The sequence below is a fragment of the Strix uralensis genome, chromosome 4, assembly GCF_047716275.1.
Source record: "Strix uralensis isolate ZFMK-TIS-50842 chromosome 4, bStrUra1, whole genome shotgun sequence".
In the NCBI taxonomy this organism is placed as follows: Eukaryota; Metazoa; Chordata; class Aves; order Strigiformes; family Strigidae; genus Strix; species Strix uralensis.
In genome coordinates this window covers 6715726-6857489 of record NC_133975.1, presented here as the reverse complement: position 1 = coordinate 6857489, position 141764 = coordinate 6715726, and the positions used below count along the sequence as shown (strand labels likewise).

At 46.9% G+C, this 141764-nt stretch overlaps 6 protein-coding genes across 9 annotated transcripts; 3 read left to right on the top strand and 3 right to left on the bottom strand.

Annotated features, from left to right (window-relative positions):
- Positions 1–10416: 10416 nt before the first annotated feature.
- On the bottom strand, positions 10417–17552 carry CD8B (CD8 subunit beta). Its single transcript, XM_074865483.1, is given in 7 exon segments — positions 10417–11147; positions 11265–11354; positions 11796–11885; positions 13709–14059; positions 16912–17014; positions 17017–17127; positions 17130–17552. Coding segments are annotated over 7 exon segments (912 nt in total). The 5' UTR covers positions 17256–17552; the 3' UTR covers positions 10417–11106.
- Positions 17553–26693: 9141 nt separating this feature from the next.
- Positions 26694–30086, top strand: LOC141942063 (uncharacterized). The gene has a single exon (XM_074865018.1). It carries the CDS (start codon positions 26694–26696, stop codon positions 29316–29318), a length of 2625 nt encoding a protein of 874 aa, XP_074721119.1. The 3' UTR covers positions 29319–30086.
- Positions 30087–44103: 14017 nt separating this feature from the next.
- KRCC1 (lysine rich coiled-coil 1) lies at positions 44104–63996 on the bottom strand. The gene is made up of 13 exons (XM_074864924.1): positions 63961–63996; positions 63402–63508; positions 63110–63112; positions 62783–62929; positions 61612–61669; positions 59756–59835; positions 52423–52442; positions 51850–51956; positions 50096–50203; positions 49841–50006; positions 48555–48804; positions 46892–47005; positions 44104–45418 (listed from the first exon to the last, which is right to left on the bottom strand). The coding sequence occupies exons 1-13, from the start codon at positions 63994–63996 to the stop codon at positions 44620–44622; spliced, it is 1995 nt and encodes a 664-aa protein (XP_074721025.1). The 3' UTR covers positions 44104–44619.
- A 4743-nt stretch (positions 63997–68739) lies between these two features.
- On the top strand, positions 68740–95294 carry SMYD1 (SET and MYND domain containing 1). 2 transcript variants are annotated; one of them, XM_074865016.1, is made up of 10 exons: positions 68741–68962; positions 78817–78993; positions 79693–79906; positions 81681–81811; positions 83741–83779; positions 86680–86872; positions 90274–90366; positions 91541–91704; positions 93127–93295; positions 94776–95294. In XM_074865016.1, exons 1-10 carry the CDS (start codon positions 68826–68828, stop codon positions 94932–94934), a joined length of 1476 nt encoding a protein of 491 aa, XP_074721117.1. In that variant the 5' UTR covers positions 68741–68825; the 3' UTR covers positions 94935–95294. The 2 variants fall into 2 exon arrangements, with proteins under 2 accessions (XP_074721118.1, XP_074721117.1); XM_074865017.1 differs by lacking the exon at positions 83741–83779 and having other exon boundaries at positions 68740–68962.
- Positions 95295–97311: 2017 nt separating this feature from the next.
- FABP1 (fatty acid binding protein 1) lies at positions 97312–101306 on the bottom strand. The gene is made up of 4 exons (XM_074865015.1): positions 101191–101306; positions 99960–100132; positions 97948–98040; positions 97312–97420 (listed from the first exon to the last, which is right to left on the bottom strand). The coding sequence occupies exons 1-4, from the start codon at positions 101255–101257 to the stop codon at positions 97370–97372; spliced, it is 384 nt and encodes a 127-aa protein (XP_074721116.1). The 5' UTR covers positions 101258–101306; the 3' UTR covers positions 97312–97369.
- An 11138-nt stretch (positions 101307–112444) lies between these two features.
- Positions 112445–121140, top strand: THNSL2 (threonine synthase like 2). Of its 3 annotated transcripts, XM_074865013.1 has the most exons (9): positions 112445–112593; positions 113197–113424; positions 114121–114315; positions 114582–114734; positions 115444–115674; positions 116537–116685; positions 119386–119511; positions 120449–120588; positions 120712–121140. In XM_074865013.1, exons 2-9 carry the CDS (start codon positions 113202–113204, stop codon positions 120938–120940), a joined length of 1446 nt encoding a protein of 481 aa, XP_074721114.1. In that variant the 5' UTR covers positions 112445–112593; positions 113197–113201; the 3' UTR covers positions 120941–121140. The 3 variants fall into 3 exon arrangements, with proteins under 3 accessions (XP_074721114.1, XP_074721115.1, XP_074721113.1); XM_074865014.1 differs by lacking the exon at positions 113197–113424 and having other exon boundaries at positions 112451–112593; XM_074865012.1 differs by lacking the exon at positions 112445–112593 and having other exon boundaries at positions 112949–113424.
- The last annotated feature ends 20624 nt before the right edge of the window (positions 121141–141764 follow it).

Sequence of the window (141764 nt, the reverse complement as noted above, 5' to 3'; positions counted from 1 at the left end):
TTTTTCATAGTGGTAAGAAACTCTTCAGCTTCTTAGTATCCGTAATATCAGACATCACATGGATGCCTCGACGTATTGCGTGACTGGCAGCAGGAGCACATCTCAGGACATGGGATTTACACTGCAATGGTTGGTAGACACAAAAGGAGCATCAAAATGACGGTGCTCTATTAGGTCCGTTGTTCTGTTGCCCATGGTACCTCCTTGTAGTGCTTCAGAAGGACCTCCCATTGCTAAGGAACGATGAGCAAGTACTGCTTGATCCCTGCAAGTGATCAGTGATGTGTAACCTCATGGTGTGACACAGGATTGTGTTTGCTTCAGCATTGCTGATTCTTCCTGTTGTTAACTTTTGAAGGATCTCTTTCATAAGGAGGAATGGAAAGTTTTAATGAAGATTTCAAAATTAGTCACAAATTACAAAACTTTGTTTCAAACAGAGGGGAAAAAAAAAAAAATTGAGACTATAGCAAACAACTTTTCCGGAGTGAAATGAAGCTGTGGTTTATAAGCAACTTGTCGCCCCCCTTTTCTTTGCAAAGCTGCAGCACTAAAGGGGTTTGTAGAATGTCAAGTGCAACTGTCACACACCAGATACTCACACACTCTTTCCACTGTAGCTGTGTGTTTCCAGTTCAGTGGCCAATACTGCCCTCTCTTCTGGGTGCTCTCAGTGCAAACATCACATACCTTAAAATACAGTATGCAAACCACAAACACTCCTGCGCTCACATCTCTCCGTGGGTCACTGCGTTGAAAATCTCTGTAATCTCCGCGCTTGTTGGTACCTCAGCTGAGAGTGTGATAAAAGAAGACCTGAATGTGTTACAAGTTTTCCTTGCACAGGCTTCCCGCACCTTCTCTCTTGATGCTGCAGAGCTTGTTTGTGCAGACCTGTGGTAAATCAGCAGTCCATGATGACATCTTTTGGGGACTGGTGACAATTTACTCTGCCAGTGCTACAGCTGGAGTTAACAGTGGACAGGTTGGTTTTCTGCAGCTCCAGTCTCCTAAATACCACAGAGATTTAGTCCAGAAGTACAGACTTCTTATTTTCTAATACTGAATATAGACTTTCTTTAAGAAAAGGAGAACTATCTGTACAGCTCCAGTGTTCTTTTTTTTTTCCTGAAGCAGCAGCTTCAGTAGTCTTTAATTGGTGAACTGGGCTCATTATCTCACTTCCAATTCCCACAATCAGATTTCTGTTGGGTTTGAGGCACTGTTTGGTAGTTGTCCTCCTAGTTCAGCCCCCTTCCAGGATCTCATAGCCTTGGTGTTATCCCCAGAGCCCTGGGAGCTGATGACTCCTTCATCAATCCAGAGTCTTGTCATGTCTGGTTTCCTTCCTTGCTGCACACTGACCTTCTTCCCTGAAGACCTTGGGCAGGAATGGAGATACCTCAGGGAGTTTCTGGGCCCATCTGTGTGGTGCTGGAGGACTTTCCCAGAGCAGGGTATTGCTGGGCATCTTTACTGTTAACATCTTTGAGAGGGAACATTAATTTACGTAGTTTGTTACAGCTAGTGGAATGGAGGAATTGATCCCATTTCTGATTATCCACCCCTCCTGCTGACCGTGCCAGCAGTATGAAAACCCGTGGCTTGCTTGTGATTACTTGCTTCATCCATTTGTGGTTCTGTTAATAGCCTTAGCTGGGTTGTAGAACTTGTTATTTCTTCCTGAATTTTCATTTACTTGAAAAAAACCCAACCCTCGCTGTAGAATTAGACCTGTAAGATGCAACCCTAAGCCATGATACCTTGTTCAAAACAGGCAGAGTGGAGGAGAGATGGCTGCGTCAAAAAGCAGCAGCTGGTTTAATGCTCTCCCGTCATCAATAAAACAAACTAAATTTGGTGTTAAGAGTTTCACTGTGTGATTACTATTTCCATACCTGTTCTCCTGGAGGTGCCACTCCAACCCTTTGTGAGCATTGGACTCAGTAGCCATATAACAGTTCATGTTTAAAACATATACTGCTAACTTTATTTTTATGCACATTAATTTACTTGCATTTATGTATTGTAAATACAGAACTGCAGAAGGATTTTTCAGAGGTTGGGCAATACAAGGGCAGGTGAAATTTGGAGTAGGTGGATGTGAAGTGAGACATGCAAGGAAAACCAGTCCTGGCTTTGCTGTAAAATAAGGAGCCAAATATTGCCATTCAGGGGTGAAAATTTGGGTTAAGACAGTTACTACCATGGAAACATCAATTCAGTGCCCAGCAGAAAAAGCCAATCAAATGTTAGCAGGTAGGAAAGAAATTGGGTATAAAACAGAGAACACAGCTATGTCATTGTATGGTCCAGTGGTCCAGTCCATGTTCAATGCAAGGTCCTGTATAAATCCTTGATTGCTGTGTGTTTGTCTCACCCCTCATCTCAAAGAGGGGACTCAAAAAAAGAAGTAGCAGGACCAGAAAAGATTCAAAGAAGGGCAAGATGGAAGATCAGAGGTCTGAGATGAGTTTTGTGTAGGCCTGAAAACATGATTTAAGTGGGTATACACTAAAGGTCTCCAGAATCATGAGTAGCTGGGGGGGGGGGAGTGGAGTTGCTTATTCACTGCCTTTTCCAATATAGAAAGTGAGGGCCAGCAGATGAAGCTGATGTGGGTGAGGCTGAAAGCAAATGAAGTCATCCTTGATCCACAAATGTCCCTGCCAAAGGACACTGAGGATACAAAGCCTGGACAAATGCTTGGAAGTTGCTTCATTGTGCGTTACTCAATAGATAGCAACAGGCTCAGGAAATCTTTTTAGTTAAAAATAGCCTGAATATTAAGGGGCAGTGTCTATCATGATTGTCTTGTCCTTATTATTCCTTAGCCATCTGCTGGTAGCCAGTGTTGGAGACAGAATAGTTGTCTGGATGGACCTTTGCTCTGAACAAAACCAGTCATTTTTATATTCTTAAGTATGAGATCTCATTACAATGTGTCATTTTAAGGAAGCCATTTGCTACAAAAGTCCACATCCATTTCCTCTGAAACACTATTAATTTTCCAATTATCTCATTCTTTAATGCAGAACACTTAAATCTTCCTTAGGTGTTGGCCCTGCACAAGGACATTTATCCCGAGAATGGATCCTGCGGTTCTCCATAGCTCTCCCAACATCTCTGTCCTCTGCACCACAGACACCCACTCTTTCATGTGGGCACCATTGCATAAGGAAACTGTTTTCTGGGTGTGTATACATTCAAAATATAGGAGATACATACACATGAACTGCCTATGGCTTTCCAACCTGTGTCTCCAGTTGTGTGAGCTGGAAGACGATGGGTTGGAGATGGTTTGAGCTTCATGTGGCTCCAGCCCTTCAGGGCAGCAGCATCCAACCCTGCATGCCCTGTGTCCGTGTCCCTGTCTGCTTGTGGTGGGACAGGACTCTTTCCACAGCACTTTGGGACTCTCCCTTGCTCGCTTCTCAGCCATGAGTGCACAGGGAAGGGACAAGGGGCTATATCACCAGCTCCTCTGTGACGTGCCCACCCATAAATGACACCACTGAGGATGCTGTGGCCATTTTTGATGCATCACACCCCTTCATCCCTCCAGCAGGGAGCGTTGGAACAATTCTGTGATTACGTGGGACCTCGAGCAAGACACCTTTGGTGATGGGAATGGGCAGAGAAGGCAGGTGAGATCTTCCTTTATTTTACAGTCCAGGGTATCCTAGATGCCTCTTGGAAGAGGGATAATGACCAGGAAAGACGTTTGATCCTGGCCAGCTAGCTCAGTTTGTGTCCCAGATTTGGAGTGGTGAGGAGGGACCTGTGTTTGGGGACCAGGGGAACTCGCACGGCAGCAGCTGCCTTCCCCTGGCATCTCCTTGGTGATGGCAGCTTGGGCACTGTGCAGTGGGATGTGACCCACATTTCTAAATTATATCAAAATTATCCTGGCTATGGATGGTTGAGTCAGATTAAAACAAAATGACTGGAGGAAAGGCATATATTTTAGTAAGGGCTGTTCCACTGCTGTTCTGACTTGTTTCCTCCTGCATCGAGATGACTTGAGACATACTTTTTAATAACAGCAGTGTCATTTGCAGCTTGTTGCTCAGGGCAGGAATATACAATCCCATCCCTCAGGAATATTTTGTCTCAATTTTTTTTAAGATACTGATAGGAAATATCCCAATTTGAATTTTGTATTTGGTGCTGCTGTTAAGGCACAATGTTTTGAAGCCCTGTAGCTGGGTGCCAGCACAGCCCAACAGCTCTCCCTGAGACATCAACCAGTGAGTTTACCTCATGTTTATGCCAGACAATTGCACCTTGAGCTTTGCTGAGGGATGGCAGTGGTTCTGCCTGTGGCCCTGCCTGCGAGTTGACCGCAGGGCCCCCCGCAGCCCAGCATCTCCTCCCCTGGTGGTACCTGAAGAGATGGCAGATATGGTGGGACTCAACTGTGGTTTCTGCCATGGGCCATGCTGCAACATAGAAGAGCAGCACACACCCAGCTCCTCTGAGGGTGCCTCTCCCCGGAGGCAGCTGCCCAACACCTCAGTTTTATGTTGCATTTCACGCTGCTTGCATGGCCTGCCGCCCCGCTCTCCGCGCTGGGAGGGAGCAACAGGAAACGTGGTGGGCGAGATCACACACGTAGCTCTGGGGACAGAGATGTCTCCTAAGCTACAGCCCTCCTCCCTGCCTGGCCTCACGGAGAGGGAGGATGGTTGCACCCCATATTTTAGAGCCCAGCCTCCCGGCTGGACATTTTAACCACAAGCAGAGAAGAGGAACAGAAAAAACAACGTGGCTTGTACCTTGGGCAGGGTAAGGCTTGCCCCATCGTGCTCGCAGGGAGAAGGGAGGTGTGGGGTGGTGTAGGACACAGGGCTGACTGCAGAAGGCAGGGTGCTGGTGGTTGGCACCAGCTCATGGGCTCATCACTTCACTTTGAAGGCATCCATCGCTCCCCATGCTCTACACTGGCAAATTAGGCATTTTTTGGTGTTCCCCAGCAAAGCTCAAGCCCTTGAAAAACTCAGCATTGAAAAACTTCGCCTGCAGACAGCCACTATTTCTGCAGTATCAAATTTTCTGCTGCATGATGCAGAGACTCAGTCTGCTTTGGGCAAGATGAAATTTAGCCGTTACTCATTGCCCAACCCAAAAAAAGCCAAGGAGAAAAGCTCATAGGCATCTGTGTCAACCCGGCTACATGAGGGCTCCCAGCCCCTCCAAGGAGCTTTTTGGAGAGAATGGAGAGGGCTTTGCCATTTGAGCAGGTTTCCTTTTCATATTGACTGCCAGCTGCTTTCCGTGGGTGACTTGTCTTAGGGGTTTTTATGTTAAATGAACTAAATAAGTTGGTTGTGTGGGATCTCTGTTGTAACAGCACGTAGGTATGTTGTACCTGGCAGAGAGAAAATTCTGCACGGATGCCATCATTGGGATTTTTTGGACTGTTTCACATCTGGTTGTAATTTATTAAATAGATCAGAAAGTGGAAAGAGTAATAGTGGTACTCCACTGCTTAAAAGCATGATGCACCCCCCGTTCATACACTTGCATGACTTAAAGGCTGAATGAGAAGTCAAACTTCAGAAAAAAAAATGAACAGCTGGGGGAGGAATATTAAACCTCCTGTCCTGTTACAAATATTTAAAACACAGTGAGAGTTTTGTTTCATGTGAAAGAACCACTGCTGTATAAACTCAAAGTAATCTTTCCCATAGCAAGGTGGTGGAGAAGCAAAACACATCGCTTGTACGGATTTATTTTTAACTTGGTGTGATACGTGTTTCAGTTAAATGAATGCTGGAATAACAAGTATTTGTACATAATTCCACAGAAGCTGCAGGTCTCAGCCTGACAGCACACAATATAGATGTCTTGATATACACAAATATTTGTTATTTCAGCAAATAATATTCAATTTAATAACAAGAAATAATATTTTTTAAATATTATAATATTAAAGAAAACATTTCTGGTTTATATAAACCAAAAATTTACTATATTACTATTTCTGGTTTATTGAATGAAATGTGATAAAGTCCAGGGAAATATGGGCAAGGAGTACTTATGTTGCCTGAAAGTAGTTTTTTGTTCCCCAGTGTTTTTTTTCTATAGGTATCTGTCAATCTATAGAACTGTCTATATATATATATAAAATAATACATATGTATATAAAATTAATATCTATAATAGTTATATATATTTAAATGTAATATATGTTATGACTGTACTGGATATATATAATATATTTAACTAATATATATTAGAATTTAACTATATATAATAATATGTGGTTAGAAAATTGACAGTATAAATAACTGTCAATATATATGATACAATATTTCTATATTTAAGGTTCTTGTAAATTGTTTGATATATGACATAGCAGAGTAGCCAGGTGAGCTGGTGTGTGCTGGGTGGAGGAGAGTTTTGTGCCTTCTGAAATACTGATACTTCTGAAAGATGGGAAAGAGAATTGCCCATGCTCCCGCTGGGGCGTGCGTGTGCAGGGCTGTGTCTGTGCACTAATGGGATTCAGGGGAAGGAAGTAAAAATTGAGATTTGGTTTTTTTTTTTTTTTTTTGCAGCTTCTGGGGTGTATCTGGTTTTATATGGCAGCAGAAAAAGACGTTTAGAAATTCCCATTTAACAAGTCTGGTCTGGATGCTTAGAAGTCCTGCTGTGAATCCATTTTTCCTGCCAGGAGGATATATTTAATAAGCAGTTACCATGCACAGAGCCATTCTGGCCAAGGATAAATCAGAAGGAATTTAAACAGGACCCATGGATATATGTATATCCTTTCCCTTTACATGGATTTCAAGTGTAATCATTTAACAGAGATGTTACTCATCCTTTCTCTGCTAATGTGCCCAACTCAGCTGTGTTTATGACACTGCAAATTTTTTTTATATATTTAGGAGCTTTAAAATCAGATATAACTTCTGCTCTCGTGTCGCTAGCTTGTTTTCAATTAAATATTTTCAACTGTACCTGATTTGATTTACTTGTTTGTGTTATAAAAATACAGGCCATCCACAATAAAAATGACAGGGCAGCTTAAAAGAATAAAGAAAAATTGAGCACTACCAATATTAGATCAACAACTGAGATATTCTGGAAAGACTGACAATTTTTTTTTTTAATCCATTTACACAAGTTTTACATTGCAATGCCTGAAATACCTGTTTTTCTGCTCTGCTCTCTGTCTTTGAATATTTTAATGCTTTCAAACATATGCATGCACTGTTTATTGAAAGAATAACTGGTATTTTTTTGTAATACAGAATATATATTCTATATAGAACATCATAGAACATACATAGAATATAGAACATATATAATAAAAATATATACTATAAAATAATAATATATTATTGCAAGATGTAATTTTTGACCTCTTTTACAATACCTTGCCCAATGATTTGTGGGGGTGGGCACAACATAGGTAACTTAAACCCACAGACCTGCAAAAACCTCCGTGTACTATACAAAAACCTTTTGTCTTTGTCCCATTTTTTGTGGTATCTCCTTTTGTCATTTAAGATGACATCACTTATTTACTGCTGATGTGAGGATTTGGGGTTATATGTAAAATCCCATTTTCCCTTCTAGGTATGAATGTTCCTTGCTGCGGGAAGGAGAGTGACAGTGGGAGACAGGAGAAGGCTGGTCCATCCTCGGAAGGAAACGAGGAGTAAATTAGGGGTTCTCATTTGCCAGGACATTGCGATGGGCAATGCCGTTACCCGTACCTCTCCCTCCATGGATCTGGGCACCGTGCCATTAGCAGAGATGCACAGAAATATTTTCCCATTAGTTTCCATAGTGGAAGCATCCCTTTTTCCCCCACATGCCATAAGATGGTGTCCCTGATCCTTGGCTACTATTGTCATCGTGCTCTCAGCACAGTGATGAGATAAGAAAGAAAACCAAAGAAGTTGCAGATATCAGGGGACCAGGCTAATTTTCTCAGATATAAAAGCAACTTTTTATTAGTGTTTCTGTTTCTTTTTTATATATGCTTCAGGAAAAACGTATGAAATGGGAAGTGATTTTTTTTTTCTACTGACCCTTGCAGTTGTGAAACCTGCTGCTAAAATCTCTCTGAGGTTTACTGTCTTAAAACACCCTATTGATGATGATAGGAATTACTACAATTTTTTCATCATTTCCATTGGTAAACTGCCCAAACCTGTGTTTCAGCAGGACGTGTAGCATCCTGGACTGTTGCTGTACTCTTCTGTTTTCATTGTGTGCAGATGATGTTGAGGTTGGGCGGGTTTTTCTGGGGCTTGTTTGGGTTTTTTTTGTTGTTGTTGTTTGTTTTTGTTTGTTTTTTTTCAATTTACAAAGGAACAATGAAGGCAAATTGGGGAATGGAGGGAGGAGGAGTGGACCAGGCAGAGTTATTCCTGAGGCAGCTCACCTTCCCGTGGGAGAGGAGGATTGGGCTGTCACAGCCTGCCTGTTGCTGCCCAGGCCCGGCGCTGGCTACCTGGCCATGGGAGGCCATCTCCTGTGCTGGGCAAGAGGTGGGAGAGGTGAAGAAGGGATGGACATTAACGTCAGGATGCCTCAAGCATGGGAAAGGGAGCTGGGATTTCAAAAGCAGCTGCAGGCTGAGGGAAAACCCCTGTTTTTTAAAGAATAAACCTTTGCCCATGGGAAGTTTCAAAGGGGTTTCCTTATAGCTGTGCTGTAAAAAATAAAAATCATCTGCTCCTGGGGCAAAGCTCTGCACACCGAGTGCTTGCAGGGTAGAAAAATAGTGGGTTTAGTTCATCTGAGTTTTCACAGAGGCTAAAATATGCTGCTGGTATGATGTGTTGGAAGCAGAGGTGCTCAGGGACCCCTCCCTGCAGCATTGCTGGTGGGATGGGGTCTGAGGTCAGTGTCCCCTGCAGCCCATCAGTGGGGTGAGCATCACAGCCTGGGAAAGCTGGTTCAGCGTCGTTCACTGCTGGCTTTGCTACTGCATTATTTAGGGGAAATATCCATCACAAGGAGCACCATAGCCAAGTTTGAGACCAAGTCCTTCAGAAAAATCGATATTAAAGTGGAGAGCAGCAGTTCCCTGTGGCGGGGAGGGCAGGGAGGGTAAGGCCAGAGGAATGCTGCTGTGCCACTGCCATGCTTTACACCCACACAAGCCCATGCCCGTGTTTGCCCTGGACCTGGGGACTCTAGAGCCTCATGAGCCCTTGGCTTGTGGGCAGCTGTAAGGTTACACACAATGTGTAGGACAGGAGATCCCTGCTGTGTCCCCAGCGGTAAAAATAGGTGCTGGCCTTCCCACCCATGTTGGGGACAGGAGCTGTGTGGATCACCTTCCCCTTGCACTCGCTGCAGGTGATACAGCCTCATGCTGGTGCCCGTGTTTGAGCAGAGATGTGGGACTGGGGATGCATCCGAGAGCGAGCACTGTGTTCAGCAAGATGCCGAATTTCCAGCCCCATGTCAGCCTTGCAGCTCCAGGCACTGGCTGAGCCTTCTTAACATCCCTTGGGGGACCCACCCGCCTTCTGGCATCGCTCACGGCTCAGCACACACGGGCATTGCTTGAGCCTCAGCATACACAGGCATCACTCGGGGTTCAGCACATGTGGGTGTTGCTTGAGGGTCAGCACTTCAATGGGCATTTCTCAGGGCTTAGCATGCTGGGGGTTCAGCACACACAGACACTGCTGGGGGTTCAGCACACACAGACATTTCTGGGGGTTCAGCACACACAGACACTGCTGGGGGTTCAGCACACACAGGCATTGCTGGGGGTTCAGCACACACAGACACTGCTGGGGGTTCAGCACACACAGACATTGCTGGGGTTCAGCACACACAGACACTGCTGGGGGTTCAGCACACACAGACATTGCTGGGGGTTCAGCACAAACAGACACTGCTGGGGGTTCAGCACACACAGACACTGCTGGGGGTTCAGCACACACAGACATTGCTGGGGTTCAGCACACACAGACACTGCTGGGGGTTCAGCACACACAGGCATTGCTGGGGGTTCAGCACACACAGACACTGCTGGGGGTTCAGCACAAACAGACACTGCTGGGGGTTCAGCACACACAGACACTGCTGGGGGTTCAGCACACACAGACATTTCTGGGGGTTCAGCACACACAGACACTGCTGGGGGTTCAGCACACACAGGCATTGCTGGGGGTTCAGCACACACAGACACTGCTGGGGGTTCAGCACACACAGGCATTGCTGGGGTTCAGCACACACAGACACTGCTGGGGGGGCTCAGCACACTCCTGCTGGCTGTGCTGTGCCGTCGGGCTCAGGGCCAGCCGTGGGCCTCCTCTGTTTGCTCTCAGAAGCTATCTTGGCCTTCAGGCTGTGCCAGGTATTTGGCCTTGGCTGTATCGCTCTGTCTGGTTTTTCTCTCCCACTCTTGGCTCTTTGCAGTCTCCTGTGGGAGAAGATGCCCTCCCAGACCTTCTTCAACCAGAGCTGATCTTTAACTCTTGCTCAGACAGAGGCCATGGTTCCCTGCTCACCACACAGCCATGTCCTGCATGAGTGCAGCAGCCACAAGAGATCAGCCTGCAGAGCAAAACGGCTGAGTGATATATTCACTATTTCTAAGATATATTCACTATTTCTAATGAACGTGCCTGTACAGGACCTTTACAAGCTGTGCAGTGACCTGCCTCTGCTGTCTGCCCGTTGCTCTCAAAGTGTTTGTTAGCAAAGTCCTATCAACCAGCGTTAGCAAGAGCAAACCAAAAGCACCTTTGTGCTGTCCTACAGATGAACACAGAGGAAATCCAAGGAGCTCACAGCATCTTTCCAGCCCATCTGAATCCCTTCAGCACACCAGCCTCATTGCCCCCAGTGCAGAGCCATCCATGGCATTCACCCTGCTCAGCACCCTTTGAGAAATGCTCAGCACACTGCAGGATCCAGCCTGCTCCTTCTGCCAGCTGTTATGTCAAAGAAAAATGTTCAAGTTGTAGTCCATCACAGAAAAGAAATGTCTGTTGCAGTACAAGTCCATGTTTGTCCCCTGTAACGTCCTTCTTGGGTCACATCCAGGCAGGGTTCAGCACCGCGCAGGGGACGGTCTGTAGCTTCTCCCTGCCTGCCCGAGGAGGGGGGTGACGGTGGGATTTACTGTCTGTGGACACGAAGCCACAGCCTCCGCCGCAGACCTGGCGAGAGATGGTGTCTGTCAGCTCCAGGACCCTCTCCCAGCTCCCCATCCCACTCCTGGGCTGTCCCAGGGCCTGACACCCCTCCTCATCCCCCCAGACCGGCAGGATACTTACGGTGGAGGCGGTGGGCAGTGGGGACCAGGCTCAGCAGGAGGACCAGGACACCAATAGCCAGAGGGACCCAGACCAGGGGGCTGCAGGCACCTGGAGAGCAGGAGGGGACATGGTGTGGAGCTGCCCCCCCCAACTCAGCACCCAGCATCATCCTGCTCTGGCAGCTGGGGGATGGAGCGTGGGGTGGGAAAGGGAGAACAGCAAGGCAGGTCCTCAGAGGAGGGGTGGAGGACATGACCATCACCCTGGGGTATCCCTTGGAGGTGGATTACACCCGAAGGCATTGCAGGGAACTTAGCTATGAGTCATGATACCCTAAACTGAAATGCATCCTGGCCCCTAAACCCTTGTATAGCCCAGGGAACCACTCCTAAAGGCAGAGGTCAGCTCCATCCAGCCTGGATGCCCACCGCTGCAGGGTCACATTGTGGTTGCCTCCACCCCAGGACAAACTCCAGCTGAACCCTGGGGACCCCCAGGAGCTCAGCAAACCCCTTTTTCAAGGCAGCCTGAGCTGACCCGGTGCTGTACCTTTCTTGTCAGGAGCTTTGCTTTTGGTTATACACCGCACGGGCTTTTTGGAGAGTGGTGCCTGAGTGGTCTTCAGAGGCAAAATGTCAACTGGTGGATAAGGAGGAGAAGAGGATGGTCAGTCTGGCACCAAGTGCAGTGGAGATTTCAAACAACAGGCAAGAAGGGCTGGAAATTCTGTTTTTTAAAAATAGCCCCATCCAGCAATCCCCACAAAAGGCTGGGTTATCTATAGGGGCCAGGAGCTTGACCTGAATCTCTCAGTGGCCACAAAAGTTACCAAGAGCCTGTAAAAGAGTTAATAAAACAACACACCAGGCAAACAAGGGCAGAAGGCTAAGGCAGAGAAAAAGGAAACTTCCTTGAGCTACATTTACTGCCAGGCACTGTCTCATCAGCATTGCACAAAATCACAGATAGCAGGAGATTTCAGTAGCACTGGGAGGTTTTAAGGGACCCCTGGATCTTTTCCATATTCAGATTGCTCTAATCTTTGCTCAAAATTGGATTATTTTTTTTTCTGATAAGATGAGGGCAGGATTTCTTATGGTGTATCTGAATTACAATGGAGTACATTCACCTCTGGAAAATTGGTCAGGAAAATATCCCAGTAGTGTCATTAAATGGCTGTACATCTGACTGCTCAAACTCCACTAATTCAAAATTTTGGGTGATTCACAACTATTTTTTTCTGCTTCTATCTGAGACTGAAATACCTACGGAAACCACCGTTCTTTTACATTCAAAGATGAGACATGAGGTGCCTGGGATTTATGTGGACAACTTCTCCTTTACATTATAATAGACTTAAAGAAAAGGAACTTAAGACAATTTGTTTTATCATGCATGTGTACTAAAGGAAAAAAAGAAAATATCCATCAAGGCCTGAGTCTTCCCAGAGAACCTGCTGGTGTTTAGTTTTAAATTGGAATGTCCTTGATCATGCTGAATTTCAACCCCGTTTTTCATGCTTTGCTTTGCACATAGATATGTGCCCAGTTGATAAAAACCAGTTCTCTTTTATCTTAAACCAGCTTTTCTTTGAGCCGGCAAGAATCCAAAAGGGATTTCTCAGCCAGCTCAAGGTGCAGGGCATATTTGAAAAAAAAAAAAAAGAAAGGTTGGAACACTGGGGATGCTTTCGAGCCAGCAGCCGTAGCTGCGTCTTGGTTAAATAAGTTATTTGTTTCCCTAAAATTCTGCAAAGAAAGGGCTGAATTCTACTTCAAACACATTAGTTTTAGTACACCACCTCCTGCTTGGTGGTCAAGGGGAAAATGGGCTGAAAAGAGCTGCCGTATTGAGCCAGGGTCTGTAAAGCAACACTCCCCCAGTGCTGTCCACAGATAGCTCTCATTTCTGGCTGTGAGCTTTGAGGAATAAATCCCATTTCAATCCTTTTTGTGAAGGACAGGCTTAAAACCTGCAGTCAGATCCACCCCAACAATGTGAGGGATGATGTCCTCTGGCCTTGATGCTGCTCCTGTCACTTGGAGAAAGAGTAAGGAAGAACTGGGGTGCAGGAGGACCTGGGAGCTGAGCAGAGCACCCATCCAGCCTCTCATCCAAAGTACTGCAGGGGATGAGAAATGCACAGGGCATGGCAGCATCAGGGGCTGAGCACCTTCCCGTGGAAATCCTGACATGCTGGGAACAACACAGTGCTTAAGGCATGACCACAGCAGAGCAATTGCTGGTGGCAAAAGGACTGTCACATACAGCTGACCTAAAATTTAGTTATTTTCTGTATTTTATGCCTTAGCTGGTCTCATAGGTCTCTTCAGAAAAACCCCAGAGCCCCAACGTTGCATCTCAAAATTGGGAAGGGTCTGTCAACATGCATAACCCTTACCCAGGGGACCTCATCACAGTCTGCTGGTGACACATTTTGGAGCCCCAGGAGTGATGCTTACCCACACCGAGCCGTGTCCCGCTGCCCAGGAGGAGCTGGGAGGACTGGGAGATGGAGCAGTAATAGGTGCCGTTGTCCGAGGCATGGAGGTGGTTGATGTGCAGGCTGTAGGAAGTGCGGAAACTCGCCCCATGGACACTAAACTTGTCCTGGCTGATGTTTGTGCCGTACGTGACTTTGCCCAATAGGTTGGAAAATATCAAGAACTCGAAATTTTGCCTCACATGGCTCCAGCGGTACCAGTACACCCCTGCATACTCCTCCTTCAGCTCACAGAGGATTTCTGTTTTGTTGTTAGTTTGGGCTAAAATGTGCTCTGGAATCTGAGATAAAGGTAGATCTGTACAGAAAACTAGGAAAAAAGACACAGGAATACATAGCTATTATTTTCTTTCCATTATTTTTCTTCCGTGCTAAGTACAGATTTTCTTTGTGGTCTTAATAAGATCAAGTAGTCAAAGACCAGGGGATCACAAGAGCAAGAAACAGGAGCATCTTTATCAGGATGCTCCCACATTCCCTCAGAGGCCTTTTTGGGTTCCCCAGCTATTTTTTCATCATGCCTAGTTATACAGGTAGAGTTTGCCCTGTAAACACCCATCTAGGGAGGAGGTTCAGTGTCAGGGACAGGGATGGAGGGATGATTTTGGGGGTGTCCTCAGGGCTGTATGTGCAGGGAAGGGCATCCCCACCTGCTCCCACAGATGCTCCTCTCTCACTCTCCTTTTCTCTCTCACTTTTCAGAGAGGCTTCACCTCTCTTTCAACAGATTTTTTTTGAGCCTCTTAGCTTATTTGCCAGATTTTTGTTCTAACAGAAGCAACACTGATAAACTTCAGATGGCATCTCAGATGCAGAGAAAGACCAAAAAAAGTGCAAAACATCTCAAAATGAGCTAATTTGATATTAATTTTCATATGACATTATTTTTATATGAATTTTGAGACCTGGGGAAGGGGAGGGAGTGAGGGGTAGCGGTGGAGTTGAAAGCTTTGGTTTGGCATCACACCAGTGTGTTTGGGTTTTGCAGCTTTTTTAGAAATTATCTGAGTTGTGTTTGGCCCGGGCAGATGTGAGCAGTGTCTGTGTGTAAGTGAGGGTCTGTCCTTGTGAAACGGATAATAGGTGTCTTGTGATCCTTTCTGTTCAGCAAACAGTCCTACAAAGCTGCAGATACTCCAAGACCAAGTGAAAAACAGCCCTCTGAAGATAAGGATGCTCTTGCTTCCCCCATCTTCTTCCCAGGCATGTTTTAAAGCTGTGTAAAAAGCTCAACAAAGCACATTTTTTGGCTTTTTTTACCTTAAAATGTCCCTATTCCTTCAAAATCCCAAAGCTGCTTAGAGCTGTTGTTACAAAGAGCCTCGTGCAGCTCTGCAAACCCAGTGGTGTGGGAATGGGTTTGCATGGCCACAACACCTGAAGTCATCCCAGTGGCCATGGCCCCCATGTCCCTCTTGTCCCCCATGGGGACAGACAGAGGAGAGGGCTCTGGTGACTGACACAGGTCCAGAGCTTTCCTCTGTCCCCACACCGATGACCCCATCGCTGCCAGCATGCTGCAGAGATGAGCAGGCTTCAGCCTTAAATTAATATTGCAATGCCAAAAATCGGGCGTTGCACATCAGCCGCACCATTATAAATGTCTCCTTAATATGTAAATACCTAATTTTCAGGTTTTGGAGTGCAATCCTCACAAACTTTACTCTGGCTAACACCTGTGTGTTTTTTTAGGGGATGAAATGTGGGTGGCTGTGGGACACCATGGCTTCAGGGTCTCCTTGGCTACCCTGAGGTCTGGCTCTGCTGGGCTGGGAAACAACTCCCCACAAAAACCTTTTCCTCGAGCTGTTGGAGAGGTTAGATGAACCAGAAGGAATGAGGAAGGATCCTGGAAAATGCTCAGCTCAGCTCTGAGCCAGTGGTCAAGCTTCAGTGGGGTGAGCTGGGATGGAGCCAGAGCAGAAAAACCCACCCTTTGCCAGATCTTCATCCCCCCAAAACCGCCCTGTTCCCTTTCCCAGTGTATATTCTCACAGAGGACCACGGGGAATCGGAGTGGGATGGGTTTGTTTCCACATGCTTGGCCAGACCGGTCTGCAGCAGCTCAAAACCAGTCCCTTTTCTCTCTGCATGTGCAGAGCAAACTCTGATTTATTGGGGTTTTCTCAGCAGGGACCCCACCATATAGATCTATAGGATATTATTACCTGCATATAGGTGTTGATAAAGTGCCTCGGGCTGTTTGCTGCCAGATCGACTGTCTTACACCGATGGCTGGATGACCATCACATGATGCGAACAAAACACTCTCCAGTCCCAACAGCCTCTAACTGAGGATGCTGGGCAGCTGTGGGCCCGGGCTGGGCAAGGTCTTGGGGCACCAACTTGAGCTGCCACCCTAATATTTACATTTAACAGGTGTTTCAAGCTCTCAACACTTTTCACCTAAGAACTGATGCCACGATTTGTCCTGTAAAGCGCAATTTTACCACTTTGTTGTGACATCGACTGTATATATTCGGTTCAGACCTCCAGCAACCTGTCTGCAATGACCAGAAGGCAGCATGGTTTTATAACACACCGATTCCAGCTGTGGCCCTTGGGAAACATTCAGTCCTTGGATAGATGTAGAAGAAAATTTGACAGGATGTTTATCGTTTCGCATTACACAGGCAGCGTAGATAGGTGCTACTTTAACTTCTCCATCAGCAGCTTCCCACAGTTTGTCTGCACTAAGAAGGTGCAGGAAAAACAAACTCTGTGGTGTCTATACCATTATATATTGCACTATAGATAGAATAGAGTAGAGTAGAGTAGAGTAGAGTAGAGTAGAGTAGAATAGAATAGAATAGAATAGAATAGAATAGAATAGAATAGAATAGAATAGAATAGAATAGAATAGAATAGAATAGAATAGAATAGAATAGAATATTTCCGTTGGAAGGGACCTACAGTGATCATCTAGTCCAACTGCTTGACCACTTCAGGGCTAACTGAAAGCTAAAGCATGTTATTAAGAGCATTGCCCAAAATTAGATGGTGATAGGTAATAATATGCTGTAGATCTATACTATGCCTGTATATTTAAACTTCCATCATCAAGATGCCGTGCAACACATCCCGCGTTCTGGAGTGGGTTAGAGGAGAGGCTCCAGCATGATTTTAGGTGCCCTTAACCCTTAAGAGACATGTTCCTCTTACCTGGGATCTGGAGGCAAGTGAAGAGATGGAGCCACAGCCAGGCCATAGTGGTGGAGTCAATGATGGAGGGGTTTTGTGCCAGCTCCCCCTTTCCACCCGCGGTCACTTCTTGGTGGTAGGGCTGGCTTCACCCCACGAGGTCCTTCCCCGTCTTGGCGCAGATGTCTCGCCAACAGCTGCCAAAGAGCATCTGCTGCAGCAGCGCCCGGAGCCTCAGCCTGGCAGTTTCGCCTGCGCCGAGTCCCCAAACCAGGTGTGCATCAGGGCGGCAGCCCCACGCACTTCTCCAGCACTGCATGGGATCCCCCAAAATCCCCTTTAGGAAGAAAAAACCCTAAACTCATTGATTTTTAATTATGATTTCTTCATATTTGATCACCTAGCTTTTCCTCCTTCTTTTAATCCAGCTCTGTGCAATTAAAAAATGACAAATATAGGAGCTTGGCATTAAAAATAAAATCAAGAAAGGTTGAATTTCGGCTGTTTTCTCCTCTGTCAAAATCAAAATGCGTGCAAAATAAGGAGAAGATGCAATTTGAGCTGTGGGGTTGTTCTCTTCAGCAGAGTCTTTAGCAGGAGGTGTTTTTCTCTGGGCCTGGAAAATGCTGAACACCAAACTAGATGGCCATAAGGCAGAGGCACGAGGCTTCACAGAAAACTTTGAAGCCAAGAGCAAGAAACCTCAAACAAATTTAGCGGCTGAAAGAACCACAAAAATAAGGAAATCCTGCTGGGGCTCCCCACCTCACAGTGGGCACTGCTTTGGTAGCTGTGACAGTGTGTGGCTCACATGCAGAAATATTTAAATGATAAATAAAATATCAGAGTGGCTTTGAAATGTCTTCAGGGGCAAGAGTTTTGAAGCACTCAGGGTTGAGGACTCAAAGAGTGAAATACATGATGTGAAATTACAGGGGTGAACTGGTCTCAGCAGCCTTCAATATTTCCATGTTTGGGAAAGAAATGATTTATTATTTTTGTTTATTCACTGCTCCCTTGGCTGCCAAGTGGGGTTTGGTTTTCTTTTATGCCCTCCTTGTGCAGATACTCGTGGTCCTTACAAAGCCTCAACATCTCCCGGGGGCTGGTTCCCTGGTGAGGGGAGATTTCCCAGGGCGGGTCTCACGATAGGGGGGCACTGAGATACCCCCCCCGGGGTTTGAGTTGGCAGACGAATAGGAAAAACAATTTTGTGTCTCGTGCAGTGCAAATTTTTGGTCCATTTTGCAACCAGATTTTTCCATGCTGCTGTAACACATCCCCTCCCCATTTCTGTTTGAAATAATTTCCTGCTCAAAGCGGGTTGCTAACCACCAAAAGCCTTGCCACAAAGGGCTCGGCTGCTAAAATTTAGGGTTGGCTGAACCACTCCTTAACTCTTTTCTGGCAGGCTAAATGTGTGTTTTCGTGCTGTCAAATGCATTTCAGTGCTTTTAAGGGCTCATTTTTGGAGCTGAGTCCCTGGCACAGGGTGCAGCAACCCTTGTTTCTCCTCTTCTCACCTCCTGCTTGCCTTTCCCCTCACTCCCAAGTTGGCACCTCTCCAGAACTGGGTGTAGGCAACTTTTTTTTTTTTTTTTTTTTTGGGGGGTGGGGGTGGGGGGGGATGTGCTTAATATTAGAAATGACACTGCAGTTGAATTTTCCCTTTATCCTCGTGGTGAAGTCAGTGAGCTGAGCCCGATATCCCTGGCTGCTGCAATGGCTGCATCCTCCTTTTCTCACTGTTGCTGTCACCTGGAGCATCTTCTGGCCTCCTGGTCAGGACCAAAGTGCTCTCAGAGGTGGCTTTTGTCACTGTTACAACCTTGAACATGGGGAATATTACACTGGGCACCAAATGTTGCTGCAAGGCTGGTGACACTGGGTTGTCTAAGCAGATACATTGGATTGTCTAAGCAGATATTTTGGCTTGGAAGGATTCCTCAGGATATTATAGCAGCTTTAGAGATGTTTCCCTGCAGCGCTTTTACTTATTGGATGTCTCCTATGGAAAGAAAAAGGAATATTTGCAATGTAAAAGCATAGTGTGTGTGCTGGGACAGGGATTAATTTTTAAGTTTTTTTGAAGCTGCTGTTTGCAGTTGAGCTATTTACTGGCAACTAAGCTGTTCTCAGGACTGGACGGTGCTCCTACAAGAAAACATTTTGGAGGTTGGATAGCTTTGTCTCATCACCAACAAAAATAAAAGCACTCTGGGAACATGAAGGCGAGCAGCTGCTGTTTATAACATCCCCACATTGTTTGGGGCTGCTGTCCTGGGAAGAAAATAGGGGAGGAAAAAAGGGTGCAAGTTGAACTGATCTGTTAACACAAGCAAGATTTGTTGGTGACCTTGCTGGGGTACAGCAGCTCCTCATCACGAGTGTTTGGCTTATTGCCGGGGCAAGATGAGGGAGATCGCTGACTTTTAGTGTATTAGTGTTATTTGGCTGCACAATTCCTAGGGGGAATTTATTCTTTTTCTGAAATGAAAGACAACCAGCCTGGTCCCCAGCCCAGCCACCTCACTGCCCCATCTCGGTGCTTTCCCTGTGGGTCTCCTCCTCACCCATCCTGGGGGGAAACATCCTCTCTTCTTTTTCTCAGCCCGCATCCAATATACCTCACCACACCAACACTAATTCCCTGCATTTTCAACAGCTTTATTACATTTTCAACTTTTTATTTTCTCCTTATGATAGGTTTCTTACAGCAAAGTGTTTTCTCTCGGGGAGTTGGAGCAAAGCATGGGGGTAGAAGAAAGGAGAAAGAGGTTCACAGACAAGAAGCAGGACCTGTCTGGGGTTTCATCTCTTTCATCTCTGCTAAACTCCCACGTTGCAGCAGAGAGAATTGCAGCTGGGTTGTAAATGCCAGATTAGAGGAAGAGTTGCCATAAAAATAAGGAAAAAATCCAATCCCTCTGTGCTTTCTGGGACACAAGGGCTAACTTTTGGGATTGGGAAGGGCTGCTCAGCCTCAAGCCTGGTCCAACTTGACCTTACTGGAAATAAGGGCCCGTTGGGGATAATGGGTTGCTGGATGGAAACTCCCCAGAACTCAAGCAGCCATGGGTGAACATTTTTTTGCTTTTAAAATTTTATTTAATGATTTTATTCCAGGGAAGGGTGTAGTTTCTGGAGTATTTCATTAGGGGGAAAAGCAACAATGAAAATGATAGCATTTTCACTGAGTAAGATGAGTGCTACCTTTTTCTTAGTGTAATGGCAGAAAAAAAGTTAAGTGGGTCAAGTTTTCTTTTCTAAACTGCTCCGAGCTAAGATGTGGTTTGCAGGGCGAGGTTGGGGGGGTTTGTCTGCCTTTGCAGGTGCAGATTTACAGCTGTAATTCAGCTGATACAATATCACAGTCAAGGCTCCTGACACATCGTGGCTTACCCCCAAGGTACCAGTGTGCAGCGGGCTGGTTTGTGGCATGGAAAAATGCTGCTTTTGAAGTCCAGAATCCAAAATGGATCTACATGATGAATTGTGTGAATTTTTCTGCCATCTCATTTCCCCCCAGCAAGCAGATCTGTGCTTGGGGTGGGGTTTGGGGGGACCGTGTGTATTACAGGTGTCAGGTGTGAGTCCCATGTGTGATCTCCCCCTAAAACCCAGGTGCTAATGGGGTGTGCAGCAAGTGAGGGGGCATTGGGGGAATTTGGGAGGATGGCTGCTGAGGGGACAGGCTCCAGGTCTCCCTCTTCAGGGCACTTGGTGCAAGCAGAGGTTAGCATGAGCAAGCAGTTACTAATCCTGGGCCCCCCCCCAAAATAGATAAGGGGCAGAGCAGCTGCTCCCATGTGATTTCTGCCTCCCTAATCAGTGCCAAAGAGGATAAAGAAAATCAAGGAAAGTGTCCTTGGGAAGACAGGGGGAGGGATGAAGCACCTGCAGGAAGAAAAGCCACCGAGCAAGTAAGCAGAGGTGTTATCAGCCCCAAACAACGACCTGCCATGGCTATAAAAAGCCATCGGAGTGAGGGCTCGCAAACACCTTGTCCTGAAAGGTGTCGAATCCACCGGAGCTCTGCAGCGACCACCTCCAGGCCCCCGGGACTGCCAGAACATTCAGCCAAGGATTGGTGAGATCTTATTATTGGGGTCCTACTAAACCTCTGCTTTGCTTTGCCCGTTCCCGCGTCCCTTCCCCATCCCCTTCCCCGGGAGCCGGTGGGTCGCGGCGGCTGCCCGCTCGGCCGCGGCCACTCGTCCCCACCTTCCCCTTCCCTTGCTACCAGGTTCGGGCATTCCCCCGGGGGGCTTTTTGGAGGGGCAGATCGCAGGGTTGCAGCCTTTCGCTGTGGGTGGATCGGCGGTGCTGTGTTATGGTAGTTTTGCTCTGAGACGAAGCTGTCTTGGATCTTGTTTGCTTCACTATGATGACTGACTTTGTTAGCAATTGGAAACTGGAGCAGTTTGTGCTCCAAAAGTGTCTCCCCCCGGTTTGGTCCCCAGGGGCCTTCCAGGGCCCGGAGGCATATCAGCAGCTCTGCCAGCAGTGGGAGAGCTGGTCGGAGGAGACCAAAAAGCCCAAACCCACAAATAAGTGCAAGAAGCGAGCAGCTTTGCAGGGTTTGTTGATGGTGGGCAGGGAGTTGTCCAAATTGCTGAAGGAGGCTCTTGAGAATGTGCAGAAGTTGGAGCAGGCCAAGGGTGAGCTCAAAATGCAGGTGGACAACCTGCGGGCAGAGGTGCAGGGTTTGTGCGGGGACTCTCTGCGGAGTGCGGTGGAGATCACCCGGCTGGAGAGCAAGCTGGGCTATGAGAAGCTGAAAACAGAGGAGCTGGAGAAGGAGGTTGGCAAGTGGATCGGGGAGACTCACGATGCGCAGAGCGCGGTGCGGGCGGTCCTGCAGGATGTCCAGCGGGACCGGGGTGCTGGCCCTGATCACAAAGTATGCCATGCCAAGATTCAGGAGCTGCAGGCGGAGCTGGGGGTGTCGAGGGGCATCGTGGCTGCCATCCAAGGCAAGAGGAGCCGGTTTGGGAACGGCGAGGGGGAGGACTCCCCAGACCCGCACCCTCCCCACTATGACTATGAGGATGATGTGTGGGGTGCTAACGGCCCCACCAGGCCATCTCCCTATGCTCCTCTGCGGGAGGAGATGTGCCAGATGCAAGGAGGGGAGGTGGAGGCTTCCAAAATTAAAAAGAGCCCACCCGATGAGCCGGCCACCCACAGCCCACTCCAGGCCATAGACACCAACAGGGCTGTGCTCTGGTTTACCCCTGAGCAGCTCAAGACAGTGGGGAAGATGCTGGGGCCATTAACAAAGGAGACAGCAGTCAACTGGCTGTCCAGGGCTCAGCGGCTACCTAGGTGCCAGAGTGGCAACTTGGTGAGTGACCTGATAGATGTGGTGAGAAAGTGCATGAAACCAGATGATTTCGCAGCGCTGCCGGGGGATGTGCAGATGGGCAATGTCCAGGACATCGGGGATGTCCAGCTGGCTGTGCTGAAGGTGTTCTTCCCAGAGGTCAACCCCTTAGTGCTCTTCCACCAGGAGAAGCAAAACCCTGAGGAGCGGCCGGATGCTTACGTTAACCGTAAAAAAATGCTCTACCAGATAGCTGGGCTGCCCGGCTCAAAGGACTCCCCCCTCGATTTTGACAGACCTGAATTCAAGGAGCCACTGGTGGTGGGGCTGACACCCCCGTTGCGGGTAATTGCAGGCGGGGATGCGGCCAGGAAACCGCTGTCGGAGCTGGAGCAGATCTTGACCCAGAATTTTGAGCTGCAAAAGCAGGCATTCCCAGGGTACATGCTGGGGGGGAAGAAAGGGAAAACCTCAGCTATGTCCTTCCAAAATGCAGGGATGAGAAAAATGCAAGGAGACAACCGAAAAGATCCTGATGGCAAGGGTGGTTCAGGAAAGGAGAACCAGCAAGGGCTGAGGTTTCAGAAGTCCAACACTTGGCGGGCTGAGCTGAGGAAGCGCTTGATAAAATACGAGAAGCAGGAGGATATTGATGGCTTGCCGGATGCGGAGCTCTTCCGAAAACTGGCCCTGCACGAGGCCAAAAAGCACAGCAGCTCCCACCCGATTGACCCGGGGTCTAAGGTTCAGCAATAGGGCTGCCAGGCACCCGCATCGCCCCTTTTTGTGGCACCGATTAAGACCGATTTGTGGGGGCGTCTGATAGTTGATATGACTATTGGAGGAGGGGTGCTTGGACAAGTGATGTTAATTGATACTGGTGCCTCTTATTCAATTCTGAATATGATCCCTGGCGAAGCCGGGCTCTTCCAAACCTGTGAAATTATTGAATTGACAGGGCCGAATGGCCAAAAATCATCCGTGTCATTCACAGGGCCCATACCCTTTGAAATTGGGACTGCCAAAGGGTCTGAAAAATTTGGGAAAATGGAAATGAAGGGAAAGCCAGGAATTTTAGCTATCTCTGCACTGACAAAGATGGGGGTAGTGGTGGACCTGGCAAACCAAGCGCTGTTACACTGCCCCCAAAGTGATGTGCCCATCATCCCAGCGAGCCACAGGGTGATGTCAGTGAAAGCCCCTGAGCTCTTGGTCCACCCTGAGTGGGAGCCCCGAGTGAAACGGGTCACGGAGCAGTTCCCCCAGGTCTGGGCAAGAAGCAAGCTGGACTGTGGGCAGATTGATGCTGTCGTGGCCGTCAAGGGGCCAGATCCCCCTCCTCAGCCACAGCTCCAGTACCCGGCTGAGGCTGAGGCCAGCTTGTGGGACACAGTCAAAACCTTGCTGGAGCAGGGAGTGCTGGTGGAGCAGCAGAGCACTAGCAATGCACCGGTGTGGCCCCTGAGGAAAGCTGATGGGAAAACATGGAGGCTGACGGTCGACTTCAGCACCCTGAACCATGTCACCCCGCTGCGGACAAACATGGTGGCCAAGTACCCAGACGTCATGGCAGCCATCTCCCGGGGATCCAAATGGTTCTCAGTGCTCAGCCTGACCAGCCCGTCCCTTGCCATCCCCTTGCACCCTGAGTCCTGGCACAAGTTTGCCTTCACCCTTCGAGGACGGCAATTTGCCTTCACTAGAGTTCCGCCAGGCTTCCACAACACCCCTGCCATCTGCCATGCGCACGTGGTGAGGATGTGGGAGAAGCTTGGCCACCGGGAGAGCGTGTTGTCCTGTGCCGGTGATGTTCTCATCCACACCCGGACGAAGGAGGAGAACCTCGAGGTGCTGGGGGAAGTGCTGGAGGCTATCCAGAAGACGGGCTTCAGGGTCAACCCCATGAAGGCCCAGCTGTGCTGGAAGGAGGTTTCCTACCTAGGGGTGACTCTGGGGGAGGAAGCGCGCTCACTGGAGAAGCAGAGGGTTGAGCTAATACAGAAAGTGTCGGCACCAGCTGATGCCACCACCCTAAAATCCTTCCTGGCTCTTCTGAAGTTCTCCAGGGAGTTCGTCGAGGGCTATGCAGAGAAAGCTGCACCACTCTGCCACCTCCTGAAGAAGGACATCCCTTGGCAATGGGGGCCAGAGCAGAACGAAGCAGTGAAGATCTTAAAGGAGAGTGTGGCACGAGCCCCTGTGCTGGCGCATCCCCGGGGTGACAGACCCTACATCCTGCAGCTGGCCAGTGCGGGGAGGGGTCTGCAGGCCACCCTGGGCCAGCAGCATGGTGCCCATCTCCTCCCTGTTGCCCACGCTTCGCGCCTCCTGACACTGGCCGAGCAGCAGTTCACTGACTACGAGAGGGAGGTTTTAGCCTTGACCTGGGCCCTGCAGCACTGGGAGTACCTGATAGGGTCGGCCCCAGTGCTGTTGAAGACCTCCCGTGCCCCGGTGAGGTACCTCTTGTCGGGGAAGGGTGACGAGGATCCCCTGTGCTGCCCCAGGATGGCCAATTGGGTGTTGGCATTGACTGACAAGGAGGTCCCCTGGGAGGCAGGGGAGCCCTCATCTGGCACCTATGGGGTGGTAATCAGTGGAGAGAGGGACGGGGAGGAGCCAGGGGGTCCCTCAGCTGAGACCAAGCTGCGGCAGGTGCCCCTGTTTGAGAGCAGCCTCAGCCTGGAGGAGGCCAAGGAGAGACGTTATGTCGTGTGGTTTGTAGATGGGTCCAACTACCACGAGGAAGGGGTGCCTTACACAGGCTATGCTGCCATCAACCGGGGCACAGGGGAGGTGGTGAAGGGGAAGTGCCTGCCACACTCCATCCAGGCTGCTGAGCTGGTGGCTGTGATGGCCGCCATGGAAAACACGCCTGCAGACCAGCCACTGGCCATATTTTCAGATTCGGGTTGGGTAGTGCGGGCATTGCTGGAGTGGTTGCCGCTCTGGAGGGAGAGGGACATGCAGTCTGCTGATGGCAAGCCTGTCACCTATGCCAAAAAGCTGCTGTACCTCACGAGGCTGGCAGAGAAGAGAGCACACCCAACCCAGATCATTAAGGTGAAGGCCCACAAGAAGGGAACAGAAGAAGCCAAGTGGAACAAGGAGGCGGACGCCAAAGCCAAGCAAGGTGCAAAGGAAGGGCTGATGTGGAAGGCCAGCAAGTCCTTGGAGAATGGCCCCATGTTGGTGGCTCCCAGCAGACACTGGGAGAGCGTGGACCTGCTGGGCTTGCAGGCGCAAGACCCCAGCATCCGGGTGTTAGTGCAGGGCAGGGAGTATAAAGGGTGCAAGGTGTGGAAGGACATCTCGGGGCTGGTCCTGGCACGGAGGGAGGGGGCAGACTTCCCGGTCTGGGTGGTGCCTGAACTTGTCCGGACGGAGCTGGTGGCCCTGGCTCATGAGCAGGGGCATTTGGGGACAGACAAGACCATGGTGAGGCTGCAGGTTGCTGGGTGGTGGCCCGAAATGAGGGAGGATGTGGAGAGGTACGTCAGCAACTGCCTGACGTGTGCGGCCAACAATCCTGATGCCAAAATGACAAAAGCCCTCCTGGGCCACCAGAGGATTTCTGGGCCATGGAGCAAGTTGCAGATGGAGTTTATTGGCCCTTTGCCACAAACAGCCCAAGGGAACAGGTATTGCCTGGTGATCAGTGATAACTTCACCAAGTGGGTGGAAGCATTTCCAGCTCGAAACAACACAGCCAGTGCAACCGCAAAGATCCTGGTAGAGCATGTCTTCTCACAGTGGGGTGTCCCAAAGGAGATTGACTCAGACCACGGCCAACTCTTCATTGGAGAAGTCACAAAAGGGGTGTGCCAAGCCCTGGGTATCAAGCAAAAGCTTCACATCAAGGGGCATTTCCAGAAGCCTGGCTCAGTGGAGGGGCCCAACCACCCACTGAAGACAGCGCTGAGAAAGCTCATGAACCAGCAAAGGAAAGACTGGGATCAGAAGCTCCCACTGGTCCTGCTGGCATTACGGGGGGCTGTGGCATCTCACATGCCTTCTCCCCAAAAGCTGCCTCCTGCAAGAGACCTGAAGCTGCCGGGACACTGGTGGCAAAGAGGGGAGCCGCCAGATGAACTGCAACCCCGTGTGCTGACAGATAAGTGGGTCCAGGACATGCTGAGGACAGTGTCAGCTACGTACCACCAGCTCGCCTTGGTGCAGGACACCAACATCCCCAAGATGGATAAGCAGCTGGGAGTACTGCTGCGCCCTGCAGAGTGGAACACGGGGGACCTGGTAATGTATCGGGGGGTTAGAGAGAAGAACCAGGTGCTGGGACCCCAATGGTTGGGGCCTGTTAGGGTTGTGAACAAGGCCAGCCCCTCCATGTACCAGGTAGAAATCAGAAAGGGGGCAAAAAGGCAGGAAAAATGGCTCCATTCTTCTCAATTAAAAGCATGGAAGGGAAATTAATGGGGCTGGAGAGCCCTTCTTGCTTATGTTTTGCAGATAAAGGAAAATGGAAGGCAATTGTGACCGGCGGGAAGGGCGAACTTCGTGGCATCACCAGCCCTATTTGTGCTACGGGGAAAATGCTTTCAAATTTCTGGTTGCAGGATTTGCTTTGCTTTCTGGTATGTGCATAGTGCTGAGCACCCAACATGGTCAACCAACTCATCAGCATCTCAGACAAAAAGTCAGTCGTTCCCACTTGGAAAGGCACCTCAAAACATGGGCCACAGCCCAGCACAGGGTTAGGAGGTACACAAAAATTGGGACTGATTGGCCCTGGTCTCAAGCTCACATAAAATATACGGGAAGCATGGGTTTAAATTCTAACAACGGCTTAAATTTGTCAACGGTGGTTATGCATGGGATGGAGGCGTACCTGAAAAATGAGTGGAGCTGGGACAGCACAGACAGAGTCCCACAGCTGCTGGGGAAGGTGGGACAAGAAATAAAGGTAGGGTGCAGGGTAATTAATGGATCCACTCACCAGAAGGTAACTCAAATCTCTGTAACTGAAATAAAAACTAGGAAGAATCAGAAAAAAAACTGTGCCATAGAAAAATCGGACTGTTGGTGCAATTTCACTTTGGTCCAGCCAGTCTTTGTGGTCTGCCTCTGGGCCCACAAGAGCGTGGGGCTGTCCTTTAAATTCAAGATTAGCACCACAAAACTCTCCTTTGCTGCTGTTAAGGTCTCGAAGTGCCATTTTTTGGCCTGGCATGCAGCTCAATATGCTGAAGTTGGCAACCAGGTAAAATTGGAAATTAAATACTCCCAAGAAAGTATAACTGATCCGATGCAAATCGATGGCACCACCATGACTATCACAGCCCCTAATGGCCGCAAGTGGGTCGTGGCAGTAAACTGCCTCCACGAGACCAAAATGCTTAATAGATCTGAATTGGGCACTGAGGCTTCATGGTATAATCAGGATTATGAACGCTGCCCACACCTGGTCATAAACCTTCAGGTGTGGTGTCGAGGAAACCTGAGTGTAGAAATGTCCCCTGAGCTTGGAGGAAAGTGGTGGATAGGAGGCCCTGAAGGGTTTAAAAAAGAGTTTACCATCACTGCTGTCTTGCATCCTTTTGTTTCCAAAATAGGCCCGTATGTAGTCAAGAAAAATCACATCCAAGAGCTGTTGACCGGGCCTGTCCGGTCACTGAAGAAGGTGGTGTTATCTCTGTCCACCGTTAATATTTCATCCATCAGACCACACTGCACCCCCTTCCTATCCACCCTCCACACCGGCTGGCTGGCATGGCTCCACAGCCGCTCCATCCAGGGGACCCGGGCCAGAAGAGACCTGCTGGCCACCGCACTGGGCGGAGGAGGTGCTGGGCTGGGAGTCCTCAACAGTATGAACGTTGAGGTCTTGGCCAACAAGTTGGAGGCTGTCACCTCGGGCGTGCAGGGCCTCCTCAACCCCCTGAATTCATCCCTGGCCAGCCTCGGGATGGGGCAGTGGCTTGTGTCAGAGGTGTTGCCCACCTGGGAACAAATAAATGAGAAAGACCACCAGGTGCTGTTGCGAGCACTGGGCATTGAACAAAATAATGTCTCCCTTGCTCTTAGTTGCATCCAGGCCCAGATGTGGGTGCAGAGTGTTGTTGCAGGTATCCTGAGAGACGGCGACAATGGTGTCCTCCCCACTGAGATCCGAAAGATCGTGTGGGATGCGGCCACAGAGAAGGAGCGGCAGCTCCAAGCCTGGTGGAGGCTCATCAACTTCACCCACGACCAGGTCCTCAATGCAGTCATCGCCCATGTCCTGACCGTGGCAGAGGCTCACATCGAAAAGGTCTACCCCATCGTGGCCCTGGGGGTTAACACAAACGGGTCCGTGGTCTACCCCCTGGACCACCGCATGTGGGCGAGGGTGTCTGATGGGAAATGGCAATCGGTAGATTTGGAAGCCTGCATTTTGGAGAGGGGGCTGGGATTCATATGTGAAGATGATGCCCTTAAGGCGAGTGATGTTTGCTTTGACACCAAAGAAGGGGTGTGCCATTTTGAGATCAATCCCCAGAGCAGTAATAAAACCGTGTTAGTGTACGTAGGGAAAGGGTGCGTGTGCTTTAGAACGATGTGTAAATACGTGCAGATTAATGAAGTTTATAATCAGACCACGTTTAACGACTCAAATATGTGTGCTTGCAATGTAACTATTATTAGAGGCTGTGATTTTGTGTATAAACCACCTGTGTTTACTAGCCAGTTGCTAATTAGAAACTATACCTTGTATCGTAGTATAACCCCGACCCCCATCGGTATGGATTTGTCACTTGTAAAAGAAATGTTAGAGCATGCAAATTTACAGCAGCTGTTAGAAAATGCTAAGGCAGAAGCTAAGAAGATCCTCATAACCGTACATCATGATGGTAATGTTATAAAACAGGTAATGGAACGAATTAAGAGGGCGGGAGAACACCACTGGTGGGAAATTTTCTTTGGCTGGTCCCCCACGGCCACTGGCATCTTCAACATGCTGCTGCACCCCATTGCAGTTTTACTGCTAATGCAAATCTGTGTGTGCTTTGCCATGGTAGCGACTTGTTACTGGATAAGGCAGGTCAAGGTCTGCATTGACAAGCAGATGCAACAACTGGGGATGGCCAAGCGTCTCCTACCATAGTCAAGGGCAAGACTGGGTTGGCCTCTGTGTTTGCCACCAAGAAGAACTTTTGGCTCCGCTGTTGGCTGCAACCCAGTAGGCGTTGAGCGGTGGGGACACACGCCATACCAGACCTTGATGTGAGGGATGGCCTTCTCTAAGAGGGCCATCCAGGAGGGGAGGGCAGGCCAAGCAGCCTGTGGTTGGCATGAATCACAGAATGGTTGAGGTTGGAAGGGACCTCTTGAGATGGTCCAACCCCTGCTGCTCAAGCAGGGTCACCTAGAGCGGATTGCCCAGGACTGTGTCCAGCTGGGTTTTGACTATCTCCACAGATGGAGACTCCACAAACTCTCTGGGCAAACCTGTTCCACTGTTTGATTACCCTCACAGTAAAGAAGCAAGAGTTAGCATAAGTAACTTGTCTTTGAACCCTCCATCCCCAAATGTTAGTGTGAAGAAGCAGCTCTTGTGTGATTTAAGACTCCTTAAGCAGAGGAGAAGGGGATAAGGAAAGCCAAGGACAGTGTCTTTGGAAGGAAAGAGAAGGGAATGTAATGTCTGAGTGTGGAAAAGCACCCACTGAAGATGGCAGAAGTGTTACCAGCCTCAGAGACTTGGAAAGACGATAAAAGATGAGGAGAGCGCAAGACCCTGTAATCACCTTGGACTTAAAGGAGCTGAATCCATATGGACCTTTGCAGCAATTATCTCTGGGTTCCCGAGACTCCCAGGACGCCTGGCCAACGGCTTGGTGAGATCTTGTTTTTGGAGCCTGGACATCACTGCTTTGCCACTTCGCTTTGCATAGTTGTGCATGTACTCGGACATCACCGCTTTGCCACTTTGCTTTGTGTAGTTGTGCATGTACTCAATAAAATTTATCTGTTAGAGAATGGACTGTGTGTTCAATTGCGGCCTGCTCAGCTGCTCACTGCCCAGACTACACTGGTAAAGAGAAATTCTGCTAAAAACAAAAGATGCGGGTTTTTTTTCCCTTTTATAGGCCAAAATCCCTCACTTGCTTTTTGTCTGCAGAATATTCACTGAAACACAAAGACTTCTGCCTTGGGCTGAGGGGTGGGGCTCTGCGATGGTGCACAAACCCGCACCCCTCTTTCATTCTGCCTCTCCTGACCTGCATCACCCACCCTGTCTCTGAATCCAGAAGGAGCCTTAAAATATACATAGGGGGTCTCAAAGCATTTAAAAGCACTGGCAATTCAAAAAGCTAGATTAACCACCTCATTTTCAGCCCACGTATCTGATCTCATCTCGGAGGTGCTGCTCTCTCTGAGAATGGGGGGGTGAGGGGGGGTGGGGGGAAGGTGGTGGTTATGCAGGCAAAAAGCCTTTTGCAATCCAGGCTGAAATAAAAATATTAAAGAATTGGCCTTTAACCCAACAGGCAGCTGCTGGGCTAACTCGAGAAATGAGTTAAAATCCCCACTTTTCACAAACACTGGGCTGGGAAGCACTAAGAAAGAGCATACTGCCACAGCGTGCTTCTTCCAAAGAAAAGTGAAACTCCAATATATGGGTTTGTTAAAGACACCTCTCTTTAAGTAGCACACATTATCTCATGAGCTCATGAAAACGTGAATAAATAAATCACTGTCTAAAAACACAGAAATCCTTCTTCCCCTCCAAGTACCACAAAAACACCCCCTTCACCCTTGGGAGGTTGAACTCTCCTCCCAGCCCTCCCACTGCCCAGGAAAGGGCTGGTGCCTGGTGCCCTCCACGCTCTGCTGCTCCCTTCATTAAGCCTCACAGAAAACACATGGCTATTTTGGTTTAAGCACCTTTCTCACTTGCTAACACCTTACATGTTTCATGAGAATTAATTTCTGTATGAGTAACTACCCTTTTATACAAAGCCTTTACACCTCTGGCCTGTTTTGCGAGCCTGTAGGGGAAAAAGAAACCACAGAAAATTCACATTTTCCACTCTTCAGCCCCAAACCTGCACTGGGACAGTGTGGCACAGCAGGGGTTAGCCCTGGGAAGATGCTGTAGCCATAGGGAAAGGGGTTCCTACATCCACACGCAGCTTTTAGCTGAATGCAGAGCCCTGCACGGCTGCTGGATGCACAGCAGCATCCTCTGCAGCTGCAACGAGCTGCTGCCCTCTGCAGAGCCGGCACCTTGGTTTGGAAAGTTTGCAAAACTATGACGTTCCCACTCACTTTTAGTCATTTGTTTATCACCACAAACCGAGGAGAGCTGTTTTTACGGTAGCAGCAGTATTGCTGTGACTTCGGGTGCAGCCCGTGGGCAGGACCTTGAGCCAGAGGTTTTGTCTGCTTTTCCAGTTGTTTCAGTAAATCCCATAAAAGATTTTACCCACACTTTCCTGCTTTTCCAAGCCAAATGAGTAACACAATTGGATTTATTCCCTGGTGTTTATGTCTGTGTCCCCTGTGCTCTGGGGCAGAGGGGAGTCTGCCTGTGCAGAGCATGCAAGCTGTGGCCTGTGGAAACCCCCAACCCATCTGCAACGCACCAGCTTCCCTCGGTTCCAACTAGGTAGATCGAAGAGGCAGTTTTCAGAGCTAGCCCAGCCTGGCTGCCCCTGCTTTAGGCTGCAAACATTGATGTGGGCAGGTCACTAGCCCCACTGGTCTAATCCTGTGTCAGTAATTCAGATTAACTTTTGAAAAAACAGGGGCTAACATGCTGCTGCGAAGCAGTTTTGTCTCAAGTGGAACAAGTGATGTAAAAATAAGCCTTGGTGGAACCCCAGACATGCTGGGGTCCTCTGGAGAGACTAAAAAGAGCCCACAAGGAACAGGAAAGTACCAAACACATAATTTAACCGAAGGAGCCTGTTCTCCATGCAGAGCATCAGCTTATCTCTGGATATGTCTCATGGGACTGCAGGGATACCTGGCAGGATGGACCTTTCCTGCTGCTGCAGAGGATTCTGCCACTTTTGGGTCGTGCCCTGCAGCCATGTGGAGGTGCCACAGCAGGTCCTCAGTCCGTGTGAGCAGACGTGGAGAGTCTTCATGTCCTCTGAAGCAAAGGTGAGGGGTTACGTGGAGATATCTGGATCATGGCTGCATGGGGCCACCTCGACAGCAAGTCCTGGGGTAAAGATCTAACAGCTACCCTGAGCCTATAACATCCCACATTGGCTCAAATTAAATGCAGAAGGAATTTGAGCCTGGGTTTTCCCCTCGCTAGGCTTGTACTTGAGCATGCTGCTCAGAAAAAACTCAGACTTTGATTTCCCAGCCCCAAGCAGGTTAACATCATTGTATTTTCATAAAAACATTCAAGAGCTTGGAAATTTTTTGGGGGGTGTCCTGTGAAGGTTCATTTCGTACCTCCTTGGGCAGGGCCAGGCTGGCTGATTCCTGCCTGTCTGTTGGAGCTGCCTCCCCAAATCTATCATCAGCATTTTGACCAGTGTTACTCTCCAGAGTGAACTTTGCCTTTCAGACTCAAGGCTTGGCCATGGCTCTCCTTTTTTCCTCTTTCCCACCTCTTTAGCCCTTTCCTACACCAGGTGCTTTCCACCTTCCTTAACACCAGTTTTCTTGCTTCTTGAGTGTGACTGTCCATCCTTCAGGACTCCCTGCTCTGAGCAGAACATTGCAAATCTCTCTTCCTTCACCCAGGGTGCCTGCACATTCACAGACAGAGGATTCATCTGGCTTACACCCTCTTGGTGCTGATGTCCTTCAAACCTCATGCATTTCATAAGCCACTGCACATCAAAGGAATCCTATAAAAGCAAAAGTAGTAGCAGGCAGATTGATACCCTGGAGGGTTCAATCTCGATGCAGCACTGGACTGTCTGCTGCAGTGCTCTGGTTGTGACCCCTTCATAAGATACCTTTAAGGTTGAGAACAAATGTTTTACTCCTATCAGCCCTGCTTAGTGGCTAGGTAAGCTGTCCTGCAGTTTCTTTTGCTCCCAAGCGTTTTACTCCACGCCAGAGCACACCAGGTGATTCACAGAGAAGCTGGATACTAGCCCCAGCTATTTACAACCCGTAAATTTACTGCAGACACGACCCAGCATAGCAGAACAGTAAGGAAAGAGCGAGAAAGCCCCAGGGACAGAGTGATACAATCAGATGCTGATGTAGCGCAGCGTCCTATATCCTGGCTGATCACAATTTATTACGTATGGGCAGGATGAAAGAAATGAGTTTTAGGAGGCAAAATAAAGAAGAGCATCAGCGCTCCAGAGGCACAATGAGGGGAGTTGGTTTGAGAGCTAAAAAAGCTGGGTAGCTCATCTGAGATGTGGGACATACTCTGGCTTGTGCTGATTTTTTTCTGCTTTGTAGAATCCCAGAGAAATTCTGTGATGTGCCAGCACTCAGCAGGAAGGGAGATGCTGGATTTATTCCTCACAGCAGACTCAGGAAGTGATCAGATATACATCAGCCTGGCTGCGAAGGGGTCATGAATAACTCAGTAGGGAGTTAGTTTACTCTTAGGAGTGGTGAAATAACTGAAGTTATATCCCACAGAGGGAAATGCAGGGAATTCCTATGGGTTCACTCATTTTCTTGAGAAATAAAACATAATGGAAAGAATTTCCAATTTTGAGAGAGATCTATTGTCAGCATGACCGTCGAGTTTCGCAAAGCTAACACAAGACAGCATAATTAAGATTAGGCCTTGTACAGCATGGGGCAATCAAAATGCCCTTATTCTTCCAGCTGCTCTCAGCAGTTTCATCAGTGGATGAGTCACAGGTACCTGGAAAGAGAACAGAAAGACACAAGGTTACTTGGAATAGTGCAGGCTAGAAGATATGAGGGAAAAACATCCTTCTTAAACTTTCAACTCCATCTCCCTTTCTTCCCAGCATCTCCAGAAGCAATGCAAGGCTTTATTCCATTGAGAAGCACGGGAAGTTGGTGGTATCTGCAAGTGATAGCGGATATGCCATCTGACCTGGGCTGAGAGCAGGAAGCAGCTGCAGGGCACAGCTCTATGAGGTGAGCGATGGTGTGAATTTACACCCCACACTGCCCTGTGGAAACTGCTCTCTCCAGGCTTGTACCACAGGGTGTGCACAGAGTGACTTCTCCCTCAATCCAACCGAGGTGTGTTACTCATACTGGTCCTGGGACAAGAGTACACATTTGGCCAGCAAACCCATGCTCTATTTTGTCTCCTGGTAACTTGTCTGTGCAGCTGGACACAGATCTACAGGCCTGGCCCTCCTACCTCATCTGCCCAGATGGGCTCTGTCACCTGTATGCCCGTGGGTGCTGCACTGCTCCATGCATGGATACCAACAGTGAAGGGATAGAAGTCATGGCTGGAGCCACCTGCATTTTACATATATTCCCCTTTCCAAGACTTGTCCAGTATGATAATGAAGGCGCTGGCTGATACCAGCACAGAGAGAAAGGAAAACGGGTGTAAAAATTCCCTATCATTGGCAATGTGCAGTCAGTACTTTAATATAACCCTTTGTTTAACTTTTTCAGCAAATTATTCTAGTATCATCATTCCAAACGCATTCAAAGGACACAGACAGGCTTGCATGGCAATATTCTCTGCACTTGGTGTATTTTCTATAAGACAAACGTGTTTTGGCTGCGTATACAGGACTGACACAAATATTTTCAGAAACCCATATTATGATCAGGCATTACTGGGGACAGAGGAAAGCAGCAAAGACAAACTCACTCCACTGGCAGAGCCAAGTGTCGTTCAGTGGGGAGAGAGACAAGCCCCCGTGGCTTACACAGCAAGTGCTCCAAGAGAGAGAGGGTACGAACTGACCTTTACAGATCCCCTGAGGAAGTAAACAAACAGTTAGTGTCATCAGACAGTTTAAAGACTGCAGCATTTCCACAGCCACCCTTAAATTGATTAAAGATCAGAAGTTTCAAACCTGGAGGCCTAACACAAGGCACCCAAATCTCTTTTCATTGGACCATCTTTGATTTTTAGTGCTACTGAGCAGCAGGTAGTCAGCTGTTCTCAAAACTACACCCCTCTCTGAGGTGCCTACAAGGGGATATAGATACCTATTTATTAACAGTTTCAAGACTGCTTAGACAACACGGCCTAGGCTTCCATTTGCTGACCTCCTCTGAAGTCTCTTGTATTTGTCAAATGCCACAGGAGCACATCCTGAAGCATAAACACTACAAATCCATCTCATGGGGGGGCTCCCATTGCATTAGCCTTGCTCTCCATTAGCAAACATTGCAGTAATGCTACAAAGATGCCTGCTTGTCTATGTTTGCCTAAGCAAACAGCAACAAAATACTCTATAAAACATTGCTAAAAAAGAAAAAAACAAAGACTTATTTGCCTCAACAGCACATCCACCAATGAACAAGAAAGTACAGCCACAACAGTAGTGGTATGTCTGTCCTCACTTCCTCCATGCTTGTTCATAAACCTGATCAATAATCTTAACCCAGTTAGTTGCCAGGACTAACGTGGAGCAGTAAAATCATAACAAAAGATGACACAGCGATGAGATGAGTGTTGGAGAGGGGGTAAGGCTACACAGTGAAGGTCGAGATGGACACCAGCTTGCGGGTGTTGTCTCAACCTCTTTTTCTTTGCCAACTGGTGTTTCTCACTGTTCCGAGCGCGGAGTGGAAAGATGAAAGGCAAGCTGTGCACTGGTGTACATACCTCGCACTCCCGAGCCCCCCCGTTTGCAGCTGCATGGCAGGCAGCGTGCCCGCTCTGCTCGGGCTCGGCGACACGACACCCTCACCGCAGGCGCAGCGCTGGGGTGGGCACACCAGCACTCCTGAACGAGTGCGGCTGGTGTGTGTGGTCTGATTTCTTCATTTACTGAGCTAGAAAAAAGAATAAAAGGAGATGTAAACAAACCAGAAGGCAGGCAGTGAAGCAGCTGGTATCACCTCCATCAGATTTGAGAGGTGTTTTTCTTAAAACAAAGTGCCTTCCATACAATCCTCTCATTTTGAGGGCAATTCTAAGGAAACTAGTCCATCTGCTTGCTTAGGCTGTGAGTACAGATACCCTCACAGAGTGACATGAAATAACTTAGCAGGAAGAGACACTCATCCTGAGAGTTTTCAAAAAATATCACAGATCTGTAAGCTCTTGAACAGACACAAATGCCAGCAACACTAACTGCTGACCATTCACAGAGGGTCCCAAACTCCAGATTTTATACAAACCTGATGGGGTAGGTTTTATGTCTGATGCTGCTTTGCAGGATGAACTCTGCTGTCAGGGTCTTGATTTCACCTTGGCTTCCCAGGTGTCCTCTTCCACCCCAGCACAACAGCGTGGAGCAGGGAAGGAGCGCACGTGTCAAGGAATTGCTGATGCATATTCAAATTTGAATGCTACATGCAATGCAGGTGCAAAAGGTGCCTTCCCAAGGGGCCCTGAGGCCTCCGCATCGTGGCCACCACTGACACGAGCTCCCTGGCCAAGGGACCTCGGTGAAGGCACTGATGGTGCTGCTGAAGGCAAGCCCAGGTGCTGTCTGAGAAACCCATGTGAGCTGAATGCATCCTGCGTGGTCCCTGAATCCAGACTTGCATGAAGCTACAGCACCAAAACTTCTAGTGACCTCAAAGAAGTGGGCAAAAGAGCCAAATCTTGCAAGCTGCTGAGAAGTCTCACATTTCAGTGGTCACACACCACCTTGCCCTGGTGACTCATTTGACGGGTTTCCCGGTGCAACATAGGGAGCGCAAAGCAAGAGAAGGAGCATTACTGGGGTGAAGCTGAGCAAGGCAGAGTGGTTTTTTTATTTTTTTAAACACAAGAGATGGATTTGAGAAAGGCTGAAGGCAGGGTAGGAAAGAACTGAGCTAATGCAGAAAGCCCCCCCCCCAGCTTCTCTCATCATGCTCTCAAGGCACAGACTTCATTTGCACATGAATGAATGTAAGGATACAGACTTCAGAGTCATGATTAACACTCAGAGGAGAACCTGTACATTTATCATGGTACTTCAGGGTGTTATTTACCACTGACACACCACTGACATGGAGGAGTGAAGAGAAATAGAAATCGTAATTTCTGCTGACTACAAAAGGGATAGTTTTGCCACTGTGGCTCAGAAATAGCATCAATAGAGACTGATATAATGCAGTTCCAAAAGAAAAAAAATTGAGGGAGAAAGCTTAGCTATGAGCAAGAGGTATCACAGTCAATATATTTCTCATAGAGCACAGTATTATCAAACTGTGGTTCAGCCTGAGGAGCTTGACTTTATAATGCAAGTTGGAAACACTTAGCTTTGTGGAAAACAACTTTTATTTCAACTGTTTGTTAGGTTAATGCTCAGAACATTGCGTGAACAGTTTCATTGTTAATTCTAAGAAATCCTACTTCATTTTAAAGGTTTCTTTTAAATCTCCCCTCCCTCCCCCACACAGAGATTTTCAGTTTTCCCCATAGCTCTCAGGAAAAAAAAAAAATACAATGTACCACTTCTTTCACATTCCCCCCATTGAAATTCTGGTCTTACTTCAAACTTTTGTGTCTCAAGTAGAGAAATAGCAAGGACCTGAGCCTGTCAATGCAAGAAGAAAATGTCTGCGACCTGAGGCTCTGTGGTTCTGCCTGTTGTTGTTGAATATCAATCCTACAATGAAACACAACTGTGAGACAAGTGGTACTCAGCACATTGTGCAAGGTAGGCTCCTGCAAATGCTCAAGACTCATGGAAGTGTCAGGCACCTGGGGACATTGATATCTACGCCTGCACCCAGCCTCCCACCCTGGAGCAGGAGTGATTGCCAGCGTACACCAAGGAGCAAAACTGGGCAGGCAGTTTACTGTAGCTCTCTGAAATCAGAACAGAATTTTCTTAAAGTTCAATAGAAATCAATGCCTAAACCTTTGCGCTGCCAGAAATAACTGGTTGAAATAGCACCTCATTGCTTTCAACTGTCCGTTGAGCTCTTTGAAATAAAGCACAGCAGCTTATTTGGAGATGAGGAACACTTCTGCCCTTTTTCTAAAGCTTTCTCACAGAAAGATTTATGGCACTGCACTTATTTCACAGAATACCAAGTTGGAAGGGATCTCAAGGATCATCTGGTCCAACCTTTCTGGCAAAAGCATGATCTAGACAGGATGGCTCAGACCCCTGTCCAGTTGAATCTTAGAAGTGTCCAGTGTGGGGGAAGCTACCACTTCCCTGGGGAGATTATTCCAGTAGCTGCTGCTTCTCACTGTGAAAAATTTTCCTCATGTCCAATCAGAATCTACCCATCATCCCTCGTCATGTGACTCCTTGTAAAAGGGAGTCTCCATCTTCCTCGTAGCCACCCTTTAAATACTGGAACATGGAGATAAGGTCTCCCCTAAGCCTTCTCTTCTCAAAGCTGAACAACCCCAGTTCTCTCAGCCTCTCCTCACACGGCTGCCCAGGCCCCTGATCATCTCTGTGGCCCTCCCCTGGCCCCTCTCCAGCCTGCCCACATCTTTTTTTGTATAGTGGTTTTTATTTACAGTTTCCTATTCATTCATTTTTTGTGACCCATTTTTGCAATACCTGCATTCATCACCAGTTTAAGGGTATCGTCAGGAACTGCTACAGCTGGGCAGGGTCAAAAAGATACTGTCCCTTGCTGCTCACCACCTCTCTCAGGAAATATTATCAGGATAGGAAACAGGTACAGCTGGAAAGAAATAAGCAGATCTATCAGGGCTGTAACCTCTTCCCTCAGGTAATTTCCACCAGTGGATGTGAAGAACCACCAGCAGCTATAAGATGTTAAGGTTAAAAAAGCTGCCGTTGGAAGAGGGCATCTGGCACCACCTTCCTGGCAAGTTGTAAGTCACAGGAGCAGCTTTGTGGAAAGGCTGGAAAGAGAATCCAAAGCTCCCAGCCCTCACCCTGGTGCTTTCATCCCAGTGTTGTGGGTGATAGATACAGCCATTAAGCACACTGTCAGCTTCCACATTGTTGGATGGTGGTGCTGGCCAAGAGCTCTATGCTGAAAAAATAATTTAATTGTAACAGTCCTTCAGCTAGCTCAAACAACTGTTTTATACTGTAATATTGTTCCACAGATACATGGTAAATTTGAGATGCAGCTCAAGGCATTGCATTCAGATGATTTCAGAGAATCATTCAGGTTGGAAAAGACCCTTGGGATCATCGCGTCCAACCATCAGCCCTACTCTACAACGTTCTCCCCTACACTATATCCCCCAGCATCTCATCTAAACGACCCTTAAACACATCCAGGGATGGTGACTCCACCCCCTCCCTGGGCAGCCTATTCCACTGTCTGACCACTCTTTCTGGGAAAAATTTTCTCCTAATGTCCAGTCTGAACCTCCCCTGTTGCAGTTTAAAGCCATTCCCTCTTGTTCTGTCACTAATCACCTGTGAGAAGAGACCAGCACCAACCTCTCTACAGTGTCCTTTCAGGTAGTTGTAGAGAGTGATGAGGTCTCCCCTCAGCCTTCTCTTCCTCAAGCTAAACAGTCTCAGCTCCTTCAATCGCTCCTGAAAAAAATCAAGGATTTGTTTTCCAGGCCCTTCACCAGCTTCGTTGCCCTCCTCTGCACTCGTTCCAGCACCTCGATATCCCTCTCGTATTGAGGTGCCCAAAACTGGACACAATACTCAAGGTGTGGCCTCACCAGTGCAGAGTACAGGGGGACTATCACCTCCCTACTTCTGCTGGTCACACTATTTCTAATACAAGCCAGGATGCCGTTGGCTTTCTTGGCCACCTGGGCACACTGCTGGCTCATGTTCAGCTGCTTGTCAGTTAGAACCCCCAGATCCTTCTCTTCCAGACAGCTCCAGCCACACCTCCCCAAGCCTGTAGCTATGCAGGGGGTTGTTGTGGCCCAAGTGCAGGACCGGGCACTTGGCCTTGTTGAAGCTCATCCCGCTGACGTTGGCTCACCGATCCAATCTATCCATCTCTCTGTAGAGCCTCCCTATCTTCATGCAGATCGACACTCCCGCTTAACTTGGTGTCATCTGCGAACTTACTGATGACACACTCTATGTCCTATCGAGATCATCAATAAAGATGTTGAACAGAAATGGTCCCAACACTGAGCCCTGAGGAACGCCACTTGTGACCGGCCGCCAGCTGGATTTAACTCCATTGACCACCACTCTCTGGGACCGTCCATCCAGCCAGTGCTTGACCCAGCAGACCGTTTGCTCATCCAGGCCATGAGCAGCCAGTTTTTCTATGAGAATTTATACAATTTCAACTGAATGCCTCTCAATCTTCATAGAAATACGCCTGGACAAGTTAGCAGGTTAGATATGACAAGGATACGTCTCACAGGCCAGTGCCAGGGTTACCTTGTCAGGTGTTAGTGCTCCCAGTGTGCCTCGCTGAAACCACAGCCTGAATTCAGGGCACATAAGGCGACTTCAGTGGTTCTCCCTTTTATCGCAAGATTTCAAATGAGAATCTACCACTGTGAAAACAACTTTTTGCTCACTTCACAGGATGCAGAAAGAGATGTCTTGTTTCAGTTGTGGTCTTTTTCAGATAAACCTCCCACTAGGATCTCACTACCAATTTTTCACATACTGCAGCCAGTCATGAAAACCAAAGTATAAAAAGTCATAAAAAAGAAAAACTATAAAAAAGTGACAGCATTTTGCAGAACAGAATTCATGCCACTTTTCATAGGACACTGAATGTGACAGCTTCTTTCAGAGATGAGCGTTTAGGCTCTACTACATGTTCATTGAACAAGCAACTCTAGGGCTTTCTTGCTATTCCTGCTCCAGCAGAAGGGCGGCCTTGTCTCCCTTTCATGTCAGCTGCCCTTATGGAGAGTTTAAGCTGATCTGTTTGCCTGTGAACAAGAATAGCAGATGCAGGGACACAAGGATGTCCCAGGGACAGTAACCTGCAGGAGAAAGGAGGGGAAACAGGCAGCAGCAGTCTGCTTCAGGGACACATCATGAGCAGAATAAATCTGCCAGAGTTCCCTTTCTGCACCATTTGTAGATGAGAAAAAGAGGCCTTGGGATAATTCAGTACTTGATCCAGTACTGAACCATGGAGAGAGCCAAAATTGAAATGCAGGAGTCTTCACTTAGGCCCAGCTTTAAACAACAGTTTTAACCTCACTTCTGTGCTCAGCTACATGTATGGTTTTAACTTGTCTTACTGATATACGGCAGCTCTTTCACAAAGGTTTACTGAGATGAGACAGATCAAATTTAGTGCTGTCAGGCCTTCACAGGGGAACGCTTGTACCTGCATAAAACACCACTGACTCCAAGGGGTCTCCACTCAGATCTGCAAGTCTGTCTCCTCCGATGTGACAGGAAGATCTGGGATTTAATTTGTTCTCAAATCAGAATTATAATGCTTTGGTAGTTTTAATGGAAGGAACAGATAAGCAGAATTAGCTTTCATTACAGACAGTGTGGATTCCTTTGCTACTAAGAAGTGAAGAAAGACGTATTTATAGTAAAAGGTAAAGTCATCAATCTCTGTACCTAATATTTTAAAATGTCTAGCATGTAGATAACTATTGGCACAGATGTGAAAGGCTAGGAACAAGGCAATCAGGAAACACAAACAAAAATCATTATTTATGACCTTAGAAAATTGGATATCGCTTACGTAGAGCTATAAGTCACTTTTGCTAGATGAGAATCTGCTATGTCTCATTTGCAGCATTTACATCACAGATTAATCATTGTTTAATCAAAATGTGGCAAGAACATTTCTTTGGGGATCTTATCTTTCATGTTTGATACCAAAAAACCTTTCTGGAGGTATTCTATACAGTTTGTGCAACCACTTCCCAGTGAGTGGGCAAGGAGGCTGTGGAGATCCAGCACAGATTTTGGAATGGATCACTGAAAAAACCAAAAACATCTCCCTGTTTTGCCAACTCATGCTTTTACCATATTGTCAGAGCTGTTAATCATCATCTTCTCACTTCCAAAAGTGCAACTCTTATTTCAAAAGCAAGTAAACTGGTGCTTATTTCCCTTTAATTATCTCTCTCCTGTGTACAAGCACAGTATTATACCATGGCCTTTCTGTCTGCTGGAGGTCTAGCTGGTTTCCTAGACTGACTTCCCAAGGAAAGGAGGCATAAATGACCATATTGGAGCAAGAGTTCCTTACTAATAATTGTGAAAGACACTGGTTGTATTTGTTCAGCCCTATCTGACAGTGGCAGAAATATCAGAGAGATCTTACAATGCCTAGTTTGCTAAACTAGGTATCCTGAGAGAAGAGAAACTCATTATTTGTCTTCGATGGGAGACAAGCTGCAGTGTTGCCCATGTTACTCTCACAGCAAAGAGTATATACAGGAGAGAGCGCTTGAAAACCTCCCCAGTGACACTGTAGGACAATACATGCAGCCTGCAGCTGGCAGCTTACAACAGCTCACAACTGTCATCAACAGTTAGCATAAGTAAATTATGCTTGAACTCACTCCCTGGCCAAGTAAATAATGAGAAAAGCAGTTTTAATGTGTGACTTCAGACTCCCTCATCAGCCAAGCAAGGGCTAAGAAAAGCCAGGGAAAGAGTCCTCGGGAAGATAAAGGCATGTAACTCCTGAGCGGGGAAAAAGAGCCACTGAAGAAAGCAGAGGCATTTTCAGCCTCAAACAAAGACCAGGAGAGATTAGGAAAGGGGACCAGAACAAGGACCCTATGCGCACGTTGAACTTAAAGCTGAATCCCCATGGACCTCCACGTTCAGGTTCCTGAGACTCCTGGCCAATGAATTATTGGCACCTACATGTTCCTGCTCAGCTTTGTTTAGTTGTACATGTATCTAGTTAAGCTTGTCTGTTAGAGGATGGACTGTTACTTGGTGGCTCAGATGCTAACTACTCAGATTTATAACTTTATCAGCAGCAGGAAAAATCTAAATCCAAGATTGCAATCAACCACAAAACACAAATCCTTAAAAAATAACCAGACTACGTTATTTCCAGAGCTTTTCAACCTACTACTTATACTCACAAAACTGAGCCTAAGGCAAATCAGACAGAATTCAAGGCTTGAGGGGCCTGGTCTCTATTCTATCCCACACCACAACAACCCACAACAGAAAGTTTCAGTTGGGCAGGTTTACCCGAAGCAGCAGCTCAGCACAGGTGTCTCTACAAACAGACTAACCCAGTGGCAAGTGCAGTCGGAGTGATGCCTACCAACAGCGTGATGGCTTTCAGACCCCACATCAAGGCTCAGAAAAAGCTTTCTTGCAACCTGAAGACAGTAAGAGAGATACTAAATGGTGTCTTACGAAATTGTTTTTAAATGATCACTTTTCAGAGCTTTAACTGTATTTACTCAGTCCATCAGCCTTCAGTAAGACATCACACAGGCCTCAAATCCTCTACACAACCTCAGCTCTGCACAGTGCAGACAGACAACACAAGTCCCCACTTTCTCTCGGGCAGCCTGCCTCTCCCAGGTCCTGTAGACACAGACGCATTTCCAGTGTCGTGGCTTATTGAAGGTCTCATCTGAGAGTCCTGGGGGCAACACAAGAGCTTGAGCCCCATCATCTGAGTTTCTTGATTAATTGCACATATGTAGGAAATCAATGCTCGTGCCGCAATAACGTAAATCCATATTGTGAATGACGGTCTGGCGACACGACATTTAAAATAGAAACACAAAGCTGTTACTGATTTTTCAGGGTATTGTTCAGATCAAAAAAATCTAGCTTCATTCTAACATTCCTTCTGTACACTGAGTGAATGAAGCAGAACGTAGCCTCATGTTAGCAATTATTTTTGCATATTGCACCTTCTCTATGTTTCCTAAATTAAACTAAAAATCAGGATTATGAGAAAAATCTACTAGACAACACAGATCTGACAACCATTTGCATGTTTAATAGACTCATTTTCCACTCAGAACTGGGTGACAAAAAAAAAAAATCAAACCAAACAAAACCCAACAGCTAATAGGATCTGAAATCAAAAGCCTTTCACATTTCCCTGTTACATCTTCAGAGAAATGGTTACAGACATGGCTGGGAACACTGTAGTGTTTATGTACTTTCCCAGAAAAATAACAGAAACTTCAACAGTAGGCACCATTCATATTAGAAAGAAGCTATACATTTTGATGAAATTCCAACAGTATTCTGTTAGCTACTGACCCTTATTTGTGGTATATTCCAGAAGAGATTACAGACTTTCAAACTCAGGTCACTGCAATGGGCGCTGCATGTGTAAAATGACTAAAAACTGAAGCCTACCTACTGCCCAAAAATTTCAGAAGACAGGATTTTTCTCACTTTCAGATTGGAACAAAAACTTTGCTTAAAAAAAAAAGTCATAGTATAGTACAAAATGGCTAAGTGAGTCTACAAACAGAATCAACTTTTTAAAGCTAAGCAAAATCTTTATCAATATCCCAAGACAGATTCATCCCAAAGTAGCTCCTCTTCTCTTTTGACATCTGTCTGTGGCTTCTTTTTACCCTTTTTTCTCTTTTTCTCACCGGGGTTTTCGTTAAGTCTTTTGTCTTTATAAGGTCTTGATTTCTTCTCATTTACCAAGTCTATCTCAAATTTAATTCGCTTTTGCTTCTCATTTTCTTTACTAAAATCTGTATCCTCACCACTTTTCTTTCTTTTCTGCTTTGTGGCTTCTTTCTCATACTTCAGCTCTTCACCGATGCATTTTTCCTCCTCAGAATGTTTTATCTGAAATTTCTGTTCTTTTCTGTAGGAGCTGGTAGAAGCAAGCATAAGTTTGTAGCAGTCCTTTGATTTTGCAACCAACAAGCTGAAGCTCTCATCTCTCATGGTAGCCACCTCAGATGTTTGCTCTTCTTTACCATATTCCTTGTTATAGCAACAATTAGGTGTCTTCTCTAGTGCATGCTCACAAGCTGATGGCCAGTTTGGCAATCTGTTTTCCCCAGTATTTGGAGGTGACTGGGTTTCTGGGAAAAGGCTGGAACACTGACCTTGTTCATACTTAAAGTTCGAAGATATAACCTTACCAAGGTCACATCTTCCTTCCATATTTTTATCTTGAAACTCTGTCTCATCTGCTTTTCCTAAATACATTCTTGGCTCTAGACCTCTAGCTTTCTGAACTTCAATGTAATTTGTTAATTCATTTTGAAAGGAGTCATGTGCTTTCTTTGATTTCTTTGATTTCTTCTTGAGATTGTCAAGTGCTGTTTTTCTGCATAAACTGGATAGAAAGTCTTAGTTATTAATACTGAAAAATTTGCTTAGCATCTGTTGATCAGATCATTTTCAGAGTTAGAAAAAGAACATATTCCAAGTGTGTTGTTCTGGGTAACTACATGGACCCCATTACACATGATCATATCTCTAAAGCTGAAGTTACAGGGAACAGATTCTACTCTTTGTGAAAACTGAAAATCCAGAATAACTTCATGAGGACCAAATAAGTTTCTGGTGACCTAGGTAGAATAAGATGCTTTTAAAATGACTGCATACAGTTTTAAAACTACTTTTTAAAAAGAAAATTTAAGATTCTGCGTTATTAACTAATCTCCAATTAGCTGCAGATAAGAAGCAATTACATTATATACTGACTGTCAAGTAATAAAGTTAACTAATTTCTTTATGAGATTCATTCTATTGAGCAGTTGCATACAGTAATTTCAGGCAAACTGCAGAAACAAAACAGAACAGAAACAACCCACCTGGATTGCTAAAAACCCCAAACAAGATAAATGTGCTCCCAAGGCAAAACTACCTATCAGTTTATATTCTACTCTCCCTTTCTTCAGGCTGCAAGATAAAGTGGTTAGATGACAAAGATATCCCTTGTGGAAAGGGCTGCTCTGAAGACCCATCCCTTAAGTGTATCTTGTTTTGGCTTAATTCACCAGCTTTGTAGATTCATTTTGTTAAACTGTAGATAGGCCTGTAGCAGTTCCCTACACTCCTGTTTCTGGGGACTCTAATTCTGTTGACTAAACAAATATTTTAAATTATATCAGTTCTACATCAGTCTCTTGTGGTTATATTATTACCTTCGCCTCCACTTAAAACATGTCTTATCAAAATGCTTAACATGTAAGCAATTTTGATATTTAGCCTACCTGCACAGCAATCTCTAAGAAGTACATCTTAAATCACCAGAATATCCATATTGCCATTAACACAGTCTGCAAGCACTCTTCTGGGTAAAAGGGGAAGTACAAGAGCTATCATCTATCCCATAAATGATTTTATGCCAAATGTAAGATGCATGTTGATGAATCGTGAAAGCAACAGAATTGATGGAGACTTGGCACTTCTCAGGATTAAAGTCTTCTTTGCCCTGTCAGTAGGAATGTTTAAGTTCAGACCACTTCCTTCTAGGCTGAGCACTGAAGATGCTGTACCAAAACAAGTGCTGCTATCCCCAGATAGCAAAATAAGTGGGAAAACTGTACAGGTTTCAGGACATTGACCCTGGGGGTTGTCACTGAAGATGCAACTGTGGGAACTCTAAGACTGAATTTCAGTCACAAATATTATATTTAAATGGACAGTGCCCCTTTAAACCAGTAAACCAAACAACAAAAAACAAAGCAAAGCAAAACAAAAACCCCATGAACTAGTCAAAGTCACTTAGACAACAGGGCTAATGAAGAAGTTAGAAAGTACAGACTACAGAGGAATAGTAACAAAAGACTTATTGACTTGCTTGATCTGGTGCTTGTGTCCATGCACATGGGCCTGGTATGTTTCTACAGATGTAAGTGTGACGTTACATAGGGAGCACATGTACCAGCCAACCCCAACAGCTGAAAAGAAGGAAACAGCAGGTTAGAGAGACTACAAATGAAAGACAAAAATCAAAGCCCATCATGACCCCATCCCATGCAAGTGTCCTAACACAGTGTTCCCATAAACAACGTTTGAAGACAGATACAAAGTCTCCACTGCAATTTTACACTAGAATATTTATGAAGAGAGCTGGTGAGGTGTACAGTTGCAGTGTAACCACAGTTTAAACACTAACAAAGAGTATTTCTGATGACTGAAGTGATCCAAGATAATTCCAGTAAACTGTTGTCATGTGCTGATGAGAATGAACTGTACTGAAAAAAATCAAATACTATTGTAAATACCTGACCCAAAGCAAGCACCAACAGATACCAATCCAGTCAGTCCAGATTTAATTAACGTAAGATCAGTTTAAACATTACCTCTCAAATGTTCGTGCAGCGTTGGTTCAACCCTGCGAAGATGCTGAGAGAATTGTCAGTGCAGTACATTATGAATATGGTACACGAAGCCTCAGGCAAATATAAGGTAAGGTCAGATGAGGAAAACCCTTCTGTTTTCTAGGTTGTCATTTTCTCTTCTCCTACAGGCTGTGTCATCTCATAGACTTAAGCATTCTGAAACCAGTGAGTAACCTTTTCCCCCATGCAAACCCAAGAGCTTTATCCATTAGCAAAACGCAGCATTAATTCTAGTGGGTTATTGCTTTGCATCGAAACGTATTATTTTGTTTAAATTATGGCATGACACTGTTTTATACTAACAGTGACTTTTGACCATCAGGTAGGATTTTGAATTCCTTACTAAAGAAAGGATCGACAGTTCTATTGCACAGGACCAGATGATGCCCCCTCAAAAATTAATGGAAGTTGCACAGCAACAGGGCTTTGGACACAGTGCTAGAGCTGGAGACAGCCCTGACCGGAGGCTAGAGAACAATGACTGTTTAGGAAACGAATTTCCATATATGGAAAGATTGAAATAATTATGACAACCAGTTTCATGAATAAAAGATAAGGGGAAGACATGACCTCAGTTTTCAATTATTTAAAGAACGCAACAAAAAGGAAATAAATGATTCAATTGCTTCTTGTTCCGTGCAGTGAAGAAATACATTGTGGTCACAGAGAGCTAAATTCAATGTTAGTAGAAGGTTTTAAGATCAAGAAGGTAAAGATCAGTAAGTCCTGGTAGATGTTTCTTATGAAGGTTGTGGTGTTTCTAGCATAGTTTAAGAACAAGGTGGATGAGCATCCTAAGAATGACACAGGTACAACTGATACTGGCCTAAGATTTAGGGGACTGGGCTATTTTCTATGACCCTTTGAATCTGACTGCAGAATGGTGAGGACTGGATTTAGGTCTCCAAGTCACTAAGAAATATTTTCCAACCTACAGCTGTCAGAGACAGAACTTTAGCAGTTCATAGACCAAGCAGAAAGGAAGAGATGGACTTGTTCTGTAACACAGGAGAAGACTATCATTTCCTTGCACATATCAGAGCAGTTCTTTGAACAAATCAGAACAGAGCACTCAAAGCTACACTCAAGAGATCACAACACTTGCTCAAGTTCTGCTTACCGTTTGTGCCGGATTCTGCAGGGAGAGCTTTGTCTCCTAGCTCCTCCAATATCTTTTTCCTTGCTTCATTTCTTCTGTGCTTCTTACCAACATAATGCTGCTGGGCCACAAGTGGATTGTTGAAGGGAGCACAGCAGAGCTTGCAGTACTTGTCTGGATCATTTAATTTCACCCTTGTGTTGGATGATGATGAAGACTCCCCAGCTTCTGAAGGCAGCAAGGGCTTCTCAGCTGATGGCTTCTGTAAAGCTGGAGACAGGGAAGTAGAGGATAAATCTGCTGACAGCAAAGGAAAGGCTAAATTGGAAAAAAGTAAAACTTGTGGGTTGAGGTAAGGACAGTTTAGTAATTAAAATAGAATTTAAAAAAATAATAACAATAACAAAACCAACAACAACAATTGCAATAAAAAGGAACATAACAAGAAGAGAAATGAAACCCAAGAAAAGACAAGTGCTGCACAACACAATTGCTCACCACCCACTGACCGATGCCCGAGCAGTGACCCGCCCCCCCAGCCAGCTCCCCCTGGGTTATACCCCCAGCATGACGCTCTGTGGTATGGAATAGCCCTTTGGCTAGTGCGGGTCAGCTCTCCTGGCCATGCTCCCTCCCAGCTTCTTGTGCATCTCCTCACTGGCAGAGCACGGGAAACTGAAAAATCCTTAATTTTGGATAAGCGCTACTGAGCGACAACTAAACCATCAGCGTGTTATCAACATTATCCTCGCACTGAATCCTAGTACCAGCTGCTGGGAAGACAATCAACTCTATCCCAGTCAAAACTAGGACAGATGGCTGGTCACTCTAAGGTCCTTATAGAGTCCGAGAGACATACCCTGCAGAGGGTCATTCAGAGCACATACACTATGCTCCATTTTTAAATACAGTTCAGCAAGTTGTACAGGACTAACACCAGTTAAGTGTTGTGCATGGACTAACTGTTTTTAGTATTTCTTATCATATTAATTTACCAGAGGAACATCTTGATGGGACTGCAGTGACTTCTCATAACAACAATAAATGCCTTTCATTAATAAAAAAAGCCAGAAATATTTGTCTTTAGTTTCAGTCAATAAAAGATAGGGAATTTGAAAGCAAGGTTCCACGGCTTCCAAGCTGCACAGGGTAGTATCTTTGTTTATTCACCTAAGGAGTTACCACAAGACCACAACTTCAGCAGAATAGAAAGGCATAAAGACATGGCAAGTGTAGGAAGATACTTCTCTGTATTTGTTTCAGAGTGACAGGAAAACACATGCAAAGCAAACTATTTAGTTCCTACCAGAAACAGGCTGTGGTGCTGGCATGCGGGCTTGATCTCCTAATTGCTTCAGCTTTTTGGCGTGGATCTTTCCCAAGTAGTGGTACAAAGCAACAACTGGGGAAGTAAAACACATGCTGCAGAGATTGCAGTGTTTGTTTCTGTCTACTACTCTACTCCCATCCATCTGAAACCAGATAAGGGCAAGCTCAGTTACAAGCATTCACTGAAGCATACAAAGAAACATTTTATTTAGCGATGACAGGGAATAGTCACCTGAAAATTGACACAATCTGTTTTCTTCTGTTTGCCATGCTCCTGCCTCTCATTTTTCTCACCATGCATTTGGATGTAAAGACGAACTTTCTGAGCATGTTTTTTGCCCTGGGAAGAGACTAGAATTATTCCTGTTTCAGGAACAAGGATCCAAGCAGTGATATATCCAGTGACTGGGACTTCATCCATCAAAAACTGCTTTCAACACTTGCCAAATTGAATTTGTATGAAGCAGAGCCACAAGCAGACAAACACCAGCTCATGTAACAATACTATACTTTAATCAATAATATAGTACTTAGCATTACTCATAACATTTTGCCTCAAGCAGCCCTCAGAGTCATCTACTCTCAACTCTGTGGGCAACCAGAAATCCTGACACGTCCCCTTACAAACAGGGACACTGAAATAGGTAAGGAAAGGAATGCAGCCATGCCACAGAGCGAGTCCCTTGTGCTCCTTTATCACTAAGCCTGGGGGCTTGACATGGAGGCTGTCCCGTGTCCAGAAGAATGACAGGCAGCACGACTCAACTTACCTTCCTAAATAAGCAGTCTAGTCTCCCTGTACAGTCAGTGAAGAGAATCAGGTTTCCCTGGAAATTGAGTTAAAGTATCTCCAGCGTGGAGTCAGTCTATGGAGATTTCTACACCTTTCTACTGAGGATACAGCAGTGCAGGTAACTAAAATTGGGTGTTAACGTATACTTCCCTCAGATGCAATTATTTAATTCTTAGATGTTCTCTCAACCCATAACCTTCAAATTCTTGCGTTTGTAACACACTTACCCACATGCCACCCTATACAGTGGTAACCTACAAAGCAAAAGTAGTAACTTGCCTTCTCTGGTCTAATGCTTTTCAGATGTCTTTTAAGGATTCTGAGTAGTAGTGCAGGATATTATAAGAATATTATCAAAGAGAAGGGGGTCCTAACATACTGGCTAGATAATAACTGAGAAAAAAAAAAAAGTCAGTTATTTCCATCAATTTGATTTGTAATGGTGGAGTCAGGTAACTTTACAATTGCATCTATTATCCTCAACTGGATTTGGATCCAAGAAACAGAAGATCAGACCGAGGGTCTGAACTCTGTGAAGTTCTGACAGCACAACTTCTGCTTAAGTTAAATTGAAGTAAGTAAATACAACACCTTGCAAGACCTGAGTCTTAATAATGTGAATAGCAAGAAAGACTTCTGACGGCAAATGACATTTTAAACATTTTTAAGAAGAAAGAAAAAGACATGCCTGTGCCTGCAAACCCCTCAAGATCAAGTTTCAAAACAAAGCACGCTTGCCCCTGCCTACAGCAATATCCCAAGGCACACAGTTGTTCCAAGAAATGCCTTCAGCATCATTCATACAACCTGCCTCAAGCAGAACCTAGTGCACAGAGCAGCACGTGTGTATCGCTGGGTGAAGCGTCAGGAGGCACAAGCTCGATCCTCTATAGCTAGCAGTGCCCCGTGCCATACGTGTGTTCTGGCTCACATGGTGCAGATCTGCTTCAATCCCATACACAGCACGGCCTGAACCTGCTCAGCTCCTTCCAAAACCATGCTGCAATATGCTGGTGATTGCCCTTCACCATCACTGAACCCACAACTTTCACAACATTCAAGTCTGGTTAATGTCTAAGGCTAGCATAAGCCTTGAGAAACACACTATAAAAAGGCTTTTATAACACCATGTTAAAATGCCAAACAAACAAAGTCCCAGTGCTTGCTAGGAAAAATTCTCCTTTCCAGCCTACCTTATAGTGTGATGTCCTTTGAGACTCAGACTGCAGCACGGCCCCACAAACCTTACAGAAAGTGTTGGTGAAAAGGTCTTTCCTTGTTGCTTCATCTAAAATGTCATCTAAATGGAAAGAGCAAAAGACAAAAATCAGCCTGTACTTAGGACAAGATATATTTGCATGTCTCTGCTTACATAAAACATAAACCACTTGAATATTCATGTGCAGCACAGGATGAAGGAACTAATGTTCACCCACTGAATCACAACGTGCCTCACTGGCTTCAAAGCAATGCTGTAAAGCCACCTAAACCTTCCTACTTACAGAAGTATTGCTCTCTTGGAGTTATAAAGTATTACTATAAGAGTACCTAGTCTTTAAAAACAAAGATAGGAGACTCTTCACTGGGTTTTCAGTCCCCTTCAAATAGGCCACAGTGTCAGAAATACTTGACTAAAGGCCTAGAAAGGATTTTAACCGGATAGATCACACAGTTAGTTAAATATGGGAATACTCCTTAAAGAAGAGATTTAAATAAAGTCTGGGAGTCGCTCAGTACATGAGAAGGGCCAGGTCTCAGATGCTTACGAAGGTTGTATCCCTGTCTCCTGTAACAATTGAACTGATTTAGTTACATGGGGGAAAACTGCTCCAGTGGCTTGTTTTGATTTTCTTTGCCCTTTTCTCAGTTAACTCATGGCCTGTATACCCTTTAATTCATACTAAAATTGGCCCAGGCTTGAAGCTGTTCCTGAATAATTGTATGTGCAGGCACATTTGATTTGGGGAGACATGCTCTAGTAAGCACTTAAAGTAGTACCAACATCATGTCAATTAAGAGAATTAAACATACTCTTCAGAAGAGCATAGCTGTGCTAGTAAAACCTTCACAAAGATAAAGTTACATCACTACCCATGTTCCTTCTCCTCTTAATTCACTTTAATTCATTAGGGAAAGAGGTTTAACTCATATTGCTTGAAACACTTCACACATCTCTGGGACAGGCTGTGCTTTCAGGGAGCAAGTTTACCCATGCTGCTGTACCACTAAAACTTTCTCTTTGCTGACGAACTCTAAGACTACCTGTTTCTTTTTCATCCCCAGTGGGTCATACTAATTCCAATTAAGCAAGAATTTAACTTTTTGGCATGCTCTGCTCTTAAAAATAAGCCAAAGTTAACCAAGTTTACAGCAAAATTAAAGGAAGCCACATAACTGACAGTTCAACTAAAGCATGCTCTTCAAATGAAGCTGAGCTTAAAGGGAAAATATTGGGGAAAGTATCGTGATGTCTTAACTGAGCTTACTCCCTCTAAGCTTACCCAAGGGTCTGTCATGGAAGCCACATGTGGAGCAGTCAGCTCTCCGTGCTCTGCACACAGCCTGGAGAGATTGTGGGCAAGGAAAGCATTGCTCCCTGTGGTCTCAAGGCTCAGTGCCAAAAGGCATCTAGAAACCTCTAAAGGCAATCAGCCTTTACCATTATTTCTAAAGATTGTTCTCTTTGCCCCTTGCCAGAGGATAGCAAAGACCAAGGGAACATGAAAAAAACAGAATCAAATACTCTGTATTGTGTTGTGTAACTCTAAATAACAGTGCTAAGCTGTGGGATGATCACAACTGATTAAGGAAGGATTAGAGTCTATCCAGTCCCCCGCATTTGCCCTGGACAACACGACTGTCATCTTTGCACAGGTAAAAAGCCACTTAAAAAACAGAGCATGAATTTCACTACAAGCTGGATGACGTATACTTTAACTCAGCCAGTAACACCCCAGGAACACAGCTCCAGTGGAAGCCTGAAACAAGGAATGCCAAACTGCTTTGCCAAGCCAGCGTTAACATGTGCGACCAGGTGAAAAATCTATCAGTAGCTCCATGGGCACTGACAAAACCTGAGGAGCAGCAGATGCAGAGATCTTTCTCAGACTGTGTACACGGCAAACCCCACTTCACTTTCCCAAAGCAGCACTCCTGAACTGTTTAATATACAGATCTTAATAAAACTGGCTCTGATGAGGCTTTTGGCTGAGATTGCAACAACAACTGGGTATCAAAATGCCACTGTTTGACATGGTTTACCATCAGTCCCCAATATAAGAATTCGTTTTCTAATAAAAACTCTATTTTCATGAGGTAAAATGGCCAGGTCTAGCCCTTTAGAGCTTTTGTATTCTGTATGAGTCATCCAGAAATGTTCAATATTCTAGTTATTGATTCACATAGCTTAGCCCCTTTGAGCAGAGGAGTTAAAGATGAGCACAATAACTTGAGTTGATCCACACAAGAAAATCCAGTGACTTAGTTCTGGGAGTTAGATGAAAGTCCATCTTGCACCTGAAACGTATGATTTGCCGATGTTTGTAGCAGAAAAAGCCACTTACAGAGGAAAATTACACCAGTTTACTCGAGTGTACTGAGCTGTAAAAACAGCTACCTACAGAAAAATAAGTGGAACAATATTCTCTATTTAGAAAAACAACAAAAGGCAAATCACAATGCAACTAGGCATAAGTCTATGAAATGTTATTACCATGGGCAATATTCACTCTATTTCAATTTGCATAACTTCTCACTGGAAAACCTTTCTTTGTTTCAAAGACAGACTTCTTTATATTAGTTATGGACAGTATTCTATGCATATTTTCCTTGACTTTGCAGTGAACTGTACAGCCTTCTTGGCAGACAAGAACCAGCCAAGTGCACGCTACCAAAAAACCCTAAAAACATTATAACGTTAAAAAATAAAGACATAACATGAAATTAAAAATGAGGTTTTGTTCACCTTTTTCTTGGCCGACCACTGCAATGAAAAGATTGGATTATAGACACCAGAAGTCTGGTTGTCCAAGTAACTTCTACTGTGCCTTCTGGAGCTGTCCTGAACCCTGTTGTCTCCTTGTGCTCAATGGCATTTTACAGTAACAGATGAATTGCACTAAAATATATTCTAGGGACGGTTTTAAATATTGTTCTTCATTGTTGTAAGAGCCATTTTCATTCTTCAGTATTGTAAAAAGGTTGACAGGACTTGACTTAAGATTCTTTGTAAATTTATCACATCTTGGTTCTCTTTTCATAGTGTTGTCTTTTCTATTTCACATTAAGTCTTTTCATTTTTCACTTCTTAATACTGTTGTCCCTCTGTTTTGCCTCAATCTTTTCTCAAGATAAGGTTATCTGAGTCAGCAGTGATGAATGCAGAGCTACAATAATCTCAGTGAAGTCTCCTACCCCAGTCTAACACTTATAGTGTTGTTAAGCCCAAGAATTGGTTTCCTCCAAGAGAGAAATATCTACAAAAATAAAAAAAAAAGAGTTCACAACATTTGCCTTGATTTTAGAACCATAAAGTTTTGATCAACTCAGTTTTCCTCCATGGTCACAAGATTAACACGTATCACATGAAACAGGTAGGGTTTCCAAACAGTAACTCAGCTGGGGAACACAGACCAGCTGCTTTAATGCAGCTCTTGGCATTCACCTGCTGTTACATTAGCCACTAGCATGGGAGTTCAGCTCCAGTTTTGTTAGCGTGATGCAGCCAACCAAACCATAACCTCACCTGCTTTCCTTAAGCCAAAGAAGGCCAGAACATCCTGATCCACAAAAAGGGTACAGCAGCTGCTACTGAAGTTGGGTCAGAAGCACAGCTACCCAGCACTTCTGAAAACACTGAGTAGCCACTTTTAAAAACCCCAATCTGATAACTCAAACCACATGAAAACCTGTACATATAAACACAGCCTTTTTATTTTCTGTATAGTTAGCGGATTTTTAGGCAGATATATATGCCTTGCATAACATATTTCTACATGGTCTTCTAACAAACTGCATGGAGACAAGTTCATGAATAAACACCAGGCAGTGGGTTGTAAATGGTCTTCAGCTGGGTCTGGGCAACTGCAGGCTCCTTCTCAGTGATAAGCATGCACATCAACAGCCCTCTTCCCTAAATGACACGTCTCTGCTGGAGTCAGGAGAAGGGTCACAAACAAGGCTGCCCTTTCTTCTTTTAACTATGTGCCAAGACCATTCACCACACACAGAAATGACAGAGCACGGGGAGATCTATGCCACCACTGCCTGTGTGCAACCAGTTCTATAAATATTAAGTTGAACTTGAGGTCTCCAGCTTTCAGATTCACAAGACATCCTTTCCAGCCACTAAGCAAAACTTTTTTTAAAAAAAATAGCTTACTGTACCGTTTGCAACCATGCCATCAGAAACTTTTCAGAGAATCAATCAAAAGCAGTAGCCTTGCAGAACTGCCATACTGACCTTGTCATCTTTATACCTCCAAAAATGTTTATCTAAAGCTATTGATATGATTAATTCGGAGCAACAGTTTGGATCAGCTTTTTGTCACTAAGAAATGGTTCACCACAAAACAGACCAACTACTGTTTGACATAAAAGGACTGCTCCTTAATAAAAGGATGTGGATGAAAATGTTTTAGAAATATAAGACACGAGATTTATATCTTTTATTAAAAAAAAAAATCAGTGTTCATGCTGCATGATGAAGTCAACCAGTAATTTTCAGTGTAAATTTCCCTTATTTTTAGTCTATTCCGCTCCCCCCCCCCCCAAAAAAAAAAAAAAAAAAAAATTACATTTCTCAACAGCCCATACTTTGGAGAAAAAGACAAGTCTCTGGGTCTCTGGACTATCTGCACTGGAGTCCTTTAATCCAGCCCACACTTCCTATTTACTAATGACCCAATGACAATATTTTCTCATGTGATTCTTAATAGGTCTTATGGGTTTGTCCTTGTCAGAATCTTCTCAGCTATAATTATGAAACCTATGGTACTTAGTACTGCCACAGACATGCTGTAAGATCTCATGTTGTGTGAGGTCTACTGACATCCTCAGAAAAGACATACTATAGCAACAGTAAATATTAAGAGCACTCCACGGATCTAAAAGGATGTACAAAGTGAAGTAACACACATAAAGGAATTTCTGGCAATCAAAGGATGAATTTGATCCCACTGAAATGTTAAGAGCAGCTTTGCAAGGGACTTCAGTACAGCCAACTAACCTCAGATACTTGTAAGGTCGTCCCATTAAAGGAAGTGCAAAGATCCCTCAAAGATTTAACTCCATGTTCATGGGAAGCGTGGAGCAGTGTTACAATTCCCTCTGGCTTCTGGGCTCAGAAATCCCACTGACCAGATCGGTGCTTCTCTTCAGTAATGCCCCTGTTTTCTGTGTCATTTCACAACAATGAGATTGCATGGACTGATCCGGGGCAGTTTCTGAAAGCACAGGTGATCCAAACTTTGTTGGTGCTTACAGATGTTATCATCAGGTTAGGCTGTCATTAAAAGACACAGGGTCTCATATGGTAGATTAAATTGATTAGCTTTGGGGCTTCAGTAGTCTCGAGGGCGCCCCGTTTACATGAAGATACATGACCACACAGGGCTGAAAACAAGAGCGCAGCTCTTGATTTGGAAGTGTGTAGAAGCACCAAGAAGGATTAGAGCTCATTTCCAGTAGGTATAGTACAAACATTAAAGAAACACAGCTTCTGCTCCAATCTAAGGCGGCTGACCACAGCAAAAGGATGCACACAATCAGGAAGGAGCCAGGATGGCAATGGACAATTACAGAAACATGAGGCTGCACATATTAACCATGTGTATTTATAGATTTCTTATTTCAAGCAGACATAATTATCAGCTCACCAACACACCTCCTGCCTCACCTGGACCATTTGCTTTGCCCAGTTATCTTTCCTAAGCTCTTAAGAAATACTTCTTCTCAGAGGGAACTAGGCTGAGAAATGTACCTGTCAAAGCTGATTGATTAGATAGACTGAGAAATGAGCATTCAGGTACCACTCAGGCATAAAGAGAAAATCCAGCCAAGAAACTAGGTAACATCTTCCTGTTTCATCACGGATCACTTGCATGCCCGGAAAGAAAATGTGAAAGGTAATCTAGACTTCCATGAATGTACAACTTGTAAGCTGTCCTTAAAAAAAAAGAAAAGCAGATATTCACACACACACAGAGAAAACATTATTGTTGTTGGACCATCAAGAACAAAGAAAGCAAACCCGGAAGATAACTGCTACCCTGAGTGATGATCCATGTTAGAATTAGCAGAGTCTCAGAGGGAAAACTAGAAAAACAGGTGAAGTTTTTCATTTTCTTTTCAAATAAAGGAATAAAATATTTTTGATTCTTTTGACTACTAATTCTTAGCAGTTACTATAGTATTTCTTGTGATTACTTCAGCTCTTATTACAATTCAAGATTCCAATTCCAGATACACTGCAGAGGCCATGGAGCTCTAAGAGAGAAGGCAGAGAGAGGTAGGAGGAGGTAAGAGAGGATGAGGCTAGAAAGGCCTCTGCATGGAGAAATGCGACAAGGTGGGTTCATTTAAGATGCTCAAGACTGGTTATATTTCCACACTATGAAAAAGTTTGAGAAACCTACCCGAAATCAGACAGCAGCATTGCTGTCTGTCCTCAAGCACTGTATGCTAATGAAATACATGTGCCTGTGTGCATGTACATCCATACCAACTTCTCATTTTGCAGAAATGCTGGCTGCCTTCTTGTGTCTTTTATTTATCAAGCTTACAAGGAATTCCAGTCTGATTCAGTACTAGATCCTTCTTCTCCAGACACCCTGAAAGTTACTTTATTTAGTTAATACCTCCACAAAATATCAGAACAGCCATCCCCTTCCTGGGCTTCTAACTATCTGCTGTGTCAAACGCTCTTGTTGCCAGAGACAGACTGGAAAGCTGCCTTCCTATACAGGCCACAGAATTAGTAAGTGATCATCAACTGCAATATCATGCAACCTTGCCCTAAACAATGCTTTGGCTCTCCCTGCCCATTTAGTCCTTGCCCTCTTCACTGATACAGCCAAAGAGAGCCCCTTACTGGTGCTAAATTCAGAATGATCTGGGTGTTAAATATGTCATCTCATGCATGTCTCAAGAGAAAGGGATGCACCAGTTTTGGTCATGTTTCAGCTAAATGCTTGCTATCCCACTACTAATTCCCCAGCCACCCAAATGGCTGTTTTAGTAGTGTGGATTTATAAACATATGATTATAGATACTTCTGGATGGCTATGCTAAAATGGCATTGCAGGACTGCAATAAAAACAGTTCACTCAAGACCTAAGGAACAGATCAAGAAAGTGAACATCAAATCTGCAGCTACCTATGGAAAGGGGGACTTAACTGTTAATGTAATTCAGTTGCACCCAAGAGCGACTAAAAGGAAAAAACCGCAACTGTTCAGTGTGAGGGTCTGACTAGGAGGCCCTGGGTCCATGCTCAGCTTTGCTGCCTACTTGTTAAACTTGGTCAACACCCTCAAACCTACATTGTCAGGTCAGTATGCTTGTATTTATGCATTTAAGCTTGAAAACTCTGCTTTTCATTTCTGTGCACCTCCAATCCCTACAACGGGGCCATGGGAGAAATTAAGTCACCTACTGCAAAGGGATGAGTTAAAAGTAATTCTTGTGAATGTAACTGTTTCTCACTTTGATAAGCCCTTTCAATATTACCCTAAACAACAAAATTAGCATAAACAGCATCACTTTAAGTTACTGTTTTCAGTGAGGGTATGAACAATCTTGGCTTAAATTCCTTGGTTTTCTTAGAAAACAAGTGTTTCAAAATAAGTGTTTAAAACAAAGTGCTTTTGTAAGTGACTCCAGCTGCCAACACCTTGCTATTTAAATATGAAATAAGTAGAAAGTATCAGAGAAGGACACAACTCCTCCTTCCCACCTAGGCTGCATTTTACATGTTACTTTTTGAAAAGCACTCAGTGAGCTACTGCCAATAAAGCACACCTCTGCTGTAACTTCTCACTGTGGTGGCTGCTCCACACTTAATAGGTGAGGGAATTGTTCCTCTTTTTAATGGTGCCATCACCTCGAGAGTGCAACTCCCATCAGATCCGTGTCGAAGTTAATAACACCAGCAATTAGTATATTTTCAGATGTTTGCAAAGACTGCAGAAGCAAGCCACAGGGTGAAATGATCATGTCTTCCACTCTTCTTCAAAGAAATACTGACAGTATATTTGCTTCATTACTGTTCCCTCTAAGTCACACTTGGCATTCTCCTGCATAATTTTTTTTTTTAATAATGCTACCTTTTAAGCTTGAGATTGAGATGTAACCTAATAATTTGATTCAAATCTGATGTTTTAATGAGTTGGTCTCACTCTCACAAGGCCTCCATTATTAATAAATCTTCAGTGATTCATGTCTTAAGTACTGAAAGCCACTCAAACTTTACAAAGACTGGTGCAAGAAAAGTTTCCTAAACACATCCACTTTCATAAAAATTACTTCTCATTCTTATCTCCAATGCAACTTCTAAAATATCCGAGTAAATATAAAAATCTGTTATTACAGCAGAAGTAGACCATAACAATAAAGGTATGCTGAAAACCCAGCATACTTTGTATTGGTATGATTTTCTGACTGGCATCTTCTGAGAGCGTTCAGAAGACACAGAAGCTAAATACTTTGTATGAAGTAAAAGTAAGAGCAGTCTGACATAATAGCGAGTAACACAGGAAGGCAGAGAACAGCAAACATCACCTGAATATCCACATGATACCCAACAGACTTACATTCTTCCTCATTCATTTAGTATTTATAACAATACTTTTCCAGAGATACGTTTTATACATTTTTTTTTTTTTAATGTAGAGAATAAACCCAGCCTAAATCAATAGACAATGAGGGACACATTCTTAAAACGGGATCAACTTGATTATGTTAGTGTTCAGACACTGAAATATGGGCACCGAGAAGGCAATGGGAACTGCAGGTGCTCAGCACCTCTCTTAACAAGAAAACTGAAGCAATTCAAATAATTTTTTTTTTTTTTAAATCAAAATAACAGAGGTGAATTTTGGAAATTTGGAAACAAACATATTGCCTAATAATAACAGATGAGACTCTTAGTGTCTGCAATGAAAGGTAATGATTTGCTTACTGTTTCTCGATTCTGAGTTATGATCTTAGAAACACATCCAGCACTTTTTAATTTTTTTTTTTTTTAATGTTCTTCAGTGGAACAGCAATTCAGTTAAGGCATTAAAACACTGATGTGAGAAGGCTCAGGGACATTTTAACATTATTATACTTGTGTATTTTACTACTTGAGAAAAGTTCAAGGGTGTCTTTTCAACTTTAAACCTTTGCTACCTGTTTTCTTACTTTTACTAGGTTAATTATAGAGGAATTTTTGTGGCATGCCATGTAGAAAAGGCAGGGAGAAAAAAAAAAAGTCTACCCTTGGGGCAGTATAAACGTGGTAGGAAAAATACTAACATTAATTAAATATCAGAAACCAGGTAATTTAAAAACGCCTCTTCAGCCCAGGATTTTCTACCACTTGATTAAAAAGGACATGCTCCCAGCTTTAGTCTATTATTAATTTTTCTTTCCCAATTCTTGAGGGTAGAGAAGACAGAAAGCAGAATTATGGAGTAAAGAAAAAGTCTAGGCTAGACAAATCCCTTAAGGCAAAGGTATAAAGTTTCAAGTTCAAGGTACTAAACCCACAAAATGACATAGCCAAATTCTGCCCGCAAATGCCAACAGCAAACATAGCATTTTAATGAAAAATAGATGGATATACGTGAATCGAGCTCAACAACTGCAAGTCCTCAAGAGCAAATATTGACCCACATATTTTCTCATTTTACAAGCCCTTTCTCCTGACTGTCTCCAAGGCTTATCCACACAAGCAATGGGGTTAGCACATCTTACCAGGCTACCACCTGTCAGCCTCACAGTAACTGAGTGTGCATGCTGAAGCCTGTCCCTGCTGCAAAGTAAAACAGGTTAATTTACATCACGTGAACTACATTAATTTACTTTACTCTGCAAGCAAGAAAGGCAGGAGCCTGCACACAGTCAGTTCTCAGCTGACTGGCTGCAATTTCACATGATGTGCAAACTCTATTGCTTGAAATCAGGCAGTCATACTCCTACTCTGTAACAGGATGAAAGATGAACAAAAGCTTGAACGCTTAAAGAGTATCAGCTGTCCGAAACTGCAGGCAAACAGCATCACTGAAATCCCGTCAGTTTTGGCTGCGGTACAGCAGGCAAGCATGGTGACTGTACAGTGGGAGTCAGAAAGCAATTTAGAAATAAACTCAAATATCCACAGATATCCAACTTAGAAATGGCAGGCAAAGGTAACAAACTTTAAAACCCTTATCAAATATATGGAATGGTGGTATTACAGCACTGTATTCCTATACAAGGAAGGGAGGATGAACCAGACAGATTTTGATTTCTGCAGATAGGTGAAAGACATTTCTCTAAGGAAACAATCCTGTAGTAGCTGAGACAATTAAGATTTAGTGTGAATTTAGTCACTGAATATCCTTTTGAATGATTTTTTTGTTTTGCTTTGTTTTCAAAGCTCAGGTGATACTAAAAAAAAAAATGAAATGCTGAAGTGGACTCTGTTGTTTGAAAGCAAATGCTGTTAATGTCAGTGCTGCATGTTTCCACAGACTAGTTGCATCACTCAAACTATAAGATTTTTCCTCACAGAATGGTGTAAGTTAACTTACAACCATTTATATGCATCTTTGAATTCTATGTTATGGCAGATTTGACAAAGACACATGGCTAATCCTGCACACACACCAGGCCTTTGATGTGCATAACCACACTACCAAAACAGAGGGTAACCTAGCCTTGCCCAAACCTCAAACACACAAACTAAACCAAAACAGTGCTAAAAGCCTTGATGGCCAGATGCATCTGCGATCTGCCCTGACACACAACAGAAGCAGCTTGCAGTTGTGAAACACAATGCTTCCCCTTGTGCTCAGGGTGAGCAAGTAACAAGACACTCTACTCTTGCCTGCTCTTAGTGCTCTGAACTCAGCCAGGACACAGAAAACTTTAAAGCATTACGTACAATATATCAATCGCTACTAATAAAATTAAGGTGTCCACTTCTTGAAACACAGTTCCTTGATTCTCCTCCTTTTTCTCCCTGTTGGCCCAAGTCCTCGTCTCCACTTCTGTCTCTGCTAACACCACGCTGACCTCTGCTCCCTGCATCCTATCACACCCAGGAGAGCTGGGGCAGACTGAAATCAGCTATTCTGCTTTTAACAGCAAAAAAGTTGCAATTTTCTTTTAAAGTGTCAAATCATTTTTACTGCAATAAATTGCTCAGGATTTCAGAAAACGTCTTCTATTTTTTTAAAATTTCTGTGAGCCTAGTTTGATCCAGCTGTACTTCCTGAAACACACCGTCAAAACGTGACTAGGGTGCAACAGAAGGCTGATTTACGTTTATGCTGGTTGGTTCCTTCTGAATAAGAATGTAACGAATTGAACTTCTTAAACACTGCAGGATAAGCTGCTAGTTTCCTTGCCAGGCATTAAGTTACTTCCTTAGGATAACAGACCCTTTTCCCTTTCCACTCTGCTGTGGTTTAACCTTCCTCATGTCTTAAGAGCACTATAAGAAATACACCTCCCAATCCTCACTTGGTAAACTCTGAGGCAGGTTAAGACAAGTTACTTACCCTTCTGCCTGGCTCTCTTCTGATATATAAATGCTCCCCAACGACTGTACAATAGTAGTTTGTGCAATGTTATTTGTCAGCCTACTCCCAGTGCTATTTAAGATGGGCTAGGTGAGAGACATATAACCAGTGAATTGGGACCTTTTATTCCTCTCCAGTAAGGGAAGATGTGTAGAATAGAAACAAAGGGAGAACAAAAAAGGAAGGAGAGGGGGAAATTAGTTGTTTATAACAGGAGTGGTATATACTTAGTCTGGAAAAAGGAACACATGGTTATAACCACAAATTAACTACACTCTTACAGGTACCAAGGGTTTTTATCTTGTTGTCACTGAGCCAAAGGAAACCCCTTAGGCTAAAACAAACAAAAAGCCCCAAGAGGTTCGAGTGTGCATGTGGAAAAATTAGCCAGAACTGTTGCCACAGTAAGTTTCCGAAGTCAAAAGTCACTGCTAATTTTGTATTCAAGAAAAGGAGAGCCTCCCCCCTCAACAGGCTATCAAACCAGAGATTACCCAAACAGCAGTTCCACAGCTGTTTGGCACAGGTATGAACTGACAAGCATAACCAGCAATCCTTGCTGTGTCTGCCTCATGACAAAGCCTGGACCAGTGTGCACTAAAAATAAGGGTGTGAGCCACCTCTAAACACAACCTCCAGATCCTTAAAATCCCTTGAAATTCCCAGGAGGTCGAAGTACTTCTGAAGTTAAAGGCTTTGTTGCTAATGCACCAAAGCACATTTTGGAGTTCAGGAACGTGACAATTCAGCTCAAGAAATATGTGAGAAAAATGAGAGTTTAAACCTAAACATAGCAAGACCGCATTCCTAACTTTCCCCAAGTATATTTCTTTGAAGAGCATACATACTTGTGTTGCTTTTTTCCTCCAGAAAGTTGACTGCTTAAAATAGCTGTCAGCTTTTTAAACAGAGTGATTAATTCCACTCCAGTTATTTCTGTTCAAGGGCACTACTAAATTTAACTGACAATGTGGAAATCTGCTGTTAATGGATGTTTCACATATTTAAAAAAAAAAACCCAAACAAACACGCTTATTCATTAAGTGTGTGGTGTTTTTTTTAAACTTGATTTTCATTATACAACTGAGTGGTCAACACTTATAAACCACTGACCAAAGCCTTTCAACATGCAAGTATTTTATACCCATTTTTAATGGCTTGGTGTTACAAGAAGCTCAACACTTGTTTTTTTGGGTGCTATTTGCTAGATTTCAAGAGAGATCACCTGGCAAGAAGAGGACATGGAAGGTCTCCATCACTTCTCAGCCACAAACTTCAGACGCAATTCCAGGGTTCTACATCACAGGTCTGGTACACAAAACTAACCTGCTTGCCATTGTACTGTCCCAGAAGCATAAGATTAATTTAGGAAGCTAGAACAAGACATCTGCACTGAAAAATTAAATAGAAAACTACCTTTTACAAGCTGGACATCAGTTTGAACTTATTACAGATACCCTACCTGCTCCTTCCATGTGCAAAACACAGACAAGCCTCTCGTTGCAGTTTGCTCCTCATTAATTTCTGCCTTTGGCATCAAACTCCTACTACTTTTCTACCGTAGCATCACAAGAACACACTTTATTTCACAGAGGGAACGGCACTACCACGCCTCTACCACACTCTCCCAGGCCCCTGTAGCCACCTCCCACCTCACGACCCCGAGGGGCCCGGGTGGCTCCGCGGGCGGGGCCCCACTCACCTTCGCGGCGCGGGGCAGCGAGCAGAGGCCGCAGGGCAACCACCCTACCCCGCTCAGCCGCCATGAGCCCAGCACCGCCAGCAGGGAGCCACCGCCCTTAAAGGACACGGAGCCGCCAGCGGGGCCGGGCCGGGCTGGGCTGGGCTGGGCCAGACCGCCTTGGCGGGGCCTTTAGGGCCGAGGCACTTTAACGAGCCCCAGCCGCCGCCTCTCCCCTAACAAGCTCCCCCTGAGGGCCGGCTGCCCCGCTCCACCCTCACCGCTCCCTCGGGTCCACTTTAACCAACCCCGGGGGTGACCGTGACACCCAGCCAGCCCGGCTGGTCCCGCCGGCCCCCAGCCCGCCCTCACTGGCTGCCCTACGCCCGGCCCGCCCCCGGCCTCCCCTCAGGGGCCCACAGCCCTCCGAGCTGACTAGGGACTACTAGTAACTGCCTACTGACTACTAATAGCTACTAGTAACTGCCTCATAACTGCCCAATAACTATTAGTAACTACAGTATCAGCCTAGTATCTGCCTCACAACTAGTAACTGCCTCAGAACTAGTACCTGTCTAATAACTGCCCTGTAACTACTAGTAAGAGCCTAGTAACTGCCTAATAACTGCTCAATAATGACTAGTAAGATTCTAGTAACATTGTAATAGCTGTCTGGTAACTACTAGTAACACCTTAGTGACTGACTAGTAACTAGTAGTAACTGCCTGAAGTCTGCCTAGCAGCTACTAGTAACTGCAGGCCTCTCCCCTTGCCTTGGGTGGCTCCTCTCTGCCCCCAGCACCCAGAGCACCCCCAAAATTCCCCAAATTGCTGCCAAACCACCAGCCAGCCCTCCCCTCGATCACCCCATCAATTCATCCTTCTTCAGGGGCCAATACCCCTCAGCCCCCGTTACAGCCACCCACAGGAAAATGGACAGTCTAATTCCCCCCAAATTCTCCTGTCACCCCAAAAAGGGGTTTCACTGGGCTGCAGAGCCCACCCTTGCCCTGAGGTGATTACATTTAACGTTTAAAGCTGAATTATAACGACAGGATGAGTCCGAGGAGCACCTGCCTAGTACAGGGTTTTTCCCCCTCTTTTTTTCTTTTTTTCTCTCTAATTCACAACTTGTCTGAGTATGCTGCAGTGATTAAACTTGATAAAGCTGTGCTTTGGATAAATTTTTGGAGGGCAGTAGAGGGTGCTGTTTGTTCTCCTGTTAGGAGGACGGGGCCACTCGCTGCTCCAGCCCAATATCCAGACAGATCCAAAACACAGAATAACCCAGTGCTGAAGGGTTGGCCTTGCTCAGTCCTCCAAAACTGGTGTGCCTCTCCATCTGGCTTTGAAATTCAGTGTGTTTCCGAGAGGTTGAAGGTATGGTCACTGCTCCAAATAGGTATTTAAGCAAGAATCATTGTATCCAGCCTCTCTTGGCCCTCTTCAACTTCCTTGGTGTTTTCTCTTCAGATTGACAGTTTTACCACCATATTTTTGCACACAGCTGGGTCTGAAACCATTGGCCGGTGGTATTGGGGGTCTGATGTGCAGTCGAATGGCTGGTCAAACTGTATGACTCGGCTGAGCACACACCACTGTGGCATTCACTGGACTGAAAGGGGAGAAATGAGACTTTTGTTACGTCCTGTCTCAGCCAAAATGTGGGGTTTTTGTGATCTGAAGGTGTGATGGGTGCATTGTACTGGGTACATGACAGATGACTGCCTGTGCAGAGACCAGGTCTTTCGTAACTCTGTCCTAGAAGGACTTTGATCTATTGGTTTTAGTTAGTTACTTTGAAAAGATACATTCTTTGTTATATTCTTTGTAATTCCATTCTATTCTATTTTATTCTATATTCTGTGTTATCTGGGAATCAGAAACAGTATTTAGTGCGATTAATGACTGGATTCAGTATAGCCACACTCCAAATTGTGTTTTTTTGGGGAAGAAAAAAATCAGCACCCAGTTTTGAGGTGCTAAAGTACTCCTGGCAAAGATACGTATCTAAAAGGTGCTTACACCCAGGGGAATTAAACATGGGTAACAGATGAGGCCAGAGCATCCTGACATCACATATCACAGAAGTAGAGCATTGCAATGAAAATCGTAATTGCTTGTATGGTCTAATTACCTGTAGTGACTTTTCTGTGCTCCACAGCATAAACGGTGGGAGGTTTTGCTGACGGATCTGCGGTGGTTCTGGCCCTCCTCAGGATGAGTGGAGGAGTCTGGTTGTTTGGAGAAGATTGCTCATAATCACACAGACAGCCAGATTACCCTGAATTATGGCGTTGTCGTTTGATATTGTTTGTGCTTGGCACACGTGGGCAAACTATAACACGGGATATTTGTGCTGAAGTGTGATACCATACTTCATTCGTGGGGAAGGAAATTTGCCAGCAGCTTTTAGCAGAAGATGCTGAGCAGTTCTGTGACTGTCTTCAGAGCACGATACTTCCCACTGCCTTGGCAAGGTAAAGCATTTTTTTTTCAGTCATGGGATGCACAGGAATTACCCTCTTTATTTCTCTGCACCTCACTTCCCCTGTTAAGGTTTTTCTGTGCAGCATGGATGTGTGGGAAGAGGTTTGCAAACACTGATATCTGTGCTGTGCTTAGAAATCCAGGAGGAAATAGCATCAGGTTTCCTAGGGGTGGAAGGGTGAGATTAGCAGGAACCAGTCCCGTGAAGTGCTATTAAATGACAAAAAAGTGCTGAATGACAATCGGGACTGGGTTCAGTTTCCACGACCAGGTTCACTTTTATACATGGAGGCCTTGTCTTGTGTCTCCCTAATCTTGTACTGGCTGCTGGGGGCAGAGAGCAAAGCCAGGGCCTGGCTTCTCACATGTTTGATTTCTCTGGTGGACCCTCCTTTTCCATTCAGGTGGCTCAGATTCCCCCATCTCTTCCACAGCTGAGCATTGGAGGTGGGGAGACCTCTCAAATGCAGTGCTGTTTCATAGAGGTTTAGTGCATTCAAAATTGTGTATCTAAGATGTTCTGCTTGCTTCTGCAGCCTGTGCTGAACGGCTGCTGTCCTTCCAGCTCCTGTCACGCTGCTCTGTGCACCCGCTGCTGCTAGCATTTGGGAAGTGACTCCCCTTTTCCAGGCTCTGGTGGCAACAGAGGATGCTGAGAATTTCAAGGCATGTGTTTCCCTGTTATCCCTGCCTTTAAACACGGCGTCCATCTCCTAGAGGGTAAAAATAAAGCAGCATTGTTTAATTTCTGGAAAAAGCCAGATGGCAGTGGAAGAGGTCAGAAATATGCATACCAGCCTTCCCCGTCCCACTGTCTCAGCTGTTGCTTCCTGAGAGACAGAAGCATGTGGTTGCTAAAAATACCCTGCAAAGAGAATCCATTCTCCCTCCAATGGTAGAGTATAAATTAATCTGAGTCTTAACATATACAACTGCTTGTGGCTGGGAGAAACAATTCCAAACGTGTTTTTTGGAGAGGGGTTTCCTAATGAAGCAGCAGTCCCAGCTCTGTGCCTTCCCTGCATAGGTCGGTGATATTGCACAGAGGATCTCTGCCTCCTGCCTCTCCTGCTCCCACCCCCTTGCCCTCCTATGGGAAACGGTGTGGCCGGGGGTGGGGGGAGGCCAGCCCTTTTATAAGCGCGGTCTTGCGGCAAGTTGAAGTTGACAGGAGTGACCGGAGATTTGGCTTGCTCTGAGAAACCCACCTCCCAAGCCTTGGGGTCCCTGGGATGACCAAAGGGGGAATGGAGTCAGTCGAAGTGTTCACGTCTGAAGGCAAAGGCAGGGGCTTGAAAGCCCAGAAGGAATTCTTGCCTGGGGATGTCATCTTTGCGGAGCCAGCCTATGCAGCCGTGGTTTTTGATAGGTAAGAGAAAAGCACTTGTAAAACACGGACCAAAAGTAATCTTGATGCAGAATTTCATCTATCTGGGTGGGTAAAAGTTTGAAAGCATCTGGACAACATCAGATGGGAAGGGAAGTCAGAAGTCAGAAGCACTTCTGTAATGGCACATTCACAGCTTACAGTGAATGTGCTTCCCAGGGCTCAGATCAGCTTTCTTACTTTTAATATGTGCAATCTGTTTTCGAGGATGTGATCTTGCAGGGTGCTCGGTGCCATCAGCTTTTACCAAATGCGGTGATACTTGTGTGTATTCAAGTGCCTCACAAAACTGGTCCCATGTTATGCTCTGGTGAACTGCCAGGAGTTAGTGTGATTCAGGTACAGCAATCTCAGACTGTATAATGTGTGATAGAAGTGGGTTACGTTGTGCTCTGCTCATGTGTACCACCTCCCAGCCATACACGCAGCTTCATGGCCCACTGCCTTCAAACTAGAAGGTAGTGGGGATCTGCGAGTGATATTGTTTCTGTTAAAGTGATTTTATATTTATAGCCAGCCAGGTTAACTGGAGACAAGTTTCCGTTTTTGCTCTTGCACGAGACTGGTTTTAAATTTTTGTTCACAATGATGTAGCCACAAACTGAATTCTGGTGCTTGTTTTTTCCTTTCTGCTGCTTGTTTCAAGGATGAACAACATTCGATCAACCTGTGCTGCCAGTGTGGCTGGTAGGTGCCCACTTCTGCCCTTCGGATCAGTGGAAGATTCACTTAAATACCCTGAAAGCTAAAAGACACAAAGAACCAATTTCTATGTTAATCTCCCATGGGATAAATCTAGAATAAAGTCTCAGACATGAATGGAATTTGTTCAGCATTATAATGCACTGAGAACAGAATTTGGCCCGAACTTTTAAACCAAGGAACTAGATGTTGGCTGAGGGTTTCATTTGGGCTTAGGAAATTTGTGAGCATTCTTCAAGGGCATCATGGTGAGTCCCCAAGACTGAATTTTTTGCCCCAAACTGCCAGTGACTTTAGTGAATATCCTGCACACTGAATGGGGTGAGTGATTCTGCCTAGCTGAGCTTTTCCTGATTGAATCAGCTCTGCTAACGAAGACTGGGGCACAAGCAGAGCTCATGCTGCTGTTTTAATCCTGGTCATCTTGTAGCTGAAGCTGATTCATGCTACTGTGTGATCTGGCAATAGCAGAGAATTGGGGATTAAATGGACAGAGCAGGAAATAAGGTTTTTTTGTGTCTGTCGTTCACTTTTTCCTTGCCCTTATACTGTCAGTGGGTGAACATGTTTATGAATCTTTACAATAGCAGCAGTGACACTTTTTAGTTTTTATTATGTCATTGCAAAAGCTCACATTAAAATGTCCTTTTTTATTTTAAAATGTTAAGTTCTTGAATTCTTAACCCTGAGCTCAATTACAGTAGTTAGTGACAAAACCATCTCTCCTTGATGTGCCCTTTTAGCTCTTGTACTTCAGGTTTCACTTGTGTCACTAGCTGGAATCTTGCTGTGATACTGTGTTTGCTTCGGAAGTGCCTATGGACAATTATTTCTCCCATATGCCTTATTAAAAATACTGATCATCTTTTAAACTATTGAAATCATGTTGCCTTTTCATTGCTGATTGAGAATTTTTTTCTTCTATGTGAAATGTTGTGAGCATCATGCTTAGAGTAGAGCCGCCCGTGCTGAAGAGCTACAACTTTGCTGCATTTTCAAATGTCACTTGTGTAATGTGAGATAAGGGGAGAACCTATCACCACATCGGCTCTTAGGCTGCAGACTGTGTCTTAGGCTTAGGTTTCCGACAAAAAACCTTGGATGGGGGGAGATGTGCTTCCCTCCCTCCCCAGGCTGGGTTTTTTTAGCTCCCAGTGGACAGATCTGAGCAGCAAGGGGGTAAGGTAAACACATCCCTTCTCTGCGACTGCAGAGGATGGGGATGGCTTCAGTCATTCTTACCTCTCTGTTTCTTCTTCGTGCTGCTGCGCAATAACGGACTCTTACCCTCCCATGGCACATCTCATTCCAAAGCACTTCATATACGTCAGTGGTGAAATGCATTCCCAAACTCTCCGAAGCAGGCAGTGCCAACTAAACGCTTGCTGATTAGTGCTCGGCAGGGAGTATCCTGGGCCTGAGATATAATGGAAACATGCATTTTTCTTGTGAAAACTGCTCTGATGTTTTTGACACACACACAGGGCTTTGGTTTTGAACGTACCTTCTACCGCTATCCCCGGGTATTAAATTGCATATAGCCCCCATTGAACTGATTGCTATCAAGGAAGGGTAGCCTGGATCCTTGAAGGACCTGCAAGAATAAATCCACACTAGGCCACGGTGGATGTTTTGCCCTGAAAGAACTGCTGTTGCATCTGCATGGATAAAGAATCCAATAAAGAGGCATGTGTTTTTCCATGCCCACGAACAAGCATTTATAGGTCCTAAAACTGGTGTTGAGTCTACACTATTAAAAAGGATCTTGCCCTGCATTGGGAAACCCAAAGTCCAGACTCCATCATCCTGATTCCACTGAGCATCTTCATCTCTTGCTGAAAGCAATGTATATGAGTACTATGGAAAGGGGATTCCAATGTTGGTGATTGGTAGGTTTAATTTTTCAGCTCGGGTCCTACCAATTAGGTGATCAGATTCTCCACAGAGCTCTCTGCTTTCTCTGTGTATAAAGGCCACCATGGAAGCACAAGAGTGCAGAGTACTTGGAAAAGTTGGTCTGTACTTGGAAAAGTTGGTCTGTACTTTGCAGTCCTTTGAGGAGCTCAGTTCTTTGGGAAGTCTGGTCCCAGTGTGGGTGCTGAGCCCCTGAAATCCTGCCCCTGATTTTGCTGTTGAGACCAACTTCTGTATGGATGTCCATTTCAGATTTCTTTTTCGGAGCAGCTCTTCAGAGACACAACGCAGTTTTCTTGGTGTGGCCATACTACAGGATGGAAAGCAGCTTGTGTGTGTGCCTGGGCACAAAGCTGTCATGAGGTGGGAAGTCTTACTATTCAGAAATCAGCTGATCATCCTTTGACCTGGTGAAGGATATAATTATGAAATGAAAAATTTTCATTACCTGCTATAGGTGTTTAACTTCAGGTGTCTAAGTGAGAAACCCCTCCACAGGACTGTTGCAGAGCAGAAACCTACCTTTCGTACTCGGAGAGACTATTGGCAGAACAAACCTCTTTGCCCTGACTGCACAGGGATCTAGGGAGCCTGACAGCTAATTTTGGCACCTGGTGTTAGGTGCTCACAGCAGAAAGTGTGGGGACCCTTTGGGCTTAAATGATGCAAAGGCCCGATACACTGATGTGAGAAATTGCAGAAGCAATTTTGACCTGAGACTGTCAACCACCTGCAGTGTATGAATGTCTGTCTTTTAGTAGGAGGCTGAGTTTGAGGAGCTGTTGAGAAATTTATTTTGCTAGGAAAAGGAGAAGTGTGTTCTTTGACAAAACTCTATAATCAGCCATAATACTCTGAGCAAATAGGACCCATCAATTTAACTGAACCAACAACCTACAGAGTGGTGTGATGGCTTGTCCAGCAATATGCTTTGGGATTCTGCTTGCAAATTAAGACACCCCAAACTAAGGTCTGTTATAAGTGTGTGCATAGAGCTAAGGGCAGGATTGAGTTGTCATAGGTGTTTAGTGTCATTTGAGACGCCTCAGGGTGTCTGAGACATCTTTTTAAGGTTGACAGGTACAAAACAGGATTTATGTGAATCAGGCCTCCTCTCAGGCCAGATGGGTGTCCCGGCAGAGCCTAAAATAACACGAGGCTCCTATGTCCAGACAAGTGAATCCAGCCCTAAGTGCCCGTTATAATCAATGGAGCACTATAATGTGCAGCAAACTCAGATACCTACCTTTGAGCTGGATGGCTTCCCAGACCCCACTGAATGGAATCTATACTTGGACACTGAGGGTACAGATGAGCACATCTGGGTGTCTAAATCTGCAGACTGCATCCCACCCTGGTAGCCCCTGAAGGTCACAGGGACCCCAAAGGTCCCTAAAGGTCTCTGAAGTCATCAAGGCTGGTGAGGGCTTGTACTCTTCAACACAATGATGGTCATTTGAGCAGCAGTTTCCTACCCAGTGCCAGAGACCTTTAGTCCAGAAGTACATAAAACTCAAAAGTGAAGCTAGAGAAGGTTCCTATAGACATCAGCCAGCTCATAGTTTCTTAGATTTTAAGGCCAGGGTATGACTCACAGGGCTAACCCTGCTCATTGCAGGGGGTTGGACTAGATGACCTTTAAAGGTCCCTTCCAACCCAAACCATTGTATGATTTTATGATTCTGTAACCTTTTACTTGACACAGTGGTTACCTGGCATTGACTCCTGCATCAAGCCCATTACATCTACTTGAACTAGAGCAGGCTGGTTAGGGAGACAGTGAATACTGATTGAAAGGGAGTGCAGATCTCAGTGTGATCTCTGGTATTTTGCTGTTTGGATAAAGTGCAGACACACTCTCTGATCTGTGTTTGAATCAACCTTGCCGTTCTCAGCTGAAATAACACTCATAAAACACCACTGTTAAGCCCACTTTGCCCTAAAATAGATGCAGAAGGTTGTAAATATACCTTCTCAAGGAATCTGCCTTTGCTGGGGACATTTTTCAATTTGCAAGCCCCTGTGCATTGCCCGTTGGCATGACCTCTTACTGAAGCTTACTCTAGTGCTCTGCTTACGTGCTGGGGTTTAATCCTTCCCTCCTTCTTTACTTTCTCTTTGAAGAGCCCAGGACTCCTTTCCTCACAGCCACCTTCAGGACGATGGCATTCCCACTGCCTGGGCTCAATGTACAGTATGTGACCTTCTCCTCTGGCCTGTCAGTTGGCTCTCAAGCCTGAAAGAGTTTGCATTTCCTATGGGCCTGGAGATGCCTGATATATCTCTGTCAACCTACAGGCCAGTCAGTCTCACCTCTGTGCCCAGTAAGATCATGGAGCTGATCCTCCTGGAAAGTATGCTAAGGCACGTGGAAAATAGGGAGGGAGGTGATTGGTTGCAGCCAACATGGCTTCACTAAGGGCAAATTGTGCCTGACAAATTTGGTGGCCTTCTACAATGGGTTACAGCGTTGGTGGATAAGGGAAGAGCAACTGATGTCATCTACCTGGACCTTGTTTTCCCAGATTAGTGAATGAGATGCTGGGGTGCTGGATGGGAAATGGTTGGCAAATGTTTGGGTTATGCATGTGTCAGAGATGAGGTTAATATATTTCCTATGGCAGTGCTTAGCCCTTTGTCCTGGCAGGTCCAACAGATCTTAATCTGTCTGAATCCAATCCAAGCAGTCACAAGAGCTATTTGCTTCTTCTGCTTTCACCAAGAGCTGTGCTTGCAGGAGCCATGGTTTAGTTGACAGTGCTCTGTCACCTCTTGCATTTATTGACTGGCACATTGAGTCATTGCTTTTATGACTGTAGCTACGTCCAGGATTAGTAGTAGTTGTGCGTCTCATCTATGTAACATCAGAGCTCATGAGCCCCTGAGAGTTCAGCTCAGTTGATGCTTGGATGAGAGGCCAAGGAAACCTGAGACTCCCAAGAAAGTAATTTATTGAGTCAGTCAGTGGCACCTGCCCTCCAAGTAAGTCCTAAATCCCTGACCTGGCAAGGCTTGGACAGGCTGGAGAAATCACTGTGCTAATGAAGATCTTGCTTTTGGACAGGGTAAAAAAAAGAAATTCTCACTATGTGTGGAAGATGGCAGTGAATGAATGGCTGGAGATCACCCCAGGGGCCATGGTGTACATAGACACAGCAGAAAGCGGTTGTATTGTCCCCATGTTAAAGCAAGGGGAGCGGATCTCTGAGTCTGTAAGGGTTCAAACCTTCAGGGCTCCTGGGCAGGTGCCAAATGTCTCCCCAGAAACCTTCAGTGCTGCCTGGCCAGGAAGCATCCTGACCACGTGGGCATGGGCTGCTCTCTCTACAGGGAGAGGAAGCTCCATCTGGGCCACCTGGAGCCATTTTGGGTTGTGATAAACACTTTCTAGGCCAGACAGAGAAAGCTTTATAGATCAGTGATTTCCACAGGCTGAGACTTGGGTTTAACCTCAGGCTGCTCCTGTCTTTGGGGGACCTTAACCATTGCAGAGGGGATGTCAGGGGAGACTGTGGATTGCTGCAAGCCTTTGGTGTCCTTGGTGTTGTCTACCTCAGGACAGATGATATCAGAGCCTGCCATAAGGTCCAGTCCTGGGGCCAAGGGAGAGCCCCACTTTGCCATCCCTGTTTGGGGCACCTGGCTCTGAGTGCCCCTGGGACAGCAAGGGGTTTGCATGGCAGCCTGGAGGCACCTGGGGGATTCAGGTGCTTGCAGGGTCAGGTGGTGCTGAAGCAACATTTGTTGAAGATTAAGGCAATAGATCTCAAATACCTGTGCCTCCTGATTTTTTTCTGCACCAAGTTGAGCCCAAGCCTCTACAGTCCTGGTAATGCACACTTACCAATAAATCCAATTTTCTTTTAAACCCTCTCTGAGCAGGGAGGATCCCACGAGGATTTTGTGAGACGTGGTATTTCTTATACCCACCAGTTTGATTACCTATGAGTAATCGTGTCTGCAGTTTCAATACCACATAAAGTGTTCCTTCACCTCCTTGGGAAATCTTGTACAACTTCTTTTTGTGCATTTCTGCATCTTCTAAAAATGAGGGATTTCTGGGGCTGGCAGTAAGTTCCACCAGCTAGGTTTGCTTTGGAAACTCTGGACACCTTATGCAATAAACAGCAAAATGTAAAGCCAGCATTTCAGTATTTTTCTGTTCTCAGAGGGTGAACTGGGGGGAGACAAGCCTCTATTTGAGGACTTGGGTTTTGCTGCACCATATTCCCCTCTAACCTGTCACTCCTCTTTACAGGGGAACTTCTTGAGCTGCCTTTTCTCTTTCTGACTGCTCTCAAAGCACACAGGCAGCAGGAGGGACCCCCATTCCCTGCATGAGATACCTCCTGTGCTTCCCAGCACAATATACCCACGCGGGTTTTATCAGCTCTCTGGCTCTCCTTTGCCTTACAAGGAGTGTAATCTCTCTTGCACCTCTCTACCCCCCTGACTTGACAGCTGACAGAGCACAGCCTCGCATTTCTCACCAGCTCCCAGCTCGTTCATTTGACTTAATAGAGCTGGCTGCATCCCCCTTCCTGGACACATGCTCCCCCCTGCCCCATCCCGGGTGGTTACCTTGCGTCAGACTCCCTCCAGCACTGCTTACTGTCATCTTCCAAACCTCATTTTCACACAGAGTTTTGTCTACTGCAGGTTGTCCTGCTTTAAGTCAATGGTCCTCTGCTTTAAATCAATGGTCTTCTGCTTTAAATCAATGGCCCTCTTAATCCTGCAAGAGCCGAGGCACAGAGTGGATTGTGTCAGCATCTCACACAATACTGCCAGAGGAATGAAAGTGCATTTTAAATGTACTGTGATAGATATAAGTGTGCATATGTATGTTTATATATATCTATATAGTGGAGAGGCAGGACAGTTTTGGGGCTGGGAATTCTGGGGCTGTGGGTCTGATTCCTGTCTGTGGCACATCCTCCTCATGTGATCATCAATAATTTTTTTATTTCCTTGTTCCTCAGTTTCTCCAGTATGGGCTGTGTGTGATGACAATGTTCCCTTGGTAATGAAGCCTCTGTGGTCACTGAGTGTTTTGCAATGAGGAGAACCTCTGTCCTGGGACCAGCAGTGTCTAAGTGATGGGAATTTAAATTCTCTTATACTGTCCAGCCTGGCTGGAGGCAGAGATGAAGTAGGCAGTTGCCTGGAGAATCAGGCAGCTGGGGATACCAAATAAGGCAGGGAAAATCCTTTAGCATCAAGGGGAAAGTCCCAAAGTTGTCTGGGCAGGAGACCAAATTGTCTCCCTCTCCTTCCCATCAAAGGAACAAGCAGCTGGACATGTGAGACAGGCACATAGGGGAGGTCTCGTCTTGGTCTGGGACCCTGCACACTCCCAGAGGGAGGATGTCAGGTTAGACTTCTTCATCAGTATCCTCTAATATACTCCCCTGCCCAGCCCTTGGTTATAGTTACATACATACAATTGTAGGACGCTCCTTGGAAATCCTGTTTTGAACCCCCCCAAAGAAGAAACCTGCTCCTTTTGAAAGGTGTTTCTCAGTTATCCTGTGACCATGTACCTCACAGTAACGTCAGCTAGTTAAACTGCAGAGCCAGAAGCAGGAATGGCCAGTGAACAGAACTTACTTTGCTGGCACCAGAGAAAGACAAGTCAGACTTTTGGATTTGGAGGAGAAATCTGCAGGAAGGCTTTAAGTGGCCTGAAGAGCACAGTGCTAAAGCTGACAATGAACTAAACAGGGAGGACTTCACGCCCTGAGCACATCTGCACATCAGGCACTGTGCTCATTATTTGAATGTTTAACAACACTCCCACTGGCAGCATATTCTGCGCCACTGACCAGCACTAAATTGTTGACATTCTCAGCTCAGCAAAGTACCAGCCTTGTGAAGATGAAAGATCCCCAGGATTTATTAATAAAATCTTACAGTGGTAATAAATGCAAGTACTTGGCATTACAGCCAGCCCACCCCATGTCCTACCCCAGCTCCTGTGAGCTCTTGAGAGTTCATCTTTCCTCTGTCTTCAGCTGTTTGGTGTTTCTTGTCCATCCCTGAGCAGCTGAAAATCCACTTGTCCCTTGGCAGTCATGCCTGGGGATCTACTGAGCAGCCATGCCTGGCCTGGTCCCTCAGACCTTTACTAGTCCATGCTGAGCATCTATCTGGAGTCATTTAGACCAGGAGAACCCCAAACCCACCCAACCTGGGGCTATGTGCTGCTGTCTCCTGATGGTGGACAGCCAGGAGACATGTGGCACAACCGAAGGAAGGAGGAGAAGACATAAAACACTCTATGGTGAGATCTACCTTGGAGGAGGCTGTTCTGTTGGCTTCCAACACAATGCCACAATTGTCAAGTGCAACACCTCCTGTACAGCTACACCTTTGGCCTGGTGACACAAAGAAGTTTTATTCCATGGAAACATATCTTGGTTTCAAGCAGCACAAACCCAGGATTTCCCTATGCAACCACTTTGATCTATCAGTCTTCTTCATTGTGATACACCTCTGGTCTGCTCACTAGCAGAGCATTTCTGATGTGTATTTTTATCCCCACAGTGTCCTGTGCCTAAGGAAAGCTCAGGAGAGCAGTCAGGACTGCTCAGGGCCATGCTCCTGTTTGGTGCCTCTTGTGCAATGTTCTCCTAAGTCTCTTGGGCATGGTAGTGGCCACTGCTCCATTTTGTGACCTGGTCCATGTGGGGCCCAGGAATAGTGCTTGGGGTGCGGAGGGTTCACTTCAACCAAATTCAGAGGCTTTGCAGACAGGTGAAGCTCTCAGGCTGGTTCTTTGTCTTCACATTCTTTGTGCTCGCCTGAGCCACAGACTCACTAGGCATCTGCTTTCTGCTCAGCAAATGGGTGGCTGATGCTTCAGCATGGGCCAGACAGAATATGAAAACAGACTGAAAATCCTCTTAACAGCGGCGGTGCTGAGGAAGAGCAGATGAGCTGCAGACAAAGAGGGCTGAGAGCTGGGGAATGCTTTATTGCTGTCCTCCGTTAAACAAAATATTTGTCTCTTTGATGTAGCCAAACAGAAAAGCAACAGCACTGGGCAAGCACTCAAGGATTAAGCTGGGTGGGATGCTTCTTAATCCTCCCAAAAAATCTTGAAGCGTCAGCCCTTAGTTGCTCTGGGGACGCCAGGGATGCAAAGCTGGCAGGACCCTCGCTGGGTGGAGCTGGCCCTTCACTGAGGTACCAGCCAACGGGTCCTTCTGTCTTTCCAGCCTGACGCACGTCATCTGTCACACATGCTTCAAACGGCAGGAGAGGCTCCACCGCTGCGGCCAGTGCAAGTTTGCCTACTACTGCGACCGGACCTGCCAGAGAGCGGCTTGGCTGAACCACAAAAATGAGTGCTCTGCCATCAAGAAGCACGGCAAGGCACCCACCGAAAACATCAGGTGAGAGTTGGCCCCAGGGGCTGAGCCAGCAGCCTGGGGCAGTGGGAGAGGACAGGGCGTCCCTCCGGAGGGTGGTGAGGAAGAGCCAGGTGGCCTGATCTGAGCGGGATACATGTGGGAGATGGTTTGGGAAAGGCCAGGAGCATCCCTGAGCTGAGAGGATGGGGACCTGGAGGAGCATCTGGGGTGTGAGGGGGTTGTGCCTCTGCATTTCTTTTGATGCTGGGCCCCAAAAACTCTACTGCAGCTGTACATGGTGAGGTGAGGCAAACCTGCCCGGAGTGGTTTAGGAGGTGTGGGAAAGTGGGGAGTAGGTAGAAAAGTGCAAGAGGAGATGGACTGTCCCCCAGTTTGTCTACAGGATACATTGATTTGTATTCACATCTTGGCTCTATCATAAGAAAATGAGAGGAATCCTCAAGGAAATGAGAGCTGTCATGGAAGGCTGGGGATCTGGTGCTCTGTAGCACTTTTGCAGATGAGAGCATAGATGCTGGGGCAAAACCCTATATCTCCATTTCCTTCAAAAGCCCCTGGATGGTGACCAGCCATCAGCCATCCGATGCTGAGCCTGTTTCAGTCTGTGTGTCTGCACACAATTTTCCACCCATGAAATTAATTTCAGTGGTCCTTTGGTCCCTCTCCTTGCACTGGGTGGCAGTGGTGCTAATGCCTGGGGCTCTCTCCTGTCCTGTCCAGGCTGGCTGCCCGCATCATGTGGAAGATAGAAAGGGAAGGCAGCGGGCTGTCAGAGGGCTGCCTGGTCTCCATCGATGACCTGCAGAACCACGTGGACAGCTTTAGTGAGGAGGAGAAGAAGGAGCTCCGTGCCGACATTGAGAGCTTCCTCGAGTTTTGGCCACCCCAGAGCCAGCAGTTCGGCATGCAGTACATCTCCCACATATTTGGAGTGGTACGTTGGAGGGGTGGGGTTGCAAACAGGGGGCTGATTTTAATGCCAGCTTCCTGGAGAAAGTCTCCAACCAGCCTGTGTTGAGGATGCCCAAGTTCATCCCTCTCTTGCCCTTAAGAGGCCATAGCGGTTGGGATAGCCAAGACTGACATTAGCTGCAGGCAGTTTGAATACTGCCCATTCCCCATCTTCATCACTTCTGCACTGACACTGGCACTTCATAACACATCTTCCTAACCTTCAGAACAGCATCACATCTTCATCACTTCTGCACTGACACTAGGAAACTGAGGCACGGCAAGGGCAAGGTCTGAGACATTTTATCTGTCTAAACATGCAGACAAGTGGCTCGCTCAACCATAGGTGCTGCATTGTCATCACAAGTCCCACTGGGTATCTCTCTGCACCTGGGAGAGCCGAGAAAATCTATTTAAATATAGTTTTAGTAAATATACTTAGAATATATTTGAATATAGCAGATCTGGTTTAGTATATACATTAATGTCTATTATATATTGTGTGCATTGGATTTTTACATGTGCATTATAAATATATATATATAAAATAAAAATAGGTAAAATATACTAAATAGGTTTAATAATATCCATTACTAACTTGTTAACTATGAATTTCTGTTCTCAGTGTAGCAGAGAGGGAAATTCTCAGAAGCCAGTTCAGGCTGAGCTGCTCTGCCTCCATCCCTGGCACAGGTTGGTGTATCCTGGGCTGCACTATCCCCTCAGCTAGCAGCACTGCCCAAGGGGCCAGGGTGAGCTGAGCTGAGACACACGCTCTGCTCGCACCTATGCCCATGGCTGGTGTGGCGGAGGAGTTGGCTTTGCCAGCCCTGACACAGGGAGGGGACACAGCATCCTTTGGTACCCACGCCGCAAACAACATTCAGTCCACTGGGCGCAGGGAGAACTATGTGCTAGTGACTGACATAACTGGTCCATGCAGAAATAAAGAAGTACAGATAAAGTACAGAATCAGTTAAGAAAGGAAATAAAACTATTAACAGAGTAAAATAATTAGCAGCCTAGTTAGTTATTTCATTTGGTATATCCTATCGCATTTTCTCTTTGCAAATACTTCCTGTGTTTATGTTTGCAGCTGAAAACTATTCTGTTCATATGTGATAATAACGTACCGTATAGAAAAGTATAATAATTTATTCTTGGCCTATATGTCACCCAAAAGTAGCCATTCTGAAAATTGTCTGGGGCTCATAACAAACAGTAGTAATTGGTTTTTATAATCTCTATGGGCCACCCAGCAAACATGACCAGGTTGAATGCAGCTCTCAAGGTTAATTTCTAACTGATACCTGTTTTAATAAGCGTGAACTTTGCTTTTTGCCGATGCTCTGCTTGAATTGCCTCAAATTCATTTACCTGTGACCTTTTTCTGAATTATTTGCAGGAAGTGAATATAAGGAAACCAATGCATGGTCAAACCAAATCTATCTTAGACATCCAAAATGGATATTAACAGCAAATACTCTGCAGCATTTACTCAGCTCTGCTCTGAGTTGGTCCATCTGCATAAGTCCTGCATTGCTTCTCGTCTGATGTTTTATCCCAACTAAAGATCTTGTTTCTACAACTACCTTCTGCCATGATCTTGTAGGCACTCCTTCCTCCTTAAAGTTTGGAGATGGGATGCTGGAGATGTACCTCTTCTAAAGCATCAGCAGGAATTGAGAAATCCTGAATGTAGCTGAGTTCAGATTTTTCTCCTTTAATGCTTATTCTTGCCTATGTTTTGGGACTAGATCAACTGCAATGGCTTTACCCTCAGTGACCAACGAGGACTGCAGGCTGTTGGTGTGGGAATCTTCCCCAATCTCTGCCAAGCCAACCATGACTGCTGGCCCAACTGTACCGTCATCTTCAACAATGGCAAGTGAGTGGATTTCTTTCCTCAGGTGCAGCGGGGATGCATCCTAAGGGGCACCTCAGCAGACTCTGCTAACCCCACAGTGTCAGATCCCTGCCCCAGAAAATCTATTCATTCTTGTTTCCTTCGCTAGCTCAGAAAAAAAAAAATATCAGGATTTTCTTTCTAAAGAGGAACTGTTTTCTCTCTCATTATTTTATTTTAAAAGTTATTGTCTGATGCACTAAACAAATACACAAGGTTTGACCCCAGATCCAGTGAACCAGCAAAGAATTTTTCCCTGGTTTCTGTGAGTTTTGAAACCAGACTGAAAATAGGAATTTAAAGTACTAAATAGATGCCTACTAGATCACCCCTTATATCGAGACTTTATTTATGAGTAGTTAAGGAGCAATTATGGTTAATAATTTATTAAATATTATTTATTAAAGATTATACCGAGTCCACAGTCCAAGAGTTTCTCATAACCAAAGCTTGCAATCAGCTGTGTATCACTATCTGCTGATGTCTTTATAACAATTCATAACACAACCCTCATCTTTGTGAGAGTGTATCATCTCTGTTAATCACTGATTAACTCTTTAGCAATGGGATCTTAATGACAATTGTGACTGTTATCTGCAAACCCAGTCACTTGCGGGTGCAGGATGCCCCAAGCTGCTGGGCATTCCCCATTCCCACCCAAGTCCTGTCAGAAAACTTCTGCGAGACATGTGAGATGGAAAAAGATTAAGTGGGAAATACAAGAACATTTCAACAGAGCTGGGAGCGGAGGCTGCTGCTCTCAGTGCTCGGGGCAGCCTGCGGGAGGGGTGCTCTGCCCTTCCCAGCCTCCAGGCCATAACAGGTATAAACTGCTGCTGATCCAGCAAGTTGCATCATGTGAAGACATCATCTGTGGGAAACTGCTTGCCAAAAACTGCACAGCCACAGTATTTCATCTAATTTTTCCGCTCAGATTTTACAAATTCCCATGTTCACCAAATTTTAGTCCTCTTAAATTAACCCCCCCGCCTCTGTTCTTTAACTAACACATTGCTTGTGCGCTCCAGTTATCACTGCTGTTTTTACCTGATAAAACTGTACCAGCATTTATAAAGCAGCTGATAAATGAGCAAAGAGAAAACAAAACTGCATTGGTATGATTACCTTGATGGGAAATAGTGTCTGATCCAGTCAGATTGGAGTCTGTGCTCTGATACCTAATTGCCCTGGATCAGATCCATAGTGGGATGATGGAGAACCTCTCCAGCCAGCCTGGGAAGTGGAGGAGGTAACTAGCAGTGATAGCAACCCTGAAGTCTGAGTTTCTGGGTGGTAAGTAGAGGAATGGTATTTTGTTTGCCTGGCAGCTTGTCGAAGCTCCCACATATATCCTGTTACTGACTTTAAACTTGACCATCTGCTTATTGGCTGGGTAAATTACGAAGGTTTCTTGTCTTTCTATGGAAACCTGATGATAAGCCCCTGTTGTGGAAACTGAGCTCTCTATCAGTGCTCAAGGCACAATACCAGACTTGAGGACCCACTAAACTCATCACACAGAGCATAGTCCTTGTTGCTGATATCCCAGTCTAATTTCCATTTCAAGCTGTGTGGTAGAGAGCATGATGACTGATGAGACATTTCTGTGCAGGAGAACTAGCCCCCTTGTGCCTGCCAAAGGTCAGAAGCGGGTTTTGCACACCCCCTGGCTGAGACCACTCCTAAAATCACAGTGCCAGGGCAGTTCTCCATGGCCCAGTGACAGGCAGTTCAGTTATGGCAGCTGCGTAGCAAAAGCAAAGCTCTCATGCAGTGAAACATGAGCCAGGCACAGGGAGCCCCCTTGTCTCCCATTAGGACGATGACCTGATGCCCTACACCGTGTACCCATTTATTTTTTTTGTTGTACTTGTACCTGTGTAAACTGTAGATGTTTGTTTTGTCTTTCAGTCATGAGGCTGTAAGGTCAATGTTCCACACACAGATGAGGTGGGTCGGTCTTGAAAGCATCATCCTCCCTCCTTGCCCTGTACCCCTCATGCCCCGTGTTTAATGGAAAAGCTTCAAACAGCCCAAGGGGCTCCCTCTGTTTGTAGAAAATTTCACTTTCCCTGTTTCCTGAACTTCTCCCCCATGTAAAGCCCCACTAAACCCAAACTTTACTTAACTCTGCATTTTGTAGTAAATTAAAATGATAGTGGTGATGGTAATACTGTGACTGTCTCCCCCACGGCAAATTCCCTCTCTGCCTTCCCACCCTCTCCCTTGGCTTCCTCCCTGTCAGTATTTCCCCTCTCCACTTCTCATTTCTCCTCCCCTGACTACAGCAAGAGCATGAAAGTCAGAACAAGGTCTTGCTAATCTTGTGCAGCCCAAAATAAAACCTTGCGTATTAGGAGATGAGAAATGATTGCATTACTGACATACTAAATAGTCCACGTTTCTTCTGCAACAAACGGTGTCCGTTGAATGCGTTAACTACAGTAGCAACACTGTGAGATGTAGGTTTCATCCTTTTTTATTGTAATACATGATTAATGTTTTACCTTTTAATGATGCCACTGTTACCTGGTCCAAACTAAAGAAATCACAAAAATATATGCAAAAAAAATATATGCTTAGCTTACTGCACTTGGTGTATTATAGTTGGTCCTGTTAAAGGGACACTGTTGTCTTTAAACTTTATTTTCTAGCAAACACGCAATTTCCTCAAATAAGACAGGAAATACTTTTGAAGTGCTCTTCTTCACCATTGATGCTTACTTGGTGCATTATAGATAGGACCATAAAAAGGGGCAAATAATTAGATTCTGATTAGAGTTGCTATTTTGGGGCAATTTGAGTTTTGAACTATCAGGCATTTGCTGTGCCTGCATCTTTCAAGGTCCTTGGTGCTTGGGGCAGACACTGGGGAAAGAGCATGGGACAAGCTCAGTGGGGTGCTCTCGGCTGAGAGTGTCTCTTTAACTATAGCATTTAAAATATGCCATGTGTTTCCAGGCTTATCCCAAATGCTATAAATCCCCTCCACACAAGGGATGGCTGCTTAAAATATACCTACGGTGCTTAGGCTATCAGGGGCATCATAAAAGTCAGAGGCTTGATTTTGCTTCTCTGGTTGCATGACTCACTTTAACGAGGATCCTGTTAAGTGTGAACAGGAATGTTTATATCTGTAAACCTTTCTGATGGGAATTGCTCTTTTTCATGCACTTTCTCCCGGAGTAGCAGGTTGCACCTTTCTCTGGCTGGCATTTTCCTGTGGTTGCGACATAACTAATAGCTGCCCTTCGTGATGATGGCACGTTTAGTGAAAAATTTTGTATGAAATATGCTGTTGATATGATCTAACACCCAGAGGAGGTCAAGACCAGTCTCAGAGAGTAGTTTTCACAGCAGCTTTAGCACAGTTCAAAGGCTCAGAGCTACGCCCTTAGGGCTGGCAGTTTGTGACAGGAATTACAAGGGAATTACAATCCCTTTGCAGAAATATGATCACACAGAAAAAGTCATGTCCTCTGCAGAAGACTTTATTTTTAATGCACCTGGTGAGACCTTTGGGTCCTATGCCACCTATGCCTTTGATGACACCTTCACTGGGTCCCATCTAAAGCCACTCATGTTCAGGTGGGAGCCAGCAGATCCCCCCAAGTCCACCTTGTAGCAGGCGTGTACATCAGATGTGCTGTTCAGCTCGGCAGGAGGACGATCAAGGCACGCTGCCCACGGTGAGGGAGTCCCAGGACTGACGCGCCACACAGTAGTGTGACGATAGGGTAGGAGCTCAGACCATGGGAATGGTCATTTTGATAACCAGTAAGTATGCCTGCCTGCAAAAATGTGTTTAACCAACTAACTGGTCTGAGCAGAGAGCCTAAGGTCACCAGTCTCAAGTGCAGTGAATTATTTCTAATCATGGGTAGAGTCACTAGTAGATGGGGGAATAGATGGATATAGAAGAACCACCTCGCAGTTGGTATTTGATGGAGTTTTTTCCCACTCTGGCCAAATTCTTCATCCAGTTGTGCCTGTCCAGTCCCTGCAACTGAGAGATGGCCCAGAGTAACTGGGAGATTAAGTGTGTAGAGTGAAACAGCAAGAGTTTTGAGTGTCCACGTTAAGACCTTTTGCAGGGAAAGACATGAGAGGAAGGCAGGTGCAAAGGTCCGGCTTTCCAAAAGCCTGTCATCAAAGGCTTGCTGTGGATTTTGGTTTAGTAACAGAGACTGGCAATTGAATTGTGGTTTATATTAGCAATAGGCATCAGATCAAATGAGCTATTAAAAAATAGACTATTTCCAGAGAATTGTTGCTAAGCCTGTATGTAGAGATGCATGAATGGGATGACGACATCTCTTACCCAGCACCAAGAGGGAATTTGTCTTAACTTTTTGGAGTGAAAATGATACTGAAAGCAGCACAGCTTGGGATCTGGGAGTCTAGCCAGGGATGTGCGGGGAACATGCGAAGCAGTACTTAAAAAAAGACCCAAAGTCCAAACTCAGCATTTTGTAAAGCTTGTTGGGTATTTCTGATCTCAGGGTTTTCTTCTGGTGAGATCTCCTGCAACATATTAAAAGCTTATGTCTAGGTTCAGTGCCCATCCGGATAAAGTAATCGAGCCATAATCTGTTTCTAGCTCGGACCCTTATGTACCCCTGCCAGGGACTTGCAGAGGGGAAGGAAAAACTGGTGTGACCATTTTTTACTCTGTATTCAGTTAACCAGACTGCTGCCCATCTCTGCATTGCCTTCCTGAAGTACCTTAGGGCAAAGGCTCATCTCTGCAAGGCGGGGGCAGGTCGCAGGATTTGTCCCTGATGGCTCTATGGCTTCACCTTCGCTTCTGCTGCTTCTCTAAGTCCACATCTTGTCTCCTTTGCACTCAGGATCGAACTGCGGGCACTGAGCAAGATTTCTCCAGGGGATGAGCTGACTGTTTCCTATGTGGATTTCCTCAATGTGAGCGAGGAGCGGCGGAAGCAGCTGAAGAAGCAGTATTACTTCGACTGCACCTGTGAGCACTGCAAGAAACAGATCAAGGACGACCTGATGCTGGCAGCGAAGGCGGGGGAAAGCAAGGTATGGTTTGTCCTGCTGTGTCTGAACCCAGAAGCGGCTGCGGCTCCTCCACCAAGACATCTGTGTGTCTGTGTGACTGTGGTTCCTCAGCCCAGGCACACTCTTGATAGGAACAGAGTCAGATTTTGGCAGAAGCCTGCCTAGTGCCAATGTAAAAAATGAGAACGGAACTGAACATTGATTGAGCACACCACCAATTCAAGCCCACCATGCAAGGCCAGTTTAATCCCTATTATGCAACATAAGTGCAGTTTTTAATTTTAAAAAACCCACAGATGTTGCCTTTAACTTTAACCTAAAAGTCCATCAACAGGCAGAATGCTAAAATATGGAAAAATTAGGTCTAGAGATGAGAAAAATGCTGGCATTTAGATTGCGGATTTTTTTGAGGAACTGAAAGGGAATCAAAGTTTTGAACAGCAGAAAGGAAAATGTGTTGCAGGTGGTTCCTGGTGACAGGACTAACCAGCACTGCTGAGGCTGTATGGTTTGTAAAGTGTGTTCCATCACACTGGCTCCAGGAAGGTGGGAATCCTAAACTTCCAGTCCCTGACTTGTCTGTCACAGGGAGTTTGTACCATCGCTTGACATTTGTGCACAGTTGCTGTGAGCAGACTGACTGTGAAGAATTAACATGTTTAACTGTTCATTTTTAAGTAATCTATGGGGTTTTTTGAGGTCTCACAAGTCATCCAGTGGAGGGTGTAAGGCTGTGTCTTTCAGTCGACAGTGGGATGTGATGCTTGGCCAGCAGCTTCAGTTTATGAGCATGCTGGTAGCTCTAAGAGTTTCTTTTTGGTTCTTCTGCCCAAGGATATAATTGCTCATATTTTTGTCCTCTGTGGCAGTGTTAGCTTAGGGGGTTTCTATAAGGGAAGGCAAAGCAAGGCAGGGCAATTTAATGTATTATCAAGTCATTGATCTGCACTATTGAGCAGTCATGTAATGAAGCAGACAGTACAGCTCAGGGGATGATGTGGGGCAGGACCGAACAGCAAAGGTGAGATGAGGAACTGTGACCTCAGACTAGGGCTGCCACCAGGGGAGGAGAGCGAGCTGTACCTTCCTGGGAAGGAGTACAAAACCCTCAGCCTCCAGCTCAGCAGTTACCAGAAAGCCAAGCTCAGTCCTGTGACTATTCTTTCATATAGGTGGCAGTCAGGAAAAGTCAAATATTGCAGAGTATAAGTCTCCTTGAGAAAGGTTTGGAGAAACGGGATCAGGCTGATATCAGGGAGCTCCCATGGGAGATAGGACATGGGACTAGAGGAGACCTTTGCTTTATGGGTGAAGTTCTCCTCTAGTGCAAAAGACCCTGCTATATAATCCTGTTACTAATTATCCAGCTTCATTTTAAAGCTAATCCTGACTACTGAAACTCCCCACTTCTAATGTAAAGCTGTCCCAGAGCTCAGTCCTCTGATGCAGAAGCATTTTAATCTGACTTTCTGTAGAAGTATTTTCAAACACCTCCTCCAGTGAATGGCATAAAAAAATCTCAGCTCTCATTCAACATCTGCTATCAAGCCTTGACCGAGCAGTGAGGTGCACCATCCCCTTTTCATGAGCATTAGAGGTGCTCTGCAGTACGCAGTGGGAAGACATACACTTTTGGGTGAATGTTCTCCACAATCTGAAGTGCTTGTGTAGAAAAAGCTTGTAACTATGCAAGCTGCATGATTTCAGCTATTAAAAATACAGTCCATCCACAGACAATAAGTATCCAGACTGACCTCACCCGCAGAGCACGTCTGCTTGCTGCTGGCTGTATTGCATTTTCTGAATTCAGGCTCACTTGCCTGAGAGCAGCAACGCTCACAGCTGCGTGGAAAAAGCGCTATGAATATATGCAAGATTGACAGCTTACATCCTCAACAGCCGCTCTGACCTCCAGTCCTTCACCCCTTCCAAATAGTAGCAAAGTTCCCATTGTTTATAATGGCAACAGACTTAGGGTCTAGTAAATGCAAGAGAGGATTTTTATTAGACAAAGCCACTGTGGAAGTGCTGTTTAAAGTGTCTATTCTGGGAGTCTTTACTCAGACAGCATAGCGACGTGATTTGCACTGATGTTAACATTGCCTTTGAATGTGCTCTACTCACTAGGAAACCCTGTGTGCCGCTCAAGCAGCTGCCAAAATCTGATTAGCTATGATAGCTTCAGTCTAATAATATAGAATAATAAATCACTACACATACATATGTATCCATAAATAGATGGGCTATATGGCTCTGCAAATCTACTGGTTTTCCTTCCATACTCAATTTTAAAGAGCTTTTCCCAACTAGCTGAATTTCACTGGTTCCTCAAAAATCTGATTGACTAGATGTGGGAAAAAGACAATGGGACCGTCCTATGGTCCTGACTCCAAATCTTTGTGTTCTTCATTGCAAAGTTGAGTCTTTGCTTGTGATCTGCACCCAGAGGTCCTTCCTGGCTGCTGGGCACATGCCTGTGCTCTGGCTCTAGTGCGTGTCTCCAGACCAGGCTTTTTCTGCAAGCTCCTGGAGTCACGTGATTGTGGGCTGATTTCAGATTTCCCATTTATGAAAAGGAAGGTCACAATAGCTAGAATAGTTTGAAAATGCAAATTTGAAAGGCTCAGATAAGTGGAGAATGAATGATGGTGCTGGATATCATAATGTTATATTTCAGCATTAAATGAAGGAAGAGGAGGCAGCTAATTATGAGCTGGTTGGTGTTTTGCCAGGTATGCCTAGATGTGCATCATGTCTTAGAATCATAGAATCAATCAGAATTGTCTTCAAACACATGGTGAAATCCAAACTTCTTTGAGGTGTGTGGGAAAACACATTTCACCCTCTGGACACAGCTGAAATCTGAGGTCAACATCTTATGGTGTTTGGACCCGATGACAGCATTTCTAAGAGTGGGTAAAATTTAGTGATCTTTCTTATCCTTAGTCCACCCATCTCTCATTCAGGAGTCTCGTTTCTCTCAAGCAGCTGCACTATGAGCACCTGATACACACCAACTGGTGGCTTTCACAGCCAATTTGGCGTCTCGTGAGACCTCCCATTGCAGGGTCAATTCTGTCCCTTTTCCAGAGGAGAGAACTGGGGGGAAGAGTCAAGGAACCCAGTTATGCATGCCAGATGTAAAAGGGCCACTATCCTGATGAGCAACACTCTTGCTGAAGTCAGCAGGAGCTTCACCTCTCAACTGGGTAGCGGGACCATTTCAGCCCAGTCTTGGGCAGCACTGAGAGGCACGGTGGGATATACAGCCAGTGGTAGAAAGGTAGCGGGTGATGTGGGAAGCATCCCGCTGAGCTGATTTGGGTTCCCAGACTGTGGAACAAGCATCCCTTCAACCAGGGTATTTCAGCATGTGTCAGGCAGTGCATTTTCTTCACTGGTTTTCCTAATGTTGTCCCCAGCCCTCTGCAGAGACGGTGAAGGAGGTCATCCAGTTCTCCAAGGACACGCTGGAGAAGATCAACAAGGCCCGCATGGAGGGACTTTACCACGAAGTGAGTCCTGGTACTTTTGCTCCCTTGCTGTATACGCACTGCCAGGGAAAGCAGGTCTTGTCCCTCTCTACGTCAATGATTTAAGGATGAAACAAACCCCCATTGCTGTAATCTGAATATCCCCATGTGCTTCCTGCCCTCTTGGCAGCTCAAATTATGAAAGCTGACACTGGTTTCTGCCCTCTGTAAAGCACAACTGCGTCTGAGACAACATCCTGGACTGATTTCTTTCATAGTGATGATACAAGGAGATTCAGGTGACTTCTAGCACTTCCAGTTGACACAGGTGTTGAACCAGGGGCCTCCTGGGTGAAAAACATGAGTTACAGGGTCAGTGTAAGGAGTCAGCTCTGCCAAGTAACCTCATAAAAAGGATAGTGATTCTGGGAGAGGGACAGGACAGTCTGGAGACTTACCACATTAAGCTGTGGGCTGTGTTTGCCTGTGCTGTTTTCCTCTTCACCTCCTGGCCTCCTACTTGTTGCTCATTTGTCGGGTGCTGAGGATGGGTGTGTGGTGTGGGAAACCTATGTCCCACCTGAAGCACAGGCCACATGGGCAAAAGATCTCAAGTAATTTTTTCCTTTCTCCCTCTTTTGCTGACCCGGGAAATATTTAATTGTTCTCTTCAGAGTGTAACAGCTTTAGGAAAACACTCCAGGTTGAGCAACAGCCTCAGGCTTTGAACTTACTTTGGGAAAAGGCTGAAGCCCCCCAGAGCAAAAATCTGGACATTGGGTCAGGGCTAGGTGCAGATGTGACCCAGCTGAGCAGACAGGCACGGGACAGTGCAGCTCCATGTCTCCATTAAGAGCATTCATGGCATCAAGTGCTTGTAGGAGGTTGGGTGGATGGCGTTGGGGCGTAAAAGTCCTGTAGGCACTTGGTATCTGAAAACCTCCTGGGGTCTTTCTTCTGAATAGTAGACATCACTTTTTCCTCACCAGTTTTCTGAATGTAACCCTGGGAGAGAAAGCTTTGAGCACCAATCATTTTGCTAGGCTGATGTTTCTCAACAAATCAAAGCATATCCTATGTTCCCCAACCTTCACAGAGGCTGACTTGATCTCTAAGACTGGTATGGACCATGCAACCCCCAGGGCTTTGGTGTGGCAGCTTTGGGGCCAAAGGTGTTCTGACTTGCCCTTCCTCTCCTTGCTTCCTCCGGGTGCAGGTCGTGAAGCTGTGCCGCGAGTGCCTGAAGAAACAGGAGCCTGTGCTGGGGGATACAAATATCTACCTCCTGAGGATCCTCAGCATCGCCTCCGAGGTGCTCTCCTACCTCCAGATGTTTGAGGAAGCAGCTGACTATGCCAAGAGGATGGTGGATGGCTACCTGTATGTCTGTGCCCTATTTTGGGCAGCTCTCTGTGGTTATGCAATGTTAGGCAGTGCATTATAGGAATAATTTTCTTAGTCTGCTCCCATCAGGGCAGTGGTACTGGTGTTCAGATTAGGACCTGATTGTATCACTAGACAAAGAGAGACCGCTTCTTAAATGCACAAGCGTTCCCAAACATCTTGATTTACTAAATTTTGACTGGTAAATGGTTTGGGTACATCTTTCATTAGCCTTTTCTTTTTGTCTCAGAAGCATCTCAGGACTGCCCTGGTAGAAAGACAGAGAGCCTGGGTACAGGACAGAGAGGCTGTCACTGCAGGAGGTGGTCTGCTCCCCTGCACCCTGCAGGAAGGAGAGGTTACAGAGAAAAGAGAAATGGTGTTAAATGGCTGTCACTCAAGATATCCCTTTGCTCTTGAATAATACATGGATTTTTGTCTTGGCTAATTAGTATACACAAGTTCTGTGGTCAAAGCCCAGTGAGAATAAAGAAATTCAGGCTTAGTTCACATAGTTCCAGGGCAAATCTGTACATCAGTAAAAATGATGTATTTTATTACAACTGAGGTTTTACTACAGGACTGTTGAGTATTAAATAGCAAAAAAAATAAAGTAATGGAAACCATAGAGAAGAGAGAAAAGCCCATTTTTTCATCTCATTCACCCTCCTGCTGAGAGCCTTTCATACCCATTACTTGTCTTTTTGGTCAGTTCTACCCCAAAAGAGCTGTGATATTTTGTTCTTTTTTGAGGGGTAACAGAGTCCCCTCCCTGTCTTGCAGGCCTGACAAACCACTTCATGTCCCAGCCCTGGTACTGAGCTAATTGAAGGACACAGAGGAAATTTCTTCCCCTCCCTGTTTCTCAGTTTTTCAGTCCAGAGTGAGGACTGCAGTAATTTCCTTCCTTGCTTTAAGACCTCAGGTACTGACCGCAGGGGAGTGATCTGACAGTCCCTGGAGGCAGGGATGCATCTCCAGGGGGTGAGATGAACATTTCTGGAGTTTCGAGAACCACCTATTTCTCTCCCCACTTTGAATGGAAAGCTGGTGGGTGTTGCATTCTCAGTTTAGGCACTGCATTAAGCGTTAAGTTAGTGCCATCTGGGCTGTAGGGTCAGATCTGGGTTTTGTTTGTGCCAAAATAATGTGGAATGATAGAGCTTGGCATGCTCCAACCCAGGTGTCCAACTTTTCCCTTTCGCAGGTTGCTCATCCTCTTTCACAACAGCTCATGTCCTCATATAACTCATGTCCTCATGTAACTTTCTAAGCAGGGCTGCACATTTCAGTGTCACTGAATGCAATAGCCTCTTCACTTGAGCAAACGGTCTGTTCTTTGGCAAATGTATCATGTCACTGACAAACATTTGTGAACCCAGATCTTTCCTGAACTAAAATTACTCAATGTTTTTCCAGGAAAATATACCATCCCAACAATGCACAGTTGGGGATGGCCGTGATGCGGGCAGGAGTGACTCACTGGCATGCAGGTCTCATTGAAGCTGGACATGGCTTGATCTGTAAAGCCTATGCCATTCTCCTGATAACCCATGGACCTTCCCACCCTATTACTAAAGACCTGGAGGTAGGTGTCATCTTCTGTGTTGTCTCTGCTGTCCGTCTGGGCAAAATTATGTTCAAGTGGTGGAAACAACTCGTGTAAGAGCTGAGAGTTGTATCAAGTACTGACTGCTTCTTACTAGTGCTGTGGTTTTCTCTAGATTATGTTACAGTCTGCTGAGAAGTGCATGCGCCTTCCTATGGGAAATTTTCATCCCTGAAAAATAGCTTTTATCCTGCACCAGGAGATACATTAAAAATAGCTGCTGAGCCCCAAAGAATCTTCTCTGAAAGTGCTATGCCCAAGGACAGAGCCTCCCATTCTTCAAACAGCCTGATTTTGCTGCTCTTGGATGGATGGCATTACAACCTGACTATATCAAATTATGTATCATTGATGTTCCAAATTTACCAACTGATTTTCTTTATCAGTGTTCATTCTTCTTTATTTACCATTCCCCAGTCCTTCTAAGCTGTAGTGCATTTTTTTCCTCAAATGACTGATAGCTCTATGTCCTAGCTTAGGGTCAAGAGCTGCAGATCCCAGGGAATTACATGCGCTCACTTATGATGAACCATTTACAATTGTAGAGGGGGATCTGTAATTTCTTTAGCCTCTAACTCACCTGATGTGACCTGTTGGCTTTACAGCATTCTCCTTTATTAGCCAAAAAAATTACATGATACCAACTGAAATCCTTTATTGATGTCTTAGTCCCTGTTATAGCAGAGCTATAACTTTTATTAGTGCCATTTTATATCATCAGAAAAATGAGTATCTAGTACCTAAAGCCAACATGTCTGTTGACTGTTTCCCTATATATAGCAGAGGGCTAGACCCCACCTCCATTTCTGTATTTCCCTTCCCACTCTACTTTAGGAGGAAAATAGTGGATATATAGCGCATGCTTGTGTCTGTGCTCCTAAACCAAGGGTTGAATAAACTCACAGACAGGTGTAAAAAGATTTCCTAAAATCCCTTCTGAGCCTCTGCTATAATGCAGCACTAGGAGCGACTCTGCTCATGGTGAATCCTGGGATGCAAGGGGTGCAATTATGATGTGGTCAAAGAGGGACTGACCATCCTCCTCCTCTGCTGCCTCCTCCCACAGGAGGTGACCCCCACCCCGGTGATGGGTCACACCAGGGGTCAGGCCCAGGGTGTGGATGGGAAGCACACTCCTCTGTAGCTCTGCATTGTCTCTAGGTCCTGCATCAGGTTTGGGAGCGTGAGGCTTCCCAGCAGCCTGTGGAAGAGCTGGGTGGAGGAAGGGCTGATGCCTTCTTCACCCTCACAGTACATAGGCAACCAGGTCTGAGAAAGTAACTGGATATCTGTGTCCAGTCAGCTTTGGTCCTGCTGCTGGGACACCTAGAGTAAGGTGCATCAGTCATTACATGGCCTAGGACATCCCTGAAGGATGGTCCCCATTTTTAGACAGTGTGTCATTCACTTGCTTCAAGATCCCCCGTGTCACAGGTTTGTAACCTGTTGTGTCCCTCAGGTCATGCGTGTCCAGACGGAGATGGAGCTGCGCATGTTCCAGCAGAATGAGTTCATGTATTACAAGATGAGGGAAGCTGCCCTCAAAAATCAAAAGATTCAAGTCATGCCTGAACCCAGCAATGACACCTCACCAAGCCTCTTCCACAAGAAGGAATAAATCCCAGGCTTGGCACAAATGCATGCCTGTGGGATAACATCACCTGTGGCACCTCCAAACATTGGGAATGAGATACAGGAATGTGATATATCCACAAGGATTGTTTCCAGTGGCATCAGTCTGACAGCATGGACCTGCTGGGGGGAAGTCCTGAGAAGTCTTCTGAGGGCTCAAAGCAGAAGAGATCCTGGCAGAAGCAACATCTTTTTTCTACCACTAGCATTAAAAATTGAACCAAAAAAACCTGTTATAAAATTATTTACATTCTTACTGGAAACCTAGTTCTCTCTACCCAAGTCCCGATCCTGAAGTCCTTGGTTAAATTTTAATTGATCCTTTCCAAAGTGTTTTTTTTCCCATCACTTCCTTGTTATGACATCATTTCTTTCCAGTGATGTTCATGGGTGGTTGATCAAGGGATGGTAAAAGTGGGAAGCCGGTTCCAATAAGTGTTATGTATGCCTGTGGGCATTGAGTGCAAACTGAGTAAGAGCCACAGATGGTGTTTTGTGTAAAGTGGTGTTTTTCTGATGAAAAACTGCTGAAAAATGATTCTGCATCTGACATGAGTGCAACATCAAACTGTGGGCACTTTGCAAGCAAGACTAAGTGGAATTCCTACATCAGGATAAATTAATTAGTGTAAATTAGTCTTCTTAGTTACAAATCAGAAAATGCCTGGAGTGATGGCAGCAGATGGACATGAGATGAGTCCATTGCACTGCTGTGGTGCCCTCGCTGTGTGGATTGCTCTAACTGAACAAGCGGTTTCCAGGGAGGGGGATCCACCTTTGCTCACCTTCAGGGTGAGCTGGGGGCTCTGATGCCTTTCAGCTTAGACAGGTTCTTAATCAATTTTGCACTGAGCAAAAACAGGATAGTCCATGGATCAGCTGCCAGCGGGAAGCCAACGGAGCTAAGGAAAAGTCTAAGGGCAATGGTTGGATATCTAGATAAAAAAAGGTCTTTGCTCTCTGCCCATCTATTTCAAGATCCAGCTGGTTTGTTCCAGACCTTCAGTGGCAGCCAAGAGATGAAAAGGGATGGTTTGTTCAAGACTCCCCTACCTGCTCCTCAAGCAGAATAGCAAGAAAGCAAAACCAGGGCTTTTCCTCTTGGACGTTTCTCAGTGATTTTGCTGATGTTTCTCCAGATCTAAGATGAGTTCACTGGGGACCAACATCTGCTTTTTAGGCGCTGTTGAGCTAAGCCCTTCCATTTGTCCATGAGGTGCCCATCTGATGCCCAGTGTGACAGTCCATATTGGCTCAGTTCTTAGCATGAGGATCAGTGTTGACCTGTAACATGAAAACCTTCCCCGAGGAGAGAGGAACTGTGGGAGAGATACACGTGAGGACAAACTGGTCCTTTAGTGGCACGTGTTGGGGTTGCAGGAGGAGGTGGGGAAGCACTTGTGGTGTTTTCCTAACATCCTGATCAGCTTTGAGCAGTTGTAAGAACATCATTCCAGCTAGGTGTATCACACCAGCCATTTCCCAGTGACGATTCCCAGTCATCATCCAAGCACACGGCTTGGAAAACGCAGCTAAGAAGGAAGAGTTTCTTCTCCTGTGTGCATCAGAAAACCACATCTCCATCCCATCTGCAGCGCCAAGCAAGAGGATGGGAGATGAGTTTGGTGGTCCTTCTATATCTACACTGTGAACAACCAGTGCCCATCTCCTGCTGGGAGAAAAAACCTGTATTTCGCCCTGGAAGAAGTGTTCAGTTCCAGTTCAACCCAATTTATCAGGTGCAGTTTGGGGTGAAACACACACTGGACACCTGAAGGCTGTCTGGGGCCCTCCTCCTGGTAGGGAGGGATGGGGAGGAGATGGGGTGGCCAGAGCCTGTAGGGCTGGATCCTGTTGCAGAGGTGTGAGGATGAAGATGGTAGTTGGGACACCCAGATTGCCCCTCTGCTGGTCACTTCCCCAAGGCAGCTTTCCAGGCAGGATCACTGACATTTCTTCGAGCCCACCTAAACCACCCCACCCTTTGGCCCTGCCAGTCACCCTGTGGTCACTTGGCCGTGTTTGTAAGGAAACGGAACAAAGCCCTTTGTCTGCCTGGTGGTCCTCCATCCACCCAGCCAGGGCAGCTGTGGGTACACCACCCACCAGGACATCCCCAGCAGGATGCTGGCACTTGTCCCCAAGAAGGGGCTGGAAGAGCTCTCAGCAGCATGAAGCACATCTCAGAGGGTCACGCAATGGCTCGGAGCCTGCGGCCTGGCCCAGCTCCATCCACCGACATCAGCACAGCCTTGGCTCAGCCTGTTGCCCAGTTTCTACCAGGGCTTGCCTGAGTTTTGAAGGCTTGCATCTCTTTATAGCAACAGTGAAGATGTTGATGATAACAAAGAGGCCTTTAATACAAATTTTACTTTAATGGAAACATTTTACACAGTAAAATGATTTGTATGTGCAGGGCTTCTAGATTCTTTTGCTGATTCTTTTGTAGGTGAGGTCTCCCATGGTCAGCGTCTGAAAAAGAAATGGAGAGTGTTAGCTTTTCATGGTGCTTGTCTCCAAACTCTACTTGGAAAGGATCTGATCTTGCAAATCAAAACAGGACTGGTCCCCAGTCTATCTCCTATAAACTAAATTATAAAAACTTTGGATTTCTTCATGAATCCAAAGCAGGTAGGGATAATCTGGCATCCCTCAACTGGGATCAGTCTGCTGTACCTCTCTTCTTTAAAAGTGTCAGGCCCAGAGACATACCTATACCTCTGGGTGGGTGAGAACATGCCCTCATTACATGAAACTTTGATCAGCCATGCCTACTGGGGTCTTAAAGAGTACTTTTTGGATTGGACTATAACGAAACACTGCCTTCAGTGCCTGACCAGCAGATCAACTTTGGCTGCAGAGCCTGAGTGCAAGCACGTGCTCATCTCCAGCACCTCCCCAAGGTTCCCAGCATCTCTGTAGGCTTTTTGGTGTCCAGACCCCTGAAGGCAACTGTATGCACCATTACTCCAGCCATTGCCCTTCTCTTCTGCACTTACATTGGTGATGGTGTCTCCGTTGAGTTCAGTGACAGATTTCAGCCCTTTCAGGTTGGCGACCAGTCTGTTGTTACCCTCCAGCTGAACAACAGCCTGATAGGAGAAGACAGAGGCATTCATGTTATTGGTGGAGACCATCTCAACCCCTGCATTTTGTCCTTCCTCTTCTGTACGGAGTTGCCACCATCCCCTCTGTAAGCTGTTTGGAGCAAACTGCTCCCTCGCTGATTTTGGCTTTCCTGGGAGGAGGAGGAGAGGGGGTTGTGCTGGTGGTGACTACAACACAACAAGGGTATGGATGTTTACTTTGGCCTCTACAGGGATGTGATTTTGCCACTGTATCTACCTCTCTCCCCTTCAAATTGAGGCTCACTCATGGCTCCCACACTGTTAGATGCCAGAGCAGGGATCCTTGACATCCCTTGGCATCACACCAATGCAGGAGTTTTGGCGGAGAAGAAGGAAGGCTCTTCACCCTGACAATGCTGGTGCCTCTGTGCAGCCCTGATGCTCCTTGGGGCAGCTCCTCATGCAGCACCCAGACCAAGAGGAGCTGCACAACTCCAAGGAGAGGACTGCAGAGCCACCTGAGCTGGGCCAGGACATGCCATGTCATCTCCTCTCCACCACCAACCTATTTCACATTGCTGCTGTAACCTCCTTTGGGGTGGGGTAACAGGGAACTGGGTCACAGCATGGGTCTGGGAGGAGTCTTGGTCAAGGTGGGAAACTATTTAAGGAGCTTTCAGAAACTCAGTCGTGGCAGGAAAGCTCTCAGAGGGACAGGCACATCTGCTGAATCTCTGCCCCTCAGGAGCTGCACATCTAAAAAATCTACAAACAGCACCAGCACCCCCAGGGCAGCTATCACTGATTGCTGAAATTACTCAAATAAATAACCCAGCAAAACCCATTTCTGTTCATCTGTCTGTCCAGCTATAAGACATATTCATCTGCCCTTGAGTTGCTGATTTACAGAGGGCAAAACTTTTCTAATAGCCATTTCCCCCTAGTTTATGCGCAAGGGACTTCAGTGATGCTGGAAATCGTGATGCAGCCGGTACGGCTCTCAGAGCCCAATTCACTGGGGCATTTTTTTTTGGTGATCATCCCTCCTGCTTTCAAAAGTCCCTGCAATATCATCTCCCAAGGTAGAGGTGAGAGGCAATATTGCCAGTGGCATTGCCTTGACATTTTATGAACCATTGTAAACTAATGTCCAGGAACGGGAGCTGACCCAATTTCAAGGGTGATAAATCCTCACCTTGCCAAATCATCTCACCCAGTGTAAACACAAGCAGTGATAAAGGCTAGCAGAGAATCTGACAGCTGCTGGGACTTAAAAGGAGACTTTTATTGGTTTATGATTAGCTGACTTTCCTGCACTACCTTTAAGTCAACAAAATGATGGTGGGGGTATGTTTTGTGTTGCAACATGACAGAAAGTCAACCCTTTTCCACCTCAAATCTTTCAGACCTTTTACTGTCAGAAAAATTTGCAAAAGCGTCTCTATCCCCCTTTTCCAAATGGGCTATTAAAACACGGGCTTCCAGTGTTTTCTAAACTGGCTATTAAGATATCTTTAGAAATGCAAGGCTTCATCTGCTGAAGTGCTGGTGGGGGAGCTTGTTTTGCAAAAGTGAAGAGGGGAGATGGGAACTTCAGAGTCTTGGGCTCTGATTTTCCCAGGAAGGTGGCTCAGAAATGGACTGTCAGTTTTGGAAATGTGTCCCTAAGAGACTTGCAGAGGACCTGCAGGGAACCGGGCAGTGGGTGTCACATCTGCAGAGTTGGTTTCAGCAATTAGTCCCTTCCCGTTATATTAAATCATTCACACAAACTGTGAGAGACAGAACCAGGCTGGGGAATTACCCAGGTCTTTTCCCTGTGTCCGCTTTAACACCTGTGGTCTGGTCATTCCCTTTGCTCAAGTGCAGAGGGAATGGCTGGAAAGGAAATCTGATGTCCCTGAGCCACTGCAGCCCTGTCAGAGGAGGAGCTGATCACTCACCTTGACTTTCTCTCCTGTTAACATCTCCATCTCGCACTCCTCCCCAATGGTGAACTCGTTGTGCAGCACTTTGGAGCCAGTGGTCACAGTAACCTTGAACTTTTTCCCATCCTGCACGATTTCTGAGATGCTCTTGATGTCTTTGCCCTTCTGGATCTGGTCATCAGGAAGCCCTGTGCAGGAACAAGAGATGTTAGCTGGACCTTGGAGCCATCGGTGGGCAGATTGCTGCTGCTGAGGGAATGTGGTGGGATTTGGGGACCCACAGCTGGGACGATTTCTATTCCAGTGTGTAAAAACCTTGCAAGGATGATGGTTCCCCAAGGGTCACATGGCTCTGAGTCTTCTGGGGAGGAAGAATAACAAATACTGTCACCCTGGGTTTTGTGTGGGCACCAGACCTCTCCCTTGTCTCACTGACCTGGCTGGGAGCAGAACAGCTACCTGCCTGGCTAAACATCAGATGGAAATTAAAAAATCCTGTTTTCTTTACTTCACTGAAAGGCAAGCAGAGAAAATGGAATAAATGGAGGCTGAATGAGGGAACCAAGTAGTTTTTTAATGAGATTCAGGGTCCCTTAGAACCAGCTCACTGAAGTCTCCCAAAGCCTGAAGCTGATCTGACAGGTAGAGCCCTCTGACACATAACTGTGCAGAAGTAGTGCAAAGCTTCCTGAATCCCTGCAGGAGCATGTTCCCTGGCACAGACACTGGTGGAACTCTAGCTGGACACATTTATCACTAAGCATTTAAACAACACTGACTATTTTTCTGATGAATGGTGGAATTTGGGGCTTTGCAGCATCGCCTAGCAGCAGCACGGTGGGCTGAGTGATGTCCTGCTCACCCTCAAATTTCACAGCATGATGGAATAAATCTGCAGACACCTTAAGCCACCAAAGTTCCACTGGTTTATCACGTGTGTGCAGCACCCTGCCGCACTGGCCCACAGCTGCGGAGCCCACTGGGACTGTTTTCCTGCAAGCCATAAAACTTCACCCAACATCTCTTGATCTCCAGCCACCAGCCAGAGAGACGCTTTCTCTTCTATTTTGAGATCCCATCTCCATGCATATGCATTAAAATAAACCCAACAATTGCAAGATGACAGAAATAGGAAATCTGAGAGATGTTTTCAATCTACATCATCAGCACATCAGCACAGTTGAATTCCCAAATATCAGTGGGGTCTGTGGAAGCAAAGCAGCACACAGCACGTGCAGGCACTTACCGAGCGCTTTCATAAAAGGCTCAAAATTTTCCTGAGACTGGAGTTCATACTTTCCAGTGAAGCTCATGATGGAAAGGCTCTCTGTGCTCCCAACACAAGAGAAGGTGCCTTGCTGGTAAGCAGAGCTTGGTTTTATAAGGTCCTTTCGCCTTAAAAGTTGGTCAGAGGTAAGATGATGTAATTCTTTTACGGCCATGTTCAAACATAAAACTGGGCAATGGTCAGTGATAAATTGCTCTACATTTTTAGACCTTGATTTACAGCGTGGGGGCAGGGAAATCCCATAAACCCATTTTATGGAGGTAGCAACGTGGCATCCATAAACAAAGGATAAAAAAAAATTGTGCAAAGAGATTAATTATTGGAGGAATGAGCCAAATCATCTAATCAAGTTGCAGTCTGGAAGCGCACATCTGGAAGAGGAGAAAGCAGTGAAAGATCACGGTGTCCCCTGGAACTGACACCGGTGGGGTTTCTGCTCACTGGGTCTTTAGCACTGGCATGAAGAGTAGTGGCTGCATGCTGGCAGGGAGTAACTTGCTTACTCCTTCACATGCCTCACAGTCCTCTGTAATGGTGGTTTTTGGTGTAACACAGATGTACTCACAAAATCATCGTCCCCTGAAGAAAAAACATGGCTTAAAATCAAATCCTGGTCTTGAACTGGCCCATCCTGAAGATTGCAGTTTAATTCAGACTCGATCACTATGGCCTTGCTTCCAAGAAAGGGGTTTCATGTGGATAGATGGACCAGTGCCATTAGTGATCTACCAAGGCTATTGCCAGGAGCCATGGCCAAAACTCCCTTTCCTCTCCTTTTGCCAGAGGAACCACAGTCACTCGTGTACTGAAGGAGCATCCCGGCCCTTGGAGCTGCATTTCTCCCAAATGCCGTGTTGGAAGTAGGGTCAGCAGCAGTCTCCAATTCCTCCCTCCAAAGCAGGACTCAGGGGCTCCTCTCCCAGTGTGGTCCCTTGGCTGAGTGTCCCGGGTTGCTGCACAGCATCTGAGCATTTGTCCTCTGGGTCTGGACTCTCAGGCTCAGCTTCTTGCTCCCATCTCATCCTCTGCCCCAGTGAATTCCTCCTCACTCCCAAAGTCACCAGCTCAAGGATTTTCCCCCTTTTCACTCATATGTCTTCTCCTCTTTGCAATTCTTCCATTCTGCCTTCTTATAGCATGTTTGGCATTTTTAAAAGTAAAATAATGGATAAGCATGAAAAAAACCTTTCTCCTTCCAATTTGGAGGTGCTGTCAGAGCCCTCTGCAGCCGCCCATCCTGCTCCTGCAGGCTCAGCCCGGGGCTGCTGCCCACCTTCACTCTTTGCGCTGCAGTGGTGCACTGCAGTGACACTGCCCGGGCTAGATTCAGCCTGTTTCTGGTTAATTAGTACAGGCAGTGTCTGCCTGACGAGGCAGGAGAGGGAAAAACCTCTGCCGGTGGGGCGGGCAGTGGGTGAAGTTGGTTGGGGGGAGGCGTCCGTAGGGGACATCCCCCCTCCGTGGCCAGGCAGGTTCAGAGAGCGCTCATGGGGGGTGGGTTGATTCAGCAATTTCTCCAAACAGCTTTCCAGCTATTTTCCCTTTTATCCCCCACTTCCCAACAGGAATGACATCACCTTAGGAACTGCATTTCATTTTTTTCCCCCACCCTGGGTGAATAACTCAGGGTCACGCGGGGCTGCGCTACCACATGTCCCTTTTCAGTGTCTTCTTCATGGGGACAGTGGTGACTGACCTCTCTGGCCGTGTCCTGGCAGCAGCCAGAGCTGGCAGCTCCCTGTCTCCTGCCAGGCAATGTTCTCCGGCCATGGGCCACCTGGAAGCACACGTGTGCCTCCCGTGCATTCATGCCCTGGACCTCTGGCTGCTCTTCCAGGCAATTTGGGTCCCCTCTCTTTGCATGATAGGGAGATTCAGACTTGAAAAAACACTTGAATATTTTTCCATCTGACTAATTTCAGAGCCCAGCACTCCCGATGCGCTGTGGGATGAGCACCATGGGGAAGCTTCAGCTCTGCATGGCTCATTTTTCCCCCACCATTGTCAACTGGAGCAGCCTGGAGTTGTGGTTTTCATTCATTTTTCAGTGAGATGCATTCCCAAACTGGCCTTGTCTGACCACATCCCACTGCTGGGGGGGATGCCTGGCTGCCACCCATTTCCACAGGCAGGCTAGGGAGAAGGGGTAGCTGCTAAGTCAGTAGGAAGAGACCTTTCTCAGGTAACCTCAGCCACATCCAGTGCAATGAGTACCTCTGAGCTGAAATCTAGGTAAGTCAAAAGAGAGAAATAGGAGAAACACGTTATGAGTAGTGTCCCAGGGTTGCCTGTCCCCCTCCAGCCTCTTCAAAAGAAGCCTACATATCTAGGGCATTTGTAAACATTTCATATTATCCAAATGAATCCACTCTTAGGTGCTTGAAGGAGCACCTTATTTTTTCCAGCCCCCAAAGAAGCCTGACATCTCAGCCACTGCAGACTTCCCAGACCCACAATCTCTCTGAGAGACCCATGCCAGCTTGAAAGGAGATACAACCACCAAGCTAATGAGACCTGAGCCTAAAATAGGATTTGGAAAAGCCCACCAGGTTTTGTCCCACAAACTTTTAAATGGTTATCATGCCTAATCTAGACAGCTAAACCACTTAGAAAAACACCACAAATTAGTTGAGAACTCCCCATGGGCAGTCCGGGCTCCTGAAGTCTGAATGTTGCCCATCAAATGTTAAAAGGGGAATATAATTATTCAGGACTCTTGATAACTGGACAGAAATTGTTCAAGTAGTTGGAGGAAATGGACAACTCATGACAGAATTCACCCCATTTGGGACTCAAGTTTCTGCAGGTATCCTCTCCACTTCTACTTATTGTGGATAGATATAACATATCTATGCTCCCAGCTTTGGTGTGTCGGATAAATGTGGACTATGGATCACTGCTGGCAAGTTTGGAAATGCAACCAACTGTCTGTTGGATTTGTGTTCTTTTATTTCCCCTAGTAAAGAAATGCAGAAGTTCTTATAAAAAAAGAAGAAACTCCTACTGAATGAAATTTGGCCAGGGTAATTATTATCTAGCCAGGCCTACTGAGCAAACAGCAGGTGAGATAAACTTAATCTCAATAGCAAAGTTCAGAATACTTGTACATCTCCCCACCAGAATACAGGATCTTTTAAAACACATCACTTTAACTTATCAGGGCCACAAATATGCACCTGATTTGCATTAACACAAGGCCGAGTCAACTGACCATTTGTTTAAAACTAAATTCACACCCTGAAACCTGAACCTGGTTTGTAGAAAGAGAAAAGACATGGAGCATTTTCAAAAATTATTGAGGAAGCTACGTGTTGTGCGAAGCCAGCAGGTACTTTTGTGTTTAAGTTGCTTTGAAAATAAAGCGTAGGATCTTAGAAGCTTGTCAGAATAAAGGATACAAGTGTCTCATTTCTGCTTTTTGCACCTGAATCAAAAATATGGACATGCAAAACTTCTCAGTTCCCTCCTAGCCATGGAGGTATCCAAATGCTCTTTGTCCCAAGGTGATGAATCAGAGAAATGCCATTTGGGAGGGACCTCTGAAGCTCTCTGGTTCAACCTTCTGCTCAAAGCAAGAACATCACCAACACCAGATCAGATCAGCCATGGCTTTGGCCAAATCTCAAACCCCACATCCTCTGCCTCTCTGGGTACCCATCCTGTGGCCACACCACCCACCTCTTGAAGAAAAGGTGCTCAACCCAAACCTCCCAAAGTGCGATTTGTGGCCAGTGCCTCATGATACAACATATGCCATAATCAAGAAAAGTTTGGCCCCATCATCTCTGTAGCTTCCCATGGAGCAGCTGCAGGCTGTTATGACCTTCCCTCAACCTTTCCCTGGGATTCCCAGTCCCGGCTCCCACTTTCACTCCATGTCTGCCAGGGCACTGGGAAACCACCCTCTTATGTGTGTCGCTTCCTGACAATTTGGATTTTATGGTGGGGAATAAGATTTTGGGTCTCAGGGCTCCTGCAGCAAAAATCCTTCTCTGCCTCCTCCAGTTTGAAATAAAACTCTTATTTAAGTTCTGAACTACAAAAAGGACTTTACAGCACTGTGTGGGGAGAGGCACTTTGCTGTAGCCCAGGACAGGGTACCTGGCAGCCTTATGGAGGTCTGGGAATGTCTTCATGCACCTCGCCTCTATCTCCTCTCTTGCTCTTCTTATCTGTCCCACCAGTGACTCCTCAGACTTTTTTTCAGAAAACCAAAGCTTTTGGTTTCACTTCAGTGTTTTGAGAAGCTGGAACTGGGCTCTACACTAGGATTTTCTTAGCCCAAATGTGAAAATCTACAAGCCAGGGCTTTTGCTGATTCAGTCATGGATTTCTCTAACGCAGGTCCACTTGGACACTCCAAAACTCCCAGCCATTTTGTTAAGAGCCTGGTCACAAGCTTGCCAGTCACAGATCCCCAGGTGGGCTTCCCTCGGTCTCAACCCATATTATTGCTTGGGTCATCCCTATTTTTGCTGCCCTTGTACCTGGGAACCTGGTCTGCTGCCCAGTTTTCACCTCTTCGGTCTGATTATTTTTAACCCTAAGGAACAAAGGTTTCTTTAGCAGGCCACATGGCTGTATTGCTTCAAAAGGCTGGATGGTAAAAGATGGTGCTGCTGCTGTGATCTCTCTGTCCCTCTTAATTTCCACCAAGTTTTCATTGTGCTGCATTACCGAGACAGCACTGAAATGAAATATGGCACCTTTCCCAGATTTTTCTCTTTTTAAAATGGCTGTGGCAGTCTCCTGGAGGCTGGCTGCCTCCAAGCTGTAACTTCCAAGTCATAGACATGCAAGCGCCAGTTCATATTGGTTTAGATTAGATATGTCATTATCAAAGCCCTGATAAGACAGCCGAAAGAGGCGGCTCGTACAGAGCACTGCTGCTTGATAAAGCTTTCCATTAATGCCAAAATTCAGTGAAGGACAGCCCTCAGCCCTTGTCGTCTTTTTACAAAGGTCCCAAAGGGAGCAAAGGCTCAGTAATGCTTCTCCAAGGGCAAGGCAGCGGTTTCACTGATAGCGTGAGACCTATCACTGCCTTAGCTTGGCTTACCAACACTCACCTGGGGAGCAGAGCTTACAGAAGAGCTGCCCTTTGCTATTGGGGTCTTGCCTTATAGCAGGAATAACGATGCTGTGCCACTCGTGTCCTGCTCTTTTGCTTCAAACACCTGCAGTTTAGTGCTGTGCCTCTCTCCGGGCACCTGGACCCCTGATCATGCACTCAGAGGGCAGGTATTGACATTGCAGCTTGGCCTTTGGTGGGATGAGGCTGTCCTCCATCCCACTGCCTAGCTTATGGAGTCAGTGGGCAAGGACTGAAAATGGTGCTCGTTGTTATGGAGCTAGTGTGTGCTGGGGCAGAGAAAGAAAATGTTGGGAAATAAATGGAGCCATTAGCAGGTAACTTTCTTCAGTGAGGAAGGTCTGGAAGAGTCCCCCAAAGCAGAGCCAGTGAACATTTAACCAGTGCAAATGTGTTTCATCTCACCCCACACATGTCTGCGTTGCAGATGTCTCCATCTGATCCAGGCACACGAAGAGCCCCTGAGACACAGTAGAGATATAAGTAAACCTTCGTCTGACCAAGTGGAGACTTGCACGTTGGGATGCAAAGAGCAGCAGCCTCCAAGTGCCTACAGGTGTTCAGATGAACTCCAATCCTGGAGGGACACCTGGCTGTCTCTATGGGTCTGTGCTCACCTCTCCAGCTGGCCTGTGTTCTCCTCGGTCCTGATTTATCAAGCACAGCAGCTCACTTAATGACTATTCACAGTGGGTTGCAGCTAATTAGTCAAGGAGAGCTTCTCAGGCCCTTACAGGCATGCGGAGGAGCCTGCACATCTGTGTGCCCTACTATTTGCACGTGAGTCCTGATGTGCAACTCATCTCACCACACAGAGGCACTATATGAATGTCCCATTCCCTGAAACGGCTTTTCATAAATGTAATATCACTGTCAAAGCAATTGACTTGGTGTCCCACACTCATGATATCTAAGCAGAGCCTCACGCTCCAGGGTGATCATCACCCTGGTATCTTCACCACTCCAGAGTGAATGTGCAGATGCGCTGAGCCAAAGACCACTGTTCCTGTCTGTCTCTGAGCCAAATATATAACCACAGTTTATATTTAAAATAAAGCCCAAACAAAAGCCCCCAAGACTTTCCCTAGCAGATGGTGCTCTTGAGCTGGGGAAAGCAATGACACAGAGGCTTAGGCCCAAGGCAAGCCACTGCTGCGAGGAGGCAGAGAGGTTGCCTGGGGTCTGAGAGCACTTGAGTTTTCACCAGGTTCACAGCCAGGGAGATGCTCCATGGGAAAAGACCAAGGTGCCAGCAAGGCCAGAGCTGTGGACAAAGTCTAGGATTGCCACTGTGCATGTCCCACTTGGTACTGCTGCCATGTTTGCTATAGCCAAAGCACCTCCCTGAGCACAGGTATCCCTGTTTTGCACATAATGGAGCACACAGAGACTGTCTGACTTCCCCAAAGTCACCTGGAGAAGCTGACAGAGCAAATGTGCTGTAACTGCTCAGCCTCCACAGCATCTTCCTTGCTGAGTCCCTAGTGGGTGGTCATACAGCCCATATCCTATGTGACTGTAGATTTTGAGATAAAATTTTCCCCTGGGGTTTAATGTGAACTTCAGCATAGTAGGACCAGATTGTACAACCTTCTCCAGGCAATAGCATTTTCAGCGTCCCACCACAGGAGCCAGCACTGCACAATACCATCCTCATGCTCCTTTTCTGCTCTGCCTTTACAAGTGGGTCCTGCACTTTGGTCTACAAGACCCAAACCACACATGGATGTCCTTGAACTTGTTGTGAAACACCTTGCGGTGAGGAAAGAGTGTTGTACCCAGCTGTGGGGAAAGGGCCGATGTGCTGGCAGCTCCTTGCCCTGCAAAATCACCAGAGGGGGAGGTCAAAAATTGTGTGTGTGCACATTTGTAGGTGAGAAGAGGTGTTGTCCCATGTGGAAGTCCTACCTCATATCAGCTGACAATTTATGTCAGATTTAGAAAGAGGGGAAAAGAGCCACATTCACTGTAATAAAGGGCAACTTCATGCACTTTAATTTATTTACAGTTGTACATTTCTGCCTTATATCTCCTTGACATGAGGCTCAAACAAATAATTCTGGGTGTGCGTTTACCTGTGCAGCTGCAGACACTCTCTGCAAACATCCCAAACCCCCTTCCTGTTACGGATCTCTGAACCTCACGAACATGTGGGTCTGCCTCTGAGAAAGGCAGAATTGACATAATTTGATTTCTGGACAAAACCATACAGTTTTTACCTGGATTCCGCCTGTTTTCTCTGTGAAAGTTCATACTCTGTACATGAGAGGGCAGAGGGCACGTAACTTCTTCAACAGTCCCCAGAAACAAGCTTATCTATTTTTTCTCTGACAACATAACACACTTCCCACTGGGAAGTACTCTGTAAGGGGTAGCAAATGGCATTGCAAAACCCCAAACATCCTTATCATCCTTACTGGACCTGCCTGGTGTTGCTTGGGTCACTTAGGTCTGAAAGCTTTTGTCTGTGTCTGCGTTTTAGACACCAGACAGCTCATGGGCAGAGACAGGAGTGGGAGATAGGGGATTTTTGTGCTGCCCAGGCTTACATGATGCTTTTTTATTAAATTTGGCGCATTCTGGTCCTGGTTGCAAGTTGGGGTCTTTCCACATGCCCCTTTCTGAGTCTCTCCCTGGGGGTAAGCTCCAGAGACCCCCACCAGGGGAGAGACCCAGCTGGAAGGAGGGTGATAAGAGCCCAGGATGGAACTTGCAGAGAAGATGCGGTGAACATGAAGAACCTTCTCCCCACCTCGACAAGCTCTTGCGCTGGCTCAGGCCACCCAGGTGTGTAGCCTGGCCTCCCTCTGCAGGACATCGCCCGTGCTTCCTCTTCCTCCGCTCCAAAATGGGACTCTTTGGAGAGGTGTTTCCAGGCTGTTGCTTGAAATCCCGGTGGGATGGCTGGGCGTCCGTGGCCCGAGCGGTGGAAGGACGTGTTCGAGGGTGGGAAAAGCTGGGTGCAAGCAGGACAAGGCCCCCCCCGGGGCAGGGTTTGTGCCTCTCCTCCGTGGATGCGAGGCGCTGCCGCCATCTAGTGACACGGGGACCCAGCGGCGGCTCGGGCAGAGCCTGCGGTCCCCAGCGCTCCTGGGACTGGGGAAGGGGGACACAAACCCAAGGCGTTGCTTGTGCTTGGCACACACAGAGGGGCCCGTTGTCGGAGAAGATAGAAAGCTGCTCAGCGAACAGGGTGCTGAGAGCGTTGCAGTGCTTTCCTCTGGGTGCTGCAACGCTCTGGGGTGAGACCTGAAAGTTTGGGGGGAACCTGTGAAGGGTTATGGGGGGACTGCGTGCCCTTCTGCTTCCTGAGTCCTCGCCACGCTTTGGGATGCCTTTGGTCAATGGAGAGGCTGAGGAAATTCCATCTGGAGGGATGAAAAGTGATGCAGTACAAAACAAAAAGTTGGAAAAGTCTGACCGCAGCCTTAGCTGGAGTTTGCAAATATAGCTGATTTCTGACATGTGAGTCCAAAGAGCATGAACCACTCAGGAACAGACAGCGTCCAAAGTGAAAGTGCAAATCCTAACAGGAATATGGAGGCACTGAGTAAGGCCAGGTTAATTGAAGGTTATTACATTTTCCAGCTCATGATCTGTTGCTGCAGTGCATGAGCCCCGACAGGCTGGCGTGCAGCAGCACAGGCACTCCCTTCCCCTCTTTTCTTTTAAAATTCAAAATAATATTAAAGAAATGGCACTCTAAACTTGAATAGATGGAAATTGCAGGGCCGAGCATGGGAAAAGCTCTCCCAATAAATGGCACTGTCGTCCCAGTACATGTCCCAGGCGCTTCCTCTGTATTCTGCACCCACCTGTAGCTGCCACATAAGCAGTCCCTGCCATCACAGCATTAACCGATGACCTCATTAGTGAGGGCTATCACTGCTGATAGGCCCAGGGCAGAGATAAAGCTGTGGCAACAGTCCTGCTGCTATTTCTGTCTGCAAATGCAGAGCAGTAGGTATCCTGGTATAACCCTTTTTTTTTTTTTCCCCAGGGTTCCTGTATGTACCCTGGAGGGATGTAATGCTAAAGGGATCATCAATCTCATGGTAAGCCCTTCTCTTGAAAAAAATAAATAAATTCGATGAATCAGTGAAGTCATCTTACACAGTTAATGCACACATTAAAAGAATTAGACATATGGTAAGTAAATGCCCAGAGGCATAAAGTCCCATGGTGGTGGGAGCAGCTGAGGTCCCATCGGGGTGTGCTGGGTGACCCTTGCGGAGATGATCAGATGGACATTGGTGGTATTAAATTGTTACACTGGTAATAAAAACTATCAGCTTGGGCAGCTTTTCCTAGGGGGTTTGATCCTTGTGTTTTTCTAACCTAAATTTGAGCTGGGCTCAAAGCGTGCTCTGCCTCTGCGTGGGCAGAGACTGCTGCAAGGAAGGAAAATCCTGAATTCACCTCGCCATGCTGTCATGGGAGAGGTTAGAGTAGAGGAGGCAAATCATGTATCCTGCAGCTTTTAGTATTTTCTTTATATCTAGTATTTCACTGTTTTGTCCAGAGATGCTACTTGAAGTTTTTTGTGTCAGCTACCACTGGAGCATGATGGGGAGGTAACGTTTCATTTTGGGGACATTGGCTACTTGCCTCAGCTGGCCAGGTGACCCTGGAAGCTTTTGGTGACTTTGGGGATGGCCCTGGGGAGGTTTCACCAATTTAAACCTGAGCCATCCCTGAAGAACAAGCTCCAGCCCTGCTGCCTGATTTTTCCAGTGCCTTGTGGAAGAACGTGGATGCACATCTGGGATGGGGATGGACCTCCATTACAGGGTCAGCACCCCACTACATGCCAATGTACCGTGAGGACCTGGTGGCTGTGGGTACAGGGAGGGCCCTGGGGCTGCAGCAGGTTTGGGTCGTTCAGGCTTCATCTTTGCCATGTAATGAGAAATGTTGATCTCTCTATGGTGGGGAGATGTGGGCTGGTTGGGTGATATAATTTATATAATTATGATAAGTAGCGCTGATTTTCTAGGGATGGTCAGAAAATGGAGACTATTAACAGTGCTCTGGCCCACTGGGTAAGCTCAGACATATTATTAAAAAGCTGCTGTTTGCTTCCTGCTCTGCTACAGCTGCCCTGTTTAACCTTGAGCAACCCCATCACTGGCAACTTTGCCCAGAGCCTGAAATTTAGCTTCTGCCTCCTGCTGAGGAGCTTGCAGAACTTTTTTGGATGTTGGGTGTAGAACAGCCTGTTTCCACATCAGTGCTCAAGGCAAGGACTGGACCACTCTGGAAATTTTTCTCATGGTTCCAGCTACTCACCAGAGTTAAACCAGCAACGCGTGTTGGGTCGGACTCCGATGCTTTGGCAGATGATGTGTCCCTTACCGCAGACGTGGGCTTCCTGACTCGTGGCTGACTGTTATCAGCCATCCTTTGTACCTCTGCACCTTGCCTTCCTGGGCTGAAGTCCCTGCACACGCTCCAGCAGCACACACTGTGCTGCACCCCGGGTCTGTGCAGCCACCAGTCCTATGCTGACTTTGCCCTTCAAAAAACACTTATTTATTAAACTAAAAAGTAGGAAAAGTGATGTACAGCCCTTCCCTGCAAAGAACAACTGAGTTTTTTTGCACAGCTGTGCACGTGCCTCCTCTCTTTTCTGTGCCTCAGTTTCCCCATCAGTGGGACGGGGCTGTTAAGACATCCCAGCCCAGCTGAACACTTGGCTTTGCACAGCTGAATCGCAGACTGATTTTGGTTGGAAAGGACCTCTGGAGATTTCTGACCCAAACACTGCTTTAAGCAGATTCAATCTCAAATTTAAATCCAACCTCCCAGTTAAATCAGGTGGCTCAGTGTTTCCGCAGTTGAATTTTGAGTTATAGTGGAGACAACAGGCTCTCCATGCCCCGTGCTTGATCACCCTCATGGTTAAAAGCTACCTCCTAATATTTAACTAGACTCTTCCTCAGCTGCAGCTTGTGCCTGCTGCCCCTTGCCCCGATGTCCAGCACCACCAGCAGCAGCTTGGCTCCTTCTTTCCCTTATATTCCCCTTCCCGGGCTTGATGCAGGGCGGCCGTCTCTGCCGGCTGCGCCGCGGCGAGGGGAACATCGGCAGGTTGCAACGGGGAGAAGTTTTCCGTGAGCACAAGTGCAAAGGGTGGCCGGGTTGTGAGTGGCAGCGAGTTGCTTGGCCGCTTTCCTGCCTCTGCGTGGGGTCAGGCGACTGGTGGCTGTGCCGAGCCGAACCGTGCTGTGCTGTGCCGAGGGGCTGCACCGTTGGCCCAAGTGCCCAAGGTGGGAATGGCTTTGGGGGTTCAGGGGATCGGGGCGAGAAGGGGCCTCTCCCGGCAGCTGCTTGGTGGGATTTGCGTGAATCCGGAGGATTTAGCTCGGCTCTTCCTACGCTGAGTTAAATCCTCTCCTTAGTTTAACCCCTTTGAAGAAAATCAACCTGCTCTAAAAACATAGCTATTTCCTTTTATTTATTTATTTTTTCAGATTTTAAAACTCCAGCTTTTGCAAATAGCCTGTAGGGGACATGACGTGCTTGCGCAGTGACTTCTGCGCGGTCGGGGCTTTTGCCCAGGCCGGGAAGTGTCTCGGAAGTGTCTCCGGGGCAGGGTGGGAAGGGCGCAGGGAAAGAGGGACAAGAACGCTCCAGCCACCTCGGTACAAGTCCCGGGCAGTGTTTCCACTGCCAGCAAAACGCTGTATGACCTCCACCGGCCATAGCTGCTCCAGCTCCCCACAATTTTTTTGGGAAGGAGGTGGTTTCTTCCCTGAGGAGCTCTGTCTGCCCACATGGGAAGTTTTATGGGGTGTCAGCTTGGGATGCAGGGCTGTTCCCAGAGGGGGGGATGCTCCAGTGCCCTGGCAGTGATTGCGGTGCTTCCCCAGCACCCATGGAGTATGTCAGCACGCGGGGAGGCACAGGGGCCGTCGACTTCGAGGGAGCCCTCTTCTCTGGCTACGCACCTGACGGGGGCCTCTTCATGCCCCAGCACATCCCCTCGCTGGACAGGGACACCCTGCGGAGGTGGGGCCGTCTGTCCTACCGGGAGCTGGTGAAGGAGCTGTGCTCCCTCTTCATCACGGCCGAGCTGGTCCCGCGGAGCACGCTCAATGGTGAGCCTCGACCACGCAAATATGTGCATGAGGATTTGGGGGTGTTTGGATGCATCTGCCTGCCTTCACCCTATCCTCTTCTCAGCCCCCAGAGGATGGAGCCTGCTGCACCATTGCCTGCTCCTTTCTGTACCCTATTCTCCTCTGTCACCTTGCTGGGACTTGTTACCTTCTGGAAAAGGTGTCCCCTGTGTGCAGATAGGGATTCTGGTGATTGCAATAGCAAAAGCTGATGCTGTGGCCCTGCTCGCTGCTGGGGTACCCTGTTGCTTTGCTGGGCTCCAGACCTGCCCTCCCACCGGGGATTTCTGCTGCTCCATGCTCTCATAGAGATCTGATTTTTAATGTTTTTAGCACTTAACAGCTATTGCGTCCACCAGAGGGCAGCTACAACCGCTGTTTCAACAGCACATTACGATAAAATTTGGGTTTCCTGTATTTTATATTTTAACAGTTTGCTCTGATTATGTCGGGTGTCCCCTGGGGTTATTTGCCATCAAACGCAATGAAGCTAGGCTGGTTTACTCCTAATAACTGAGAATCCCTTGTTGGATATCTGTCACCTCTCCAACAACTGAGTCTTTGGTTGTGCAGAAAGCTTCCCAGAAGCATGAAGAGCAAAGGTGTGGGAAGCTGTGGGTCAGAAAAACACTTCTCTACCCAATCTAACAATCCTTTTAACAATTTTCCCTCTAGACCTGATTGACAGGGCCTTCAGCAGGTTCAGACACAAGGATGTCATCCATCTGTCCAGGCTGAAAGATGGGCTGAATGTTTTGGAGCTCTGGCACGGGGTTACTTACGCATTTAAGGATCTGTCCTTGTCCTGCACAGGGCAGTTTTTACAGTACTTCTTGGAGAAAAAGCAGAAGCATGTCACTATTCTAGTGGGTGAGTATGCCTCTTTGGGGGGGTAAAATTTCTGAGCAGGTCTTTACCCCAAGAGCCATCATCCCATGGCCCTCCCCATACTTGTCCCAGGGTAGTATGGCCTCGTGGATGACTGGTGGGTGATCTCAGGGCAATGCCAGGATGGCTGTTCTAGTCAAAAACATCTCATGGAGCATCTCTGCATCTTTTTCTTAAAGTGCAGCTATGCAGGTTTGACTGATGCATCAATTTTTTGCTTTTTTTGGTTCTCCCTCACTTTGAAACAGGGACTTCGGGGGACACAGGGAGCTCGGCTATTGAAAGTGTAAGAGGACAGAAGAACATGGACATCTTTGTTCTACTGCCCAAGGGGTTCTGCACCCAGATACAAGAACTTCAGATGACCACTGTCATTGAAGACAATGTGCACGTCTTTACTGGTTGGCATTGCTGTTGGACTGTCCACTTTATGGCCCTACTGTGTCAAAACCATGACCCTAAAAGTCTCAGGGCACTGTGGCTTTAGCAGCTGCAGCCAGCTGGCTCATTGCCATCATGGTCACCATGCCCAGGCATCTGGCTAACAGGAGACTGTAGCAGATGTCCCCAGTTTGATGACCACGTGGTGCAAGACTTCCTTTTCTCTTAGCCACAGATTAGAGTTGCCTCCATGCAGGTGGTTAATGTTTAGCTGCACTGAATTCAGCACCATATTTTGGCATTAAAAGGATTGAGAGTCACCCCTTCCCTCTGTCCCCTCACCTTCACGGGTGGTCCATCCCCTACTGCTGTGCCCTCCCCATGGTTAGGAGTCACCGCTGGGTGCTTGAGCTGTCCCATGGACTCCTCTGCTCAGCCAGGTCTCACCCTGCCATCTCACAGGGGATGTAGGTGTTTGCTTTCCTGGCAAATATATACTTGGTATAAGCAAGAGCCCAGAGTGCCAATGTCTGCAGAAACCACCTGGCATCCAGGTGGTGCTACTCAACCCCCGGCTCGTACAGCCCCTGAGGCAGACAGGCAGCTCAGGACGCCCCTGACCGCAGCAAACCGCAGGGCTTGAGACTGACCCTATTTCTGAGCAGAAATACCTTGTGCTTAATGCGCTGATGTTGGCAGATCTAATCTTTCCTTTCTCCTTTATGACAGCTCATGGGAACAGCGATGAAATCGATGAACCGATCAAGGAACTGTTCGCCGATGTTGATTTTGCCAGAAAATACAATCTGATGAGCTTGAATTCGGTCAATTGGTCTAGGATTATGGTGCAGATTGCACACCACTTCTATGCTTACTTTCAGTGTGCCCCGTCCCTGGATATCACCCCGCTGCCAGTGGTGGAAATTGTTGTGCCAACAGGAGGAGGAGGAAATATCACAGGTGAAGGGAAAAAGATAGGTTAGATAAGGAGGAGAGAGAGTGTTGTGACCTATGGACTAAAAGCACTTTGCAGATACTGAATATTGCTATTTATTAAAACACCCACTCTCTGGTAGGATTTCTTCAGAACCACTTACATTTTATTACTCATATATGGTTATTACTCATTCAGGTGTCACTGATGATTTGCAAGGTGCAGAAAATCCCAAACCACCCTTTGATGATGGCTGTAGCTATCTTGAGGATGGGCACATTCGAAAAGGACAGAATGTGTTTGATCCAGAAAAGAGGGAGAATACTGTGGCTCTGATTTCCTAAGTGAGACATTAACAGAGGTGTGGAGTCCTGCCTGGTCCTACTCTGGTTTGCATGGTAGTGAGCAGTCAGGAGAACCACTCTTAATTGCATAATCTGGCCTTCTAAATATGATTGCCTCAATCCCAAAATAGGTGTTCAACTGTCTTATGAAAGCAATAAAGAATTCCATGCACTCAATTACATTTGTTGCACTTCTAGGCTGCCCATCTGAGGCAGCATTAATAACCTGCAGGAGCCCAAAAGCTTCATCTCTCTTGCTTGAACAGCAGCTGCCTCACCTCTCAGTCCCCTGTCCATCCATCTTCAAACGTGGAGGTGCCCAAGGGTCAGTGTTTGATGGCAGGTGGAACATTGCATCCCTGGATTTTATAATCTGGTCCTCTACTAAAACATTAAAGACAGATATCTCAGAGTCCATTAGGGAATGCCTTTTGTGTCTGTTCCTGAACTGTGTGCTCAGACAATTTATACGATGACTTCTTTGCTAAATCTCCTTCGAATGTTTCTTCACCAAGCACGCATGTATTTTTCACTTTTTTCCTAGCTGGCTGTATTGCCCAGAAAATGGGTCTCCCAATTCGACTTGTTGCCGTGGTTAACAGCAATGACATCATTCACAGGACTGTTCAATATGGAGATTTCTCACTGTCAGAGAGGGTGAAGTCTACGTTAGCATCAGCCATGGATATTCAGGTATGTAATGAGTTGAACAAAATGGGAAAATACTAAATATTATATATTTTTATAATTTTTTCCTCGTATTCCATTATACCTGGTTTATGAGAGCATAATTCTGCCACTGGCAATGCCTCTCAGTGATGTATTAAGAGGTGTGACTCATATCGAGAATTTATGCTGCAGACTGCTGAGCTGAGATAGATCACACACCTTCCTCCTCACTTTTCAGGGCTTGACATTGTAATCTTCGTTGTTAAATGCTGAGTTTCTGGGGTTTCATTAGCAAAAGAGGGATGTTTTCTCAAAATTTAACACTTAGAAAATTATAAATCCCATCATGTCTCAAGGGCTTTGTTGATGCTTCTGAAAGGCTCCACCAAGAGCAAGAGAAAAGACCAGGAAGAAGGTAGGGAAGCCCAGAAGAAATGCCTCATCTATGGCCATCTTGCTCAGAGCAAAACAAGTCTCAGCAGGCAGGCAAAGGCCTCAGAAATGAAAAGTCATGGAGGTACAGAAACAAAACACCTGGAAGCAAATAACTCCTATTTCATACCTACCCTGTGATCTACAGGGATTGGATCTGCTTGCAAACAAGTGACCAAAGTGTGAAACACTTGCTGTTGTATCACTGTGGCCTTAAGCTACCTGGGTTTTCCAAGCTGTACAAATGCACTAGGAGGACCTGGGAGCCCAGAGGAACATGCTCTGCAGTCAGTAAGTCATTATGCCCCTACCACCAGGCTGCTGTGGTCTGCAGCTTGACTTTCCTCCAAAGGCATGAATTTGTGGGGCTCTTCAGAGCTCAAAGGGTAGCTGGGCTGCTCTCTTGGCCCATGTCCCTTTAGTAACACTGGTCTGCTGAGGCACCTGAGCATGTGCCAGACTGTAGGATCATGAGGGAAGGTAGCCAGGTGAAGTGATGTCCAGAGATTCCCCAGGAACTGGATGGGTATATCCCTCTGCACATCCCTCTCCACAGCTGCATGGAACATCATTGTTCACCTCACATCTGAAGCATCCATGCAAATATTTCCATACCTCAACAGATCATTCACACTGCACTGGAGGGGAATTTAGGAGGTCTCTAGTTGGGACCTGCTCAAAGCAGGGTCAGCCCTGAGGTCAGACAGGGTTGCTCAGGGCTTTGTCCCGTCAGGTGCTGGAAACCTTCAAGGATGAACAGTGCACAACCTCTTTAGGTTCCCTCTTCTGCAGACCAAGCTAAAGGAGAGAAAACTTTCTGGTTAGACACTAACTGAAGAGTTGAAAGTGAAGCAGAAATTCTAGTGTGGATGAGCTTTGTAAGGAGCAATCCCAGGAGAATCCTAGCAGATGCTGTGTCTTTGGAGTACCTAAAGCCAACTAGGGGCTGTTCTCCAGCCCTGAGGTCAGGAATCACCACGCAGTTCATGTCCATGTGCCCAGCATGACCTGTCCTCCAAACTGGGCCTCAACATTCTCCTGGACAACTCTAGTGACATGGGACAAAACCAGACTGGAGAGCTGGGTAATAACTTAAATGGCAAGGTCAGTGCTTGCACTAGTGTCCTGGCCCAGTTTGACTTACTGGTGTCAATGTAATGATCTGTAGTGGAAGCCATAAGGCTTGTATGAATGGAGGGTGAAGGGAAAGGTCTGGATGTGGAAGCAGCAGAAGGAAGGGCAGGAGAAGGGGTGTCAGTAGCAGGTCATCGAAGTCCAGGCATGCTGACACGTAGCTTCTCAGGACAGCCAGGTTGGGAGGCAGAGGACAGCCTAAAACACGGGACACCCTAAACCAGAGGGCAGGCTACACCCAGACTAGACTGAAGATTATAGGCTGGAGGCTCTGGGAGATGATGGTAGGAAGATGAAGAACAGGACGGGGGCCACAAGCCACCCAGATAAGGACACGAAAGTCTGAGTAAGTCCTGATGACTCGCCAAGGTAGAGTCAGAATGGAGGGACAAAAGGTCACAGGCACTGTCAGCTGCTAAAAGGTATAAAGAGCTCATCCAAAACCAGTACTTGGACACAGATGTGATGAGGACTTGGTAGTCGGTGCCCCTTGTCCTGTCTGTCCCTGCAAGGTATCTTGGTCAAACCACCTGGATGAATGTTTCTTGGTGAGCAGGCAGGAATGAGGCAGTGAGCAGTGAAGTTGATTTGGGACCCTCCTGTATGGTCTTGCACCGAGTTTTGCTGCAGTGTTGCAACACGGATTGCTACATATCCATACAGGCCAGTCAGGCCCTATGTGTGCCTTATATGTTCATAAAGGTTATCGGTCAGCCCTGAAGGGAGCTGGGTGTCTCATTAAGTCACACGGAAGCTGGGTGACTCACAGCAGCATCTGCAACACTGAGTAAACAGCTGGATATTTCTGGTTCTCAAATGCACGGTGTGTTATTAACCTGGGCTCCTCAAGGTGATTTTACAGATGCGGTCACACCTTTGATTTATCAGTCGTCCTTTCATTAGGTTTTTTTTTAATCTGATGGTCACTGCCAGACTGCCCTGACAGGTCAGAGGTCTGAAGGACGTTGTCTTCCTAAAGACTTGTCTTGGGATGTAGGTATGCAGGGGGAAGACACAAAGCCCACCCCAGCTTCCACCAAGAAAAACGCGGCAGTAGGACCTTAACGCTAATTAGACATCAGAGAATCCACACAGGTGCTCTCCCCCCAAGAAAGACGCTTGAATTTCCATTGCTCACCTACTGTTTTGTTATCCCAGGAGCCTTACAACATGGAGAGAATCCTCTGGTTGCTCTCGGGCTCTGACAGCCGCCTGATGAAAACGCTGATGGAGAGATTCAGTGTGTCAAAAAGCCTCAAGCTACCGGAGGATTTGCACAAGAAGGTCAGTTCCTCATGCACACAGCACCGTGTGCATATGAGTAAGGAGATTTACCTCCACCAGTTGTTTTCAACTCATTTTCAGAATAAAAAAATCATAGTGAAGAGTTTCAAACCAAAAATTTAAGCGTGAGGCCAGAGCAGAAGTTTTATATCAATGCATGTGCATAGAGATGTTAAAAACCCCTTTCCAAAAATGTTTTTTAAAAGAAACCTCTTTCTTCTTTGCAAAACTAATTACAAAATGCCTACAATTATTTAAGTAGAATGTGAAACCACCCTGTCCTTGGCCACTCCAGTGCCAGCATTGGCTGTGCATGTGAGTGTTGGCACAAATTGAGCATGGTACCTGGGAGCGGGTCTGCTGGGTTCGGTGCTGCACTTCAGCCTCGGTGTTGTGGCAAAAGGGAGCACGAACACAAAGCAGAGAGAAATACAAGATAAAACCAAACTTTGAATTGCAAGGCTCTTTGGGTAAGATCCAAAGTCCTACCTCTTCCCATCCAACAGGTGCTGTCCCCCACTGAGCATCCTTTGCCCGGTGCCTGCTTGCACAGCAGCAAAATAAATATTAAAAAATTTCTTTATTAAAAGAAAGAAGAGCTATTACACTGAGGTGGGTTTTACAAGCCCTCAGAAACTCCCTTGGAGCATGCAAATAGCGGCACAGAGCTGAGGAGCTGTCTTGGCTCCTCTCCATCCATGGTCCCAGCACCTGGGAATGGAAAGCCCTCACTTGCACCCTGGCCCCGTGGCCATTTCCAGCAGTGCCTCATCCCCTGGTTGCAGCAGAAACCCTTTTTCCTTCAGTCCCTGGCAAACTCCATCCTCCAGCCTCCCTATTTTGAAGTGCTTTGCTGAGTGCTCGTGGCACAAGCCTGCCTTGGAACATGTGGGGTGATGATGCCATGGGCAAACCTCCGTTTCCCCCATGGCTGCAGCTCTCTGAGACTCTACGCTCATGCTCAGCCTCTGATGAGGACATCGTGGGAGCCATGCAGCGCTGCTGGGAGGAAAACTGCTACCTGCTGTGCCCCCACTCTGCCGTGGCTGCTCACTACCACTACTTGCAGCTGGATGGGTAAGGACAGCCATGGTTGGGAGTGTTGGGGACCAGAGCATCACTTCTCTCTCTGCTCCTGCAGCATCTCCATCTCAGGGCTCGCTTACATCAAAAGTTTTCTCTCTTTTCTTTCCTTTGCAGCATTCCCCGGTGTTGCTTAGCTCCAGCCTCCGCAGCCAAATTTCAGGATGCCCTGCTCCGAGCTGGCTTGGTTCCCCAGCTCCCCCCTGAAATCACTGCCTTAATGGCGATGGAGAGCAGGTCCACTCCCCTGGAGCGGGGGCAGGACTGGGCACAGGTGCTCCGGGAGCAGATTGAAGCCACGGCACAGCGGCGGGGGATCGCTGGGCAGGGAGTCACACAGACCTGAACTACCAGGGCACGGCTGGCCAATGCCTCCAGGACAGCCCCAGGTTATGCTGGGAGAGGAGCCTACGTTCTCCATGCAAGCAAGAACACACTTAGCTGTTGAATTATATAGACTATTTCATAACATTTTCAGTAAAGAGCTCTGCAATCATATCCCCTTTTTTCCTAGTAATTAATAAAAAATGATTGAAACTGAATAAACCCTCCTGTTCCATCATTAGTAGCTATTACAGAAAGCTCCCTTAGCACTACCCCCAGTTGCCAGCTTCCTGAGCGTTACCCAGCAACTCTGACCCAGTGCTGGGATGTTCAGCCCAGCAATCCCAGTAGCACATGTGGTGCTCAATGGAAAACACATGCAGGGCTGGAGTGGATCTACTTTACCCATCCCTGTAATTTAAACATTGCCAGGGATCATTCTCAGCCATTGAAACTTGCTCAGTGTTAAATAGCAGATGTTTTCCCTGGACATGTTTATCTTAAGGAGCTACTTTCCAGTGCCGTGTCTTGCAGCTTTTGGTCCCAGTTCTGCTGCAGACTCTTCCTGGGCAACTTCCACTGAAACAAATAGGAAATGGGAAATTCCCCTTATCTTCTGTCTGAAACTTTAGGTCTTTCAATACCACGTTCCCATCATATACATATAAATATATAAATACCTCATGTGGGAGCTGCCTCCACAAGTCAAGCATCTGGCAGGAATCTCTTGTGCCTAAAAAGGGGGGAAAAACAATAGGAATAATTACACCAGTGGGGAAAAATCCCCCTTTGCCATCAAAAAAATTCCGCCTTTGACATCAAAGGAAGTCCTGTAATGGGAGGATTAATTTGAAGGTTTAGTGGCATTTAGCAGGGCAAAAGTAAGTTCTGTGAAGTGAATCAGCATGGGATGTTGCAGAATGTGCGGGAAGAGTGGGAAGCTTTGCCTGGGCTGCAAGCTGCCTTGCTGGCACCTGCGCAGCCTTTTCCTCGTCTTCCCCCCAGCACAGCCGGCCCCATGCCGCCTCCTTCCATCCCACCGATACCCTGCAGGAGAGGAGGGACCTGTGCCTCCTCCAAGGTGGGGGCCGAGGCTGCCCCATCCCAATTAACAGGGATGAGGGAAACAACTTAGTTGAAAATGATGTAAAAAACCACAGCACTTAGATGCTGGATGCTTTTAATGCTAACATCTCTACTAGTTGCATGGATCGAGCAGTTGGGAGGAAGATGGTGGTGGGCTCCAGGAAAAGTCTGCTGTTTCACAAGGCCATCATTCACCCCTCTTTAAGAGCCAAACTGTCCAGCAAAATACTTCTTATTTAAGCAGCAACACAGCCATGTTCTCAGGAATAACCTTCCCCCAAAGGATGACTTTGCACTGGCGGATGGTGTAGCAAGTCACTGGTGGTGCCAATGAGAAACCCCCCTGATCTCACTTGACCCCCGCGATCGGCTGCCACTTTTGTTGATGCACACATTGTACTCGTTGCACTCCACCACCTTTAATAGCTGCCTCTCCAAATCTTGCGGTTCTCAGCCAGGGACAGCTGCCCAGTTGTAATTTAGCTCTTAATCATAGCTTAAGACACCCTGCAAGGGGGGAGAGGCTTAAAATTACACCTAGCTCCACATCCAAGTGAGAGGTTGCAAATCCAGCTTGCTGGCCAGGGCTGGAGCAGGAGGTGGGGAAGAGGGGCTGGACCCAGATCTCTGGCTGGGGAGCATGGGGAAGAACGGGGCGAGTGGCGCTGAGTTTGCAGCCTGTCAAAGCCCTGGTGTGTTTTGCAAGCAGAAAGCACGGCAGATACATCCCACGCTCCCATCCCAGTGCCCTGAAGCAGTAGGATGGGTAAAGGGTCCAGCCTCACTTCAGACGATGCCCATGCGGTGTGAAAAGGGGTTTAATTCTCAGCCATCTCTGAGGATACCCCTATGGGGTGAGGGTGCTGCTTCTCCTCCAGTCCAAACCAGATGTTTTTTTGGGCAGGACACTACGAAAACTCTCTCTGTGATTTCTGGGGCAGAAGCCCAGCAGGAAAAGCCTGTTTCATGCCTGATGCTGAGGCAGAAGGAGCAGACAGGCTCGGCTTGCAGGGCGGCCATGCTCCCGCAGAGGGCAATGCACAGCTGCGCATGGCAGCCTGGGTGCCTGGGATGTGGGGGTGAACCTGGCCTGGTGGCCATGCCATGTCCCCCCATCTGCTTGGGGACTGTGTCAACCCAGGCTGCTCCCACACTGGGAGCTCCCACTTCGGCCCCAAAATGGGTGCTCAGGGCTCTGCTCGCCCCTCAGGTCTCCGACTGAAAGGGAAGGTCAACTTTGTTTGATGAAAAGATGGAAAACGGAGGGAGGAAATTCATGCAGAAAGGTGGTACCTCCCCACCCGACACTTTGATGCATGGCTGTGTGCTCTGGCAGCTTGACATACTCCCAAGGTTCACGATATATTAGTTCTGCTCCTTCCAGAGCTGATCACAAATCCAGGCCAGACTTGTGAAATAATTCATCTCATACATCAACTGCTCACGCTTTTCTCCAGCAAAAATTCCAGTTTCAGGTCCCTCACTCTGAGCAGATCCGACCCATGTGATCCAGGAGACAGTGATGCCCATGAGCCAGCCACCATCCTCCACGGAGACCCCATGTTCCCCCAGAGGTCAGGACACCCTTCACATTGAGGGACATGGCTTGGATGTGTTCCTAATACCTATGTACCTCAAGGAGAAAGTAATGTGTTGGGATGAAGATTCAACGTGTTGGGTTGGAAATGCTATGTACTGGGATAGAGGAATAGGGTCCTCCATGGCTCTGCTGGAGGTTTCTACCTAATAGCTCACATGTACCAAAGCATCTTGCTGTCCTGTAGTCTTCTGTTGGCATATCCAACAAGGGATTGGGGCGCCCGTCCTGGCGTGGGTTGGGGTCTGTCCGGGGTCTACACGTGGGGTCTACCCTTCAAGCCATCTGCCTCCAAGCCAGCAATTGTCAACTGGCATTGCACCCCATGGAGACATCATCATCAGAGATATGTTATGGATCATCGCTCCAACCATTAATAGAACCATTAATAGTGTTATTAATTAAAGGGGAACATGGGATGACTGGCTGTCTGCAGCGCTGGATGAACTAAAATTCAGGGGGATATAGAAATCCCCAATGGTCTGTAGATGAGGATGCTATTTCCCACAAACAGAGCAGTCCAGCCTTCCCCCGTGCTTTGCCACAATGCCCATCCCCATCTTCCAACTCGTGGCCACTCACCCCATCCCTCCCACCCAAGGAACTAATTTTGGGGCATTTCCTCCACTGACCGGGGCATCACGTCCAGCTCCAGCATTGCCTTTATGGGCTGGGAGGAGGAGTCCGCAACATGAATTATAAGCCAATGCTTTAAAACAGTGTTCTGAAGGTTTAGGAGTTGAATTATTATTTATAATGCCCCGGGGGCACCATGTAATTTATGGACAGGTATGAAGACAAGTAGGCGCTCAGACATGGGGATGAGCCCAATGTAAATGCCGAGATAGAAAGATAGATAGATGGATAGATGAAGATAAGCTTCTTGGCCAGGAGAGGTGGAGATTGAAAAGCCTGCTCTTATAGATCTCTGCTGTCCTAGGGTACTATCTACTATTCCAGTACTCCACTCCATAAAAAGTCATCTCCAATCTGGTGCAAATGGTTTGTTTACTCTTTTTTAAAATTAATTTATCCCAAGTGCAAGGAAAAAAAAAAAAAAAGCAGTTGCTTTGTTGTTGCAATTTGCTGCTAGGCATTCCTATGTGTGCTAATGATAAGTATTAATTAAATAGCTTGCTGTTGTCTTTTAAATGCAGTTCTTTCAGGCTGTAATTAAACACAGACACCCAGCCCTTTCTGTCTGCATAGAAAGAGGCAGGCAGGCCTCCGGAGCTCTGCACTTCTTTCCTTGTAGCAGGAGAGAAGTGGAAAATGAGGCAAAACCAGTTTCCATTGAAAACTCACCACCCTGTGCATGTCCTTCATGGGGAAAGCAACCAGCTCAAGGAAACTAAAGGAATGCGACTTCCAAGATCCCAGCCCTGCAATCAAAGTAAGTTTATATGCCCTTAAGATCTTGCAACTTCATACATTTTAAAGGCAGAGGAGATCACTTTGTTTGATCTCCGGCACAACACAGTCTCTTGAACATCACTCTGCTGCGTTCATTGAGCCCAGCAACTTGTTGGCTTATGAACATCTCAATCTGAAGATCTGGAGATAGGAGTCCATCCTTCTCACTTGCTTCTTGGTTTCTCCAGTTTTTTTCACCTTTGCTGTGAAAAACCAGGCACTGCTGTAAATCCCTATCCCTGTGCTGCTCCCGTGGTCAATATTAATCTCCCAGTGCAGGGTGTGCTTCCCTGGGAAACCTGAGCTCCCACCAGCCCTGCTGCCCTCTCACCAACCCGGCTTCAAATAGAAACTCAGCATTAAAGCCCTCTAGAAATGCAAATAAAAAAGTCAGATGCTCACATGATGAAAAGCAACCCCCCAAAAAAATTTACCATATGCCTGCAGTGCTGAATGACACCTACACTCAATGTTATTCCTGTCCTCAAAGGCAACTGGACTTCACTTATCTAAAATGTTGCTGTTAATCAATAAATACATGAAGAGACACTGCCCGTCTGCTCTATCACTTATAAGAGTTGTGGGGGAAGATGCAGCTCGCTTGGAGGACGTCCTGGTCAGAGCTGAGCCATGAGAGACAGATTTCTGTCCCACTGCTGCTGCGGGGAGCATGGTAGGGAGGAGAGGAGGTGTATGGGGGAATAGAAGCAGCTCCTGCTGGTACCCCAAATCCACATGTCAGCCTGTAGTTAGACCCGGTTCTCAACAGACGACAAAAATGAAGAGTTTCACTGTGGCAAAGACAGTGGGGAGCATGTTCAACAGCTGCACATATGTATTTTTTTGAATGGAAACATTTAAGGATGCATTTGTGTAATTTATAACCTGAGATCTGTAGCGTATGTATAATAAATATACAGAGAACATAAAGCAGACGCATTGCCTGCCTGCAAGGGGGTCCCCAATCTGGGGCAGCACAGCCCTTCAGGCACCCTGAATGATGCTCCTCTGCCTTGATGGCTCCCCACACTTTTCAGAAAACACCCATGGCCCTCTTGGAGTCCTATCAACCTGAGGATGGATTTGCCATGGGTTTTTCTGTCCCCCAGTCCCATGGCTGGGTCTGTCCTGTGGTTTTGATGCAGCCAGACAGGTACCCATGGGAGGGCGTCCAGGACCCTCTGCAGGCTCCTTCCCCAACAAAGGGAGCACAGGGCTGGGATCATCTTTGGGGTTGTTAAGAGCAGCAGACATGGTTCAGAAGAGGATTTTTCCCAATTATCTGCATTTTTAAAATGAGGGAGAGAAATGAGAGGGAAAAGAAGAAAATAAAAAGGCAGAAAGTAAAGCTAGCTTGCATTCATATTTAATCAAAAAGGAATTTGAATTTGTTTGTATTGTAACAAAAGACTTTGTCCCACCAAAAATGAGCTAAGTTTGAGCAGAACTTAAAAAAAAATATTTTGAGCTAAAAAAAGATATTTTAAAGTCAAAATGACTCAGTTTTAGTCCAAATAGTTATAATTGTGTTTGAGTTTTTGGAAAGGAAATAAATTTAGAAATTTTGGAAATTTTAAAAATCTTTAAAACACCATATCACAAAAGAGGTGATATGGAGGAGAGGAAAAGTGTTGCCTTACTGGAGCAAGAGGGCCAGAAAAGAGAGGAGCCAGCGGCCAGTGGCTGCCCTGTGTGACTCTGTCCTTGCCCTGACATCCCTGAAATCACCCTGAGCACTTTAAGATCACAAGATACTGAGAACAAAGAGTTTGTGTTCTCTTTTTTGCTCTCTAGTTCCCTGTTTAGCATTTTTAGGGTAGTTTAGAAGCTGCTTCTTAAAGAAAGCAGAGTGGAAAATCACATATAACGTGGCTTCAGGAGGGTGATGCTTTCAGAACAATAGCAAAAATAATGGAAAAAAAATAAATTAAGAAGTGATGAGCACAGGAGGACACTGATATTTCATGCAGTTCTTTGCTATCCATCTCCTTGCTCTTGCTTTGGGACTCCTTGAGCAGAGAGCATTGTGGATGTTCGCATGACCTTCTGCACATGAATATGAAAGAGCAGTGAGATGCTGCAGTAAAGGATGGGGAAGGCAGAAGGGGCTGTGTCTGAACACAGCATTATTTTGGTATCTGACATATGGAATGAAGCAGGACTTGCTGTGCTAGATCCTGGACCGACGCGGAAAAAGAAAGATGACATTTTTGACATTGAAGTTTACAAACAGAACTTTAAGCAAAAGAGTAGCTTTTGAGGATGGGGTCTTTTCTGTCACTGGCTTTCTGCATGATCCTGGGGAGCGTCAAGATAGGGTGAGGACCGGGGAGACCCTCCTGCAGCCCACCCAGCCCTTGGCACCAGCTTGGGCACTGCCATGTGGGTGACTCCTGGGGTCCCACACTGGCTGGGGACTGGGCTGCTGTCACCTCCTCTCCCTGAGTTTAGTTCTCTGCAGCTCCGCTTGGTCCCTACCTGCCCAGCAAAACACCAGTATTCAGCCCCTGGGAGCTCCTCGCTTCCGCTCCTCCAGGATGCTTGTGGGGATTAGCCAAGCTATGCTCCCTAAACCCATCACATGCGTTTCAATAGTTTTAATTGTTGCCTTTAAGATAATTACAGGCTGGAGAGAGCCGACAGGAAGAGCCCTGTGGATTTGCACCGGGGCTTGGGCACACCGTTGTGTATAGTATGGGAGATTTGCCACTTAGCAGTGTTTTTCCTGCTTGGGAGAGCAGTTTGCATGCTACAAGGAGGGAGGGACCACAGGTCCCCACTCCCCATGGCTGGAACAGCTGGAGCACGAGGTCCCTCCAGCAACCCGCTCCACCCACCCCAGGGGTGAGCATCCCCCAGCAGGGGGCTCGGCAGGTGCTGACTCTTGCTACGGCATTTAAGCCACAGTTTTTTCCTCTTTCCCAAGCCTGTTCAGAAGGGAACACACACCTGAAGTGAACAAGATGCTGAAAACTGGGCTCACAGCAAGGAGGGAAGCACCCAGGGCCCCCCTTGCCCAGAGATGAGGCGTTACCTTCACCCAGCCCTGGCACTCTCCTTGGTTCTTAGTGAGGTGTCCCATACTTGTTTTTTTTAGGATATTACGGTTTGTCCTGGTCCCTCACTAGCTCTCCATCTTCCATGGCCAGAGAAAACATCTTCCTGATGTTAAAGAGAGATATCTCAGTCCTTCTCATAACCTGGAGTAATTCAATATTGAGTGAGAGGAAGATGGTGACCGCTTTTCCCCTGTTTGCACCTTTCTTGCAATTATTTTGTTGGAGCTTCCTGCTGTGGAGCAGGACAGGCCGGCTCTCAGGGATAACGTGGCTTCCTGGGTGCTGCCTTGACACAGAGGAGCTGGGACAGTACTGAGGAGCCCTCTCAGGGCACAGACCTCCCCCAGGGTTTCTGTTTCCAAAATGCTGCATTAGAGCATCCAAGTTAATCCATATAGATTTGCATGCCCAAGGGCACCAGTGTGTTTTGCTAGCCGGGCTGTTGCTTTGCCATAGTTTAAGGTGATGCTGCTCAAGTGGTTTGTTCACATCCCTCTGATGGATAGGACCAGCCCGGCTGAACAGCAACGGTGGTGCCTGGTTCTGAGCCTGGAGGGCTTCACTCTCATCCATCTGACTGCCCTGAAGAGGATGAGGAGCCCTCCCTGCCTTGTACTGACACCTTCCACAGCTGGAGAGGAGAAACTCCCCACCTCTCAAATATTTCCTGCCCAGATATGAAAAACAACCAAAGCCTCAGTTTTTCTTGAGATCTTCACCAGTCCAGTGTATCACCATGAAACCCAGCAAAGGGTTCTTGCCCTTGCATTTGTAGTAGCCTCTTTATCACTGATGCGTTTTAAAATGAAGACAAGATTTCATCTAAATACAAAAAATTGCTCGAGTTCAACCTGCTGATTGCAGGACGTCTCAAGGCTGGTGTGGTTTGGAGGATCAGGCTGGTTGCATGCAGACATCGAAACCAGCAGTTAAGGAAGCGGTGATGTGGGGCCCAGCACACTGAGGATGCAGTTTGTTTTAGTACTTAATCCATAGCAATCCATTTAATAGCACTTCCTCTAAATTGCTGCCCCTTTTCCACCCTACCTCCTAATCTGGAAATAATCCCATCAGGAAAAAAGGGAAATATCTTAAAAATTAAAATGCAAGAAGGTGAACCAGCTCCTGGGTGCAGGTAGAGGGGATGGGGATGGGTCCCACCACTGCTACCAAAGCGAGTTTTGGGGATGCGCCCTGCCCTCCTTGTGGGGTTCAGACCTACATCTGCAGGTGGTGGGTTAGATGTCAAACCCTCCCCAAATCCCGAGCTGACTACCCTGAGGGGCTCCTTGAGGTTGAGATATTCTCCTCCATGAACTGCCGGCTTTGTACCAGCAGTCCTTCGCATCCCAGCCCTCTTCTCCCTCTCCCCCTGCCCCTTCCCTCCCCCTGTTATATGACGCATTGGCAGAGAAATAAAATAATCAGCTATTGCTTTATTACTTTCCACCCGTACTTCCCTCACGGGCATCTGTATTTCTGCAAATGTTTTTAATATTTGCTAATAAAAGCAGCTCCAGTAATGACATGCTCGCTCCTCAAGACAAAATTGCCGGGACTGGCGTTATCTAACAAACTCGTTTTGGCACAAGCGCCTCTGCATACGAGCCATTTCTGCCCATTCACGGGATTATCAGCCATCTCTGCAGCCAGCCCCAGCCCTCCTCTCTCATTCCTAGTTAATTGGTGTGAAATTGGAGCAAGTTCTCAGGTGATAATGTGTTTGCATTTACTGCTTCACTGAACCACCCTAGCCACTCAATCCCAGCTTCATTAAAGCCTCAATCTCAGTTTTTGCTCCTGGCTGTGAGCTTCAAACCCTATTTCCTGCGTGGCAGACATACAGCCTAACACATGTCAGGAAGACAGCTTGAGCGGAGCTGCTGGGAACAAGCAAAGCTACTGCCCGGGCGCCGCTCCGGGAAAATCACGTTCGCAGTGGGAAAGATGCTCAGAGTCCCTGCGATGGCTTCATGCTGCGTTGGTTGGCTCCCCGCACTTGAAAAAGGCATATTTTCTGCCCTTTAATTATGTTTGATTAATGAATTAATTTTATTTTTTTTATGCAGCACTTTGAAGATAAAAAGCCTTCGTCTGAATTCTGTGATTAGTATTTAAAGACCCAAGCGAAATATTTGTAGGCAGAAAAACCTAACCGAGGAATGCCTGTGTTCAAACATTCAATAGGGCCTATTCACAGGATCGGATTCCAGGGTTATTATTAGCAATAAGGTTATCTTTGGCATAATCTTTTTATGCACAACATGCTATTGGATTCCACCCTCCTGTTTCGCTCGGGCCCTGGGGCAGAAGGTATACAAATTAGAGCTGGTTCAAGCCTTGCAAGTGTTTTTCATGCAACTGGAACTGAAGTCTGGTGAGGTCTGCTGTGGTTATATTTAGGACCATCCGTAAGGTTTTTCAGTGCAAGATGCACGCCCCAGAATGCTCCCATGCAGGAGGACAAGTGTGTTGCCCCTGGGGTAGCTTCAGCCTGCCACGCATTGGGGACATCTGTGACACCCCATGGGGTGACCCTTCAAACTGTGGATGGAAAGGGATGGGTAGGGCTGGTCCTACGCCTGCAGGTCACAGAGGCAGCTCCAAGCATCTCCCCGGTGCGTGAGATTTCACAGGTCTGGACGCAGGTCTGGGCTTGGACAGGTCTGGACACAGCCAGGGAGAGCGAAGCCCTGTCAAGCTGCACTGCTGGGTGAATCTCTCTTTTGGGGAGCTGAAAGCACCTTTCTGCTGGGGTGGGTGTGCCCAGGGGGTCCTGCCTGCCCCCAGCCCCAGCTGGGAGGGCCGAGACGTGAGTGGAGCTGGCTGGACTGTGGGCTCGTGGGAACGGGTTGATCTGGGCACAAAAGCAGAGAGCAGCTGCCTCCTGCCTCTTAATTTGATTGTGTTTCTAGCTCTTGTAAAGCTAAACGTAGGAGTTGGGGTTTTGTTGTTGTTGGGTTTTTTGGTGTTTCTTTTTTTTTTTTTTTTTTTTTTTAATGTATGGTGGGTGTGATTTTTCAAACACGCTCCCCTTTGGCACATCTCTGCCAGCGACGTCAGTGAGAGCCCTGGGATGCCTCCGTCAGAGCCCAGGAACACCCTTCTTTGAAACCCGCCCCATGCATCTCCCCAGATCCAACCACCAAGCATCGCAGCGGGGAGGAGGTGAGGCCACATTTGGTGGTGGTCCTTCACTCGAAACAGTTTGGCCACTGCACAGGGTCCCTGGGTCACCCCAAAACTGACTCCAAAAATCCATAGAGCTGCTTATCTGTGGCCAGGGTCTCCAGCGCGCATGCAGGCAGAGCTGAAATACGTAGAGGCACATTAAAGGATGGCTGGTGTGGCTTTAAAACGGCGTGGCAATCCCCTGTAGCCTAGTTTTTAGAGAAAGTATTTTGTAGCTGGTTTTTCTCTTTGTGACTAAACGCAGTTATTAGGCCCCGAGTGCATCATTAAACCTGTTATTAAAAGTAAACATGTTAAGGAGAATATACTGGTGTGCAGCAAGCTCATCCAGGGCGCTGGACCCTCTGGAAAAGTCATTAACATTTGTATTTAAAGTGAACGTAGTTAAGAACATATTGGACTAATTCAGGGCCTTAGAGCTATTAAAATGACTACCATTAAAAACAAATATGTTAGACAGAATATGTTGCATAATTAGAATTATTACAGTGTTTACTCTGATTGTTTTTTATGCTGGCCTCTCATTTAAGAAGTTATTTGTATGTATATATAATATACATGTGTTTTATATATATACATACATGGTAATGTTTCTAACTATATATATTTGGTTATCTTTTGTGTTAAAATGACTCTGTAGGATAAATTTGACTTCCTCGTTGCAGGATGAGACAGAGCCCTGGCGGGATAAAACCATGGGGAAAAATAATAAATAAATCTTGGCTATATGTAAGTGTGGTGGCTGAGGTCCAGTGTCCGTTGAGTTCAGTGAGAACCTTTCCTTGACTTTGCCGCACTGGGTCAGACCTCAGGAATGTGCCTCCTGCTTTGATGGTTTTGCTATTGGTAGGTCAGCTCGGAAAATCAGAAAATTAGCAGCTTCGCTTTCCATGGGCCGTTCCCAGGCCGAGCTCCACCAGGCTTTGGTGACTCGCCGCAGCTCATGCCATCTCATTTTGACCCAGTGTCCTGTGACTCACGTGTCCCTGGGGAGGTGGTGGGGTGGGATCACGGGGTTCTTCCCACCTGGGGTCCTGGTGCCGCCCTGCATGGGGAAGGATGCTCCCACAGAAGAGTTTCTCCCAGCAGTTTTGGACATGAGCAGTGACTTTTACCTTGCCAACATCTGAGACCAGTGGAATCTCCTGCCATGGTCCCTGCATAACATATATACAACCTGCATAGTGTATACATGTATATCATAGAATCATAGAATAGTTTGGGTTGGAAGGGGTCTTTAAAGGTCATCTAGTCCAACCCCCCTGCATCTTCAACTAGATCAGGTTGCTCAGAGCCCCGTCCAACCTGACCTTGAATGTTTCCAGGGATGCGGCATCTACAACCTCTCTGTGTTGTTCCAGTGTTTCACCACCCTCATTGTAAAAAATCTAGTCTGAAACTCATGTAGGGACCATTTTGCTGAATGCAGTTACCTCCCCAGGGACTTGTATGGGAGCTGAGACTTTTATGAGGCTGAGAAGGACCATTAAAAAAATCTCAACCCTTACTGTACCAGCCAAGGGACTTGCTCCAGTAGCTCCTCCAGGAGCCCCAGTAACTCCAGCAGGATCAAAGGAGGTAAGACCACAGATCAGGGAGGAAAAAGCTGTACTGAGGAATTGTATGGAATGGGGGATGACCTTTGAAGAGCAGCCTGTTGGAGGGGTTTAGCTTTGTTCATTAATTACAGTGAAGGGGATAAGAGGTTAATTAAACCCTGTTGGGTGGCAGTGACCAACACCTTCCCCTCCAGCTCTTCTCCCAGGTGCGCTCAGGCTCTGCATCCCCTGTACTGAGGCTGTCCGGACCATGGGGCCACTTTGGATGCTCATGGGGGTCTCAGGCTGCCTGCATGCCCCAGCCCTGTGCGTGGGTCACTGATGGGATTACCTCACGAGCATGGACCCATGTGGGCATTTCTCAGGCTGGCATGACCCCGAACGCCCATCAACATAAGGGAGATAAGCATCCGCCCCTCGCTTTCTAGGAATAGAGTTATTAATGTCAGTAGATGGCACTATTTCTTCTGTGATAAATGCAGGTGGTTCCCACCACTGCTCTGAACCATGAGCTGGACCTGGCAGGAGAAGCACCAGGCTTCCCAGGAGCCCCATCAGCACCGGGAGCCAGCGGTGGGCTCCATGGGGGGCTGCGGCTGGCCGATGCTGGGAGCTGGGTAGAGAGTCTCCAAGGTCCCTGCGGAGACCTGTCCTCCTGGAGGTTGCCTTCCCGTTGGGTTCGGTGCCCAACAGCGAGTCAGTGATCATCAGCCCAAACCTCAGGCAGAGCTGCCAAACCACGGCACTGCTTGTTTTGTATCGACTCTTTTTTTAGGGTTGAATTCACTGTTTGTTGCTGATTCTCCAGGTGGAAAGGGAGGAGAAGTTAACTTCTGTGCCCCTCCCTGCTCCCCTTCGCCTGCACCTAGCTCCAGGTGACACTGGTGTGACTGCTGTCCCCGGATGCCCTCATCTGGAGAGATGCCTACAGCCGGGGGTCTCATTTGGAAAAGTCCCAAGGAGGGTCTCACTATCTTTAAAAACCCTATATATAAGCTTCTTATATCAGCTGAAAGCCCCCTTGCCCAGCCCTGCCCCAGCCCTCGAGGAACTGCAGGACCCTGGGGCTGCTGCCTCCTGCCCTGTCCTTGCTTTCACCAGCACCAGAGCTGCTCCCGTGGGTGCCAGTGTGCACCAACGGTCTCCCAGCTGTACCAGTGCTGCAACAGTGGCTACCAGTGGCCAGCCAGGGGGTCATTCTCCACCTCGCTGAAGTAAACTGCATCTCTGAGAGGTGCTACCAAGCGTAACTGAATATTTAAATAATAAAACGAAACCCTGCTGGTGGGAGTACAGCTGCTATTACACTTATTATTTAATTGTGGCGGTGTTTCAGAGCCCTAGGCATGCACCTGGACCCCTCGTGCTAGGTGCTGTACAAACAGGACGGAGGAGAAGACTTTGGCGTTTAAAGGCACTGAGTCATTCCTTCGCCCTCTCATCTGAAACCTCAGCTTTGTCTAAAACCTTTAGGATTTTGTTTAATGGGTGCAGCTAATGGTGAGGTAATCAGGGAGCCTTTCGACACAAAACTGAGTGATCAGTGGGTTGGATGCCTTTTGATCTCGCTGCGGAGCAAAGGCGTTGCAAGGAGAAGCTGCATGGTGGGGTACCAGGAGATGCTCTGTGAGTGGGTGGCCGAGACCCACCTGGGGCCGTGTCTCCCACATTGAGCCCCTTGTGTCAGGATACTTCTGGGGACCATGTCTTCATGCCATGTCCTGGGGCACACTGGGGCCTTGTGGGCACATCCCCGACCCTTCTTAGATGACACACAAGAGGAGATGGGGACCGCCAGGGATGATTGTCTCCCCGTCTTCTGTAGAAAGGGGACGTGTGTGCAAGACTTGCTGCTGGGAGGACACTGATTTTGACCTATCCTCCCTGAAGGGCACCCAAACTGGGCAGTGGGTGCAAGCTGTGCCCTTCCCAGGCTCCAGGATGTCCTGTTTCTGTCTGGCCAGCTCTATAGCTTTGTTTCCCTGGGGAAAGCCGTGGAAAGAGGAAAAGGTCCCCAGCAGGTTCCCGCAGCGGAACAATGGCCGATGGGTGCCCTGGGGAGGTGTGGACAGTGTCTGCTGGGGAGCCCGGGCTGTCCCTCCTGTGGCTGTCTGCATGGTGCTCAGCCAGGCCAGAGCAGAAGTCCTCCTGACTTCTCTTCTCCCGTGGGTGACTTCACCCGAACCCTTTGCTGTGTGGCAACATCTAGTTGGGGCGTGAGCTGGGGTGATAGTTCTGCAATGACAGAGGCCCCAAGGTAAATCCATGAAGTTATACTTGTAGGTACATTCTTTTGCACTGATCTTTTTCCTGGCAAGCTGGTACAAGCTACACCTGCAGGACTCCTTTACCTTCCTGCTGGTGTGAGCTAGGTCTACTCCAGGAGATCAGTGCTGGCACAAGGGGGATGATGGGGGGACACCAGGGTGGTGTTTCTCCTCTCCCATCATCTGGCACAGGTGGCATGTTGTATGGGCTCAGGGGTCATGTTTGCAGCCCTCCAAGAGCCCAACCTTTTAGAAACAACCTTTTTCAACTTATCTGGGACCAAGCCCTGCCAGGTTAGTTAAATACCCACTCTGTCCTGGGAGATGGATGAGCCACTTCATGGTCACAAGGAAGGAGACAAGGGATATATGAATAGGGCAGGGGACAGATGGGTTTGGGTTGAGCACACAACCTCCATCTCAAGGCTCATTCTAAGGTGATGGCCTTTGAAAGGACCTTAAAGGAGTGTTTTTAGAACTGCTACAGTAGAAGCAGTAGCACTGAAGGGCTCCTTTACAGTGGCAGCCAGCTCACAGGATGGGGAAAAAGGAATGGATGGAGACAGATCTGCTTCTGCTGGTGTCAGATTAGGAGGCCCCAGTCTGCTTAGGAGGTGTAAGATAAAGAATAACCTCCTCTACAGCTGTTACACCTGACTGACAACTGAGCATAAATGATAAAATTGATAAATGACAGTTTTATCATAAGGAAATTGAATGAACAGGGTAATGGAGAGGGTAATGCAACTGGCGATTGCAGCTAAAGCTATACCTGAGCACAGGAGCATCCTGTTCGGCATCAGAAGGGAAGGTTTGCTGCTCTGCTTTGCATTAAACATCATGTATCTGCAACACAGCTGTCAGGCCAGTAGACCAAGCTACTCACAAGGATGCTTCTTCAGCAAATGTCATGGCAGTCCTGAAAAATGGCACCAGCGTGGTGGGTTGGTGCAATGGCAGGTTAGCGAGGTCAAGTTAAAGCCACGAGCTGATCTGTCTCACTGTGTCACTGGATGGCAGTGATGAGAGGGCAGGAACATGCCACTTACCCTACAGGTTGTCTTTAAGTGGCATGAGGAGCTGGGACTAAATAGCTGGGACTCTGCCTGGGAGCTGGCATCCACTGCTGAGGTCCTCTCTGCCCTGAGCAGTCATCAGCACAGAACCCATCCAAGAAGGGACATCCCTGTGGGGCAAATCAATTTTTTCACCCCCAAGCCCATTTTTCTGATCTTTCTCCTTGTTTCAGGCACGGGGGGCTCACCTACCCTGCTTTCTCCTCCATTAATGCAAATCCTTATCTCATCCAGCTTCAGTCACCAAGGGTGGGAACTATATGACTAAATACAAATGGGTAAAAGGCCTAGAGGTCTTGCTATGCTCCCTTTATAGCTGATGGAGATCTAATCTGTACAGCCAGGGAAATTTAGGGTGCAGTTCATCTTGTCTTAATGCAGTTGTAAGCAGGCTGGGTGAATTGCACCTCCAGAGGGCCTTTGGTGACTACAAAGACTACCAGACTGACTGGTGAGTGGTGTGAATGCCACCTGGGCCCTACTTGTCTGCCTGGGCTCCTTTAGTAGGTTGTGAAGCAAAATACCCATGTCCATAGGGCAACTCAGCCTACCCAACCTAGACACGTCTCATAAGATTGAGCAGGATGGTCCTCTGGGGCATCCTGTCTCTTGCTGTGGACTGTAGATGTGCCACAGGTAACTTCTAGGAGGTAAGTTGGGAGATGAGCATTCTCCCCTCCTTTTGTCTAAGCTCGTTACCTCCCACCAGGCTGCTGGCGAGCTTGTGAGTGTGGGCCCACCACTATGGCTGCAAGATGACTTCAGAGCAGAGCAGCCCAGAGCTGTGTGCTGGTTTCCCCACTGCAGTTCAGTCCTGTGCCCCACCAACACAGCCGGTGTGTCCCAAATGGGGCTACCTCTCTGGTCTGAAAGGCTGTGGGCTATGGGATCACCTGCAGAGATAAAGCTTGTGGCTTGGGGAAGGGTGTGAACCCTAACTTGTTGGGAGGGAACCCTGTCAGGGTCCAACATCCCTGACAAAGGAATCTTGGGGACCAGAGCGTGCTTGTAGAAGAAGGCATCTTGTACCTGGTTCTCCCTTGTGTTTCTTCTCCCTGGATCCAACCAGGTGACACTTGGGGAGTTTCTGGGAGCTACCATCACCCTCTACTTCCATGCCCATGTGGCCAGGGTGGTGATGTCCAGGCTTGGGACCTGCCAGACAACTGAACTCATCATTGGCTTTCACTGACATCTGTGGGCTTTGGGCCAGCCCTCAACAGCAGCACAAAAAAAGAGACCTGCCAAACATCCCAGCAAGGGAGAAGGGCAAGTGGCACAACATGACTGGAGCCAGGTGGTGGGATGCTTCTCTGAAAATCCTGCCATCTCTCCTGGTCTCAGCATCTCCCACCAGGTGCTGAGGGTGAGATGTCACACGAGTGTCCCAGCACTGGTGCACCGCTCTCCCTCCCTTTATCTGCAGATCGCGCTATGCTAACGAGGCACACGTACAATGTTTGTGTGTGCATGTGAGAGACAGAGTGCTGACTCCCAGCCAAGTGAGAAAAATCATTAGTTACAGGCTCTGCAGGACTGAACTTGATGAGGAACTTGGGGCTTTGCCCCGACAGCGCTAGGCGCTGGTGCATTATTCAGTTTGTGGCTATGTTGATTTGCAGATCTAATCACTCCAACAACACATACAGAAAATTAATTTGGACGCAGGCCTGGTTTCTAGAGAAAGTTGGACCTAAAGGCGGGAGGTTGGTCGTGTGGCTGAGGCAAAGGCCCAGGCTGGGGAATATCTTGTTCCCAGCTCTTGAGCCTCATGGAGGAGATGGGATGGGGATGGAGCAGCAAGGAGCCACAGAGGTTAGTGGCACTGGAGCATGGGATAAATGGGACTTCATCCCCACTGTATCTTCCTAAACCAAAGCCCAAATCGCTCAGGCCTGGCTGTGTTCATACCTCTTGCGCTGGTGGGAGATGAGTTGGGTGAAGGGGACGATGCTCTCCTCTCCCCAACCAAGGGTTGTCCCCAAGGGGTATTGATTCAACAGACTGCTTCAGAGGATGTCTAAAAATATATCTGTTTAGAAAAACATTGCTATTGAGAGTCAAACCAGATGCACTATTCCTGGACTGCTGGAGCCTTCATCCCCTTTCCTCCTCCTCACCTTGCTGATGGCTCCTGCCCCCATCAGAAATCGGTGTCTCCTCTCAGTAGAGAAATGAGTGGTCCCCAACACCAGAGATGCCTCTGTGGAGAAGAAGCCATGGGTTTGGGGTGCCCTCAGTTGTGGGGGGATGCTGCCTGCCCTCCTGCCTGGCCTGCATCAGCCGATGCCATGAGAGCTGGTACCTGCCCAGCACCTCAGCCATATTGAATTACCTGGTGAGCACTGTCGCTCCTTTTGATCGCAGACCCCTTAACCGTTGCCTTCAGCCAGAGCTTTCTCAGCTCTGGATGTGCTGAATGGCTCCTTTTTAAAATGGGATTTAAGAGGGCATTAGGGACTAATTAGGTCTAATCAACAGCAGTGGCTGTTTTAGACCTGGTGCCTCCAGTTGACATCAAAGGGCGGAGGGGATGGGGTGAAGCCAGAGGAAGCTTTATCAGCAGTGGGAAAGATTTAGACCCTGCAAAATCCCCCCCTGGCAGGGGGTTTTGTGTCCCTAATCCCTCTGTGCCTGGCAGGCAGGGAGGCGGCATGGTCCCCTCCCATTACAGGCAGGTGGGCTGGAGAAGTCCTGGTGGGAGCCCAACACCACCATCACTGTCTCCTGGGGTCCACCTCCTCTGCCATCCCTTGCCGTGAGTGGCCGCTGATGGATTTGGGGGAACTGGGGCCACCCCAAGATGTGGGACACCAGGATGGGGCTCCCAAGGGAGGAGTCAAGGAACAGGGGGGAACAAGAGCAGTAGAAGGGGGAGGAGGTGGAAGGGGACACGGGGACACATTCAGAGCCGGGGGAAGAAGGGAGGCAGCTATTTGCCTCCCCTGGAGGCTTCCTCAGATGCAGGCAGGGGTGAGTCAGGGCTGCTCATGCACGAAGCTGCTCATCAGCAATGTGAAGTGTGGCGGATGCAGGACCCTGAGCCAGGTAGGGTTTATTTGTCCAGGGTGCAGCAATAGTAGCTGATTCACACACAGCTTACCCAAAAGGTAGAAGTTTCTCACTATTTTCTGCATGTCAGAGGGACCTTTGTTGTAAGGACCTGCATTGCCTAAATTATATGGAGTGGTCTGAGGGCACAGGCGTTGTACAAACCTGGCGGTACCTGCCTCCCATTCAAAGCACCACCAGTTATCTCTTGGGCGGTTTCACCGCTGCTGGGAAGTCAGGGGTCAGGCTCAGCACCACGGGAGCCGTTTTCTGCCCTCTGCCGAAGCCGATGGTCTGAGATGAGAAAGATGGAGTTTGCTGACAGCGATTCTCCCCATGATTCAGTTTACACAGCAGTATCGAACAGTGGTTTAGTCGGTGGGGGGATGTTACGGATATCCAACCCTTTTAATGGAAAGTCAGATCTCAGCAGACGGCATTTTGGAGAGCGCATGGAAAACAACAACTATTTACAGGGTTATGGACGCAAATGCCCTTGAATGATACAAACCGTCTTAAGGGGAATTTTTGCGGCTGATTAAGCGTAACCACAAAGCTTCAAGAAAACATGTGTTTATTTTAAGTAAGTAATGTTGATTACTAATGAGAATACTTAGTAGATATGATCAAAGGTAGCTGAAGTGCCGTCATGATATCAAAGACTGGGATGGAACGCTTAATTTAGATGTTGAAAAGCCAATCTAAGGTGAGCGTCTTGAAAGTAAATATCATTAACAGTATCTAGATTAGACCAAGGTATAAAAAGAGTTGGAGGTAACAGCTTTCAAATCTCCCGTATAAACAGGCAGGTGATGCCGTAGCTGGGGGAGGCGAGTCGGACACGGAGCCTGGGGTAGGGGATGGAGCGCGCATCTGCCGCACGCAGACCCTGGCCGGGGTCCCGGCTCTGCCCGTCGGCATCTCAAGGGAGCTGGCTCTTGGGAGCCAGGGTAGCTCCTTTCTGCTCCAGCTTAGCCAGGGGGAAGGGGTGGAAATGGGTCCCTGTGCCCCAAGCATCTCCAGCTTGAGCTCTGGTGCAGGGCTCTTGGTTGAGGAGGGAGGGCCTGTGCTGGGTCTCTGAGCTGGGAAGGGGCTGTCCCCCCTGCCAGCTCACCCCAGGGCAGTAACCACTGTTGGGAGGTCAGGCAGATGGGTGGGGCTGGCAGTGCGGCTCAGTGTCCAGGTGTCTTTGCCTCCTGCTTCTGAAGCCTGTTTTCCTCTCCCATCCTTGTCTTGACCTATTAGCCAGGAGGTGCTTGGGGAAAAAGCTCCACATGTCCCCAGTGTCACCAACCCTGCTCCTGGCTGTAACATCCCTCCAGTGAAGCACTGATGGGATTTGGGACAGTCAGGAGCTTGTATCCTCTCCTCTCACCAGCTGTGCAATGCAAGAGGAAATATGTTTTTCATTTACCCCTTATTCATCCCAAGCACCTGGGCTAGAAAAATATCCAATGTTAATCGGAAAAAAATTGGGATGTGGCTGAGCCATGGTCCATGCTGCCTTCTTGTACAAACCTGTGCCGTGTCCCTGGTCTGGCCACCTCCCTGGTGGTTTCAGGAGACTTTTGTCCCAACTACTGTCTCCCCAGGACCTTTGCAATCAATCCCCTTTCCATCTCTGCTCCCACTGCCTAGGAAGATGCAGCTCATCTCTGCCCAACGTTAACAGGGACCCTCTCAGCCCAAATATCCCACTGATGGCCAACATGCCCATTTCACTCCCACACTCCCCAAGAGCCACCTCAGGACTACGTTCTGCTCTGCACGTTTGCCTGGACCGAGCCCCTTTGATGGAGCGCTGCGGGGCAGTAAGCAGGTGCCAGATTTTTGCCCTGCCTTGCGTAGGCTGGGAGAGCTTTGCCTTCCTGTTCAGGGCCCAGGGAGGGCAGAGGGAACCTGGAGACACCACCTGCACCTCTGGGACTGCTGGGCACCCCGGCTGGCTGGCTGCGGGTCCAACAGGCTCCCAGTGTGTGAATCATCACCCCTTCGTTGACTGAGCTGGTGAACCTGTGCGGCACTGGGAATGCCAGAGCCAGGGAAAGTTGTTTCCCAGGGATGTGTCTTAGAAGGGTTAAAGGAGGATGGCTTTGGAGTCAGAACTGCCTGCTGATGAGGGCAGATACTGTTAGAAGAGCTGGGAGGGCTGGTTCCACACAGACTGATGTTTTGCTGCATCACTAAAAAAGGAGTTTAAAAAGGTGCTTTCTAGAACGAAAAACTTGAAGCCTCTGTGTGCTACTTTCAAACATGGACTCAAACCCCAGCCTTGCAGGGATGCCAAAAGTAAAGGGCACTGAAAACTTTTCAAAGCCCTGGTGTCCCCGTGCCCTGGCTGGATAACCTGCACAGCCCACGTGTGGCTCGGACACTGCTGGGCACAGCAGCTCCAATATCTCAGCTGGGGCCGGAGCATCTCAGCTCTGCTGACCAATGATGGTGCTGTGCCGAGGTCTTACCAGAATTCTCTTTGCTCTCAAGTGTCTTGCAGGCTCTTGAGTTGTAACAACAATAACAACAGAAAGGTACAAAAGGCGGTGATT

Bases quoted from the DNA above. Each gene is read 5' to 3' on its own strand.
- LOC141942063 (XM_074865018.1), top strand. From the start codon at position 26,694: ATGGAAGGCAATTGTGACCGGCGGGAAGGGCGAACTTCGTGGCATCAC.
- KRCC1 (XM_074864924.1), bottom strand. From the start codon at position 63,996: ATGAGGCAGACACAGCAAGGATTGCTGGTTATGCTT. The intron at 52,443-59,755 runs GTGATGGCACCA...CAATTGTTACAG, and splicing joins ATGGGAGTTGCACTCTCGAG to GAGACAGGGATACAACCTTC. The intron at 50,204-51,849 runs GTAGGCTGGAAA...GTCTCTTCCCAG, and splicing joins AAAGGACATCACACTATAAG to GGCAAAAAACATGCTCAGAA.
- SMYD1 (XM_074865016.1), top strand. From the start codon at position 68,826: ATGACCAAAGGGGGAATGGAGTCAGTCGAAGTGTTCACGTCTGAAGGC. The intron at 83,780-86,679 runs GTGGGTCGGTCT...CTTTGCACTCAG, and splicing joins ATGTTCCACACACAGATGAG to GATCGAACTGCGGGCACTGA. The intron at 91,705-93,126 runs GTATGTCTGTGC...ATGTTTTTCCAG, and splicing joins AGGATGGTGGATGGCTACCT to GAAAATATACCATCCCAACA.
- FABP1 (XM_074865015.1), bottom strand. From the start codon at position 101,257: ATGAGCTTCACTGGAAAGTATGAACTCCAGTCTCAGGAAAATTTTGAG. The intron at 98,041-99,959 runs GTGAGTGATCAG...TTCTCCTATCAG, and splicing joins TAACAGGAGAGAAAGTCAAG to GCTGTTGTTCAGCTGGAGGG. The intron at 97,421-97,947 runs GTAAGTGCAGAA...TTTCTTTTTCAG, and splicing joins ACGGAGACACCATCACCAAT to ACGCTGACCATGGGAGACCT.
- THNSL2 (XM_074865012.1), top strand. From the start codon at position 113,157: ATGCTCCAGTGCCCTGGCAGTGATTGCGGTGCTTCCCCAGCACCCATG. The intron at 113,425-114,120 runs GTGAGCCTCGAC...TTTTCCCTCTAG, and splicing joins CCCGCGGAGCACGCTCAATG to ACCTGATTGACAGGGCCTTC. The intron at 114,735-115,443 runs GTTGGCATTGCT...CCTTTATGACAG, and splicing joins CAATGTGCACGTCTTTACTG to CTCATGGGAACAGCGATGAA.